This window comes from Rhinolophus ferrumequinum, chromosome 13 (assembly GCF_004115265.2).
Source record: "Rhinolophus ferrumequinum isolate MPI-CBG mRhiFer1 chromosome 13, mRhiFer1_v1.p, whole genome shotgun sequence".
NCBI classification, from domain to species: Eukaryota; Metazoa; Chordata; class Mammalia; order Chiroptera; family Rhinolophidae; genus Rhinolophus; species Rhinolophus ferrumequinum.
Window position 1 is genome coordinate 50101144 of NC_046296.1, and position 134327 is coordinate 50235470.

The window sequence follows — 134327 nt, forward strand, 5'->3', positions numbered from 1 at the left end:
TTCTGAAGATATGAGGCAGCTGTGGGAGTCTGAGGCCCTGACAATGGCTGGTGGGGGAGGAGGGGGCAAGTCTCACTGAGTGTCTGCAACTTGCCAGGTGCCAAATTTAGTGCGTTGCTTCCAGGGTCTCATTTAATCTTCCTAGTAGGCTGTAGAGCTGGGACTTGAATCTCTGGAACAACATGAAGGAGAAGCACTACCCACCGCCAGGCAGGAGGCTTACTCAGGGGCGTTCACGCCTGGAAAAACCCCACAGCCCATGGCTGCAGCTTGTCCATGCAGGACAGGTTACCTGCGAGCACTCGGAGTTGATCAGCCTGTCAGAGCGCACTCAGGCTAAGCAGGCTCCCAGAGGCTGGTGGAGGCTCCCGAATGCCTATCTGTTCACCTGTAGGCAGGGGTACTAGGATTCTGACGTTGGCGTGGCCACGCTGCTGAACTCTTGTCCAAAGGGGGAGGATGACCCTCCTCCTAGTTCAGAACTGAGGTGCCTGGGAGTCCAGGGCAGGGAGGACAGGATGGATGGAAGTCATAGGAGGAGCCCCGAGCCCGGGAGAAGGACAGAAATAGTCCCAGTTGATTGATTTATGACTGAGAATGTCCCTGAGCCCATGACATTTTTATCTTTAGCTGACGGGGAGCCTACAAATGATTCCATTGGCTGCCTGCTTCAGATCCTGGGATAAGGCTATCGGAACATGCAACTTCCTGGACGGGCTAAGCTTTGACGTCACTCTGGGGCCCCCTTTTGATATGTCTATGTCTTGAACTGGGGAAGTACTTGTCCCTAAGGCAGTAGACAGATCCGATGACAACTTTGTTACCTGAAACCAAGCAGCCCCTGAAGGCAGTAGAGATGTTAGGCTCCTCACAAAGGGTTTTTGGCCTCGTCTCTGCCCTGGAACTGGCCCGGCCCTGACCTGGCACAATCCCCCAGACCAACTCAGCATCCCAGAGCTGGAAGGACCTTTGGGGACCATCAAGCTCAAGGTCTTTGTTTAGGAACTGATTAACATAAGCACCAGTAGGGGAACTGACTGCTTTATGGTCCCTCAGCCCTTTAGTGAGAGAGAGAGGCTTGTGACAAGGCTGCGTGACTCCAGGTCTAGACTCTTTAAACTGGACTCTTTAAATCCATTCCTCAAGTGAAACTTCTCTCATGCAATGGGGTCAGATTGCTAGAAGATATGACAGAAATCTAGTTATGCTGGTTGGGAAGATGATATGGAGAGCTTGGGGCCCAAGAGGAACACTGCAAAGGAGGCGCATAGGCCTGACTCTTGCCTAAGCTCCCAGCACAGGGATCTAAAATGGGATCCTTTGTTCAGCCTCACAGGTGAGTGCTATACAGGAAGTGCAAAACATTCCCCCTTTGCAAAGTGAGGTGCTAAGTCTGTGCAAGTCTTGTGGAGGGCGTGGCTAGAAACTGAATTTGTCACCTTTAGCTGGTCACCTACCTCAAGGGAATAAAGGATTGAAATATAGAGTTTGAGATATTGGAGAGACAGGATTTCTGTGAAGCTAGTGCCAAAGGGGAGAGAGAGAGAGAGAGAGAGAGAGAGAGAGAGAGAAAGAAAATTGTATGTGAGTTGTGGGGGGAGGGTTCGCCCCCACCAGGCCATTGGAGGGAGACCTTCAAATAGTTCACTCAGAAACCCAAACCATGAGAGCTGCTTGTGAAACTGGTTGGATCAGCCCGAGGCAGCAGGGCGGTGACAGGAAGGGAACAAGAATGAACTGCACTCCCCCCAGTGTCAGGGCAAGGACACCTGTGTGGCCACACTGGAGGGAGACACTCGAGAGGACTGCCTGGGGGGGGTGATGTCACCCCAACAGAGGAAGGGACAATCTTATGCCCCGTGACCAAAATAGGCTCAGGCCAGCTTGCTCCCGTGGCCCATGAGAAATACTCACGCATCCTCGCCCTGCCTCCTCTGTGCCACCCTGACGTCGCCCCTCCCCTCCCCCACACACCTTTCAGCAGGGAAGAGCTCCGTGGTGTGCTTTTGTGACAGCCTGAGAGTGAGACCAAGGATCCCTTTCCTGAGATGGAGCCCTGATTGTTGGGGGGAAGGGTATGAGAACAGTGGTGCCAGACTGCTCCCATTGTTCTGACGTGCTCCTGCACCCACCTTGGGAGCACAGAGCACATTTCTGAGAGTCTCAGCAGAATGTGGCTTGCTCCCCTCTCATCCCACTCACTTCCCCACCTTCAACACATCCTAGTGGGAGTGGAGACCAGGCCCCGTCCCCGGTGCAGCCAATTCCTAACCTTGGAGCTTTGATGAACATTAAATTGGCCTGTGCATTTGCCCTGTGTTCTTCCTCCCACGAGGTGGCGTATTTCCAGTGGTCCTCTTGGCTGCAGGACATCCTAGAGGGGCGCTGCTCTTCCTTGTTCCCACTGAGGCTGGCCTGACTTCCTGCTCTGGGGCAGTGGCAGACAACCCCCCTCAGCCTACACCTGATTATTTAGGAACTGTGTATAACAGTGTGGGGCCGGCCGAGCCCCTCTGCTTCCCCTCTTTTCTCAGACAAGCCACTGAGCTCCTCTGAACCTCAGTCTTTCCATCTGCAAAATAGGCATGGATAATTATACCTGCCTGCTAGACTGTTGTGAGGATTAAAAGAGAGAACAGGTTTAAAAAAAAAAACACTCTGAAGAGTGCAGAGCTGTCATTTTCCAGGCCTTTGACCGTGCCTCAAATGGGACAGACAACGAAGACATCATGAGAAGCTTTCCAAAACACAGGTGGGAAGGAAGATGCAAGAATGAGTCAAACTTCGACCGACTGTAATGAGATTCGGAGTGATGCGGACTGGCAGCACACAGAAAGCTGTGGTCTTAAATAGGTAAGACTAGCTCATATTATTATATTTTGGCACAAATGACAAAAAATGATTGATTAGCATGTCTCAGCTTCTCACACAAATGTGATTTTCCCAGCACCCTGGGCTGGGGAGGAAGGCTGGCTCTCAGCTCCCCACGGCTGGTGAAGTGGCACAGATGAGACTGGGGAAAAAGCTCATCAGGCTCCCCCAGCTGTCCTCCCAGCCTTTACCAAAGGCCTCTCAGGCCTTCCTCATTTGTACAAGGAGGACAGTAAGACTTATTGTCAGTGTTGTAACGTTAACACGAAGCAAAGAATTATTCATCCCAAAAGTCAACCGTGCTGAGTTTGAGAAACCCTGGTCTATCCTACAATCTTGATATCAGGGAAGCGACTGAGGACCCAGACGGTGGCAGTGGCAGAATTAAAACCTGACTTGTTTTTACTACTGATCTTGCTGTTTCATTATATCGTCATAGTATCAGTCCTATGTAGCAAGTGTGTGATAGCAAGCTCTGTATGGAATAGACATCTCAAGTCATATCTAAAAATTCTTATTTCTAAATGGACACTAATGAAACAGCCACCTCAGCATTAGTGAATTATCCTCCCTGCACAAATGTTATAAATGGTGACACTCAACTTTGATATTTGTTTCTAGTCCTTTATCAGACCCACATAATTATTTATTTTGTACTATAGTTTCTTAAAACATTTCTATGTATCAAGACAATTATACCCAGAAGTGGGATTTCTGGTCTATTAGTCATGTTTTGACTATTGTGTTTATAACCAGATACACTGTGGATCCCTTTTTTAAAAAAATTAACGTTTGTTGAGACGACAATTGTTAGTAAAATTACCCAGATTTCAGGTGTACAATTCTGTATTACATCATCTATATATCCCATTGTGTGTTCACCACTCAGAGCCAGTTCTCCCTCCATCAACATATATTTGATCCCTTTTACCCTCATCTCCCACCTCCTTTCCCCCCTACCCTTTGGTAACCACTAAACTATTGTCTGTGTCTGTGAGTTTTTGTTTCTTCATTTGTTTGTGTTGTTCTTTTGTTGTTTTCAGTTTTATGTCGCACATATCAGTGAATTCGTATGATTCTCGACTTTTCTGTCTGATTTATTTCATTTAGCATAATATGTAATTTCAAGATCCATCCACATTGTCGCAAATGGCATTCTTTAATCTTTTCTTATGGCAGAGTATTATTCCATTGTGTATATATACAACTTCTTCTTTATCTAATCATCTATCGAAGGACACTTTGGTTGTTCCATGTCTTGGCCACCGTAAATAAAGCTGTGATGAATATTGGAGTACATATATATTTACGGATAAATGTTTTCAGATTATTTGGATAGGTACCCAGAAGAGGGATTGCTGGGTCATATGGGAATTCTATTGTTAATTTTTTGAGGAACCTCCACACTGCCTTCCATAACGGCTACACCAGTCTGCATTCCCACCAACAGTGTATGAGGGTTCCTTTTTCTCCACAGCTTCTCCAACACTTGTTGTTATTTGTCTTGTTGATGATAACCATTCTAACTGATGTGAGGTGATAGCTCATTGTGGTTTTTAATTTGCATTTCTCTGATGATTAGTGACGTTGAACATTTTTTCATATGTCTATTGGCCATTTGTATGTCCTCTTTGGAGGAATGTCTTTTCAGGTCTTCTGCCCATTTTTTAATTGGATTGTTTGGGTGTTTTTTATTGTTGTTGAGTTGTATGAGTTCTTTATATATTTTGGATATTAGCCCCTTATTGGTGTTGTTGTTTGCAAAAATCTTCTACCATTCAGTTGATTGCCTCTTTATTTTGTCGATGGTTTCTTTTGCTGTGCAAAAGCTTTTCAGTTTGATGTAGTCCCATTCATTTATTTTAGCTTTTACTTCCCCTTGCCTTTGTAGTCAAATTCATGAAATCCTCTTTGAACCCAAGATCCATAAGTTTCGTACCTATGTTTTCTTTTATGCAGTTTAGTTTCAGGTCTTATTTTTAGGTCTTTCATCCATTTTGAGTTAATTTTGTACATGGTGACAGATAGCAGTCCAGTTTCATTCTTTTGCACGTGGCTTTCCAATTCTCCCAGCACCATTTATTGAAGAGGCTGTCTTTTCTCCTTTGTATGTTTTTGGCTCCTTTGTCAAAAGTTATCTGTCCATATTTATGTGGTTTTATTTCTGGGTTCTCAATTCTATTCCATTGGTCTGTGTGTCTGTTTTTCTGCCAATACCGTACTGTTCTGATTATTGTTGCCTTGTAGTACAAGCTGAAGTCAGCGAGTATGGTACCTCCAGCATTGTTCTTTTTTCTTAGGATTGCTTTGGCTATTTGGGGTCTTTTGTGGATCCATACAAATCTGATGGTTTTTTTGTTCTAGTTCTTTAAAAAATGCCATTGGGATTTTGATGGGGATTGCATTAAATCTGTATATTGCTTTGGTAATATGGCCATTTTAACTATGTTGATTCTTCTAATCCGTGAACACGGAATGTCTTTCCATTTCTTTTTGTCTTCTTCAATTTCTTTTAAAAATATCTTATAGTTTTCAGCATATAGGTCTTTCACATCCTTGGTTAAGTTTATTCCTAGGTATTTTATTCTTTTTGTTGCAATTGCAGAAGGGATTGTTTGTTTTTTTTTTTAATTTCTTTTTCTGAGATTTCATTGTTAGTATATAGGAATGCAATGAATTTTTGCATGTTGATTTTGTAGCCGGCAACTTTACTGTATTTGTTTATTGTTTCTAATAGCTTTTTGGTGGAGTCTTTGGGGTTTTCTATATATAGCATCATGTCATCCGCAAAAAGTGACAGTTTAACTTCTTCATTCCCAATTTGGATGCCTTTTATTTCTTTCTCTTGCCTGATTGCTCTGGCAAGGACTTCCAGCACTATGTTGAAAAGCAGAGGTGATAGGGGACAGCTTTGTTCGTGTTCCTGAACGTAGAGCAAAGGGCTTCAGTTTTTCATTGTTAATTATGAGATTAGCTGAGGGTTTGTCATATATGGCCTTTATTATGTTAAGGTAGTTTCCTTCTATACCCATTTTTGTAAGTGTTTTAATCATAAATGGATGTTGTATCTTGTAAAATGCTTTTTCTGCATTTATTGATATAATCATATGAGTTTTATCCTTTGTTTTGTTTATGTGGTGTATCAGATTGATTGATTTGCATACATTGAACCATCCTTGTGCCCCTGGGATGAACCCCACTTGGTTGTGATGTATAATTTTTTTAATGCATTGTTGCATTCGATTTGCTAGAATTTTGTTTAGGATTTTTTCATCTGTATTCATCAGAGATGTTGGTCTGTAATTTTCATTTTTTGTGTTATCCTTACCAGGTTTTGGTATCGGGGTAATGTTGGTCTCATAAAATGAGTTAGGGAGTATTGTCTCTTTTTCAATTTTTTGGAAGAGTTTGAGTAGGACAGGTATTAGATTCTCTTTGAATGTTTGGTTGAATTCACTAGTGAAGCCATCTGGTCCCGGACTTTTGTTTTTGGGAAGGTTTCCGATGACTGATTCAATTTTCTTACTGTTGATTGGTCTATTTAGATTTTCCAATTCTTTGTGATTCAGCCTAGGCAAGCTATATGTTTCTAAGAACACTGAGAATTCTTTTGCTTCCTTGTGGAGGGTCTAGTTTTTCCTTTAAGAACTTTTTCTTAAATTAAAAAGAAAATTAATTATAGTATATATCAGACATAAGTAATAAGGAGAGAAATAAAAGACACATGTATACTTCCTACCCAGTTCTAAAACTGTTTACTTGGAGTGGCTGGTGAGCTCAGTTGGTTAGAGCATGGCACTGATAACACCAATGGTGCTGGTTTGATCCCCACATGGCCCACTCTGAGCTGCGCCCTCTTAAAAAACAAACCAACCAACAAACAAAACCCAAAAAGTTGCTTCCCCATATATGTTTCCCATGTTTAAAAGTTAATGTTATAAGGACAGTTGAAGCCTTCCATTTTATCATCCCACTCTCAGAGTTTCCTCTTTGCCTCAAGGTAATTGATATTCCAAGGTTGGTGTCTATCTTCCCCATTCATGTTTTTATAGTATTACTGTGTATACCTATACCCATAGGTAATGTACAGTACTGATGTGTGAGTGTATTTTAAAATTCACACCTATCAGCCACCAGAGTGGCTAAAATTAAAAAGACTGAAAAATCCAGTGTAAATAAAATGCAGAGTTCGTGGCATTCTCCTTCACTGCTAAGAAAGTAAGTTGGTAAAACCAATTTGGAAAACTCTTTGGGAGTCTCTACTAAAGCTGCAAGTATGCATACCTCCAACCCAGCAATTGCTGAGCATATGTCCAAGAGAAATGCATGCATGTATGTACCCCAAAAGTTAAAGATTGATTATAGCAGCACTGCTTGTAGTAGCCCCAAACTAAAACAAGTCCCAAATGTAGATCACCAGTAGAGTGCATAAATGAATCATGACATATTCATACGCTAGAATCCTAGCACAGCAAAGAGAATGAATCAACATAGCTACATATTTCAATAGGATGTACCCACAAACATGATATGGAATCAAACAAGCCAGATACAAATGAGTACACACTTTTTGTGTGTATCATCTCATGTACATAAATTTCAGAAACAGGCAAAAGCAATCTTGAGGATTAGAGGTTGTGATAATAGTTACCTCTGGAGGGATGTAGTACCAGGAGGAGAGTGAGGAGGGGTCTTCTGGGATGGTTGGTAATGTTCCACTTTTTTTTTTTTAACATTTTTTTAAATTAGTTCCAGGTGCACAAAACAATGTAATAGTTAGACATTTATCATTTATATCCCTCACACAGTGACAACCCCCCTCCCCCCATCCACTACCCCTCTGACATCGCATACAGCCGTTACATTTCCACTGTCTCTATTCCTAATGCTGTACTCCGCTTCTTGTAACCATATATATATATATATATATATATATATATATATATATATATATACATATATATATATATATATAAACTTGTAGTTGACATTCATTATTGTTCAGCTTCGGCTTCAGGTGTACAGTGCAGTGATCAGGCATCTACATCATCCCTGAGGTGTTTTCCCTAATGAGACAAGTGTCCATCGGATACCCTACAAAATCTTTACAACATTATTGATTACATTCCCCAAATAGACTTTCGTATCCCTGTGGCCATCTTGTGGTTACTGACTGTGCTTTCTAATCCCCTCACCTTCCCCCTTATCCCCACCCCCCACCCATCTAGCAACCCTCAGTTTTTCCCCTATGTCTCTGAGACTGTTTCTGATTAGTTCATTTATTTATTCTTTTCTTTAGATTCCACATATAAGTGAGATCATATGGTATTTGTCTTTCTCTGTCTGACTTACTTCACTTAACATAATGTTCTCTAGGTCCATCCATATTGTTGCAAATGATGAGATTTCATTCTTCTTTATGGCTGCGTAATACTCCATTGTATAAATGTACCACAGTTTCTTAATCCAGTTGTCTACCGATGGGCATTTCGGTTGTTTCCATGTCTTGGCTATTGTGAATAGTGCTGCAATAAACATAGGGGTGCATAATTTTTTTTTAATTAGAGTTTTGGATTTCTCCGGAAGATACCTAGGAGTCAAATTGCTGAATCATAAGGTAGTTTCATTTTCAGATTTTTGAGATACCTCCATACTGTTTTCCATAGTGGCTGCACCAATCTGCAATCCCAGCAACAGTGCATTAGGGTTCGCTTTTCTCCACATCCTCGCCAGCACTTGTTCTTTGTTGATTTATTGATGATAACCATTTTGACTGGGGTGAGATGGCATCTCATTTTGGTTTTTATTTGCATTTCTCTAATGATTAGTGACATTGAGCATTTTTTCATATGTCTGTTTGCCATCTCTATGTCCTTTTTAGAAAAATGTCTCTTCATGTCCTCTGCCCATTTCTTAATTGGGTTGTTTGATTTTTTGGAGTTGAGCTGATGAGTTTTTTATAAATCTGGGATATTAGATATTAACCCCTTATCGGATATATCACTAGCAAATATCTTCTCCCATCCAGTAGGATCCCTTTTTGTTTTATTGATGGTTTCCTTTGTTGTGAAAAAACTTTTTAGTTTGATGTAATCCCACATGTTTATTTTCTTAATCAGGGTGCTGGTTACAAGAGTATTGTCACTTTGTGAAAATTCATTGAACTGTTCATTATGATTTATAAGTTTTCATATGTATATTATTCTGCAATAAAAAGTTGCCTTTGGAAAAAAGACTACACTCATGATATCATATGGTGATATCCTTCTAAAACTTATTTTTCTGTTCAACATTATGCTTTTAATATGTATCCATCTTGGCACATTTAGTCTAGTTCAGTCATTTATCTGTTATTTTGTGTTTTATTATATGTACATGCCATAATTACTTTTTCATCCCCATACTAATGGATGTGTATGCTGTTTCCAATATATTATTATAAACAACATACTGCACATCCCTCCTTCTGCAATGTATGAGAATTTTTGTCTAAGGCCCATACCCTAACCTGGCATTTCTGGGCACATCTTCTCTGCTCTTTTATTTTCAACTGTTCATGTCATGTTTTAGTTCAGTCACTTATAAATAGTATATATGATTGGTGTGTGTGTGTGTGTGTGTGTGTGTATTTAAATGCAATTTGAGGATCTCTTTTAACTGGAAAAGTAACATGTTTACAGCAATTTTGAGTAATAATATATTTTGATTTATTTCTATCGTCTCATTTGGTGTTATTCTACTGACTGTATTCTCTATTTCTCTTCTTCTCACTGTCTTGCATTGGCTTAATCAAGCTTTTTCTTTCCATTCCCACCTTGTTCTAATAGTTTGGAAGTTCTACATTGTATTTTTACTCCTTTAAAGGTAATCTTTAAACTTTTAACATGAACACTGTGTTTACCAAAGCTGGTGTTTAATTAATATTGTTTGATGTCACCAAACAGTATAAAAACAGACTATTTAGTTCTACTCATATGCTCACCTTTGTTTTGCTTTTATATCCAACTCCTTCCTTCTGGGTTCAATTTCCTTCATTTACAGACACTTCCTTTAATAGTTTTTCAGTCAGAGTTTCTGAATGGTAAACTCAATCTTTTTGTAAAAATGTCTTTATTTGGCCTTCATCCCTCACATGATGATTTAGTTGGGTATTGAACTGTAGGTAGTAGCTATTTCTCCCAGTTCTTAGAGTATATTCTTTTGATGTCAATCTAATTGTCATTCTTTTGCATGTAATATATCTCTCTCACTGGCTTATTTTTTTTCCTATTAAGGTATTTTATTTTAAGGTATTCCCTTATCTAGGTATGGATTAACTTTTTATTCATTGTGCTGGGGATTCACTCTGCTTCTTCATCCCCATGTCAACAATAAAGGCTGTTGATGAGGGTCTGCTCTACACAGTTACCCAGAGACCAAGGATAACAGAGGCTCCATCACCTAATAGTTGTACCATCTAGAATGTGAGGTCTTTCCGGAGCTCTTGCTCTTGACATTCTGACTTTGAGTTCTCTCTTCTTTTCTGGACCTTGGGGATTTTCCTTTCTTTTGAGCTCAGCGCAGTGTTAAAAAATTATATTACATTTTCTACAACATTTATATCCATTTGAAACAGAAGAACATTCATTTAATTCAAACTTCATGTTGCCAGAAGTTGAGCCTTTTAAGAAGCTATGTTCCAAAACATTTTAGATCCCAAATTTCAATCTTGTTTATTTTGTGTGAATTGTGTGAATTTACATCTCAGAGCCAACTGCTGGGGCACTCAGATACCAAGCATCCAAAAATCAGTATATTCTACTTTTGTACATCCTACTTTTTCTTATGCTGTCAGTATCCATCATTAATCAGCCATTCCTTTCTATATTTGCAAGTATTTCTAGGGTCCCTTTGTCAATTCCTAATTGTCACAAAAATTCATTTTATTAAACAATAACCCTCCATACAGGTCATGAGTCATCCTTCCAACAAAAATTTAACACTACATATGAGGTACGTGCTGTGGCCTGGAAGGAAAAGAAAGATGAATAAGCCTCAGGTACTGCCCCAAGTCTGCCACAGACTAGTAGGAGAATTATGACATGTACACAAATGACCCTAATGCCATATGGACCCTGGTAATGGCTGAAGAGACTCTAGGGCAGAAGGCTTTGCGAATTCAGAGGGGACACTCACCTGTAGATGGAGGAAACAAAGAAGGCTCATGGAAGTGGCATTTGCACTGGTGATGAAGGATGCTGTATTAGTCTTCTATTGCTGGCATAACAAATCACCACAAATTAGTGCATTAAAACAACACCTTTAATGTACACGACGGTGACTGTGGTTAATAACACTGGACTGTCTATTTGAAAGTCATTAAGAGAGTTATTTCCCCACAGTTCTGTACGTTAGTGTGGCTCTGCTAGGTCCTCTGCTTAGAGTTTCACAAGGTCAAAATCAAAGGGTTGTCAGGGCTGCATTCTCTTATGGAGGCTCTGAGGATGATCTGCTTCCAAGCTCATTCAAGTTGCTGGCTGGATTCAGTTCCTATGGTGGTCGGGGCTGAGGTCCCATTCCTTGCTGGCTGTCAGCTGGAGACCTGTCTTTGCCCCCAGAGGTGACCTACATTCCAGCTCACACTTTCCATGTAGCCCTCTCCAGCACTGGTGGTTGAGTCCATCTTATGTTTTGAATTTCTCTTACTTCTCCTGCCAATCTCTTCTGACCCCAGCTAGAGAAAATTTTCTGTTTTTAAGGGCTCAAGTGATTAGATTGGGCCCACCTGGATAATCCAGGATAATCTCCGTATTTTCAGGTCTGTAACCTAAATTACATCTGAAAAGTCTCTTTTGCCAGTGCATGTTAACATATTTATAGGCTTCAGGGACTAGGGTGTGGATATCTTTGGAGAGCCATTATCCTGCTAACCCAGATGGGTAGAATTTACATATGCTGACCCATGCCACAGGGCTCTTCAAGCAGAGGGAATGGAAAGAAAAAACTATGGAGGCAGGAGACCACATGCAAGGAGCAAGGAGAACAGCCAGACTTTCTCGGGGTAGAAACTGGCAAGTTTCTTCCAAATGATGAGCCATGTGTGCAAGCTGTTGGACAGAGTAAGACCTTCTGGAGGAGAGTGAGGCAGCCATAGACTCCTGACCTGAGGGGTGTGGGAAGTGCAGTACCACTCTCTCAGTTCTGTAGCGGAACTTGCTATGGTAGCATTTGTACATTTCCTGTGGATGCTTTGTTCCTTAAGATTTAACGGTGTAATGCTGGGCACTGCCAACAGATAACTTTTATTTAATGTTATGTGTTTGTTCTACACAATACTGACAAATCAGTAGGAGAATGTAATAATCATCCCTAACCCCTACAGACAGAACAACTGTGAAGGTTTGTTGTTTTGTGAGATGCCTTGAAATCTTAGCAATATCTCCACCCAGCTTTCTATGTCTATTAATAGTCTTCCTAGATGTTATTTTTAATGGCTATGTAGTTTTCTATTGTATGGATGGCACCATGGTTTATTTAATGAATCCACCCATGTTGACATCTGGCGTGTTCCCAAACTGCTTTACTATCATAAACAACGCTCAATGAACACAGCAGACATGCTGAACAGGATGTCATCAGACTCTCAGCAGGAATGTAGAGGGGGCCTGGGTGCAGTCACAATTATTAGGGTGAGTGACCCCTTGCCCAGTTTCTTCATCTGGCCTCTCAGCTGTACCTGTGTGTTTGCTGTGTTAACCTGATTCAGCTGTACCCACGGGATCCAGTTGGGCCCCTAAAGCTGCAGCATGAGGAAAGGATGTCAGAACAGTGGTTAGGGGCTGTGGAGGAGAGTGGGAGCTCAGCTGGGAATAAGTCCCAAGGGTGGGGGGCTGGCTAGGTCCCCAGTTCCGGTGAGAGCAGCCACCATGGACAATGCTGCAGCTTCCTGGGACCCTCTCTCGGAAGTTGTTTCCTTTGGAAGCAAAGGGAAGGCAACAGCAAAAGTCATGTTGCTTGAATCAATTGAAGGGAAAATGGACCATCTATTGCCACAGGCTGCAGCTAGAACAGTGACAATATTTGTGCTTCTTTCACTTTATCCAACTCCTGCTTCTCCGCTTTCTCTCCAGAGCTCCTCTGCACTTGTAGCTGCTTGAACAAACTGGAAGATCTTAAAACTAAACATATTTCTCAGTGGTTTCCACTGAAGGGTGGGGATTGACTAGGAAAGAGCAGGAAGATCTTTCTGGGGCACCGGTAACATTCTGTTTGTTGAATGGGGTGTGGGTTAAGCATCTATCTAAACTCACTGAATGGTGCACTTAAGAACTATGCATTTCACTATCGGTAAACAATCCTCCATATTTTAAAACAATTAAATATGCTCTACATTTGCAAACCAGGAGAAACTTGCTATTTTTTGTGTAAGTTAACATAAATGGGATATGGTGGAGTAAAAACAGGAGGACAGGATCAGGAGGGGCTGTCTAGTTGCTGACCTCCCTGGAGGGATCCTGAGGGAGGGTCCCTGTTGGGGGGCTCAGCTCCCACCCCAGACACTTCATCTGCACAAAACACACAGCCATCAGCCCCACCTTGCAGCCTTGTGCCCTGGTAACTGTTTAAGATCCTTTGTATAAGAGCCCAGCTTCGTGCCTGATAGTGCCTGATACAGGACAGGGAGTCAACAGGTGGGGACCGTTCCTGAATCTAGGGGAAGTTTTCCTGGAAGATCTGCAGCTTGCTCCAGGCTGCTGCTTTGCTCTGTGATTTCCTGTGTAAGGTGCTGAAGAATCAAGGGGCCCCTGGGAAGAGGGGAAAGAAAATGGGGGCTTGGGTTGTTTCTAAAGTGCTATTTCTGAGGGCCACAAAAACCCCAACACAGGACTGCGGTGCTGTGCCTTTCCAGGGTGGGCACTGGGGAAAGTGGTAAGTGGAGAAAAACTCTGCAAGGGGGCAAGACAGGTGGCTGATAACTTGGGAGTTCTCACTGAGGGAAGTCGAGCTGTGTGCAAAGGGAAGATTGGTTTTTCTTCCCACGGCAATAAAATGGAAGAGTAACAATGGCAGGGCTGGTTAAATGAATCTGCCTGCAGCCCACCAACCCCACCCTTTGTGCCATCACGTAGAAAACGAACCTGATTACAGCAATAAAATATCATTCCAGGACAAATTTTGGAGGGATTTTTATATATAAAGCCAAAGTATTAGCTTTAAGATTCTTCATGTTTGAATAGCAAGCCATACGTCTTAAGGTCTAGTTATTGGGAACATATAGACCCACTTGAGTTGATGCTAGTCGACACCCCCATATGCTATAGGGGTGCAACCCATAATAAACTAAATTGACAATGATGAACCAACCATAAGTTTTCATTAAAGACCAAAACGGGCAGCAATTTAAAATCATGACCAATTTAAAATCATGACAACAATGAAGATCCACTGATTACAGTGAGTCCTTCTGAATGTCTGTGGGGACTTACAGTGACTCTGGTGGCTACACGCCCCGTGGAAGTCCATGGGATGGCTTCGTACTGCATGGATGCCTTCCTTCCTGGAAGAACAGTGAGTTGGGGTCCACGTACGCCTCAGTGAACTTTAAATGTGAGTTTATGAGTCCCAGATAATAGTAATTCATTTAACTCACTAAGCAGGTATTTGGTAAGTAATCTTTTGATGTAAAAATGAAATTTTATACAAATGAAAGGGAGGACCAGTGAGTGACTTATCAGAAGAGCCTTGCTAGGGGTCCCTGGGGCTAAATATTATACACTGAGAAGGCTTGAGCTAGAACAATAGAATCACCTTGGCTGGCTTTTCAAAATGCAATTTCCAGGGCCCCTTCACAGAGATTAAATGGGTCAGGATTGAGGCCCAGGAATCTGCATTTTAGATAAGCACTGAAGGGAATACTAATATAAGTGGTCCGCAGATATGAATTGATGGAGAATGCCCAAGAACAAGAGAGGGATCACTCTAGGCCAGGAGCTGTGCACACCTGCTATTCTGAGAGCATTTCTAAGATTAGAGCGTGCCTTTATGAGTTCGGGGGTGTGGGGTTAGGTGGCTCAGGCCAACTGAACGCCCGGAGTTGGGGTGAGCAGTGAGGAGGAGCCCAAAGAAGGTGGGATGTTTATGTTGGGGATGTTTGTGATCTGATCCTTCAGTCGTGGCAGCTTAAAGGGAACTAAAGGCCACTAGGAGGGGGCCTGGGACTGAGGGATAAGAGATCCAGAGGCTAAAGCCAGAGATGCCGTGTGAGGGGAGAGGATCCCAGACAAGGATGGAAAGACATGAGGAAGTGATAAAGGAGAAGAAATGCACATACATGCAGCCCGACTGTGGGCTACTGGCTTTAAGGATCGCATTCACTGCTCACCACCATGCTCCGAGCTACACAATAGTACTCCCGCTTACATGTGGCGAGGTAGGGGCTCGGAAAGATGGAACTGGCTAAAATTAGTGTGGAAGTCAGGATTGCATTCCAGGACTGTATGGTTCCTGAGCTCTTGCTCTTTACCTAGTGCTTTGTAAGGCCAGTAAGTGAGGTTTCATTATTTCATTATTTGCCCCACATGTATGAGATCCTACTAAGTGCCAGGCACTGAGATAGGGGCCAGGGATTGATTGGTAAACCAAACTGGCACTGTCCTAGACTTTAATAGATGACACATACACTAGACAACCACACACATAACTATAACTTTGCAAATAGTTGTAAGAACTGAAAGAAAAATTCAGGCCCTATAAGAAAGAAAACAGGAGCTCTTAATTTAGACTGGAGGATTAGAAATGGCCTCTGTGGCAATGTGATATTTAAGCTGAGACTTGAAGGATGGGTAAGAATTAGCCAAGCTTGAGTGTGAGGAAGAATGTTCCAGAACTGCGCTGCCCAAAGGAACTTTCTGTGTTGATTGAAATATTCCAAATCTGCCCAATATCGTAGCCACAAGTCACATGTGAGTATTGAGCACTTGAAATGTGTCTAGTGTGACTGAGGAACTCAACTTTTAATTTTATTTATTGCAATTAATTTAAATGTATGTATTTAAAAAGCCACATGTGGCCAGTGGCTATCATATTTGAAAGAACAGCTCTAGAACAAATGGAAACTTTATGCAAAGGAACTGAGCTGAAAAAGGGTTTGGTGGCTTTCAGGAGCCTAAAGTGTTGGGGTTCAAGGGGGATGTGGGAGCCGGTTGAGGCCTGATGAAGCAGGGTTCAGCATATGCAGGCACTTGCTGGCCTCATGAAAGGTTTTCAATTTTACGGCCATGGGTACATAGTTGAAGGGTTTCGAGAAGAAGAGCGACTTGGTCAGTTTTATGCTTTAAGGTCACTCTGAGTTGTGGAAAACGGGACATAGGGGGTGAACGTGGGAGAAGGGAAACCTGGGAGGAGAAGCTGGTGATGGTTTAGCCTAAGGGTGGACACTGTGGAAATGAGAAGTGGACAGACGTGTGATAGCATTTGCAAGTAGAATCAACAAAACATACAGTTTTAAAGAGACCGAATCCTGCTCCCTAGACCTGTCTTGTCTGATATGGTTGTCACGAGCCTTTTCTGGCCACTTAAATATAAATTAATTAAAATGAAATGAAATAGAAAATGTTGGTAGTCTGCACTAGGCACATTCCAAGGGCTCGATGGCCACGTGGGGCTACTCGCTGCTTTTGTTGGGCAGCTTGGCTTTAGTGAACATTTCCATCATCACGGATACTTCTACTGGATAGTGCTACGGTCACGTGGAAAAGTGACCAAACTTGGAAGCAACCAAGAAGCCCTTCAGCAGGTGAATGGATAAGAAAACTGATACATCCAGACAATGGAATATTATTTAGTGCTAAAAAGAAATGCACTATCAAGCCATTAAAAGACATGTAGGAAACTAAAATGCATATTATTAAGTAAAAGAGGCTAATCTGAAAAGGCTACACACTGTGTGATTCCAACTATGTGACTTTCTGGAAAAGGCAAAACTATGGATACAGTAAAAAGATCGGTGTTTTCCAGGGGTTAAGGAGGAGGGAGGGATGGAAAGGTGGAGCATGAGGGGTCTTTAGGGCAGTGAAATCACTCTTTCTGATGCCATAATGATGGATACATACCATTATACATTTGTCAACACCCACAGAAGGTACTACACCAAGAGTGGACCCTAATGTAAGCTGTAGACTTTGGGTGATAGATGACTTTGGGTGAGAACGTAGGTTCATCGGTCATTACAAGTATACCAGTCTCATACAGGATGTTGGTGATGGGGGAGGTCGTGGCGATGGGGAGATGGGGTATATGGAAGTGTCTGTGATATCTTTGAAATTGCTGTGAACCTAAGACTGCTCTAAAAACTAAAGTCTATATATATAACAAATGTTTGAATACCTGTCCAAGGCCCCGGCTTAGTGAATGGTTGAACCAGGACCCACATGCAGGGCTCTTTAATCCCAAACACCATGTTCTTCACCTTCACACAATCCCACCTCCCAGTAGTCTTTCATAACTCACACACATTTTGTTTTTCATTCACGCTTTAATTCACAGTGAAAACATGCCGTGGGCATTAATCCTATTTTCCAGATAAGGAAATCGCCTCAGAAAGGTTAGCTAATTCACTCAAGTCACGAATTGGGTGGGTGAGTAGCTGAGTCAGAACTTGAATCTGGGTCAGTTGACTTGAAACTGTGCTCTTATCAGATAACCCATTGACCCCTGATCCAGAAACTCGTCTGACCTAGAAACACACACAGTGGTGTCCGGGCTGAGGCACGTACCAGCTACTACATGACTTTCACGAGTTGAGTTATTGCATCAGCTGGAACTCTGTAGTATGACTTGGGTCATGTCTCCACCAAGACAAGGTGAGGAAAAACCAGCTTTGCCATTGGTGCACATCCAGAATAAAGGGGTGTGTGGTAAATAGAGAGAGAAGGGGCAAGGGAGGAAACTGGGCTAGTTGCTGGGAAATTAAGATGCAAGCCCAGGACCTCACTCTCACCTTGAGCCTCAGTTCTTCCTCCCACTCCGGTCACGGGAGTCATGGCTGCCACCTGGGCAGCTGGGCCTCCTGGTTGTGGAGGGAAAGGTTGTAACAGCCTTTGGATGGAGAAGGCTCTTTGGGAACACTGGGACCATTGGAAACTCCTTTGTCTTTGTGTCCCCTTTCTAAAGGCGATAACAATCCTGTCCTCTCTATAAGCTGAGAACTTGCCTGACTGAAATCCTTCCTACATGCTCATCTCCTTCTGGTGCTCTGTCTTCCCTTTGCTTCTAGGCCACACTCCCTTCCCTCATCTCTCCTCGGAAAGGAGGAGATGGAGGGTGCTGCCCATGTCTGTCTCTATGTCCGTCTGTCAGATTGGCATCTCTCTTTCTTGGCCAAAGTCTGCAGTCTGGTTCACTGATTTCATTGTTCTATGAGGGGCCAGCCTGGAACTTGGTCAAATGTAGAATACATAACCACCCTCCTGCAGAAAAACACTCAAACCTTAAGGTGATAACTGTGGGGGCTGCCAACGTGGAGCTGTGCAGGTTGTGCACTGCCCAAGGGTGCCTGGTGGAGGGGGTGGGTGGTGATGGGGTCTGAAACAGAGACCGTGCTATCCTCACCAAGCTATGTCCCCTCGACCCACAGGGGCATCTCTACTGAACGCAGAAGTGCCAAGTGGCCCGAGCTGTTTGAAAGGCAATGGTGATCACTGTTAGTAACCAGCATTACTGTTGTTATTTTTATTCCTAGGTGCTACTTGACACAGCGTGGGATGATCTGAGCTTGGGAGTTAAGGCCCTGGGTTCAGTCTAACTTCTCCACTTATAAAAGGTAAGAACTTTACAAGTCTCAGCCTCTATTTATCTACCTACAAATGCTAGTAAATACATATTCTCATTTACCCTCACAAACCAAACCAAACACCCCCAACTCTGTAAGGAAAGCGAAGCATGGGTTCCCATTCCCATTTAACAGAGGAAAAGTGAAGCAATTTGTCCATGGTCGTGAAGTTAGTAAGTGGTGGATAAAGACAGGAACCTGGCTCTTCTCTTTTGGTTCCAGCTCCAGGCACACACCCGGTGTATCACACCTATGGAAATAGGTATGGTTTGCAGAGCATTCTCACATTCCCTATTTTATTTGAGTCTCAAAATGAACCCGATGAAGAAGACAGTGGATGTCTTTAGGGTGGGTCCTACTGATTGGTGTCTTGTTGATCCAATACCAGGGGGATGAGTTTCCAGAATTAGCCGTGAACACAGTTAGTGAACTCAATTCAATGGCCACACTAAATGATACACCCTTATTTTTGCATAGCCCTTTGCGGTGTACAATGCACTTCCAAATATGCTATTTGAAGACCTCATTTGATCTCCACAACTCAGGGAGGAGGTGGGGCAGCTGAGGTAGCAGCTGTCTTACAGATGAGGGAGGCGGTGCAGGGGAGGGAGCTCACTTGCCTAAGCCCATCCAGGAGAAGGGGCAGAAGTGCAGCTCCAGCTCGGGCATTCTAGTGCGAAACCAGTGCCCTTCCCAGGACTCCTTTCTGCCTTCAGGGATGATCTAACTTAATGGCTTTCAGAACTCTGGAGGGCTTCCTGGAGGTGACTCCAGGGCTTCTCTCTGAAGTTTGTGTGTGTGTGAGGGGGTGTGGGGGGTTGGTGAAGAGATTCTTTTAATTTGCCCTAATAATATTATTTAATTTTTTAGTAATTAATGCATGCACAGCACACAAACTTCAAAGGGCGTATGTATTTGACCGAACACATCTTGATCATTGCAATTATTCATTTTTTGTTCATTCATTCATTTATTCATTATTTAATAAATACTTCTGGAATAAATATATGCCTACCATGTCCATGCAGTGTTTTGCCCTGAGAAAACAGATAAGCACCTCTGCCCTTGGGGAACTTAATGTATTAGTGATGTAATACTAGATGCTGTAATTGATAAACCCAGAATATCAGTGGGCAGGCACAATACAGATTTATTTTGTGCCTCAATAAAGTAAAATATGTGACAAGGGAGGGAGATGGGACTGCTCAGATCACTGTATTTATTTAGAGATTTTGACTGACTCGAAGCTTTGCTGTCTTCAGTGTGGGGCTTCCAAGGTCACCCTGGCATTGACATTAACCATCAGACAAGGGGAGAGAGAGAATGGGAGCTGGGATATTGTGAACATCACTTCCACCCCTATTACATCCACCGGAACTCAATTGTATGGCTTCCTCCCCATATAAGGGCTGGGAAATATCGTTCTTGGCTGGGCAGTGACTTCCCAGAAAAACCTCTTCAAGAGGCAAGGAGGGCATGAATATTTGGGGGACAGGTAGATATGTCTGCCACACTTACATTCTATTCAGTGCAAGTAAAGCATTTCTGATGATTAATAAGAAAATTAAGTCAGAAAAGGAGAATAAGGGTAATAAAAAATTGTGAAATTAATTTTCCCCAATGGTTACTCATGGGGCCATATTGTCTACAGAGCACATGTGAGTGGATCCTCTGGGTGAGTGAAGAAGTCAGGGCACTGCTTCCTGAATTGTGCTAGAGCAGCTCAGACTCCAAAGCTGAGGTCATCAGCTTTGGAAAGAGAGACTTTGTTTAGTGTCCAGACAAGCCCACATTGTCACCACCACAAATAACCCTGGAGTTACAGAGCTCATTGAATGCAAAAGACATCAGAAAACAGATGTGGACAGATAAAGTGGGTTTAAATTTTTTTCTGGGCCTTTTTTATTCCATGAGCTTTTATGTGGCTGCAGTACCAAAGCAGGCTGAAGTTCACGTCCTTTTAGTTTTGAATCTGTGTCAACACTTGGACAATCCCACCTTCTTGCTTCCCAGATGTGTGTAGAAAATCAAGGGTTAATGTCCTCATTAGTGGCAGAGCAATGTGATCTACATGTTCAGGAATACTAGCTGGTTATCTAATATTAGTGATACAACATTAGTTGCAAAGGAGCTGGTGGGAAAAGTTGAATGGTGTAGGAATACATAGAATGATGGGAGAAAGTTCCGTATTTGGTCTAAGGCAAAGGCTTAGACATTTCTGGAAACTCCACTCATTCCGTGCATTGTGGGCTCAGTTCAACAAGCATTTATTAATCCTTCTTATAGACCTGGCCCTACGCTAGGCACCAGCATTTGTAGCAATAAATACAGCTCTGCTCCTGATCTCAGAGGCTCACAAACCAGAAGGCTGGATTTCAGCCACACCGAGAAGGGCCATGAGTGCCATGCTGACAGTCCTGGGGTTTATGCTCTTTAGTTAGTGAAGAACTACCAAAGAGACGATTTCTCTACTGGGGAGTGAGTGACAGATGCAGAAACTAGTACTCACTTACTGTGACAATCGGCAAGTCAACCTCTGACTCTCATTTTCTTTGTTTGGAAAAGGCAGATAAAAATAACCTCCCCGCCCATCTTGCAGAGCTTTAATTTTTTAAATATTATTAAATTTATTGGGGAGATATTGATTAACATTATGTAGGTTTCAAGCATACAGGTTTACAATACATCATCTGTATATTACATGGTTGTCTCACCACCAAATCAAGTTTCCTTCCATCACCATATATTTGACCTCCCTTTACCGTTTTCTTTGCTAGACACCGTAGTGTTGTTTGTGTCTATGAGCTTTTTTCTGTTTGTCTTGTTTGTTTGTTGCTTTCTGTTTTATGTCCCGTATATGAGTGAAATTATATGGTCCTCGACTTTTTCTGTCTGACTTATTTCACTTGGCACGATATTCTCAAGATCCATCCATGTTGTCGCAGATGGCAGTATTTCATCTTTTCTTATGTCTGAGTGTATTCCATTGTGTATAGGTACCACATCTTCTTTATCCAATCATCTATCGAAGGACACTAATTGTTTCCCAGTCTTGGCCACTGTGCATAATGCTTGCAGCGCTTTTATAAGGATCAAATGAAATCAAGTTACGTGAAAGTAATGCTGTCAAGAACTATTGTCAAGAACTATTGTCAGGACTGGTAAAAAATCTGGATGTTTGGAGAACAAGGGTGCTGGGCAGTGATGCTCTGAGAATGCAGCCAAATCTTTCATCCAGAATGGGCATATGTAGAATGAAAATTGGATCTGAAAAAAAAAAAAAAAACAGTAAGAAAAATCTGAACAATAGAATATTTTGAAAGAAAAGTAATTTTTTTTCTTTTCAAGTAAAGTTTGTTGTAAGTGAAGACAATGAACAGTGGGTGCTCAGAGGGTACAGACAAAAATGTCCATCTGGATGCAACGAGAAGCAGTGAGCAGACGAGACGCACTGCTGCAGAAGCAGGCGAATGGCTGGCAGGGAGACTTCTGCAGGCAGCACCAGCCTTGACCAGGCCTTCAGAGAGCACACCAAAGCTTTCCTGAATCATTCTTCTAGGGAATGCTTGGCCCTGAGGGAGCTCATTATTCCAGAAATAACGACTTGACTCTTTGCAGCATAATTCTTATGTCTGGTGATTTCCTGCGCATGTTGTTCCAAGAGGAAGACTTGTGTTCCGGAGGCCTCGGGACTTATCTGGTTTTTCCATGGACTTTGAGACCTCATCTGCCAATGCAGTGTATATTATAAGGCAAGGCATTCCTTAGGAAAATGGGGTAAGTTAATATAAGTTATCATTGGCCTATTTCGAGATCATGGAATCCCATTAATTCAGCCCAAGTTTGAGAATTCATGCAACATTGAAAGCATATATTGGAGGTCATCAGCTTTGGAAAAAAGTCTTATTTTAAAGTGTTTTCCCCTAATTTATAGCACCTTGAAGAATCACAGGGAAAGAAGTGGTCACAAATATTTTGCTAAGTAAGAAATAATCATACTAAGTTAAATTTTTTGTGAAATTTCAGCATTATAGAAATAAACTAGTTACTACAGTTATTACAGAAATAAAATTTTAATGACAACATAAGCCCTTACTGAAAATTTATTTCACTCTTATTTTTCAGTGCTCCACATTAACAGAGAAGATAAGAGAAGAAGGCTGAAGACTGGCTGAGAGGGGAGAAGTAAATCGATACATAAATATTGAGCATTTGCTGTGGGACACACACTTACCTAAGACTCATTTAATTCTCTCCAGAGTGTATTCAAAGGAGGTAAAGTCACCCCTATATCATAGAGGAATATACTGAGGCCCAGAGAGTGATTTTTGCCAAAGGTCACACAGAAGTGGTGGAGCTAATATTCAAACCAATCTGCCTAACCTCAAACCTAAGGTCTTTCCTCAGGCTTCCCCCTTTATCTTGAGAGTTTCTTGGGACTTTGGCTAGAAACGGGCTAGGGAATGGAGGGCTTGTAAAGCTGTGTGAATAAGTGAAAAGAGGAATGGCCTCTTTATCACAGATGTGTAAGGGTTGGGGAGAATTTCCCGATTACAAAACACCACCCCAGGCTCATCTCCTTTCTCTCAGCCCACATCTTTGTTTCTTCCTTTCGGGCAGGATTTCTCAATCTTGCTCGATTGAGACTTTAGATTAGATAATTACTTGTTTTAGGGGCTGTCCTGTGCATTGTAGGGTGTTGAGTAGCACCCCTGGCCCCTATGCTCTAGATATCAGTAGCAGCTCTTATCACTCTTAACCTTAAAACAGATCCCGATATCTTGCCAAATGGCTTCTGGGGTTGGAAATCCTCCCCTGCCCCAGTTAAGAACCATTGTTTTCTGGTGACCAGCCAACCCAGTTTGCCCTGCACTAAATAAAGGATTTGCCAGGGATTCAGTGCTAAAACCAGGATAGTGGGGCAAACTGGGATGTTGGGTCAGCCTACAAATGAAATTTCATCTCCTGCTTCAATGAAGCCTGTGGTGGCAGAGAGGCGTTGTGCTGATAACATGGTTGTCCTGGCACCTTGGGTTTCTCTAAGCTGTTGTTGTACCAAGCACATCTGCCTAATATTCCTTTCTCTCCACCCCAATCCGTACCCCTTATGCCCCCACATAGCCTGTCAGGGGTGTAAGGAAACTTACCTGCTTCAGAGTGGCTGTTTGAGTAACTGTATGGGTCCTTTTAGACTGAAGTAGACCAGAGGGAATGCTGGTGTGTGTGTGTGTGTGTGTGTGTGTGTGTGTGTGTGTGTGTGTGTGTGTGTGTTGGGAGGGGCAGTCGAGTGCTGGACTGTAGAGAGCCCGCTGATGCTGCCCGGGTGGGCAGTGAGCACGTGTGCTTACACCAGCAGGTAGTGAATACTGAATGGAGGAAGGTTTCAGCTCCACGTCACCTTGGCCTATGCCCAGGTGGTGTGAGACACGAGCAAAAGCAGAGCCTCACAAATGGTTTGTGATGAGGATTATTGTTGTAGTGTTATTGACAATGTGTTAGCGATAGTAATGAATACTTTGGTTCTTCGCAAATTTACAAAGCACTTCCAAAAGGCACCCTGTGTCCCTCAGCCTTCTGCGCTTGGGGTCATTCGTGTGCCCGTTTACAGGACGGAAACAAGTGAGTTCTGAAGGTGCTAAGTGACTGGCTGAGGTCCAATGGCAGGTTTTGCATCTGGATCACTGGGCACCGCATCGTGTGACCTCCATGTTCCACCCGTCTGCAGCAGAATGAGTCCTGCGTGTAAGTGCTGAGTCTGTGTTGCTGTAAATGTAAATTGTAAAATGACAAGTGTAGAAATGGAGGGTGTGAATCAGCTGTATGCCCTGACCCTGAAGATCGCCCTTCCCCCTTCAGGTCTTCAGCCAGTGGGAGGACGAAGCAGGTTCCCCGAGGGCAGTACCTGACGCCAAGGTTGATATCCTCCCTGATCCAGTGCCTTCCTCTGATCCTCTGTGCTCTTTGACAGACACAGATGTTGGGGTTGTGATTTGTTGAGAATGATTGCTTGCATTTTCCTTGATTTTGCAAACCTGTGCCTTTTCCATGAACTGTTCACTTTCCGAAGCTCTAAGCTGGTTCTCGCCCATTGGCTGACTTAATCTCATTTTTGGAGGAGGCATATTTTTCAAGTTGCACAACAGTGATAAGTACCAGTGCCTGGTGGGAGTGAGGTACCTGAAGTTCAGGGACTCCAACTGGTGGTAATGACAGCAGACGAGTTGGTTTTCTTTGTGAATGGCAGAAAGGTAAGCAGGGGCTGACCTGTTCTTTGCTCTGGCGGCCCTGTTCTCTGGGAAGAGATGTGTGTCCTCTGGAAGAAGCCTGTCCTTTTTCTCTCTCTTTCATGCTTTTTTTCCCACCTGTATTCCTCGTTTTCTTTCTCTCTCTCTGCAAAGGTGTGGCTGCCTTTGGGGTGACATTAAAGAAAGAAGAACTTCTCAGGGCTAGAACGTTATCAAGATACTCAAGGGGCAAAGGAGCGAGGGGGGGAACAAGAAGAGAGGTGGCTGTGGGCTCCCCCTTCCCTGCCAACTCCCTGTAGAAGTACAGACACTGGCAGGAAGCTGAGCAGGGGGACAGGGTACTAGGTGAGACAGAGTTCACACACCACAGTTCTGTGTTTCTTCAAATATATTCTAAGGCTTTTGTTGCTCCGTTTACTGAGAGAAGGAACGTGTTTTCTTGCTAATATCAAGATATAAATTGTACACAACCTTTTCTTGTGATATATCATGTATGTAAATATAACAGCTAACTTGTGTGAAGACATATACTGACATCTTGTGGCAAGCCACTTGTTTTTCTTCATAAAAGTTTTGCTATTCCCCTCCCTTAACTCCACATGTAAATATTGCAGATCTCTTACTTTGATTAGAATCGACCACTTGGATTAACTTCATTAGCGCCTAGGGACCTAGGGGAGGTGAGGTGGCTTGGGCCAGAGGGGGACTTACGACATGGGTACCAGTCTTTACAGTACCAGAAGGATGAAGAGCTCTGGAAATTCTAATGCAGGTGCAGGGAGAGAGGGTGCAAACACATGACATTGTCTCCATCCTCCACTTGCCTTCCCTACACCAGTGCTGACATGCTCACTTGTGCTTTAGCTCCCCAGTTGGGAGCTAACAGGGAGGATAAAAGGGTAACCATAGTTGGACCATGTGAGTGATGAATGTACCCAGAGGGCAATTGTATTTATTTTGTTCTATTGGCCATTTTAAATGAGAAATAGGATGACTTTAAAGGTAATTTTAAAGAACTAAAATGTGCTTCATTGGATGTCTAGTGCTTATATTGTCAGGTGTGTTTGGGTGACTAGCAAGAAAATTCCATGGGTCATTGCAACATCAGTGCTCCAAAGACGGCTGGATCTAGAAAGAAACATTTCAAAGTAAATCTGCCTTGGTGAAAATTGTTTTCCCATATTTTACTTTTACTTTAGGAAAACAATTTCAAATTTTTAGTTGGTATGATCACATCAAACCCTACTATCTCTGGAAGCTTCTACTGCCAGTTTCTGTGATAAATATTCATGTTTGTAATTTAGAAAACTGTAGCCTCTTGTGAAACTGCTGGAAAGGTAGGGAGGCAATGCAAGGCGTGATGAGAAGTACTATAAAAGCAGTACTATAAAAACAAGTCCTCGCAAGGAAATTCCAAGTCAAATTAAGGCAGCTGTGAGTCAGTGTGTTCCTATTTTTATTCCCAAGATGTTCTAGACTTTTTTTTTAATTAAAGTTTATTGGGGTGACAATTGTTAGTCAAGTTACATAGATTTCAGGTGTACAATTCTGTATTACGTCATCTATAAATCCCATTGTGTGTTCACCACCCAGAGTCAGTTCTCCTTCCATCACCATATATTTGATCCCCTTTACCCTCATCTACCACACCCGTCCCCCCTTACCCTCTGGTAACCACTAAACTATTGTCTGTGTCTATAAGTTTTTGTTTCTCAGTTGTTTCTCTTGTTCTTTTGTTGTTTTTGGTTTATATACCACATATCAGTGAAATCATATGGTTCTCTGCTTTTTCTGTCTGACTTATTTTGCTTAGCATTATATTCTCAAGATCCATCCATGTTGTCACAAATGGTCCTATTTCATCTTTTCTTACCGCTGAATAGTATTCCATTGTGTATATATACAACCTCTTTATCCATTCATCTATCGAAGGACATTTTGGTTGTTTCCATGTCTTGGCCACCGTAAATAAAGCTGCAATGGACATGGGAGCACACGTGTCTTTATGGATAAATGTTTTCAGATTTTTTGGGTAGATACCCAGGAGAGGGATTGCTGGGTCATATGGTAATTCTACTCGTAATTTTTTGAGGAACCTCCACACTGCCTTCCATAGTGGCTGCACCAGTCTGCATTCCCAACAACACTGTATGAGGGTTCCTTTTTCTCCACAGCCTCTCCAACACTTGTTAGTATTTGTCTTGTTGATGACAGCCATTCTGACTGGGGTGAGGTGATATCTTATTGTGGTTTTTATTTGCATTTCTCTGATGATTAGTGATGTTGAGCATTTTTACATATGTCTATTTGCCATTTGTATGTCCCCTTTGGAGAAATGTCTCTTCAGGTCCTCTGCCCATTTTTCAATTGGGTTGTTTGTTTTTTTGTTGTTGAGTTGCATGAGTTCCTTGTGTATTTTGGATATTAGCCCCTTGTCAGAGGCACTGTTTGCAAAAATCTTCTCCCATTCAGTTGGTTGCCTCTTTATTTTGTCGATGGTTTCTATTGCTGTGCAGAGGCTTTTAAGTTTGATATAGTCCCATTCATTTATTTTAGCTTTTACTTCCCTTGCCTTTGGAGTCAAATTCATAAAATTCTCTTTGAACCTAAGGTCCATAAGTTTAGTACCTATGTTTTGTTCTATGCAGTTTATTGTTTCAGGTCTTATGCTTAAGTCTTTGATCCATTTTGAATTAATTTTGGTACATGGTGACAGATAGCTGTCCAGTGTCATTCTTTTGCACGTGGCTTGCCAATTCTCCCAGCACCATTTATTGAAGAGGCTATCTTTTTTCCATTGTATGTTTTTTGCTTCTTTGTCAAAAATTATCTGTCCATATTTATGTGATTTTATTTCTGGGTTCTCAATTCTATTCCATTGGTCTATGTGTCTGTTTTTCTGCCAGTAGCATACTGTTTTGATTATTGTTGCCCTGTAGTACAAGCTAAAGTCAGAGAGTGTGATACCTCCAGCATTGTTCTTTTTTCTTAAGATTGCTTTTGCTATTCGGGGTCTTTTGTGGTTCCAAAGAAATCTGATGATTTTTTGTTCTATTTCTGTAAAAAATGCCATTGGGATTTTGATGGGGATTGCATTAAATCTGTGTATTGCTTTGGGTAATATGGCCATTTAACTATGTTGATTCTTCCAATCCATGAGCACAGAATGTCTTTCCATTTCTTTGTGTCTTCTTCAATTTCTTTTAAAAATGTCTTATAGTTTTCAGCATATAGGTCTTTCACATCCTTGGTTAAGTTTATTCCTAGGTATTTTATTCTTTTTGCTGCAGTTGCAAAAGGAATTGTTTTTTTTATTTCTTTTTCTGAGATTTCATTGTTAGTATATAGGAATGCAATGGACTTTTGTACGTTGATTTTGTAGCCGGCAACTTTACTGTATTCATTGATTGTTTCTAATAGCGTTTTGGTGGAGTCTTTAGGGTTTTCTATATATAGCATCATGTCATTTGCAAAGAGTGACAATTTAACTTCTTCACTCCCAATTTGGATGCCTTTTATTTGTTTCTCTTGCCTGATTGCTCTGGCGAGAACTTCCAGCACTATGTTGAAAAGCAGAGTTGATAGGGGACAGCCTTGCCGTGTTCCTGAACGTAGAGAAAGGGCTTCAGTTTTTCATTGTTAATTATGAGATTAGCTGAGGGTTTGTCATATATGGCCTTTATTATGTTAAGGTATTTTCCTTCTATACCTATTTTATTAAGTGTTTTAATCATAAATGGATGTTGTATCTTGTAAAATGCTTTTTCTGCATCGACTGATATAATCATATGAGTTTTGTCCTTTATTTTGTTTATGTGGTGTATCACATTGATGGATTTGCGTGTGTTGAACCAGCCTTGTGCCCCTGGGATGAAACCGACTTGGTCATGATGAATAATCTTTTTAATGCATTGTTGCATTCGATTTGCTAGAATTTTGTTTAGGATTTTTACATCTGTGTTCATCAGAGATATTGGTCTGTAGTTCTCTTTTTTTGTGTTGTCCTTACCAGCTTTTGGTATCAGGGTAATGTTGGCCTCATAAAATGAGTTAGGGAGTACTGTCTCTTCTTCAATTTTTTGGAAGAGTTTGAGCAGGATTGGTATTAGATCCTCTTTGAATGTTTGGTAGAATTCACTAGTGAAGCCATCTGGTCCCGGAGTTTTGCTTTTGGGAAGGTTTTGGATGACTGATTCAATTTCCTTACTGGTGATTGGTCTGTTTAGATTTTCCAGTTCTTCATGGTTCAGCCTAGGAAGGCTATATGTTTCTAAGAACTTTTCCATTTCTTCTAGGTTATTGAATTTGGTGGCATATAGTCCTTCATGGTATTCTTGGATGATCCTTCGTATCTCTGTGGCATCCGTGATAACTTTCCCATTTTCATATCTGATTTTGTTTATTAGTGTCTTCTCTCTTTTTATCTTAGTGAATCTAGCCAAGGGTTTGTCAATTTTGTTAATCTTTTCAAAGAAACCGCTCTTTGTCACATTGATTTTTTCTATTGTCTTTTTGTTCTCTATTTCATTTAGTTCTGCTCTGACTTTTGTTATTTCCTTTCTTCTGCTGACTTTGGGTTTCATTTGTTCTTCTTTTTCTAGTTCTTTAAGGTGTAACGTGAGGTTATTTATTTGGGATATTTCTTGTTTCTTGAGATAGGCCTCCTCTAATTTCTTCTTTGACCTGGTCGATCTTTAAATGTATGTTGTTTAAGCTCCATGTATTTGTGGTTTTTCGTGCTTTCTTTTTGCAGTTGATATCCAGTTTCAAAGCCTTGTGATCAGAGAATATGCTTGGTATGATTTCAGTCTTCTTAAATTTGCTGAGGTTAGTTTTGTGTCCCAATATATGGTCTATCCTTGAGAATGTTCCATGTACACTAGAAAAAAATGTATAGTCTGATGTTTTAGGATGAAGTGCTCTATAACTGTCAGTTATGTCCATTTCATTTAATGTGTCATTTAGGGATGCTATTTCATTATTTATTTTCTGTTTGGATGATCTATCCATAGCTGTCAATGATGTATTTAGGTCCCCTAGTATAATTGTGTTTTGGTCAATTTCTCCCTTTAGCTCTGTTAGTAGTTGCTTGGTATATTTCAGTGCTCCCTGATTGGGGGCATAAATATTGATGACTGTTATGTCTTCTTGTTGTATAGTCTCCTTTATCATTATGAAATGTCTATCTTTGTCCCTTTTTACCTTTTTCACCCTGAAGTCTGTTGCATCTGATATCAGTATAGCTACACCTGATTTTCTCTGGATACCATTTGCTTGGAGTGTCAATTTCCACCCTTTCACTTTGAGTCTATGCTTGTCCTTGTAGCTGAGATGCGTCTCTTGGAGACAACATATGGTTGGGTTTAGTTTTTTGATCCAATCTGCTACTCTGTGACTTTTTATTGGTGAGTTCAGTCCACTTACATTTAGGGGGATTATTGATATGTGAGGATTTCCTATCGTTCTATCTTTAGTTTTCTGGTAAGACTGTGTCTCCATTGTTTCTTTGCCTTTTTGTTGTTGTCTATTATTTCTGTGTGGTGGTATTCTATGATGTTTCCCTTTGTTTCTTCTTTTGTTACAGTATATATTTCAGTTCTGGATTTTTTTTTTTTTTTGAGTGGCTACCCTTAAGTTTATGTAAAAGAAAGTTTGATATTTAGAGTAATCCATTTTCTTCAGCATGCCTACTTTTTCCATTCCCATATTCTGGTTCAGGCCTTTACTCTCCCCCTTTTTATGTTTTGGTTGCCACAAATTGTCCCTGTTGATGGTGATCGAATAGTCTCCTTTAGTATTTCTTGTAGTGCAGGTCGTATATTGTAGACTTTTTGTTATAGGATATTATGCCAAGAAGTTACCAAAGAAGCTGTCAGAACTTGGTGTTATAAAGACTATAGAGGGTGTCAGATGGGTACTGACTCTTAAATGTGAGCCTTCTACACTTCCTATTTCAGACTGCTACTTGGATTCTGTCTTCACTAGCTGGGGTCCTGGAGAGGGTGTAAAATGCCAACGATCTAACATCCCTAGGGCCTTCTGTGGTTGTGATGGGCCTTGGTAACTCTTGTTTTCACATCTTCTTTTGATCTAGAGTCAGTCTTGAAGTGAAAGAGCTACTCAGGATTTTGTTGTCATTGTAGGGAGAGTCCTTCGGAGGGTAGGATTCTTGCTTTTCTGAGCAATCACTCTTTGTTTAGTGGAGATTGTGGCATCTGGAGGATTCTGGGAAGATTCAGCATGTAGTGCATAGCTAAAGGTGTCCAACAGTGATCCCCCCAAGAAGTGGTGTCAGTGAGTCAACACGTACTCCCTTATGCACACCGGTGACATTGAGCGAGCTCCTCCCAGTCCTAAGCCTGTTGGACATGTATGTGCTGGAGCAATACATCTCTGTGACCAAACAGCAGCCATTCAGGAGCCTAAGAACTAGTTGGAGAGATGGATTATGGTTAGGCAAAGTAATATATTCCAAAATGCATTTCACAGAAAACTATCTCCATGAGATATTCTTCTCAGATATTCTCAAACCACTTAGCTGAGCTTTGGCACAAAGTAGGGGCCCAATTAATCTGGATATAATGAATGTGTGAATATTAAAAACTGTAAGAAATCCTCTGGTAAAGAAATTTAGCTTTTCAACTTTGTATTATAAAATTATTATAAATTTACAAAAAAAGTTGTAAGAATCTAAGAAATATTATAAATAGACTTACCCATATTCATCACCTGTTCACATTTTGCCACATTTGCTTTTTATTCTCTCTCTCTCTCTCTCTCTCTCTCTCTCTCTCTCTCTCTCTCTCTGTGTGTGTGTGTGTGTGTCTGTGTGTGTGTGTGTGTGTATATATATATATGTGTGTGTGTATATATATATATATATATATATATATATATATATATATATAATTATTATTATTGTCAACTCGATCAATTGTTGGACAGATTGCAAGATGGCCAGCCATATTTATTACTTGGCATTCTTCTGCCAGGAACAACTTTCCCTTTTCTCCATTTGTTTGTTTTTTAATTTACTCATTATTAGTTCAGACTCATGAGTTTTAATTTTATTTAATGGATTGTAACCGATTTTGGCCAATATTTGTTTTGATGCTCAAGTTTTAGCAGAGCAATCTGCTTAACCCAGTGTTTCCTAAGTTCAATTTCCCACAAAGCATCCTTCCTTTGGGAAATCTATTGGCATCCTGTTGAGAGAGGGTTCTATGGAATTTGCTGGGGCAAACCCTGCAACCATGTCAAAAGAATGGCACAGCCATTCCCTGTTGGAATTCCAGGAAGGTGGACCACTTGCAGCTGGGGTGATATGGAAAGCCTTTACTAGGGAAGCATTTGGGGTCTTCTGATAAGTCAAAATGCAGGTGGAAGAGGAATAGAATGGTCAAAGTCTCAGGAACCAGTAGGTATATAATGTATTGTTACTGAAGTACGAAGACCAGCTTGGCAGGAAAGTAAGAGGAAAAGGCTAAAAATGAAGATTAAGGACATATAGAAAAAGACCTTGAAAGACAGTCAAAGAAACTTGGATGTAACTTTGAATATGTCGAAGGTCACTGAGGTACTGAGCAGGGAACTTGTTGATGTGATGGAAGCAGAGCTTCAGGGCAAGAGGAAGGAACAACTTGTGGGGAAGGTAGTAAGCCAAGAGGCTCTGACTGCTAGCTACAAGAAAGGTGATGAGGTCTTTATTTTGTGGATTTATGATTTCTTCTCCAAGAGAAAAGAAGCAGCTCCTTGGGTGAACTTTGTAACCAGGACTTTGAATAAGCTGGACCTGTAGGGTGTAATCAAAAAAGAAAATTCACTGGGCCGGCCCGGTGGCTCAGGTGGTTGGAGTGCCGTGCTCCTAAGACCAAGGTCATTGGTTTGATTCCCACATGGGCCAATGAGCTGTGCCCTCTACAGCTAAGATTGTGAACAATGGCTCTCTCTGGAGTTGGGCTGCCATGGGCTACTGTGTGCTGCCATGAGCGGCCGGTGGCCAGCGTGAGTGGCTGAGCTACTGTGAGTGACAGACCGTCGACCAGCGACTGAGTGCCTCAGCCGGGGGGGGAGTGCAAGGCTCATAATACCAGCATGGGCCAGGTAGCTGTGTCCTATACGCCTAAACTGAGAAACAACGGCTTGGACTGGAGTGGGGTGGGGGGGAGGTGGAAGAAGGGGGAGAAGAAAATTCATTTAGTCTTCCACTTTAATTTGAACTTTATTCAAGAGATGTATTCTAGCAGTTGTATGACCTCTTTGATTACTTTCTGTCCATAAAAAAGCCTATGGTCGAGACAACCAAGATGGCACAGTAGGTAAATGCTGTGCTTACCTTCTCTTACAACCACCTCAAAATTAAAACTAATCTTCAAAACAACCATTATCGAGAATCACCTGAAATCAAGCCGAACTGAAGCCTTTCAACTAAGGACGCACAAAAGAAGCCACCTCCAGACTGGTAGGAAAGACAAAGACGTGGAATGGGCTCATCCCACACCCATGTCTGACCATTAAAGATTGGAAGGTATATTTCAGCTGTGGAGATCCCTTGCACCCCCAGAGGAGTGAGAGGTCCCAGCAGCACCCCAGTCCAGGGTTTCAGTGCTAGGGAGAGTAGTCCTCATAATTTCTCATTGTGAAAACCCGCAGAGATTTTGACTAAGTGAGATGGAGGGCGGCTGCATTCCCAAGCGCTCCTTTTAAAGGGACTGTGTGTGGACTGACTCACCAATGGAACCACTTGCTCTGAGCTCCAGGGCTGGGGCAGAGGCTGGAGAGGCAGCAGGGATATATAGTGGGGAACTGAGTTGTCTGGCTTTGGACGGGGGCTGGAGAGGTGACTTTGTCCTGGATGAAGGAGCTGGCAGAGGACATTGTTTCTTTGCTAAGCCGTTCCCCTTCCCAGTGTGTAGATGCAGGCAGCTGCCATATCTGAGTCTCCGCCATTCATTCACCATACCATTGGAGACCCAGCCTCACCCAACTTTTGGGTACACCCAGGCTGTTACCAGTGGCTTTTTCATGCAGACCGCTTGGCTTTGCTCAAGCTGCAGATTTTTCTAAGGTTGCTCAAAGGTTCGTGGAAGCCAGACAAGCAGCATCTGGCTTGAGCTTGTCCTGTACCTCTGGCTGAGCAGCCTTAAGCCGGCACTAACAGCAGCTGGCCTTGGTTTTCAGCTTGGCTGCTCTTGGCTCTTCCAAGCACAGCACCGGCGACAGCCATCTACAGATTTCTTTGTGGCTCCTGCCAGGTGGCCCTGGGAGGGGCACGGACTTTGGCTGAAATTGACCGTCAGCGGATCCCCTCCAAGGTGGTCCTGGGGCTGGCGCACCCAGTGGCCAGTTTCAAAACGAGCTGGAGCATTACCCAGCCACCTCCAAGTAGGACACACTCAAGGGGAGGATTGGACAGGCACCAGAGTCCTGCTGATGCAGATCCTGCTCTGTAGGATCAGCCCCTGAACAACAACTCTTCCACTGTAGTCAAGGCCAGTCCTCACAACCAGTGAGCTCAAGGGTCAGTCCCTCCCATTGATGTGCAATTATCAACCAAGGCTCAACTACAAAAGGAGGGCACACACAACACACAAGGGACATACCTGGAGTGTGTGGCTCAGGTGACCAGAAAGACTGCACACATAAACCCCACAGCACACCTACTATTTAAGGTCACTCTACTGAGATCCAAAGATATAGTAGCCCTACTTAATACATAGAAACAAACACACAGAGTCAGCCAAAATGGGGAGACAAGGAAACATGTCCCAAATCAAAGAAGAGAACAAAGCTCCAGAAAAAGACCTAAGTGAGATGGAGATAAGCAATCTATCGGATGCAGAGTTCCAAACACTGGTGATAAGAGTGCTCAGTGATCTCAGGGAGAACTTCAGCAGAGAGATGAAAACCATAATAAAGAACCAGTCAGAAATTAAGGATACAATAATGAAGAATATATGACAGGGAGTCAACAGTAGATTAGATGAAGCAGAGGATCCAAACAGCGATGTGCAAGATAAAGTAGCAGAAAACACCCAACCAGAACAGCAAAAAGAAAAAAGAATCCAAAAAATTGAGTTTAACGGGCCTCCAGGACATTATCAAGCGTACCAATATTTGCATTATAGGGATACCAGAAAGAGAAGAGAGAGAGCAAGGAATTGAAAACCTATTTGAAGAAATAATGACAGAAAACTTTCTTAACCTGGTGGAGGAAATAGACATACAAGCCCAGGAAGCACAGAGAGTCTGAAACAAGATGAACCCAAAGAGGCCAACACCAAGACACATCATAAATAAAATGCCAAAGGTTAAATACAAACAGAGAATCTTAAAAGTGGCAAGAGAAAAGCAGTTCGTTACCTACAAGGGAGCCCCCATAAGACTGTCAGATGATTTCCCAATAGAACCTTGGCAGACAAGAAGGGAGTGGCAGGACATATTCCAAGTGATGAAAAGCAACGACATACAACCAAGATTACTGTACCCAGCAAAGCTATCATTTGGATTTGAAGGACAGATAAGGAGCTTCCCAGACAAGAAAAAGTTGAAGGAGTTCATTACCACCAAACCAGTATTGCAAGGAATCTTAGAGGGACTTCTTTAAGATGGGAGGGTGTTAAGGATGGGTGAAAAGGGAAGGGAATAAGAAGTACAAATTGGTTGTGACACAGTAGTCATGGGGATGTAGTGTACAGCATAAGGAATATAGTCAGTAATATTGTAATAACTAGGTGTGGTGCCAGATAGGTACTAGATCTATCAGGGTGACAGATGGGAATGGGGTTGGGAGCAGGGTGAAAAAGGTGAAGGCATTAAGAAATACAAATTGTAATTAATATAGCATGGGGAATATAATCAATGTTGTAAAGATCATGTAAGGTACCAGATGGGCACTGGACTTATCAGGGGGATCACTTCATAGACTGTGTCCACTGCACTATACACCTGACGCTGAAGTAGAATAATATTGAATGTCAACTATAACTAAATATATAGGTATATATAATCACGGGATGTGGAGTACAACATAAGGAAGGTAGTCAGTGGTATTGTAGCAGCTATATACATTGTCAGAAGGGTAGTAGCTTGAGGGGTGGGTTATCACTTTACGACGGGTTTAAATGTCTAACTATTGCATTGCTGTGTACACCTGAAACTAATAAAAATAAATAAATAAATAAATAAATAAATAAATAAATAAATAAATAAATAAATATCCTGTGGTCATTTCTAAACTGCCTAACACAGTCTCAATTCAGGATAGAGAGGTGAGGGTAGAAAGAAAATTCTCATTTAATTGGTGGTGGTGTAAGATGACTTCCTACCACTGGGAACATTCAGTTTCACCTCCATGACAGGGAAGATGTGCTTTTCTCAGGCCAGTTGCTCACTCTCAACCTTCAGTTTTGGGAGGTCCACTCCACATAGAATCTGTTGGAGGTCCCATCACTTCCTATAGTGAGTTTTAAACACCTCTAAGCCCTCTCTCTCTCTCTCTCTCTCTCTTTCTCTCTCTTTTTCTATACCTCTTTAATGCATGACCAACATGTCTCATCTTTTGTTCTCCCAAACTCCGGGAGTACACCCTTATTCTAACACTGTCACTTCTTCAGCATGTCTGGTAAGCCTGTCTCTAGCTGTTTGGATATGCCAGACCCCCACCTTTCCTGAACTGCGAAGGTCACATGTAGTAATATGGAAGCCCCTCACGAAGTGTGAGGTTTGAGGCACTTTAGGGAGATGTGGGACACATAGTACAGTTCTCTCTAAAGAAACGCTTATCACAAATTCTCTCCCCTTAATCAGCCAATCACCCACCCCCTTTTACCATTGGCCATGAATGAAGAGTAGTGTAAAGGTTTATCGTAGATTTCCTTTGACAATTTACATTGGGTGCTAGCACTTCATTTTGTAGACAACCTTCTTCAGCGTATTGAGAATTCCATTTGTGGCCCTTGGGTTTGAGATCGCCCTTCCATTGCTGACCTAGGTTAACACTGCTGACTGTCCTCTAGCCCATGCACACAATAGAGCCGGACTCTGCTCTCTGTAGGTCCGCATGCTGTCCCTCTCACTGTCTCTGAAGCTCACAGCTGTGATCCAGCAGCTGGAAATGGGATGACATATTGGATCTGAAGGAGGCTTTGCCTTGGTCAGCCTAGTATGGCAGGTGCCACACTGAAGCACTCCAGTGGGTCCTGAGCTGAGCACTAATATAGAATTTTAGAATTGAAGGATGTCATTACATACAGAGTTTGTTAGTAGTTAATGTGTTCATTATTAGGGAATTATTAAGAAAAACACTTTTGTTTTCATAAGATAATTTAGTCCATCCCATTAATTTTACAAATTCTAGGGTAACACAATGGCTAAGTATACCTGTGATATGTCTTTCTTTTGTTTTTGTTTTTATAGGTGGTGGAGAAAAATGCAGATCCGGAAACAACTCTTTTGGCCTACCTGAGAAGGAAGTGTATCCTTACTTTGGAGTGGCAGCGAGGGAGAGGGGGCAATGGGACTCATTCTCTGGGTCCAACATCATTTTCTAGTGACCTGTGGGGAGGCGGCGAAGTGTGGAAGAAAGCGCAATGGATTAGGGTTCTGGACACCTGTGTTTCAGTTGCAGCTCTCTCACATGGCAGCTGTGTGACCCTAGGAAGTCATTTGAGCTTTCTGTACTGAAATTCTCAGCTGTCGAATAAGAAGATTGTTCTTGATGTTCCTTAAGATCGCTTCCAGCTAAGGCTGTAGTAAAGCCAAGAGTTCACCCTGGGCCTGTTAAGCAAGCAGCTCCAAAAGGCCCTCATGAGATCTCAAGCTTCATGGTCATTCCCCCTCAGCAGGAGCTGGGCCTTCCTCGGCAGCTCTTTGCCTAATACACAAATGGGCTTCCTGGGGAATGTTTCCAGCTCTGTGAAAGTGGAGTGGAAGTCAGGGGAAGGAGAGTATTTGGGGGAAGGGATGCCTGAGGTGGGGAACTGTGTAGAGGCGCCATCCATTGTGGAAATGGCAGCACTGGGAAGCATGGGGCAGAGGACATCTGAGAGAAGAGCTCAGTACTTTTTGTTTTTTCAGAGTAGGAAAGTATTCTGAGTCCCTGGAAGAAAACAATAGTGAAAATGTAATAGGAGCTAACATTTAATGAGCACTTACTATATATAGTTGGAGTTCAAGGTGATTTACGTAGGTTATCTCACTGATCCCACAGCAGCCCCTTTGTCAGAGGAGGAAGTGAGGCCTGCATATGTTACAGGGACCTGCGTCTCGCTCGTGTACTTTGGGTGAACACTGGCAGAGCTTAGGCGAAAGCCTAGAGCCACACTCTTAACATTCCACCTGTACTGGAAACTATCCATGGCTCTGTTGTCAGGACAGTGCTCATCCTGGCCTCTGTCAACAAACCACTCTTGCTCCCAGAGACAGGAATATCCTGTGGCTCATTCCAGTGACATATTTTGGACAACAAAGGATTGTTTGAACACCTGCAGAAGTGAGCCTGGAATCCATGGCCTTACCTCTGGTTCACTCGCTTCTTATCAGATAGTGGCTGGCTCTAGTGTACTTTGTACTGGATTTTTGACCTGGGTGGTGCAAGTTTGGAGGTCAAAGCACATGAACCTGGTGAAACAGAGAATGCCCCCAAAATGTATGAACATTTTAAGAAAGGAAACTGTATAAAAATTGTAATAATATATACCGAGAAGAAAAGATGAATACAAGTCATGTGTATACATTCTTTTGGCACCTCGGTATAAAATCCACATGGCTTATTGCCGCTCATTTGTGGGAGTTCTAAGTAAGATAGAAGACTCCAGCCTTGACTTCTACCCTGGCTTCCAGAAAGATCGCCAGGATAGAAAAAGATCGAGCTAGTTTCTAGGCGGCTACCATTGGTCTTCACATGCTCTTAGAGTTGTCTGAAATGCTGATAACTGCCTTTATCCTGACTAGTGAAAAGAATAACTTAAGGGCACAGAAAGCCCTCCCCAGTTGTGTTTTGAAAGAGGCAGCAGCATGGCGAATGAGGAGCTCCCATCTCTGGGGTCAGATGGATGTGTTTGGCCCCTAACACTCAAGGTGAGTGTTAGCTTGCAGGGCTCATGTTAACTCGGGGGTGTCGGGGGCTGTTTTTGTTGTTTGTTTTTAATCTGTGGGGAAATGGTAGTTCCTGTCCCAACTGCTAACCAAATCACTGTGAAGAGTCCATGGATATAAGTGCTTTCATGTGTAAGATGCTATATCATTGTTAGTTATTAATTTCACCTCAGATATGAGGGAAGCGAGTAGGAGACAATAACCTCAGCTCCCTTTAACCTCAGTAGGTAGCTAGATGGCTTAGAGGCCTGTGGTCTGAGGGAAAAGCAACAGTGGGACCGGAGTATTTCAGAAAAAGGGGCAACCATGATCGCCGTTCTCTAGATCAGCCTATTACTTGGGCACTTTTACAAACGTAAAGTCTCATATTATTTATTTCTGCAAGTATGTGAAAGACATGACTCTAATTTGGCCCTAAACCTTGAAAATGTCTTCAGTTTAATTTCTATTCTCACATCCTATGAGCTGGATGTTCAAAAGCCCTGGTTCAGCCCTAATTTGGGTCCCCAGACATCATCGGCCCCAAAGGTTCAAGGTGAAAAGCCTGGACTCAGCAAATCCCAGAACAGAGGGATGTTTCACTCTGGCCCAAGTGGCTTCATTGCAGGCCAGCTGGGGGGCTTGAGGCCTGCCCCACATTCTCAGACTTTGAGGGGCCCGATTCACCTGCCCAGGGACATCACGGGGTTGGGGACCTATCATGCCGAGCAGATCCAAGAGAAGTCTCCAGGACTAAAGTTCCAGTCCTAGACCTCAAGTCACAGGGGTGCTACTTGGGGACTGTCCGACAGGTGCCTTTCTCCTTCAGGGGAGTGGAGATGGCCTCGTTCCCTGTCTCCTCGGGTGCACTACAGTCTCTCTGAATGAGGAAGCCATGTGGGTCTGCTGCCTCCCTGAGCCTGTGTGTGGCCATAGATGGCTGTACACTCGCAGCTCTACCCACACACTTCCTAGCAGCCCAGCAAAGGCTCTTTCTCTCAGTTCATGTTCCTTAACCCTTGGCTATACAGTGGGGCTCAGCGGGACCAAGCTGGGCTGTGGAGAAGGGGGCTGTGGGGCTTGCACCGTGATGCTCTCCAAGTATGATCATCTCCAGAACAAGATCGTGTATCCTTTGTCTGCTGGCTGGCTGCTCGTGTGAGGACTGTGATGTAGGGGTCAGCTTGTGAGCGAGTGTGTGTGTGTGTGTGTGTGTGTGTGTACGAGCATTTACACGCACGTGTGTGCACACGTGACCTTTCTAAAATCCACATTCTTTTCACATCCCATGAAATCCTTCAACAGGTCTCAGTTTCTCCCAGGATGAAGTCCAGTGTCTTTGCTTAGCACAGGAAGCCCTTCACAGTATGCACCACCTTTCCTCTCCAGTTTCTCTTTATGGGCCCAGCACTTTATTATTCATTCAGAGACAATTGTGAACATCTAACACACCATGCCCTTTCATTTCTCAGTCTTTGCATAAGCTGTTTCCCAAGTTTTCTTGAGTATTCATACTTCCAGAACTTTCCTACATGGCTGTTACTAACTCTTTAAGACTGGGCAAAATATCACCTCCTCCAGGAAGCCTTCTTTAATCTACCAAGATTGGGTTAGGTGTCCTTAATCCCATAATGTCCTGTGCACAGCTCTCCTGACACACTTACCATAAGATATTTAAATTGCATCTTCAGGGTGGGTTCTGTTTTCCTGAGTTGATCACAACCTATTGAAGGACAGAGATTTTTTTTTATCTTATTCACATTTACTTCTCAGCCCTCCCAGGAGTGCCTGGCATATGGTTGGCACTCAGTCACTGATGTTCGTTGTATAAGTGAATGAGTGGTAAGTAAAAGAATGGATGTGAGCAAGCTCTATCTGAGGAGGTGCTGTCTCATGTTCCCTGGGGATTTTGCCCTCCCAGGGGATTGGCAGAAATAGAGGTGAGTAAAAGCAGGGAATCAAAAGTGCCAGGAGGTTCTGAAATTGAAGAGGCTAAGGAAGGGCCCTGCAGATGGAGGAGCACACGTTGGGCCTGGAACCTGCCAGAAACCTGAGTCCTCTCGACTCAGACTCCAAGGTCAAGCTGAGTAAGAGGTAGCTGAAAGTGACCCTGGATCCCGCGCTCCAGCTCGGAGGCCTAGGGTGCACTGATGGTACCTGACCCCACAGGGCTCTGGAGGGGCTCAGGCCGCACCTGTGGGGGGAGCTTCTTCTGTCCCTAGCCCAGAGTCTTGGGTGGAGAGGCGAGGACACCTGTAGAAGAGACAAGAACATCATGTAAAGAGAAATGATACACAGCATCTCAAAGTGTCTCACGACCTCTGATGACCTGATGGACAATGGAATGACCTTAATCTGAGCTTGCAGCCACTTTTCTGTCACTGCCTGCCTGGTCCCCATCTGTTCTTTGCACCACGTTGCCGTGACGACTGTGGAAGGAATAGGAAGCACCAAGTGGAGGCTGCATCCTGTGCAGGTAACCAGAGCAAAGAGAGCTCCTGACAAGGTAGCAGACTTGCATGGGTTGTGGGGCTGAGTGTTTGTGCCTGGGCAAAGGAGACCTTTGGCCTGGCCACTTCCTCCTCACCTCCAGGGGGAGGGGCTGTGAGGCAGAAAGAGGAGGCGCCCAAGCCTCACGCTTCCTCCTGTGTCTAGGGTGGATGTAACATTTCATGACCCCTAGAGAACCAAGAGGTCCATTGGATCTGATGGCTGGGCCGTCCAGCTGCACGAGAGCTGGAGGGAGGAGGGCTGGGTAAACTTCCTCACCTTGTGCCCCAGTGTGCTCAGGAAGCCCCGTGTCTCCCCAGAGTCATGATTCCAAACGCTCCGTGCCCCTTGATAAGAAGCCCACCTACTCCCTGTTCCCTTGAATGGTAATTCCATTGTACCTCTCAGCTCCCACCTGCAGATAAACAAAATGTGCACTGCTAGGCTTCCATCCTTGTTCCAGTGGAGGTTAGCAAGGGCTGAGTGAGAGAATAGAGACATGTGAGTGTCTGACCAAGGCTTTGTCCATGACGGTATCAGGCCAGCTGGGAGTGGATTGAAACTGGGAAAGCTTTTGGGAAGAGTGGGTGGTAATCTGGGAGTTTCTGTGGAGAGAATCAGGATGCTCTGAGGCAAAGTGGAGTGCAGCCCACATGGGAGCAGAGCACTGTGGGAAGGAAAAGCCGTTGTTCCCAGTGCTTTTTGTTTGGGGAAACAGACATGTGGTCTTTGGGAGATTGCAATCCCAGAAGGTGCCAGAGCTTAATCCTCCCTTGACCATTTGGAGAGACCTGTCATTCAGAACACGCCTTCTAAGTTTCCTTGGGCACCTCCCAAGAATGTGGGAACCAGAGCCTCCGGTTGAGCAAGCTGATTACACTCCTGGAGAGGGGCATCTTGGACCAGCTACGTCAGGTCAGAGCAGGGCTGGGGTGGTATTGCTTCACCTCTGTGGCTTTGTTTCTCAGGATGAAAAGGGAAAAATTACTAAACTCGTCCAACCTGCAGGAGATGGGAGTAATTATGGTTTGTAATTTTCCTTGAGGCAAATAGATGAAAGTAAGAATGAACAGTTTAAACACTGGCATCACAATCATATTATTAGGCTAAAACCCTCCCTTTCCAATGGTATAGATCCTTACTCCCGATGCTCTTATTTTGGCTCCAAATAAGCTGTAGAGCCAGATTCCACTTTTCCTTGTCCACTTAGATTTTTTTTTTGCTCTCTATGGCAATCCTTTTCCCCCATTCTCCTCCTGTCTCCATGTTTGCACCATGTGCTGGCTTCTTGTCTGCTCAGTCCCTCGTGGCTGCAGCACCCGTGGGCCCTGGCTGGGTCCCTCCCCTACTCCATCTTCACACTCGCCGTAGGTGAGCTTAATACCATCTGGATGCGAATGGCACTCACATATTTATCTTCAGCTTTGACTGCTCCTCATATTTCCAACTGCCTACGTGACATCAATATATGAATGTCTAATCTCAAACTTAACAAAACCCTATTCTTTCCAGATTTCTTTCTTCCCTAGTCTTACTCCATCTCAGTCAATGGCAAAAGCATCCACCCAATTGCTCAAGAGAAACATCTAGGAGTCACCTTTGCTTCTTTGTCTCATACACCACCCTCAATCCATCCGAAGTAGTGTCTATGCAACTTCCAAATCCTGTAGTGAAACCTTCATTTTCTTTCAGTTGCCCTATTACTGCTTAGTCCAAGCAACTATTGCCTGGACCACACGATGTCCTTGTCCCTGTTTTCACTCTTGCCCCCTACAACCCATTCCCCACCCCAAACCTCGAGTGATTCTTTAAAGACGTAAGTTAGATCTTATCACACCCTGCTGAAAATTCCCCAATGACCTTCCGTCACACCCAGAGTATAAGTTCTGATCCCCATCATGGCGTATGAGGAGCTGCATGATCTGGCTGCTGCCTATTCCCCCAGGATTTCTCTCATCCCGGCGAGTTCAACCTGCACCGGCCTCTCCGTGAATCTCGCACACCTGGCTGTGCACTTGCTGTGCTCAGGTGTTTTGTCTTTGCTGTTCCTTCCTTCTGGAATACACTCTTCCCTGATCCAAATTGTGTTATTAAATTCAACGGAAAGGTCACCTTTTGAGAGGCATCATTTCTGACCACTTGAGTAGCCAGTAGTCTCTCTGGGTCCTGTCATCCTGTGCTAATTCTCTACCTAACACTGACTTCCACCTGCAACTTTCTTGATCTTTTAGTTATTTTTCTTTTGTCAACATTTCCCCTACGAGGACATGAGCTTCATAAGACCAGGCACCTCATCTCCTTTCTTCCCTGCTCTGTCCCCAGTGTTTTAACCATTCCTGCACACAATTGTTCTCAGTAAATATTCATAAAATGAATGAATATATATGCTAGGCAGTGGGAATACAATTACCTAATACTTTTACTTAATGTAAGTACCCAAGAGACAAAAACTAAAAAAAAAACAAAACAAAAAAAGATATGGAGAATCTCCTTGTAATAAAAATCTTGCAGGTTTGAATGTAACTTCCGTGACATTCAATGCATTTAGCAAATTCTATATGATATGAGTCTTTTGCCAATTCTGATGTCCTCACTGGACTTCAAGAGTTTCCTTCATTTAAGAAGACAGTGGTATTCTGGTTTGGAATAAGATGCACTTGGTTTTTTCTTAATAAATGCTGGTTGAATTGGATTGTGGGGTAATGTAGTTAGAAGAACATGACACAGCTCTTGCGTTCACCATGCATGTCTTTGGATAAATCTTTTAAACCTCTGGACTTGCTTCCTCCTCTCTTCAATGAATGGAATGAAGGGTAAGAAGGCCCTTCTAAGAGCTGAATCTGGGTTGTGAACACACAATGTGATTTATAGATGATGTAATACAGAATTGTACACCTGAAATCTATGTCACTTTACTAACAATTGTCACCCCATTAAAGTTTAATTAAAAAATAATAATAAAAGAAAAAAAAGAAGGCCCTTCTAGCTCTAATATTTGCCATTCTTTTTTTATTTTTTAATTATTTATTTATTATTATTATTATTTTTATTTGCCATTCTTTGAAGGGACGTTCCTACTAATAACTAACACTGGTTGATGCCCACGATGTGCTGGGTATAATGTTAAGAGTTTAATGTGAATTATCTCATTGACTCCTCACCATAGCTCTGGAGGTAAGTACGAGGATGGTCCACATCATACAGATGAAGGATTATTGGCTCAGAGAGGTTTGGTAGCGTAGCCAAGGTCATGGGTGGTAAGTGGTGGCACTAGGATTTGACCGTGTGGTGACTGCTCCTCCACACTGCCTGTTGACATGGCTCCAGCTGAGGCATGTAGGGAGTTTGAGAGGGGTTCTGCCACCACAGGTGTCCATGTCATCTGTCCCTTTTAGGAGAGAATTGCCAAATGCCATGGTTCCCAGTGTGGGTTCTGCACCCCTGGCATGGTCATGAGCATGTACACGCTGCTTCGGAACCAGCCCAAACCCACCATGGAGGAGATCGAGGATGCTGTCGAAGGTACGGGCCTCCAGGCCCAGCCCAGGTGGGGGAGGCAGATGGGGCTCTGTGGAATGGAATCCAGGAAAGGGCTAAGAGTCCGAGGCACTGCCCTTTGGAGGAAAGGCTCCGGCCACCCAACATGGCGGCAAAGATCTGCCGGAAGGTTGGCCGTCTCTTAATTTGAAGAACACTCAGGTGGGTTGGAGACGTCCTTAGATCGCCTGCCTTAGTATTTGTCTTCCCGAGGTGTCTTCCTGCCCTCCATCTACAGTGGGATGGGTGGCAGTGGGTGGCTGGCACAGGAGGAGATTATTTGGAGAACTCCACAGGGGCTAGTGATATTGTTTCCTTCCCTGTCAGCTTTCACCAGAATAGCATTTTTAAGGCAAAGGCCACATATGAGGGAGGTGGCATGATTCTGAGCCTTGGGCAGACATGGCTTCCCACTTTGCCTCTGAGAATGGTCCCAGGAGCCTGGGCCAGCTGTCTGTTCCTCTGAATTGCATAGAGAAGACTCCCCATCCATTCACCATTTCAGTGCATCATTTATTCAGTTATACTGAGTCGTATTATATGTCATGCACTATCTAGGGCACAAGGGACACAGGGATGAAAGATACAATACCTACTCTCAAGGAGTTCCCACTCCAAAGAAGAGATTTTATATTATAGTTTGATAATCTCACTCATAAAACTGACTAGGTACCGTGGGAACTCTTAGGAGGGGCACCTGAATCTGTGTGGGCATTCTAGGAAGACTTCCTGGAAGAAGTGATAAGTGTTTTCAAGTCAGCAGTAGAAGGAGGAAAAAGGCATTCCAGGCAGAGAAAACAGAGTATGCAAAGAGAGCATCTAACTGAGCCAGGAGCAAAGCCACAAACCCCTCACCTGCCCTTGGCGCCAGTGCAGACATTGAAGCTTTCTGCTTGGCCCACAGGAAACCTGTGTCGCTGCACAGGCTACAGACCCATCCTCCAGGGCTTCCGGACCTTCGCCAGGGTAAGTGGGGGCCCCAGGACAGCAGTGGCCCTGCTCCAAACGTAGCAACACTCAGGAAATCACAGCTGGGAGGGATGCCAGAGCTTCTGGATTACAGAGAAGAAAGATAACATGGCAAGCTAGCAGGTTCTCAAGCTGCAAATACGTGGCGTGGACAGTGTACTCTGCCATTCTTAGACAGGGTTTCTCATCGATAGCTTGAGAACTTTCCTTCAGGGAAAGCCTGGAGAACCAGTCCTGGAAGAGGCATGCTGCCCAAGGCCTAACTTCCCCCAGGGCATTCATGCTTGGCAGCTTCTCTAGAGACTGGCACACTCAGCCCATGGTACAGGTGCTGAATGTGGCGTGTAATAACCCGACCTGACTCAACACCCACGCCGCTCCTCCTTTCCTCTCCCGCTGCCTTCTGTAGTTGGCACTCTGCTGGGCTAACGGAACTGCTCCTCAGTCTCCATACAGCTTGTGAACTCTGGCAGTGTTCGTAGAACTCTGAGTGAGAAGCCACAGGCAGGGTGTATGGGTATCACCTATAGAAGCACAGATACACACCTGCCTGCCGTCTGGTGAGGAAGGCAGAGGCTGGCCTCTCCTTTCTTGGCTTAGTCTGTCCAGATTTTTACCTGATTCTCCAACTGGCTGAGCTTGATTCTGACTCCAGTCAAACTGTGTCATCTCAATTTGATTTAACATTGAGAACAGAATGACAGACTCCTGTGCTTTTCACTGATCTGTCGGGCTGATGCATGACGAAAAGGAGTGTCTCATCCAAGTAACTCCAAAGGGGTGGAGAAGGAAATGAGAATTTTAAGGATGGAAAACACCACACCCTGGTAAGGAACTAAAAGGTGTGGATTTAATTGAAAAGGACTGAAAGCTCAGATTCAGAGTCTGCAGACCTGGGTTCAAATCCCAATTCATCACTTAACTAATGCATGACCTTGGACAAATTTCCTTGTTTCAAAATGGGGATTACAATAATACCTACCTTGTAGAGTTCGTTGAAAGCACTTATTGTAAACCCCTTAGAACAATACTGGGCATATCTTAAGTATTCAGTAAATGACAACTAAATTATGATGCTGGGACATTTCTTCCAAGAACAGTATTTGATCCTTATAAATGGTTCAGCTTCCCTGAGAACCAGGAATTCTTAATTTTGTCCACAAATTTATTTCATAGGAGCCTCCTCACAGATATATAATCTCACCAGTCCTTCTAGATTCTCAAAAGAGAAAGCCTTTTGAGTGTACAGCTGTGCTCTTTCGCGGGGATGAGCTGGTTCCTGATTCCGTTGGACAGCAGTGCTTCCCTCAGGCCAGCTGCCTGGCCGTGGCTCGCAGAGCAGAGCACAGCAGAGCACAGCAGAGTGTTCTGCGCAGCCGAAATGACCTGCCCAGAGTGTGCCGAGAAGCTCACTGCATTACTCATTAGAGACCCCTGAGCCTCTATTCACGGCCTATTGATTCTCATTTTTCCCAGTTCTACGAAACCTGGTTATCACGTTTTCATGCCCAGAGCACATACTAGAAAAGGATGAGGAGAATCTGCTAGAGGGAGGCTCACGGTCCACAGCAAGCAATGACAGTGTCCATCCAGCAGCAAGGAAGGAAATGGAGGAATCCTGAAAATAAGCATGCGCTCAGCAGTCTTAGCCTACTGAGAACACTGGAAGTCTCTCCAGGGGGAAAACTGCCTTCTCCAAGCTCCGTAAACCTTGAGGCCACTGACATATTGTCCATCACAATAACTTATGTCATGGACACATCAATGAATTATCAAGAAAAAAGATCTAAGTAAGAATGTGCTGGCATTTTAATTATCTGGAAACTGTACTTCCGAGAAATACATGCGCCCCCTCCCCCGCCGCGAAGACTGGGTCAGTGAGGCTGCATGTTACCCTGTGCAGTTTCCGCTCCTACTTAGGACCTGCTGATTCCCCTGCATCACTCCTTCTCCAGAAAGAAAGATGAAGAGGCACCAGAGGAACCTTCTTTTCTCTCTCCTTTTCTGTCTAAATAGAAAGAAGAAGGGCAAAGTGGTGGCGGGGAGGTCCAAGATCGGGCAGCTCTGAGATCCAATGGCGAAGCTGTGAATGCAGGAGAGGGCAGCCTGTGCAGGGGGTCGAGGCCGGGGGTTTTTCTCCCAGTGCCAAGTCTGACAGTCCTTTCAGGTTCTCAAAGACCACATGTTTGGCCCCATGGCCCTCTGAGCGCTTTCTTGGGAACACTAGTGGATTGTGTCTCATCCTTTGGGAAATGACAGCATGAAATGGTGTAATTCATATGCAGAAGGTCTGCCCTGGCCTATTCCTCCAGGAATTAATTGGCCACTCTGGAAATGTGTCTGGGGTGTGCCTGGGGGTTTTCCCCACTTTTGCCTGTCAGCACAACTCTGATTCTGGAGTGTGTCCTGAGGTCCTCAGCTGATATTCCTGCTTTCGTGGGGCAGATCAGTCAGGTTCACACACCCCTTCCCTGACGCCTTGGTCCTTGGAGGCAGCAATCTGGCCTCTACTCTGTGCTCTGCCATTGGCATCCTGAGAGGTCCTGAGCATGTCCTTTCCACATAGAGATCGGTCATCAGACCTGTACCTTCCTCCAGAAATGGCCCACAGTGAGGAATAAAGAATGCTTGGCTTTCTGGCCAGAAGTGTCTATAAGCATTGGTGAGGCCATTGAGAACACTGGCTGGACACAACCCTGGACCCAGGACTGGCCTTGGACATCCTTGTCAGGAGCCCCACAAAAACCCCAGCATGGGGGGCACCCAGCCGAGCTCCACAGAACTCATTGATCTAGCGATAAAGGCTCTTGAATGCTGACAAATCCAAACGGGAATTTCTGTCATAGAGGCTTCCTAAGGAAGGAGCACTAAAGAGGGAAAATGGGCATAAAGTTATGTTTTGACAAAGTAGGACCTATCTTTATGGAGAAATTTTCTTAAATTCCCCTGCTGCTTCCAGGAGAGATCCTATTTGTTTATTCATGGGTTATTTAGTCTACATTAACCATGCAAAAAAAGAAGTTAAAGCAGAGGCCTTACCTCTATGCAAAGTCAGTGGAATGGGTTAAGTGTCTGCTGTTTCTATTGATGTGGGCATAGATGTCAGAGCCAGATTTCATCGGGCATTAATAAAGTAGGTTCTTTAGCTCCTGTAAAAACTCTGCAAATATTTTTGTGCGAATGTTGGTCATCTCTCTAGGATGGTGGATGCTGTGGAGGAAATAAAGACAACCCCAACTGCTGTATGAACCAGAAGAAAGACCACATGGTAAGTGGGTCCTCCTCTCTGGAAGCCTGGGGGCCAATCTCAGATCAAAGGAGCTGGTGGACTCTCCCAATGCTCTTGGCAGTGGTGGCTGGAACAGAAAGCAGTTATGCGGAGACTAAGAGGGTCGTCAATATGCACATTAACCCTGGGGGCCCTGGCAAGAAGACCTCCTTGTTCCTGCCTTCTAGGAGGCATCTGTCTCTCCACCAGCTCCGGCAGGCTATGAATGAGCATGAACAGAGCTGGATCAGTCCTATGGGACATTTTAAAGGAAGAGATACTGTACCAACGCATCTGTTCCCTTTCTCAGCAGGTCATTCTCTCACCATCTTTATTCAACCCAGAGGATTTTATGCCCTTGGATCCCACCCAGGAGCCCATCTTCCCCCCAGAATTGCTGGTAGGTGATGCCCCAGGCAAAGGCCCAACTAAGACTCTGTGCCATTGATGCTGGTGACACCAATTCCCCGGAGCGGAGACTCAAGCCCTTTAAGAAAGTTGTTGGATTCACATGGGAAAGAATTCAAACATGAGGGATAACACAGAGTTTAAAATGAAAGTAAGTTTATTTAGCAGAGTAAGTAAGAAAAGAAAAGCCACCCACTGACAGAGTGGTGGTTTCTAATCACTAGAGGAGGAGAGACACCCTCCTCCCGTCGGGGTTTATATGTGTATCTTGTTTCCATGGAAAATTTCTTGTTATACGGAACTTCTGCAAGGCAGAAGAAGAAGGGATCAGGTTTACCTTTAACTTTTGGAAGGTACAGCCTGTGACTAGTTTGTAATAGGTTTAATTACAGGAGTGGCCATAATGCAACCTCTTTGCTCAATAGGCTTTGGGTGGTCTGTTCTGTGTGATTGATTGACGTCTGCCTGAGTTCTGTGTCTTGGAGGACACGGGTAGCTGGCCTGGAATCCCACCTCCTAATTCCTTCTCTTGTGAAAATAGTCTTCATGCTCCTTTCCTATATTACCATGAGCTCCTGGAGACTTTATTTCATACGCACTGGGAACTTTGTATTCTCCTTGTCCTTTAGGTTTCAGCCAGAATTTGCCTTCCTTTCTCTGACACCCAGGGGTCAAGTCCCTCTGTCACATACTCCCACAGGGACCCACATTTCTCTCCTTCTCACATATGTCCCTCTGAGGACAGGAAATGAATGTCTCTTGCATATGACAGGTGCTCTAGAAGTATTTGCTGACCTTCTGGCTACATCTAATACATCAGCTACCCCATACCCAACCCAAGAAACCCATTCTTCTCCTGTAAGCAGTCCACTTATTTAAAAAACACATAAACACACAGAAAAAGAGAGCTTTACTCCAAGGCCACAATCCATGGAGCTCTGTTTTAAGGACACCACTCACAACTACTTTCTCACCTTGATGATTCTTCTCCTTTACTCCAACATTTATGGTGAGTAAAGAATCAAGTCTCTCTTAGAGCTTCTCAAGTGCAGATTTCTCCAGGGCTGTTGAGCACATGAAGATTGCCTTATGAATTCAGAGGCCAGACAGGGCTTTGTGGCAAGCTGCCAGAATGCCTTTTTCTGGATTGTGCAACCTTGAAAACACTGTCAACTTGATTTTGGAATTTTCTCTCCCAGCCCAGCATCACCCCACATGCCCTAGGACCAGCTCTCTGTTGCATTCTCTTTGATCCCTCTTTCTTTGCAGCCCCTGTTTCTTCCTACACCTTGTCCACTGCACCTCCTGGAGACAGTGTGGCACAATTTAGGTTGCCTTGTGACCTTTGGCAGGTCACATAACTTCTCCGACCCCCAGTTTCCTCCTTTACCTGTAACAGGTGGGGCTCACTCTTCTCTGATGCCTTCTAAAGATTCAAATAGCGTATATAATAATTGGAACCTAGTTCCTGCCTCAATCGGTAGTAGTTCCTCTCACTTCCAGCCGACGTGTATTTTCATTCTGAATTCAGGATTAAACGAGTCAGTAGAAGACTTGGTCCCACGGTGGACTTAGAGCAAGGGCATTGGTAATGGCATTGGGAGGAGGGAGACAGCACAGTAAGAAAACTGCATTTTCCAGAGGCTGAAAGAGGCTCCTCAGAAGCAGCTGCATTTTGAAGGGGAGCGTGTGACCTGGATTCAAGCCACAACCCTGAAGGAGCTCCTGGACCTCAAAGCCCAGCACCCCGAGGCCAAGCTGGTGGTGGGGAACACGGAGATCGGTAAGGGCCTGGGAAGCACTGCGGGCTGCCTGGATGCCTGGGACCCATACGGAGTCCTGGACACTTGAATTCCTGCACAACCCCCGGTTTTGGAGCCACACAGACCTTGTTCAACTGCTTGCTGGTTGTGTGTCTTCGGACACATTAGTTCTCCTCCCCTACTACGTGTTCCCATCACAGGTGATGGCCATTTACTACCGGAGCCAGCACCTTTCCCGGTGAGGCCAAGAGCCTAAAAACTGCACTCCTGGCTCTGTCCCCACAGTCTGAATGTTAGACTTTTGTGTTATTATTACTGTTACACCCTGAGTTGAATAATAGCTTAAGTACTGCAATGTGTCCTCTCTTATCTGTGTAATTTGGGCAAGACACTTAACCTCTCTGTGTCTCAGTTTCTTAATCTATAAACAGAAAAACAGTATCTCATAGGGTTGTTGTGAGAATTAAATGAGTTAAAATATGTGAAGTGCCTAGGAGTGTTACTGATATATTTTAACGTCCTGTGTTTTCTAATACTATTTTAAACACACACACGCATATATACATGCACGCACGCACACACACAGACACACACCAGTTTTTGGGCTGATAGTGTGCACACCACACTTAATCCTGCCTTTCGCCCACTGCACTTTTTGGCGCGAGACATGCACAGAGCATGTTACAATTGTGAATGTGTCATACACCGTCATGGAGGGTGTCACGCGTGGTCTCTGGTCCCGCTCCCCAAATAAGAATGCGGGAAATGGTGAGGCCAAAAGGGAATACCCACGGAGCCATAGGTAGGGGAGTCATACCAATGTAGTCTCGCTGGCAGCTGGGTTGGAGACAAAGGAAGCAGGAGCCACACAATCCACAACCCGCTGTCCACTTGTCTCTACCAACCAACCAACCTCACTTGCTAACTGCGAGCCACCGTGCTAACTGCAGTCTGCTCTTGCTAGCTCAGCCACCACCTTCTTGCTAGCCCCCATTTGCTGCTGGTGTAGTCACAGCAGTTATATTCATGGCCAATGGCTCACTGGTTACAGCTGACGGCCAAGTAGCCACAGCTGATGGCTATCCGATCACAGTTGATGGCCATTTACTAGCTGAGCCAGCACCTTCCACGTGAGGCTGAGAGCGTGGAAACTGCACTCTGGCTCTGTCCCCACAGACACCCTGTGCATGGAGGTGGGAAAAGGTGCTGCGTCTGCCATGGTGATAGGACAACAGGTCTCTAACGTCAGGCTTCCCAATTCTCTTGAGGCATCGAGATGAAGTTTAAGAACAAGCTGTTTCCTGTGATCGTCTGCCCCGCCTGGATCCCCGAGCTGAATTCAGTGGAGCACGGCCCAGAGGGTAAGGGGGGGTTCACCTGAGCCCACAAAGGGGCTGGGATGCTGAGGATGGGTCTCAGGGGGATGGCAGGTGCCAGGACAGCCTGTTTGGCTCTCACTGCCAGCTGCTTGCCCTGCAGATGCCCAGCACAGAGGAAGGGGCACACTCCATTGCCTTCCTCCATTGAGCACCCGTGGAGGGGTGCCAGTGGGCGAGGGCTGTGAGATTTTTCAGTTGTTCTCAATGCATCTACACAATAGAATTGCTCCTGGGCGTAGGGGACAAGTGAAGGAAGTGCTTGGGTGCTTTTTATTATTATTTTTAAATAAAAGCCAGGACTTCATTGTCAGAGATCAGATTTTATTGGGTTGAAATCCACTGGTTGAGAGGAGAGAGCACTCTGGTTGTAGGACAAGAGGCCTGGGGGTGAGTCCTGGCTCTTTTGTTAGCTGTGTGGTGTTGGACGAGTCACTTAACCTTTCTGGGCCTTACTTTCCTCATCCCCGTCAGTCCTGGTAGCCTCACTCAGGTGCTGTAAAGCTTCAGAGGAGCTGTACATGAAAGTGTTTTCTGAGCTGTGAAGGAGTTGCAGTTATTCTGAACGCGTGTTTCCAGGTATCACCTTTGGAGCTGCTTGCACCCTGAGCTCTGTGGAAAAGACCCTGCAAGAAGCCATTGCCAAGCTTCCTGCATACAAAACAGAGGTGTTCAAAGGTGTCCTGGAGCAGCTGCGCTGTTTTGGCGGGAAACAGGTCAAGTCTGTGGCGGTGAGTCCCTATTCAGGGACCCTCAAAGTCCTGGGGACAGGGCTTTTCCTCACATGTCAGAGGGTTAATCTGGCCTCTGCTGCAGACCCTGTGGGCTTCAGACATTGTGCTTCGGATTGCCTGGGGCATTTGTTAAAATGTAGATTCCTGGGCCCCACCCTCAGAGATTCTTGTTCCATAGGGCTGGGGTGAGTGCAGCTGGTGCTTGTGAAGGAGATGGTCTGTAGGCCATCGCTCTGTGACTCACTCTGTGACTCAGTCTTCCCCCCTGAGGTTGGAGAGATGGAGCCTCTGGCACCGCCTTCCTGAACTTGGCCGAGGCTCTCAGATGATGGATGGGAGATAAGTTAGGGAGAAGCCAAACAGGGAGGGGGACCGCCTTTCAGATCTGGGGGAGAACCAGAAGTAGACTCCCTGAGTGGAGGGAGGCGTCCACCTGTTGACTGTCACAATCAGCCTTCAGACTAGCCCCCAAATTCCCAGCTGGCAGGTGGCATTCACACACCTTGTGCCATTTGAGGCTTACAAGAGTTGATGGCATTGAGAGAATAGCCATCCCTTCCATTTGATTTTTGGTAATTGTTTTTAAAAATTAAAACAAAAACCAAAATACAGCAGAACAGCCTACTCCCATTCTCCACACCCTACCCCAGTCACCTGCCATTTCCGCTTGTAGGTGAGGAGATATCAACTCAGAAATCTCCACTGCGTTCCAAGCTCAGCTGGAACCTACTTCCAGGAAGAATTCGTTCTCATTGTGCAACTGGTTTTGTTCCTCTTTTCTAATAATTAGAACCCTGTGTCTGTTTCTCCTTACATTCTTTGCCAAGCTGCCAGGAAGCTCAGATCCAATTAGAGCAAATTGTCCATTCTGAAAGCTTCCTTCTCTTTTTCCTTGATCTTTATCCTCTAGTTCTGTTTGACTAACTCTGTATGGCCTCTGGGATAAGCCACCTTAACCCTTTCAGAATAAGGTTGGGTGAAATTAAACAAATTTAAAGGGGCTGATCCCAATTTACCGACCAGTGAATTTCAGAGCTGGAACCCATTTCCAAGCATTCAGGTCTCAGGTTTTGCACATTGTTCTGAGTTTCTCTCTGTGCAGTCTTGCATCTACTGGGGCTGGAGGTCCTCAGGTCTCCCTCAAGCGGGTGTAGTCCTCCTGTCCTGTGTTCAGGAGGCAGCTGGGTGAGCCAGGGTTTCCTGGGTTGGCTCTCACACGCTGTCTGCTTGTCTAGTCCATTGGAGGGAACATCATCACCGCCAGCCCCATCTCGGACCTCAACCCGGTGTTCATGGCCTGCGGAGCCAAGCTGACCATCATATCCAGAGGTGAGCTGTCTCATGCAGAGGTCAGGAAAGAGGGCCTGGGGGCAGATAAGTCTCATGAGATACTTCACGTTCTGAAGAAACAGAGTGCAAGGTTCAGTGACCCAGCTATCCTGAGGTTAGGATTCCTGGAAGCTATAAGGGAGATGCACCCAGGTTGGGGGCCAGGAAAGCTGGGTCATTTCTCTACTAAGATTCACAACAAGCCTTAAGAATTCTCCAGATGCCTTACCTAGTGGGGTTTGGAGCCAGAATGCACCAGCTCACCACAGCTGATTGCTGGATTTTCAGGGAGCCTGTGAGCATATGTTAGACAGGGACATTATTAAAAATTAGATTATATAAACTTGCAATGCAATAAGTTACATTAAAAACAAAGATAATAAACACTCAAAATTCACCATTTCCAAGTTACGTCACTTCATTTTACTATTGTCTAAGGTCTTGAGATTACCTCCATCTATTGTATCTGTAGAGTGGAAATGCTATATAATGGTGTGCTACGGTGCAGTTTTCCTTGTCAGAGGGTCCTCAACACCTCCCCATGTTTAATGACTTGCTAGGAGAATACACGGGACTCAGCAGATAGTCGTACTCATCGCTGCGACTTATGCTGGAATATACAAAGGAAAATCAGGAAAGGGAAAAGGCATATGGGGCAAAATCCAGAGGGGGACACAACCTTCCAGAGTCTTCTCCCAGTGGACTCACACAGGATGCACTTGATTCTCCTAGTAACAGTAACCTTGAGAACACATAAGAAGTTTCAGTCTACCAGGGAGGCTCCTTAGAAACTCAGCACCTAGAGCTTTGATGGGAGGCTGGTCACATAGCTCTTCTTTGCACGTACCAATGCCCAGAAGGAAAGCAGATGCTCTATACGAACCATGTGGTTTGTACAAACAGTTTAGGCCCAGTGAGCCATTCTTATCAGGGAGTGGTGTGAACCCTTCTGAGAGCCAAGGTCCCAGAGGACAGCCAATGGCCAACCTTGTAAACAGGGCTTGCAGAAGATAGCAGACCTACTGTGTCTACTCTGCTGTCCTCTTTCCAACTTCACATTTAGTGATGTCACTCTCGTGGCTTGGAACTGGCTATCGTGGGAGTATTTATGTCACAGAAACTGACAAATCAGGGTTTTTGCCCCTCAAAGAACTGATTATTAAATATTCACAGAAACCACTGTTTAAGGATTTCAGATGGAGGACTCTGGCCCCAGCTATGCCATCTATTCCCTCTGACTGTGAGCATCAGAGACCAGGATGGAGAAGCCCCCTGCTGGGTTGTCTGATGCTCTCTCACATTGGTCCCTCTTCATCTTGCCTCTGTACAGGTACCAGCAGAACGATTCAGATGGATCACACCTTTTTCCCTGGCTATAGAAAGACCCTGGTCGGTCCAGAGGAGATACTGCTTTCCATCGAGATCCCTTATAGCAGGGAGGTAAATGCTATGCTCGAATCACTCCTACTCCTGCCAGGCTCCAGACATGGAAACCAGAGTTGGCCTCAGGACCTAACTTAGCACCACTCAACTTAAACATTGATGGTCTTGTCTCTGAACTTTGACTTTGACCAGCCATATTCTTCCCTGGACAATGAGGAGTTTCAGGGTAAGGGACACAGCGCGTGGTTTAAAGAAGCTAGACAGCTAGCTGTGTGATCCTGAGTGAGTCATTTCACCTTTCTGAGCCCTAATTTCTTCATCTGTAAAATTGGCACAGTGTTGCCTACAGGGCACCTTATTGCGAGGACTAAAAAAAAAAAAAAATTCATCAGGTTCCTGGCAGATGTCAGGGAGCCAGAGGAGATCACCAGCTGGTAGCCAGCAACACAGTGTCAAGAACACATATAGCTCCCGAGTATTCCTGCCCAGGTCAGAGGAGACTTGGTTTCATCTGGTGAAATGTGGGGTTTGCATGCTGAGTGGAGAAGGTGCCTGTAAGTCAGATCCTCACACGCTGACCTTAAGCTTGACGAGGCATTTATGCACTGACCTTGCCCTGGGTTGGCATGGATGAAGATTTTTGCTTCATGAGCATATTTTCTGGCTTGTTCGGGTAGATCTTAATGCCTCTGGCTGCTTTGCTTTTGTTCCTTGGGGCCTGTGGTAGCTTCACCTGGCGTGGTTCTCTCCTCTCTCAGCAGCTACACGTTTCATGACGACCCTTTTAGAAAAGTGGTCAGTGAGCGGATGGGGAACCAGCTGTAAAGGAGAGTATTGAGGGTTTGCCAGCACTAATGCTTGAATGAGTGTTTCAAGGCATGTTTTGCCCTTGCTAGTTTTGACCTCTTTAATGAGAATGCTAATTAAATTAGAGCAATTACATCCCTGAGGTGATTTCTTCATGATTTTCTAGCTTGTCCTTATAGACCATTGTGAGCAGTGATTCCCAGAGCTTTGTATTTCACAGATCAGTTAAAAAAATAATTTAAATTATGAAGTTGGGAAAGGCGGAAGCAACAGGCACAGTACTGCCTAGTTTTTATTTTGCCAGGCAGGGACATTAACAACAACAAAAAAATTCCTAAAAGAAAGGAGATTTCAATACCTAGAACTAGGAAGGATTTTTCAAGAAAGAACAGTTGACGACCTGACACTGACATTTCATGGCCGCCCAGTGAAACGTGACCGTGGACTGGCACAGTCCTGGAAGTGAGCAGCTGGAACTTCTGCTGCAGAACCAAGTTCAAATTCTGGGCTCATTGCCCCACGGCCTTATTTGACACCAGGAATCTGAAGTAGCTTTATCATCAGGAGGGCTCTCCATAGCTTCTTCAAACAAAAGCCTGTGGCCATTTTGGACCTCAGCAGCAGGCCTCATTGTGCTGTCATTTCCTTAAACCTCCCACCTTTGGTGTGAATCAGCATTTGTGGTGCCAGGGTGTATTCAAACCTCAAGTGGAACCTGACACAGAAAGGGCTTGATGTCAGATGGTTCTTACCTGGAAAGTAACTCCTGCTCTCTTCCTCTCCCCAAAGACAGTCTAGTCTGGCTTGGACCCAGGGGGAATGTGTGGTCAAAGTATAAAGGCAGTTACGGTCTCACACTAGTGCGATTCTTTCTGTCACGAGGCAAGGTTTCTAAGTGTAGGCGATCGACTGGTGGGAGAGACAAGTCAGTTTCTGCTAGGCCACAAGCTGAAGATGTGTTTCAAGCACCCTTTGGCATCTCAGTTTTTCTGCTTAAGAGGCAGCCAGGCCAACAGAGGTTTGGGCACAGCCCCTGAGGGCCTGGGTGGGCTCTGGGGCAGGGCCGAGGGGGTCTCGGAGGAGACTTTCTCAAAGCACCCTTCCTCCTCCCACACAGCTGTTTTTTTTGGTTGAGAGCACCTGATTCTTTTTTGTCCCTGACTTTCAGTTTTCCTAACTAACAGGGGGGGAAATCCTGGTCCTCCCAGGTGCTGGGAATGTTAGCTGGAACCTCTCCTGAAAATGTGATAGTCTCTTACGCCCTGATCTTTGATTCCTCCCACCAGCTCCTTGCTCATTTGCTCTGGTGTTATCTTCTTACCTCACCTCATATCTCTGTGATTCTGGCTCACCGTTTGCAGTCCTTGCAAAACAGGGAGGGAAACAGGTACCTTTCTGTTCTTTTTCAGGGCGAGTTTTTCTCAGCATTTAAGCAGGCCTTCCGAAGAGATGACATAGCCAAGGTGACCTGTGGCATGAGAGTCCTATTCGAGCCAGGAACCACACACGTAAAGGAGCTGGCCCTTTGCTATGGCGGAATGGCTGACAGAACCATCTCGGCACTCAAGACCACGCGGAAGCAGCTGTCACAGTAAGAGCTCACTGCAAAATAAAATTGCTGCTGCTGCTCCAACTACCACGTTATTGGTGCTGCTACTACTACTGTGACTGCTAGTAGTATTACTATTGCTGCCACTACCACTATTGCTCCTGCTATTATCATCATCGTTCCTCTACTACTGCGATTACTGCTGCTAGTAGTATTGCAACTACTAGTATTCCTTCCGTTATACCATTATCATTGCTACTACTGCTGCTACTGTTCCTACTGCTATGACTGCTCATATGCAGCCAAAACTGTTATTACTATTGCTACTAATAGTGCTGCTCCTGCTACTGCCATTACTACTAATCGTAGTATTGCTGCTACTGCTGCTGCTCTGCTGCTGCTCCTGCTACGACTACTTTGAGTATTCCTGGTGCTTATACTATTACTACCACTGCTTCATCTACTACTACTACCACCGCTACTAGTTTTGTTTCCACCACTACTAGTAGTACTGCATCTGCCACTGCTACATTACTACTAGTAGTATTGTTGCTGCTCTTACTACTATTGCTATTGCTAGTACTGCTATTAGTACTGCTACTTTATTACCATGGCTACTACTACTACTACGGCCACTATACAGCAGCAACTGTACCAAACAGTTCACTGGCACTATCCTGGGTAATTCTTACAATTACCATATTCGTCCAATAAAGCTTAACTTCAGAGATCGGCTCCTTGGTTCCAACTCCTGGCTCCATCACTTACCAGATAGGTAATATATGTCAACCATGCCTCAGTTTTCTCACTGGTAAAATGAGTATAAAATAATTTTTTCTGAATTTAAATTTGAATTAAAAATGATGTTTCATATAAAGTACTTAGGATATTGTAAGGACTCAGTAGATTTAACTATTATTTTTCGTGGTCCTTTAAAATTGTATCTATTTGTAAAGACGAGGAAACTGAGGTCCAAGGAGGTTAACTAATTTGCTTATAGTGACAAAACCTTAAGTATCTGAGCCACATTTTGAACCGAGGTTCATACAACTCTGAGGCCCTGTGCACACCACTGCACACAAATGATTCTGAGGGCTGGAGAGGAGCACTCTCCCACAACCTGCTCTCTGGCAGTTTCTGGAATGAAAAGCTGCTACAGGAGGTGTCTGCAGGCCTGGCAGAAGAGCTGAAACTGTCCCCCGACGCCCCTGGTGGCATGGTGGAGTTCCGATGCACACTCACCCTCAGCTTCTTCTTCAAGTTCTACCTGACGGTGCTGCAGAAGCTGGGCCAGCAAGATGCTGAAGATGTAAGTGTAGGCGTCTGGGCAAGGCCCAGGTTCTCTGCAGCTCTTTTGTTTGAGGATGTGGTCTGGGTGAGTGAGTGCTGTGGACCAGGTGGCAAGCTTACTTCTCTCCTCTGGGCATCCAAGAACAGAGGAGCAAGGACCAGGGACACAGCCCAGGGAGCCACACGCAGATGGGAGCCGGCTGGGGTCTGCGAGGCAGAGCAGTGGGCTGGGAGTCAGGATGTGGGTTCTTGGCTTCGTTGTGTCATTACCTCATGTGAGAACCTGAATAGTCACGACTGTAAGTCTCAGCTATAAAGTCTGCAAAAGGGGAAGGAGAGTAGACAGGATGGATGATCCTTCAGCGGTATAGCTGATGCAACCGTGGTTTTATAGTTAGAACGGGGACGTCGAGTGTGATGGAAATGTAAGGTGTTGCTGCTACAGCCAGGGAGAATGTGCTCACTACAAAGGTGTATATTCAGGAGAGGGTGCTGGCTGCGGTGAACCCCAGCTCCTGAGACTGGCTCACCAACAAGCTTTTATTTATTTTGCACCTTTTATGTGGTAAAGATCACTCTAGGCGCTAGGGGGCAGCCTAGTGCAGGAGAAAACAGTCAAAAAGGCCAGTCCAGTGTGACAACTGAGGAGCTGGAGAGCAAAAGGCGAGAAGGCTTCCCAGGTGTGGAGGACAGCAGGGCAAAATCCCTCTTTTAAAAACATTCACAGTTCTTCTTATTTTCTGAATATGAAAGTAATAGAACTTATTGTGGAAAACTTAAAAAACAGAATTGTGTAAAGAAAATATTTAAATTATTCTACTCTCATGTCCTAGAGAAAACCACAGCTAATATTTTTGCTTAGTCCTCTTTTCTTTTTCTTACATTTATCTGCCCGTCTGTCTGTAATTCTGTTTTCTCTCTCTCGCCCTTTCTCTCTCTTTCTCTCTTTCTCTGTGTCCTTCCTTACATCCGTTGATATATCTATCATCTTCCTTCCTTTTGATCTGATATATCGTTTTCTGAATAGATTTGGGGTCATACTGCATGTAGAGTTTTATGTCTCCCTTGATTCCATTGAATTATATTGTGAACATTTCCTATATCCTTAACTATTTCCCACAGAATTGAGGAGGAAAAGAAAGACTTTTCCGGGAAGTCTAGGAGGAAATGATATTCCCAACACAGAGAACAGTATGCGTACATGAAGGAAGGAGGGAAGCATTTGGTGTGTGGGAGGAACTAGTACCATTCATTATGTATAGTGCAGGGCTGGTGGGAGAGAAATAGAGGCTGTGGTTAAATACTGAGCTCTCAGAGCCCATGTTCAGTTGTTGAGATAAATCCAACCAGTATACTAGAAAGAGTGTAAAATGGGGAGATGAGGGAAGCAGTTGTTGTTTTTACCAGTTGACGACAACCAAGGACGGGATCAATGATAGAAATAGTCATGATCACCTCTGTTATTTTGCCTGCACAGAAGTTTGGTAGACTGGACCCCACCTTGGCCAGCGCCACCTTAGTCTTTCAGGAGGACCCTCCAGCTAACGTCCAATTCTACCAAGTGAGTATTTACAGTACATGGCTAATATCAGGAACCCTTGCAGACATCATCAGATGGTGCTGGCCATTGGTGAATGACCTTATTGAATTGTATGTGGGTGATTATTTTTGTTTACTTTCCATATTTATGCCTTACTGTTGTGCATACGTATCCAGTGAAGAAAACGGGAATTATGTAAATGTCAATGAAGCTATTTATCCCGTTACTCATCTAAATTTACTTCTTGGGATTACTCTCATCTTCATCCGTTCCTTAAAGAAAAAACAAACCTTTCGTTCCATTTTTTGGGTCCTCAGTGGAATTAATGTCAGGAATTCTCTTGAGCATGTAAACAAAACAAAACAAAACAAAAACTTTCTATCAACAGAAACTTTTGGAGACGCAGTAGGTAAAGGGTCAGCTTAAAGGGTCAGCTTTTCCTATAAATATTTTGGATTTTGTGGGTCACATAGTATCTGTATCAACAACTCAACTCTGTCTTTGTAGCGCAAAAGCAGCCAGAGATAATAAGTAAATGAATGTGTTGTCTTCCAATAAAACTTTATTTATAAAACAGGCAGTGGGTCAGATTTGACCCGTGGGTTACAATTCATTAATCTCTGCCTTAGACAGTAGTGGTCCAATGCATGAGCTCTGGCTCTGACTGCCAAGACTTGAAACCAAACATTGCTATTTCATAACTGTGTAAGCTTGGACAACTTCCTTATCTTCTCTGTGCCTCTTGGGCATGTTAGTTATGTCTATAATGTGGATAATGGTGGCACGTGTATCATTGGATGATTTTGAGGATGAAATATGTTAGTAAAAGTAAATGGCATAGACAGTTTCTGGTATATACTAAACAGTCAATAAATATTAGCCACCATTATTATTATTATTACTTTGAAAAACACATAAAACGATTTTTATTGTAAAATGAATACATGTTAGAACCTTTCAGAAAATACAGAAAAGTGTAAAGAAAATAAAAATCACTGCAAATCCCCAAAATTCCAAGAGAAAAATTATTTTTATTTTATTTTCCTTTCCCTATTTATGCCTATATGAACATGTATGTACTCTATTTATAGCATATATTATTTTTCCTAAGAAATTCAAATCATTTTATACACACACACACATTTTATGTCCTGTGTTTACACTTAACAGGAGCACCCTTTCCTCTAATTAAAATTTTACAAAACTATGTGGTTATATTGTATACTATTCATTCTTCTGTATGAGCGTAGCATAATTTATTTACCTGATCTCCTGTGAGTGGACATTTAGGTTCCTCTTTTTGTTGTTGTTGTTGCTATTCCTGTATATGGTGACACTATGACTATCCTTCTCAATTACTTCTTATGTGCTTTTCTGTTGCCTTTGTCCGTTCCCCTCCTGCTTCCTCTATTCTCACTCCTCAGGTTTGCTTTGCCATCAGGCCTGAAACTCCCCATGGTTTCCCTGGGCCTGTAGGAGAACATAGTCCTCCACAGCTCAGCCTGACTGATAACCATGTTGTTCCAGGAGGTGCCCAAGTGTCATTCCGAGGAGGACGTGGTGGGCCGGCCCCTACCCCACTTGGCTGCGGCCATGCAGGCCTCTGGAGAGGCCGTGTACTGTGATGACATGCCTCGCTATGATAATGAACTGTCCCTCCGGCTGGTCACCAGCACCCGGGCCCATGCCAAGATCAAGTGAGTGTAGGAAATACCCTCGGAGGGGTGGCTCTGGGAACACCCTGCCAGGCACTGGAGGGGCACCGCTCCCGGTCTGGAGGGGAGGATGGGGATCATCTTACAACCTCAGTCTGGAGAGAAGCAGGAGAGGTTAGAGCTCAGGGGTACCTGGGAGGGTGAAGGGATGACTTGCAGAGGTAGGCAGGGCCCAGATTAGCAAAGCCTCGGAGTGCTGAGCAGGGAGATTATACCTGGCCCGAAAAGCAAGGAGGAGCTGCTGGCAGCCTTTAGTGGGACTAGCTTAGGTCTGCGTTTTGGATATTGGGCTAAACTTCAGTGCAAAGTTTGAGGCAGCATTGAAGGAAAGAATGTGGTCTTGGAGTCTGACGGACCTGGCATTAAATCCCTGCTCCTGTGATAGCACCTGTGACCTTGGCCTGCGTGGTTAAGCTGTCGGTTTTCCCATATGTAGTAGGATGTTTTTGTGAGGGTTAGTGATAGTGTCCACAAAGGACCTATCAGAGAATAGCCACTCGTACCTGCTTGTTGAACTTCAGGAGCCTGAACGGCAGGAGTACCACTGCTATAATAATAATAATGTTAATATTATTATTAATAATAATATTAATATAATATTAATAATACTATTAACAACAATAACAATGACCTAACGCTTATATGGCACTTAATATTTGCCACACTCTGGTTTAAAGTATCTTACATATATTGGCTCATTTATTTCTCACAACAACCCTATAGGCAGGTCTTATTGTTCTTCCCATGTTCCAGATGAGGGAACTGAGACACAAATAGGTTAACTTACTTGCCCCAGTCACACAATTAGTAAGTGGCAGAGCTGGAGGTTGAAGCCAGGCAGCATTAGCAACAGGGCTGTGCTGCTTCTGGATGTTCAGGCCAGACTGTGGCCTTCGTTTCCTGATGGGCACTAGACACATACCCGCTGAATGGAATGGCTAAGAGCACCCGCCCTGAGGCCCTGCCTCTGCGTGGATTAGGGATCAGGTTTCCTTGTCATTGGTCTTTCCTGGTGGCCGCTCCTAGCCTGGAAAAGGGCTCCAGGAATGGTGCAACTCTACCAGGTCCCTGCAAAAAAAAATGTTTAAGATGATATGGTTGCAAGTGTGGGGCACGTTCGTTTCCCTTTGCCCTTGTCTGGAGCCCTTGTGGGCAGCACCCTGCCCTGCACTGTCCGCATTCTAACAACTTTGCTCCATCTCAGCGATGTCTGAAATGTCTGAGACGTCTGAACGCATGGAGGTGGGTTTAGGCGGGACTCCGTAGCAACTGTGAGGATGAGGGCTTTCCCTGCTGCACGCACTTGGAGGGAGTGGGGGACAGCCAAAGGACCTGACTTGGGCAGTCTTCATGCCTAACCTCTGGCCTAACCCCAGCTCTGCTGCTCTCTGGCTGGATGACGTTGGACAAGCTATTTGAATCCCCTGAGCTTGAGTTTCCCCAAGTGGGGATGATGACAATAACTTTCTGGTGACGCTGGTGAGGATTAACTGTTTGGAAGTTGGCTGGTACTTCAGAGTGGTTTGCATACCTTTCTCGGAGGTGCCTCTGTTCGATTTCCCCACGGGAGCCTGGGCCAGAGTGAGCGGTGCATAGTACAGACTTTTACAATTAAACTCTCCAGGCATTCTCCCTCTGAGGTCCGAATTGCCTGATTATGGCCAGTGTGCCTCGCCCTCTGAGGTAGCGCCATAGATGTGGGGAGAGAAATTAGACTGTGTGATGATGTTCAGGGCCCTTGGATCAGTGGTACGTCAAAGGCCCTAAATGTGTTTATTCTGGATGGGCATTAGCTGTGATGTGGGTTAGCCAGCATTTAGATTTGCTGTTCCCTATGAGTTGGTTCCCTGGTACTTGGACACAGGGAATAGTATTAGGTCAATGAGGCCAGGCCTGTCCTATTCATCTTATATCTCCAGCAGGACTCGGCACAGTGGCCTTCACATGGTAAGCATTTAATTAACACTAGAATAGAATAGAATAGAAGAGTAGAGTTGAATCGAATGTAGAGAAGGTAGGAATTAGGATGGAGGAAAAACTGTCAAAATGAGGAGAGGGTTTTCCAGTTAGAAAAGCTCTTCTACGCCAGTTTTCCTGCCTGGTCCCTCACACTGCTTGTTCTTGCAGGTCCATTGATATTTCAGAAGCTCAGAAGGTGCCGGGATTTGTTTCCTTTATCTCTGCTGATGATGTTCCCGGGAGTAAAGAAACTGGACTTGCTAATGATGAAACCGTCTTTGCAAAAGATAAGGTATTTCTTGGATTTCTGATTTGTGAAGTTAGTGAAATGAGCAATTCAGTTTCAATTTGTGCTCATTCCTCCATATCCCTAATTTTGAAAAGATTTTACATTTGCACATACTGTGGCCATTATCCGATTGGCCAGTATTCAGGACAATCAGGAAAGGGGTGCAATATGCCTGATAGCACTTTTAATTTCAACCTAATGTTTATGTGTTTATTTAATTGATGGCTGCTGTTTGTACATAGAAGGATGACTCCATGCCAAAGTGGTGTTCAGAAAAGGATGGTGATTATATCAGAACTAACAATCAGGTTCTTAAGGGTACAACATTAGGCTCCTTTTTAAAATAAAAATACATTAAACAAGCTAACAGAATAGAAATCATAACACCACCACCATGTATGTATTGATAATTCACTTTTATGAAAGTTCACCTATTGATTTTTACTATACATGGGGTTCTTCTCCCACCCCCACCAAAAAAACTTCCTAACATTCAAGACAGTGGCTGCAAAAATCCGTATACTTATAGGATAGTTCTCAGACAGTCACTTTATAATTCCAAAGCAGATCAACTGTTGCAAGTTAAAAGTGGGTCGGTGTTACTGAAGGGCAAAATTACCTTATTACCGATATAAAAGTAAAGGAGAGAATGAAAAAGTACAGCCTCAAGATACAAGACTCCAAAAGGAGAGCATTTGATAGAAAACAAATTGCTATACAAACTCCAAGAGCCCCCGGGAGCTTGCTAACATTATGGTTAGTGAGACTCATCCAGGTTCAACAACCACCACACTAACCAATTAATTAAGTCAATGACTTAACTGGGTCCTCAAGAAAAAATGATCACAGACAGCCATGCTAAGTATTGGTTTCCATTGTCAGAAAACTCATATTCCAAAGTGATATGTTGGACAATTTCTTAGTTTATTTTGGGGGGACTTTGGAAGAAAATGTTCTCTAAAGGAGATGCATTAAGATTTATAAGTACTGGAGTATTAAATGAAAAATAAACAGTAATCATTATTCTATAAAGCGAACCAAGAAACTAGTTTATGGATCATCATCAAGTCTAAGAACCAGCATTTGGAAACTACAGCTTCTGGGCATCTAGATGAATATAAGATGTGATTGCTGCCTTTGAGAATCTTTTGGTATAAATATGAGAAACAGAAGATAAAAGAAAGTGCAGTGGTAGAAGAAAATGAAACTGGGAGTCAGAGCCTAAGTTTTAATCAGGGTCTAGTAACAAGCCATTTGTGATCTTGACGTCTGTGACTCCCCTCTTCATATGAAGAACAAGGGTATTGGAGTAGATCCACTTGAGAGATACACTTCATACTGCCATACCTCCATTCTGCTGCTCAGGGCAGACATTACTAATCAATCACTACATTCTAACCTGGGCTGCTGCTCAACAGGCTGTCAGTACTAAACTATCAGAATTGGCCCTTGAGGTTAAAGCGAGTCGGCATCCTGATACTAGTCATCTCTAAGTCCCATTCCAGTTCTACTGATTCTAAACACTTATGAAGAAGCACTTATCCCCAAATAGGAGGATAAGGAAATGAAAAGGCTCCAGGGCATCCCTAAAGTGTGTCTTAACAGGAAATTGTAGAGGTGGGATTTCCTTTGCCTTTTTTAACAACCCAAAATAACTGGCTTCATGAGGAACTTGGCGATGTTCTTCAACAGTCTGGCTCTGCTCCTAGGTGACTTGTGTTGGGCACATCATTGGTGCTGTGGTCACCGACACCCCAGAACACACACAGAGAGCTGCTCAAGGGGTGAAAATCACCTACGAAGACCTTCCAGCCATTATCACCATCGAGGTAACTGAGAATGAGTGGACCGCGTGTAGAGATGGGTGAGCTCCCCGTCTGTAGAGGCAGCATGATTAGCATCCTCTAGAGAGATTTGAGCAACAGGTGGGATTTGACTAGATAGTTTTAAATTCTCTTCCATCCTGGGATTGTGTGGTTCTATGAAACCTTTCCCATTGTGTCCACTGACAGCCACACTGAGTCCCTGCTTCCCAGGGTCAGCTCCAGTTGGGTCCTTGAGGGATTCGTTGCTTTTCATCGACATCTAAGGTTGTCCACCTTGGTCTGAGCAAATGGAGGAATATGACTTTCTGGGCTTGAGCCCATAAGCACTTGAGCTTATTTTATGTCTGTATAAGAAGCTTGTAGAGATGCCTGAGTGAGGAGAGGCAACACTTCATGGAGCTTCTCTTCCCTCAATTGGAAACCACTTTCTTCCTTGTGGAACTCAAGTCACTGAAGCTTCTTTTTGATCCTTAGGATGCTATAAAAAACAACTCCTTTTATGGACGTGAGGTGAAGATTGAGAAAGGAGACCTCAAGAAGGGGTTTTCGGAAGCAGATTATGTTGTTTCAGGTATAGATACACCACACATCAGTGGGGATGGGCCAGTGCTGGTTTATGAATGGAACTTAAGAGCTGTACCTTGAGGCCTGGAACAGGGACGTGATTTCCTATAATTTCCTACAGAAGCGTTCCTCTGGCATTTATAGCAAAATAGTATACAGTTGTCTGGGCAGGAATTTCATCATCTTCATTTCCTAACTCTAGGCTGGATAATCCTAAATGAGTCTAGACAGATTATAGTGTGTCAGATTTGGAAGACTGTCCAGGGAAGGTAACGGCCACTGCTGCCTGGTCAGCCGTGGCTCTTCCAGGCCTCTAACCACTCGGACTGCTGGCCCTCCCTGTCTGCCTGAAGGTAGTCCTCACCCACCTTTGGCTAGTGTGCCCCCTATCTGCCCTTTGTCCCCCATCCCCCGTATTGTGAAACTAGGTCCTTAGCTCTTACCCCAGGGCAAGGCTGCCGATTAGACCTCGTTTAGAATTGTTTTCTACACCGAATGTTGTGAATCACTAAGTCACGAGTAAGCTCACTCGCCACAGGCCTGATACCTTTAGGTCTGACGGACTGTATTAGCTTTTCAGTTGCATTTGTTAATTCTTTTTTACCTTTTCCAACATTTTACAGTAATACTTTGAAAATCTTTGATTTCCACTGACTGCAGTGAGAAGAGAGCTCTGTGCCCATTGCATTTCAGTGTCGTTCTGGTTTCTTTGTAGGGGTGGGAGGCTCAGCTCCCAGATGGCTAAGACATTGAGACCCTCTTTTACCCCTGTTGGGGAACCTAGAGGTGACCTGTGAGCAGTTGGTTCCTGCCCATGGCACTGAGAGAGTACACGCTGTCCTTAAGCCAACTCACCCCTTCTGCAGCAGCAGGCTCACTGTCGGGGGTCTTGTTACTTTCCCAGGTGAGTTGTACATCGGCGGTCAAGAGCACTTCTACCTAGAGACTCACTGTACCATCGCTGTCCCAAAAGGCGAGGCAGGGGAGATGGAGCTTTTTGTGTCCACACAGAACACCATGAAGACCCAGGTAGGTGTCTTGTGGGTCAGCTCAGGAGCCTGGGGAAGGCACCAGGGTGGAACTGGTAGACTGTTAGTGAAGTATGGGAAATGGGACGAGGAAGAGCTAGGCTGATCCAGAAGGGGATTTGACGGTAGTTGCCCTGGACCCAGAGCTTGTTACGTAATCTTTCTCTTCTATAAAATTGGGCCTGGTAGGATTGTTGTCATGATCGGATGAGTTTTAATACTTGGAAAGAGACTAGTAAGTGCTAGCTATTATGATTCCAGTGATGTATAGCCTTGATCAAAGCGTATCCAGCTTCAGTCTCCTCATCTGTAGCATGAAGGGCTTGGGTAAGTGATAGCCATATGGACCACTGAATTATCCACAGTACCTCAAATATTCCCCATTTCTCTGCTTCCTGTAACATGACAATGTGACAGCACTTTTGGCAGCTGGTCCTACCCTCATGACCTACCAGTTCCTGGTCAAATAGAATGAGTCTGGGCTCTAAAAGTATGCTGGGACCAGTTGTTTGCTCCTTTGTTTAAAAACAAGTATCTGATTTTAGTCTGTGGTGACTGTTGAGTGCTGGAGCCCAGCACCCCTATCCGAGAGCTGCACTGGGAGGACAGGAGGATTCTGGAATCTCGGAATTCACATGGTAATCAGGCCTGTGCATATCAGGTAGGCTCTGGGTCAGACCTAAAGTCCGTCTAAATGATTCAGGGTAAGTGCTTGTTTGTTTGTTTGTTTTTTCACACAGAGCTTTGTTGCAAACATGTTGGGGGTTCCAGCAAACCGGATTGTGGTCCGAGTGAAGAGAATGGGAGGAGGCTTTGGAGGGAAGGAGACCCGGAGCACTGTGGTGTCCACGGCAGTGGCCTTGGCTGCATACAAGTGAGTCCTCCCAGTGGGCTCTGGGAGGAAGAATAGGAAGAATACGGCTACCTCTGCCAGGAAGGCTTTCTGGATTCCCCCGTTTAGCAGTTAGATTCCCTTTGCTTTGCATTTTCACAGCTTTCCGTTTTTAGAGCTTTTGGGTATTGGGGTGAGGGTAACAGCGCCTGGTTCTTTGTGTTCTGATGTATGCGTTCTCATCTTATCTCCCTTACCTGGCTGTGAGGGCCCGGAGGACAAGGGCACGTCTCCCTTCCTGTATTCCCCACCTTGTCCAGCCCAGTGCCGAGACAGCAAAGCAGCCCAGTGCAGGTCTGCTCAGTGCCCCAGTGAGAAAAAGAAAGCTTCCCTGCTGTTTTCATCTCTGAGACTCACAGGGCAGGGCTGGTGTGGAGACCCCCAGGTTTCTGACCCTCTGATGCCTCCCTCAGGACCGGCTGCCCTGTACGCTGCATGCTGGATCGTGACGAGGATATGCTGATAACTGGTGGCAGACATCCCTTCTTGGCCAGATACAAGGTTCCAGATGTCGGGGGCTGTGACAGGGCGGGCGGTGCCATCTCATAGGAAATCCTGGGATGTACTTTGCCTTTTCTCATGACTATCTGTAGAAGTTCAAAGGAGAAATAGCAAGGGGAGAAATTCAAATTGGCCAACAGCAACATAGAGAGGTTATGTTGCGGGAGGCTGGCCGGCCACCTCCCAAGCAATGTCACAGGCTGGTGTTCACATGTTTTGTGAATTTGCTGTGTTCCAAATCTGGTCTTTATTCACTGAGGCTCAGAAACATTTGTCAGCAGACCTAGGGTAAAGCCTGCCTGCAGGGTGGCCAAATGTTAACATGTTCACGGCCTGATGTAAAATTCAGAATGAATGGCTGCTTTGTAATTCAAAATGAGAAATAAAACTTCCAAGGGCCTGGATAGGAACAAGTTGTTAGGGTAGGCACCTGCTCTGCCAGGCCACATGTGGCTGGGTACTGCTCACTTTCCCTGTAAGACAGGCCCTTTCCTAGGCTCCTATGGATGCCCAGTTTTTGTTCTGACCACGTATCCCATTCCCCTACACACCAGTATAACCTTGCAGGTCTCAGTCTAGTTCTATACACCTGCAAGGTTCTCTTTCCACAAGCTGGCTAATAGCTGTGAGAGGAGACTCTAGTCTTTTTCCTAGTTTCTCTTCTCACCCTCCCTTCCTGCCCTATCATGACCAATATTCTCTTTTCTACTTCCTTAGTCCCTCTGGTAGAACTAGAAGTCAGGAGTAGGTAGAAAGAATGACGATAGTGGGGGAAGGTGTGTCCAGGGTTGAGGAGCCAAGCGTACGTCACTGGAGAGATGTTAGCTTCTGTCTCCTTCACCCATTTAGTGCTGGTGATCTCTTATGTTCACTTTTTGTTTTCATGGTGTGATGTCTTGCTCTTTCTGTTTCCTCCAAGTAGTTTAAGTGGAGGAAGAGTTAGAGATAGACAGAGGAAGGGGACTATTGAGAAATCACTCTCCTTCTCGCCAGGTTGGCTTCATGAAGACGGGGATTATTGTGGCTCTGGAGGTGAATCACTACAGCAATGCTGGAAACACAGTGGATCTCTCTGAACGTGTAAGTAGACCCACCCTCTGCCTCTGGGGTGACAGAGAGGTCAAGGGCGTGCCCCACAGCTTGTTCACACTGGCAGGTACAGGCCTCCTATTTAGTGTCCACCTTCAAGTTCTCCATCCTTGGTTCATCTCTAAAGCACAGAGATGATCATACTGCATTTCTGTTTATAAACTCATCCTTCTTGTGCAAGATATTTTAATAAGGAAGCCAAGTTCACACAAATCTTTATGTACAGTCTGGTGATATTGTGTGGATATGTAATATTAATTTGCATTTGTGTGTGCACGTGCGTATAATGATATGCATGGAGAAAGTCTGCAAGAACATACACCAAACAATGATTGGATGTGATAAGGGAGGCACGCATTATCGTTTTCTATATTACACATTTCTGTGATGTCTGAATTTTAAATAATGAGTTGAATTAATTTTTTAAAACAATTTTATTGTAGTATAGTTAACATACCATAAAGTTCACCCATTTGAATTATATAATTTAATGCTTTTTTGTAAATTTAAAGTCACGCACCCATTATCACAATCCAGTGTTTGGACACTTCCGTCACCCCCAAATGATCTCTTATGCCCATATGTAGTCAGTCTTGTTCCCATCCACCCGGCTCAGACACTCACCTACTTTCAGTCTTTATAGATTTTCCTTTTCATATAACTAAAATCATATGCTATGAAGTCTCATGTGTCTAGATGTTTTCCTCTCAAAATAATGTTTTTGAGGTTCATCCTTGTTACAGCATGAATCATTCCTTTATTCTTTTTTATTGATGAAGAATATTTCATAGTATAGATAGTCCATTTTTGTTTTCTGTTTACCACTTGATGGACACTTGGGTTATTTACAGTTTTTAACTATTATAGATAATACTGCTTTGAACATTCTCATATGAGTCTTGTGTAGACATATATTTTTGTCAATTTTGAAAATTATCAAAGTTACCTTGGTGGTACTACTTTTAAAGTTTATAAATCTTCATTTTATAACCATACTAGTTTCATATGCATAGATTCTTTTTGTGAAAAAAAAATTTATGCATTTCAGGAAAAGCAGAAGTTCCCTACACCCCGACTTCCACCCTCTCTTTGATAAGGGCTCTCTAATTGTCTCAATTAGGGAATTTCACACTTCAGATCTAGTGTAAAAACTGTTCAAAAAAGGAAACACTTTTGGTGTTCTCACCATTTATACTTGCTTCTTGGTGTTGTAGGAAAAACCAGGTTGAAAAAGTTATAGTACTTGTCCTCAAAGATCTTACAGGGTTTTAAATTCAATCCAGCAAATATTTATCAAATGCCTAGTGTGGCAACAGAAGGAAGAATATGGCATCGTTTCTGCCCTCAGGAAGTTCACAGAATGGTAGGGGAGACAGATACTAAAAGTCAAAAGGAAATAGAAATAAAAGTTGACAGAATACTAAGGGAAAGCAAAAAGGGAATTAATTGAGAGTTATAAAAATCGTCTAGGATGACTAAGACTGAAATAATCCAAGACACAAAAGCAACCTGTGGAAAAGACAAACTGTACTTGCAGAAAGAAGTAAGATAAAACCAAAGTGAAACAACCAAATAAAAGATACCATCTCTTACACCAGAGGGATGAGTTATTACCCCTTAAAGAAAGAACAGTATGTTATAAAAATGGAACAGAGAATAAAAACGAACTAAAGTCAATTATCCTGAAAACGAAAGGTTTGAAAGAAACTTGAGGAACTCTCCCCCCAAAAAAGAAAGTACAAAACAAAAACAAACCCCAAAGCAAACAAACAAAAAAGCTGAGGCCCAGTCTAGAAATCTGGGAGATCCATAGGATACAAGTTTCAAAGAAAGGATGAAAAAAAGGGAGAGGAAGGCAACTATCAAGAAGTAAGTAAAAAGAATGTCCCCAAGCCGATGGCATCCATTTTTAAGTTGACTTAGTAAATAACTGCATAGAAAAGTGAGCAAAAGAAACAACAAACACAACTGTTAACTACAGGGGGAAAACGTTATCAAGCAAGAGAGAAGTAACCATAGTATAACTACATGATTCAGCTGTGAGTAATGTTTATTGATAATAACATTAAGCTGACTGTTGATCAGATCAAAATATAACCTTAGGGGAAGGATGAATGATAGAAAGCTCTGTGTATGCAGGGAAAGCGGTTAGGTGGGAACTAAATCCTGAAAGTCTAAAACTGGAAGTCAGAAAGTGGCAATATATGCTCATTTATTTGGAGCCCCAGAAGTGAACATAATTAGCTGATAAAGAATAAGCTATGAGAATTGTAAGTGGTTGTTTCTGGGGATGGGAGGAAGGAAAGTGGAGGTGCTACTGTTCTGCATAACGTGACTTATGGAAGTATTTGACGCTTTAAAATATTTGCAGTACAAATTTAATGGGAATAAAAACTACTTTAAAATTAATTAACAAAATAACCAATTTTTTAAAAGAGGCAAGTGATCAATGTCATGTAGAGGGTGTGAGAAGGACTTCTCCACGGAGAAATGGGGGTTTTCGCAGGTGGATAGGTGAGTAGGGGTATGACAGGTGAGAGTGACAAGTGGTCAGAAAAGAGGTAAAAATATGTTGGGGAAAGGTCATAAAGTGTCTTGAATTTCATGTTGAAAGATATATAAACTTTGGAGTTAAAAAGTGCCTATTTTAAGCAAGTGCTTGACCTGATGTGACCTAATATTTCAGCATGAGGCAAAGATCAGGGGGAGGACATATGGAAGGGCAGAAGTGCAGTAAGGAGGCTGCTGCAATATCCCAGGGAAGAAATCATTTGGGCCTGGGGTAGAACCATTGACAATGGGAAAGGCAGGACTGAATGCAGCCCTTGAAATCTCTTTTTTGAGGAACCAATAAAAATAACACTCTGTTCCCTCCCATTTTGGTTTCTTCTGATTCAGGTAACGAAAAAAGCTCTGTTGCATATGGACAACTGCTACAAAATCCCCAACATCCGGGGCACTGGGCGGCTGTGCAAGACCAATCTGCCTTCCAACACGGCCTTCCGGGGCTTCGGGGGGCCCCAGGGGATGCTCATTGCCGAGTATTGGATGAGTGAAGTCGCAGTGACCTGTGGGCTGCCTGCAGAGGAAGTAAGCTGGGAATTTGGTGGCACAAGCCAGAGGGTGTTAACCTACTTTGAGGGGACAGTGGCTTTGTATCTTGGGTATCTCCTATGGGGGTAGAGGGCAGGCAGGTGTTGTTGAGGGGACTGGAAGCTTAAGTTTAGGCTGTGCCCACAACAAAACCTCAGTGTCCCTCTCCTTGCAAAGGTGCGGAGGAAGAACCTATACAAAGAAGGGGACCTGACACACTACAACCAGAAGCTTGAGGAGTTCACCTTGTCCAGGTGCTGGGATGAATGCCTAGCAAGCTCTCAGTATCATGCCCGGAGGAGTGAGGTTGACAAATTCAACAGGTATTCATTGGGCAGGGAAGCGTCTGACGTTTTGGTGCTCTCTTGAGTTTTGAAATCTACAGCCTTTTGCTGAATTCAGAATACAAAGCTAATAATTTCATGGATTACTTATGAGGCTGCTGAGTTTGCCAACTTATTCATAGCCATCTCTTTATGATCACAAATGATCTTAGCATGGGGGCAAGTGGGCTCACAGCCTGCACTCAGCGTCAAGCGTATCCATGTGATTCATCTTTACACGTTGCTTTCTGGGCATGTTGTGTCCTAGAGAACACCAGCCACGGACTACAATGCCAGTTATGCTCCTGCTTCTGACACTAATCTGTAAATGTCACCTTGGCAGTCGTTCCATCTCTGTGGGTCATGTCATCATGTACGAAGCAGGGATAATTGTGCTGGCTTTGTGTTCCTCACTGAGTTACTTGGAAAAGCAATATAAAGCAGAGAGAAGGTGTTATTTTCATCAGCAAGCCACAGTTCCTCTCTGGGACAATCACAGTCCAAGGTCACCAGGGCACGCTGACCCAATCTGAATTCCACTTGTAGAAGAAGAGTGATGATACTTTAAAGTCAAGATGCTCAAGGGTAGGCCCTGCTCCCGCTGGTATGTGGGACCCAGAACCCAAATCCCTGCCTTTCTCATTTTGTCTACACAATTAGGGCACAACTCAGTTATGACAATGACTATTAGGGCAGCTTCTAGAATGCTTTGTTCCAATCTTACAAAGATGTTGACTGAAAATATGGCCAATCTGACATAAATATGATAGAGAACGTTTTATGAGAATGTTCCTTTTTCTCCAGGGAGAATTATTGGAAAAAGAGAGGATTGTGCATAATTCCTACCAAGTTTGGAATTGGCTACATAAGTCATTTTCTGAATCAGGTAATCGCTTTGTGTAATTCTGTCCATCTCCACTGGACTGGGCCCCATTTCCCCCTTTGCAAGGGAAATCCCACTGTCACTGGAAACAGAGCTGACTGGAGAAGCTCTTTGCTGTTTAAATGAAAGGAGGATTTGCATGTCCCTATTTGTCCAGTATGTTTTGGGACAGTGAGAGCAGCATGAGGCTCAGAGATCTGGCGTCAAATTTCGTTCTTATCCTTCCTGATTGCAGGACCATGGACAGTTACTGTGCTTTCTGATCTTCATTCTTTCCTACAGAGTGAGGACAAAGATCTGTGACCTCCCTCCCTCTGAGGATGGGAGGCAGAGAGAGATGAAAAAATTTTGCAAACCCCTGGACAGCTATCTAATGAAATCATGAGATAGATACTGCTTTCATTTTTGTCTTGGGATTGTATCCAAAATGTTTGTGCTGGTTCTCTTTGTCCTGGGCTCCAGTATTTTTGGTGTCAAGCCTTAAGCTGAGCTAGGATTTACTGAATTTTGTGTCTGGCATCCTTCTCTTGCCTTAGGCAGGCGCCCTGATTCATGTGTACACAGATGGTTCTGTACTGCTGACTCATGGCGGCACTGAGATGGGCCAAGGCCTTCACACCAAGATGGTCCAGGTGAGCAGCCAGGGGACTGTGGGAGTCCTCTTGGGCACCGTGGTGTCTGTGTGAGGGAAAATGCTGTGGGAAACTGAACGATGGGACATACCAGAAGCAGAAGCAGGCCTAGGCTGTGGCCCTGGCTCTGCTGCTCATTTCCATGTGACCTTGGGCAAGTTTTCTCCGTACTTGACCTTCGTTTCCTGATCTATGCAAATGGGTCGAACAGATGATCTCCGAGGTCACTTTTGTTACAATATTCCCAGGCTCTTTGACTGTGTATAAGGTGGGTGTGCTGTGTGCATAAAGGTAGCTAGTTCCGCACACATGTGAGACTCCTCACAGTGGGGCTAGGATGGTGGAGCTGGATTAGCGTTGGCACACCTGGATTAGCGTTGGCACACCTGGATTAGTGTTGGCACACCTGGATTAGCGTTGGCACACCTGCTTGGCTCGTGGAGACAGACCATGCTGCAGTTTCAAAATGAGGTTAACGTTAAAAGGTAAACGGCACTTTTAATCATCATGAGGTTTATGAGTTTTTATCCAACCAAACCATTCCATAACGTGCTGTTTTAAATTCAGACAGATGTGAGAACATTCCAGTCTCAATAGAATTATAGTTTACAACTTTGTTTCCTGCCTGTAACAGTAAACCCTGAATCCTGTCTTGGGAAATAAGGCAGCCAAGCCTCATGCTCACCCCTTCCCTAAAGAATGATGTCATCTCTCTTTGCAGGTGGCGAGCACAGCTCTGAAAATCCCCGTCTCTAAGATTTACATCAGTGAGACAAGCACTAATACGGTACCCAATGCCACTCCCACAGCCGCCTCTGTCAGCAGTGACATCAATGGACAGGCCGTCTATGTAAGGAGCCTCGGGAAGAGGCATAGCTGAGGGCCAGCCCAGGGCTTTGGGCCCAGAGTCCCCAGGATAGGAGCTGGAATGGTCCTTGGGGACTGTTTAGCTGTGGCCATGCCTTTGGCTCTCGTGTCTAGGAGAACGCTGCTCCTACAAATGTGGTGCTAGAAGACAGACCCAAGAACCATAATCATTCCATCAATATCAGGAAGAATGAGTGGAGGAGGGGGTGGAGAGTTGGTGAAATACAGGGGGTTCTGGGAAGGTGCACTCCCCGGTGTGAGAATTGGCCAGAAGACAATGGACTGAAATTGAAAATTGATTGTGGGGTCAGCCAGGTCAGACCCCCTAGCTTCTCCTCCTACAAGGGGGATGTAATCAAATGAAGCAGATTGATGGGAGAAGGCACCTCCTTAGGCATCCCTCCAACATTTACCTTCTGTCAGCCTAAGAACTGGGTCAGGAAGTGCTCTCCATGCAAAGGCCAGTGGCCGTCCCTTTAGCCAGATCCTGTGGCCCCACGCCTGATCTCAGTCATTCCTTAGCGGGTGGCAAGGCTTTTTGAGTGGCACCCTGGGCACAGCATTACTTGGAGATGGCCTTTCCGAAGCTCTGAGGGTTTTGCCTGGACGGGAAATGTAGAGGTTTGATGTATCTGGTATGTGCCGGTTGTATTCTCTAGAAAGCTTGTCAGACCATCCTGAAAAGGCTGGAACCCTTCAAGAAAAAGAATCCCAGTGGCTCCTGGGAAGACTGGGTAAGTCTGAGCTGATCCAAGTGGCTTTTGCAAATGCAAGGAAAATTAAAAGCAGGGTCTCTATCCCCACCCTGAGCGAGGAGATCGTGATCTAATGACACAGGCAGAGACAAGTTGAGGGGACTGTATGCTTTCACAGGACAGGTAAATGCTGGACCCCTTTCTCTATAGTTGTCATAGTTGAGGGAAGTCACTTGAGGAACATTTTTGATCCAGGATTTTGACAGCCCTTTGGGAATTGGGGATTTGGCTGCCCTGATCCTAAAAAGACAAGGGTGACTATTGAACAGGCCTCACTGTGAATTCTTGGCTCACTTGGGCCTGGTCCTATGCCCCATTCATCCATAGTCTTGATGGCCTGGTTTTCTTCAACCTCCATCTCTCAGAAGTTTCTTCTTTTCTTACCCAGCTCTGAAGTCTGGTTCTACTGAGATTCCATCTGTGAGAGCACAGGGAAAAAGACATTCCTCAAGAGTTTATATCATTCCTGTGATTTTAGTAGTGATAGAATAAGCTTTCGTAATGAAATGAGCCCTGTTCTCTGATTTCTGGATCCGAAGCCTGCAAGTGAGAAACCTCAGAGGGAAGCTACAAGGAAGTCTCTCTCAGGTGGGAGACTTCAGCTTCTCCAAGAAACAGAAATATCAATGGCAGCCCTGCTTTACCGTCCCCCGGTGTTGGAATGGGAGAACTGGGCATAGTGGTAATTCATTAAACGTGACTGCACACGACCCAGCTAAGAGAGTACAATTCTCCCTTAATAGATTCAAAGAAAATAAGCTGCTTTCTCTCAGACCCACCCATATTTCTCTGCCTCCTGAGATGTCTACTTCCCATTTTATACTCACAGGCACCACACCCGTAAACACCACATGAGTGGAGGTTGATTTTGGGAGCTTGGATTTTAGCATGGATTAGAAGGCAATATCAATGTTTTCAACAACAGCGTTTACAATCTGTTGATCTGAGCTTTGTCCTCAACTATTATCCATATAGTCCAGTGTTCCTTATAAGCAGATAACCTCAAAAAAGGCCATGATCAAAAGTGTGTGGTCAGGAGATGACAGGCATCCAATCTCACCAATGTCTGTACCGTACTGAAAAACAAGCCATTGCTACCACCACCACCACTATGTGTATATATATGTATTTGATACCCTATACAGATGGTGAGGATGCTAGAGAAATTTGCTCTAAACCACCGTTTCCTCATCTGTAAAATGATGATAAGAACATACTGATCTTATAGGATTGTACTGAATATTAAGTAAGATGATATATGTAAAGTACTTAATAGCATCTGGCACATAGTAAAGTGCTTGGTAATTGACAGTGATCATGATGCAAACTGTATCAACAACAAATTAAATCTTAGTGCTGCGCTAGTGGTTTGGATACCCCAGAAAAGGGATTATGTAGTTAAGGAGTTAGGATGGATGGATGGATAACATGTTAATAGGAATAGAGTGGCCTGAGCAGCATTGTATGTCAAGCTGACCCCTCTGGCTGGTCTGGGCTACACAGCAGTTGGGGGAGGCAAATTGAGGCGGTAAGACCAGTTAGAGGCTCCAGTAGCACCCCGAGCTTCAGATATCAAGGGCCTGGTGCAGGGGCTGGCAGTGAGCGTGGGACGTAAGGTACAGAAGTGACAGTCACTAGTAAAGTATTGATCAACTTCCAGATCAGGAGGATGAGCTGACAAAAATTTAGTGCCAGGTCAGGGTTTCTAGAATCCATGCTTACCCCTTCTTAATGGCCATTTCTTCTCCTCAGGTTATAGCTGCCTATGAAGATGCAGTGAGCTTGTCCACTACTGGGTTTTACAAGTAAGTCTGGTGCTGTTCTCACCCATCTCACAATGTGCTGTCTTCCTAACCTCCCAGGTCCCCTCCAGCACTGAATTTTGTCATCCTGTGGTCAGGAGAGAGCCATGGAACCCAAACTCTTATGTCTTCAATGGACTTCTACTAATTTCAACTTAAAGAAGTTCTAAAATACATGGGATCACAAAACTGTGTGTCAGGGAGACAAAAGCATGAGCTGCCATATCGGAAGACCTGTGTTCTAGCTCTGATCTTAGTGTACTATCACCCTTGGGGAAATCAGTGATTTCCTCTGAACCTGTTTCCTCATTTATGGCAGAGTGAGACAATTACCAACCATTCCTCCGTCATTGCTCTCCTGTTAGAACCAGGGTGTCCAGTGTGCTGAGTTACCCATGCTGGTTACTTTGTACAATGTGTTGCATTTCTTTACTGAGGCTTTCCTTCAAAAGAAAGAGAGGAAGATTTGGAGCATGTGGTCTTGTTATAAAATGCAGAATTCATCAGAACTTCAAGTGAGATTTAGAAAAGAGCCCATATCTTTTGCAACTTTAAAGTTCATTAGTGATATGAAGAGCTAGAGATCCTGCTCATCTGATTTAGAAGCTGTAAAGAAATATGACCATATTTACTGTCAGCCACATGTTTTACCTTTTTCTGGGAAATTTAACTACGACCTTTTCTTTCACATACCAATAGATTTGGAAAATAGTTCAATGTGTGGTTTAAAAGGTCTTGTGTGAATATAATACACACACACACACACACACGCATATACACACACATTTTAGGCAAAGTGATGTTTTGCCACTGCTCTCTTGGTTATATATTATCTGACCTACACAAATACAAACTAGTGTAGATTTTCTCATAGGTTTCCATTTCATTTTTGGAGTTCATAAAACTGGGAGTTATATAAGGAAACACCCAGCTGAAGATGGTGAAGTCAGAGGTCAAAGAAGGTGGTGGTTTCTTCTAGGAGAAGCTTTCTCCCTCATCCCTGTATTGGTTTTGTTTTCCCGCAGATTCGGATAACATCAGCTCAAACAATTTGTTTGTAATGTATAGAATAACATAGGCACAGAGTACTATAAACACTGGGTGTGAAAATGCTCATACACACACATGCACACATGTATATATGACTCATGCACAGTTGGAATTATATATGATACTTAGAATTGAAAAAGAAAAAATGTATAAGAGAACATCTGCTTTTATTAGTAACACCTTCCTCAAAGCATTTGTTCAAATTTCCAAGGGGCCAGTAGAAGGAGTAATGAGGCAAGTGGCTGCCTCAAGATGCCCGTAGGCTGGCATGAGATACTGATCTTGTTAGCCTCCACCTTGAGGAAGGTGAGGAACCCCGTGGGCAGGTGAACCTGTGTGAACAGTTCAGGAGTCTGCACAAGAGAAATTGTGGTTAGTTCAGTAGACCCTTTGGGGTGTGACTTTCATGTGCTTCATGCGCTCAGAAAACTCTGTCACCTCTGTTTCTATCACTAGAGGCCAGCACGCTGACACTAAACATTTCTTGGCAGTACAGAATGAGTCAGTGAGGGCCACTGGCCAAACAGAACAGAGATAAGACATACAGTGCTCTGGAATGCCTGGGTTTCATTAACAGGACTAAATATTAAAAATGTGGACTCTTTTGAAGAATGGCTGAATGACAAAGATTGGGGTTTGAAGACTGTGTAGGACAAGTGTGTGTGTGTGTATGTGCGTGCGTGTGTGTGTGTGTCAGGTTCATCTTAATACATGTACAGTATTTTCTCTTTTCTCCCCCAGCGCACCCAGTCTTGACTACAGCTTTGAAACCAACTCAGGAAGAGCCTACAACTACCTCAGCTACGGGGTGGCGTGTTCTGAAGTGGAAATTGACTGCTTAACAGGGGATCATAAGGTAAGAAGTTTGCAAAACTTTAGTGATGAGGGGGAAAGAAAAGAGAAACAGTTGAATTGCAATACCAAGAGCTGATAGAGACAAACTTTCTGTGTGGAAAATAATGCCATACGTCATAGCTTGGCAAACTTCCCACATAAAGGACCAGAGAGTGAAATCTTTAGGCTTTCTGGGCCGCAAAGACACTGCCTCAGCTCTATCGCTGCAGCGTAGAAACAGCCATAAACAAATGGAAACAAATGCGTGTGGTTGTGTTGCCATAAAATAGTTAGTGATGCACAGTGAGTGTGAATTTCATGTAGTTGCCACATGTCACCACATATTCCTCTTTTTATTTTTGTTGGACGTTTAGTAACGTAAAAACCATTAGTAGCTCACAGGCCTTAAAAAGTGGACAGGCTGGATTCAGCCCATGGGACGTAGTTAGCCGACCGCTTCCTTCGAGCTCTACCCAGACGTGGGTCTTATAACTGTGCACAGTTATTTCGGATTAATGAGAGAGCGTTGCCATTCCTGTCCCCTCCCCAGCTGCTAAGGACTCAAACTTCAGCAGTGAGACAGCAGTGGCATGAGCACTCCCGCCTGAGTGTGCCCGGGGCATCCCACGTGTGAAAGTCCTATGTGGCTTATCATTTATCACTTCATCGTTAGAGGACCACGAGACCCATCTATCAGTCCATGCAGCCCTTTCTTCTCAAACTGCTTTTAATTTCTTGTCCTCTGTAGAACATTCGCACAGACATTGTCATGGACGTCGGCTGCAGTCTGAACCCTGCCATCGATATCGGACAGGTGAGGCCCATGGGGAACCTGGGTGACGATGGGCTTGGCCACTGATGGTCCCCATGCCCTTCTCGGGTCACCAGCCACAGCATCTTGTCCAATGTCATTCGTAAGTGGGTCTGAATATGGTACCAACCGAGTCTCCCTCAGAGTGGGATTTAGATGGTTGAGAGCCCACCCAACTCTCGAGGCAGAAGACAAATGATTGTGAATTGACTTGCAGAGAGCACTCACACCTCGGAGAATGGGATCAATGGGGAAAACACTGGGTGCACGCGCACACACACACGCACACACGGTGGGGAAGGAGCACAGTCTGGATGGAGATGGAGTTCGGGATCGATGTGCAGGCAGGGGTCTGAGGTCAGAGGAGTTTTCTCCTTCCTCATTCCTCCTCCACCAGGACAGCAGTGTACTCAAGCATGGCACAGTGGGGGGCACTTGGGGCAAAAGAGACAGGTTTGAACAAGAAGAGTAAAGGGATGATGGCCCAAGGAAAATCCCTTTCGGAAAATATGGGAGTATTGGGTAGAGCAGGTGGAACAGGAGGAGACAGAGGGAGGAATCCAGGACTGAAGTACCGAGCATCTGGTAGGAAATGTAAATTGTACTTTTCCAAAGTGGACAATTACTGAGGATACAGACACCTGCTCAAGAGTACATGGTCCTCAAGAGAACAGGGGGAGTGTGGGCCCCGAGAAACACACAGAAACCATTAGCCTGTGAGCTGACATCTCAGCTTGGGGCTGCCATTTCTCCAGTGACAACATGGGAGGAACATCTCCACATGCCCTGTGGCAGGTCCTAATGGCACATGATGCGTCCTGGAGTCTCGGACGAGTTCTGAAACTGATTTTCCCTGTTAATGCCTGTGCTCGGCCTATGCTAATGCCTGGCGAAGGCTTAGAGAGGTTTTCCCAGGTGGGGCGGGAGCCAGGTAAACAGATTAGGGCTGTTTTCAGCTTCTTTCCAGGCCCCACTCAGGGTGGGGCGTGGTGCCCATTGGGGGAAGCAGTACGGGTCCCTGGGGAGGAGGAGGCATGCGAGTCACTGTCTCCTTCTGCCTCGCAGGTGGAAGGGGCATTTGTCCAGGGCATGGGCCTCTTCACCATGGAGGAGCTGCTCTACTCCCCCGAGGGGAGCCTGCTCACCCGCGGCCCCAGCACCTATAAGATCCCTCGTTTTGGAAACATCCCCAACGAGTTCAGAGTGTCCCTGCTCCGTGACAGCCCCAACAAGAAGGCCATCTATGCATCCAAGGTACTGTCGTCCTGGGTCTGCGCTGCCTCTGGTCTGCACTTAGGAGGCCACGGGTGGTGACGGGGGCTTCAGCCACCCACCAGTGGGTCTGCGGGGGGCTCATCTGGAAGAGAGAAGAGGGCTCGATGCTCACTTGGCGACGGCGGAGGAGAGGGGTGCAGTCCTGCGTGACAACCAGGGTCCTGGGTTGAGGATGACACCACCTCTGTGAGGTTGAAACCAGCTCCTTTGGGTGCTCTCAGAAGTTCCTGAATTCCATCCTGTCGGTCACATCGTGACCTACACCGCTGTCTCAGGCGTGTGTCCCTGGTGCTTGGTCCTAGAGGTGATCACAGCATCCCTGTCATCCCACTAGAACCAGCATATTCACTGCTGATGGGGTAACACCTGCTCGCACCCCCTTTCTCCTCCTTCAGTGCTGCCACCTGACCGTAAGACGTCATCAGCATGCCTGAAGGATGGTAACCATCCTCTTTCCTCCCTGTCCCCAATAAGTATGAAAAACAGTTGAAAATCCATTCAGCTGATTGATAAAATCCTATGTCTAATAAGGAAGACAGATAACCACTTGGAAGCAATGAAACCCACCCATTTGCTCATTTCATGGGGTACATTAGTGTGGGAGTGTCTGGGACCCTTTTGGATCCTGCCATTGGCGCTCACAGTTTTATATGCATCGCATTCAGCGGGGCTCATGAAAACAATGCGGTGCTGTGGGCCCACCCCGAGGAATTTTGATTCAGGTGATCTGCGGTTGGGCCAGGGCCCTGGAACATGCGTGTTTAACAAGTGTCCCTGATACAGGCAGCATCGGATCTATGCTTTGGGGACAAAACCACCTCTTTTAGAAAATGTTTCAATTCCTGTCTTTCATGATGCCTGTATCCCAGCAGACGCTACAAGTATAATTAGTTACGGTGCCTGTAAATTGTGGTGTCAGAGTTGCAAGTAGATTATTCCCTAGGCTTATAACCATGAGGAAAGAGTGAAAATTCACGTCAGATGTTTTTTAATCTATAAAATATAATTTGTATAACTTTTAATGGTACATTATATTTGCACAGTGTCATCAAAAAAAAAATCACATAATAAGAATTAAAAGAAAGATGCCAGCGAGGTTGAGTCATCTAGTAGATTTACCGTTCTTGGCCCCCGATGAACTCTGGCCCATCAGTGTTGGTTGCTGGGTTCCCTGGCATCACCAGCCCTGCTGCTGTGGAGGTTGGGGCCCCTCTGTCTGATTCCCTCTCCCCCGCTCTGTCCACTCAGGCTGTCGGGGAGCCGCCCCTCTTCCTGACTGCCTCCATCTTCTTTGCCATCAAAGATGCCATCCGTGCAGCTCGAGCTCAGCACACAGATCATGGTACGAAGGAGCTTTTCCGGCTAGACAGCCCCGCCACCCCGGAGAAGATCCGCAATGCCTGCGTAGACAAGTTCACCACCCTGGTATGATGTCCCTCGAGTGTCCACTCAGTTGGGCAGGGGTGTGAGCCTGCGAATGTAGGAGAAGTTTCTACAGAGTGGAGAGTGAGATGTTAGGCTCTCTTTCAACTGGGCGGCCTTGGGTCAATGCCAGCCTCCACTCTCACACCCCTCGAACATGCAGGAAAATAACAAGAAACCCCCTTCATGCTGCAGCTGGGAGCTGGGCTCCCTTAGAGGAAATTGGCCATCACTGACGGATTTTATTGTTTTTCCATGAAGACGAGGGTGATGGGTAAACATCCAGAAGAGCCTAGTCTTTCGTGTCCATCACTAGCATGTTATTTTGAGACCTTTCTTTATTAAAGACAACGTGTGAGCTCCTATGCAGAAGGAGAGGAACTAATTAATTAATTAAATGGCCCACATCTGTCGTGTGATTGCCATGTGCTGTGCTGATACTGGGGTCTCACGGGTGCCTTTGAAGACTTTGCAGCCTTTTGGGAAACCAGATGATCACATTCATGGTGACTGGTTCCTACTTTGGAGGTGTATGAGGCAGAATGGAACAGGAATTGCATGGCGGTGGGACTCATTCTGGGAATGCCTTATGTGATACTTCAGGTGGGCAATGCCTGGCAAAAGCAGACCCTGCCAGGATAGTTTCTTCCACTGCTGGCACCTCAGACCCAGCCCAGCCTCTGAGTTGTGCTGAAATGGGCCTGCACACACAGGACTCTCCAGTCGCCTTTGCAACAGCAGCCTCTGTTGAGGTAGCAAAACCAGGTGCTTCCTGATACCCAAGTTGGATTTCTTCTGAGTGTTTGGTGGGGAATTTGGTAGGCCTTTTGGGTTTGGAGGTGAAGTGGGTACTCATAGACCTGAAGTGTTCCAGGGATGGGGAGGGTACAGGAGAGCCCCCAGGGCAGGCAAATCTGCCATCCAGACCTCAGCTCTGACAATGAGGGAGGAGGACGGGTCTCCAGTCAAGCCAGCCTTCAGGTTGCCAATAGTTGAGCTATGGTGGGAGAGCCACACAGACCAGGTGTGGAGCTCCCAGGCAGTGAGGATGCCCACAGCTGTGCAGCAACCTCCAACAGCCCAGAAGCTTCCCTCCATGGCCTCAGTGCTGACATGTACCCAGACCCCATTCTCTGAGAGGAGAGGCGCTGCATGGCTCTCAAGAAGCTTGCACATGTTGCAGAGTTAGCTCCTTGCAAACAATCTGATGCACAACTCAATGATTTAATGAGCCCTTTTGAGGCCCCAGAACTAATTCAGTGATTCTAATCCAAGCTGCTTTGCTATGACAGCACACCAGTGACTTAAAATCCCTAGGGTGAGTTTGACTGAGGAGCTGATTCTATGAACCAATCGTGCCTTTGAAGGACTGTGAGTGCTACATGAGAAGGGACCACTTGTGTATTTTGTCATTCTTGTATCGCCAGAGCCTACTAAAGTGCCTGCCATATGGAAAGTGCTCCATAAAAATAAATGAATGACTAGGAAATGAGGGGTCCTGCCCCAGGGGCATTCCCAACCGCTGGGACAGCAGAGTGGTGTTTAGTGTTGGGATGGTGGTTGGCAGTGGTGGGAGGTGGCATGTATGTGAGAGGGTGGGACGGGGCACTGTGTGCCACGTGATGGGAATACCCTGGCAGTGAGTTGTCTGTCGTTCCTCCCCAGTGTGCCACTGATGTACCAGAAAACTGTAAACCCTGGTCTGTGAGGGTCTGAAGAGAAAGCCCCCAGCGGAGCCTTGTCATGCTCCATGAGGATTTCCATGAATTCTGGAACATGCCTTGCAGAACACGAATCTACAAAAGTTGCGTGATGACAACACTGTGATTCATCAGGATGGTGATTGGAAGAAAACTAAATGCATTGGAAGATTTTGATCAAAATTATGATTTGCAAACATAACAATAAGCAGATTCAGAAGTGTCAGCCACTTCCAAGTGACTAATGTGCAATTAGAATCATTTCATGTCTGTTTTAATCATGTGTCTGAAATAGGTTTAGGAAGTGTTTGTGCTGTGTCCTAACTCAGTGGGCAGCCTGTAGAATCTCAAATGCCGACCTGTCTGTACTTCAGAGAGGACTCCCACAGACCTCCATAAACTTCAACCATAGTTACTTTGAATCCATGTTTTTCTGCAGAAAGCCATTCCTTCAAACCAATGAATGTCATATGATAACTTCAGATCTATGCTGAAATTTGCAGTGGGATAGTGGGGTAGGATTCATACCTCTAACCTCCTCTGGGTCATTGGAGAAGATAAAGAATGAAACAAATTAAGGTTAGTTGGATCCAGTCTTGTTAAGCGACATAAAGTAAGATTATTCCATAACCAAAAGCCAACCAACCCAATTATTGGGCACCTACGATGTGCTAGTTTTCTTCTTCTTCCTCTTTGTGCATTTCAAAAAAGAAGGAGAAGGAGAAGCAGAAGTAGAAAAGATCAGTTTTAAAAATCTTTATTTGAAGCCAGAGTAATTTCCATCTAAAAATGATGCCACCAAATCAAGATCAAACAGGAAAAAGAATCAAGGAACCTGGGTTCTCATCCCAGCTGTGTCCCTATCTGTGTGTCCTAGGACTGCCACTTCTCTTTCTGTGCTTCATTTTACTGCAAAATAAAAGGGTTGGACTGGAATAATCTCCTAGGTTTTCTCCAGCTCTCAAAGTCTATAAACATACGAGCTGAAAACTCCAGTTATGTAAGGGATTTACAGCTATTAACGACTTGGCTCCCTTCCTGTGATGTAATTTCTGGTCCTAATGAACTCTGCTAAGATTTCTCCAAGCTCCTGAGGTTGGTAAAGAGAACAGGAGAAAGGCAAACATCCCCTGTAGTTGCCCCAAAAGTGATTTCATCATATTGTGATACTGGGTGGACGATGGGACATTGTCATGTGCCTTCATAGTACAAAACCCCCACCTTCTGCCGGACGGGGTCGTGGAGGGTAGTGGGAACCATGAAGCTGAGCCTGGGGTTTGATGTCACTAATAGCTGGTTGGCACATGAGAAAGGCTTATTCATCGTCATAACCAAACCAAATATTAATACCTGCCGTTTCTCATCCAGCCTTCATTTCTAGCACGCACCACACCTAACACGCACATTTTCTTACAAAATTCCCCTCCTCGGAGTATTTTACACAGCACGATTAAAATTGAAGAGCTGTAGAAATAAAACCAGTATTACACTGATACCCACACACGACTGTTTCAAATGATTTTCTGGAATGTTCTAGGACATACTCTGAGACTGAGATGCGTCAGCTGTTGTTAGTGAGTGAGATTTAAGGGCTGAACAGTGACTGAATAACCTTCTCAACTTAGGGACAGAGGCAAGGCAGAGTGGTCATGAAAAATCAAACGAGTAAGTGCTCTGTGGACTGGAAGTCACCGTGTTATGCTGAGACGCTGTCCTCTTCAGACACCTGGCCTTGCCCTGCTGGCTTTATCTGTAAACTCTCAGTTTATGGAGTGAGGGTGCTTGGTCACAAGGATGCAGCCCACACTGCCTGCAGTATCACACGGGAACCTGCAGAGGGCGGTGGGAGACTGAATATGAGACCACAGTCTGAAGGCCCAGCTTATCATCAGTGGTTAGCTACTGGAAACAAATTTAGGATCTCAGACTAAACAAAATGTCTTCCTAGGTCCTCCAGGAACTGGATTTGAAGCTGATCTAGGTTATCAGACTGACAAAAATCTCCTCAAGGGAGCTTTCTGAAGATATGAGGCAGCTGTGGGAGTCTGAGGCCCTGACAATGGCTGGTGGGGGAGGAGGGGGCAAGTCTCACTGAGTGTCTGCAGCTTGCCAGGTGCCAAATTTAGTGTGTTGCTTCCAGGGTCTCATTTAATCCTCCTAGTAGGCTGAAGAGCTGGGACTTGAATCTCTGGAACAACATGAAGGAGAAGCACTACCCACCGCCAGGCAGGAGGCTTACTCAGGGGCGTTCACGCCTGGAAAAACCCCACAGCCCATGGCTGCAGCTTGTCCATGCAGGACAGGTTACCTGCGAGCACTCGGAGTTGATCAGCCTGTCAGAGCGCACTCCGGCTAAGCAGGCTCCCAGAGGCTGGTGGAGGCTCCAGAATGCCTATCTGTTCACCTGTAGGCAGGGGTAGTAGGATTCTGATGTTGGCGTGGTCAAGCTGCTGAACTCTTGTCCAAAGGGGGAGGATGACCCTCCTCCTAGTTCAGAACTGAGGTGCCTGGGAGTCCAGGGCGGGGAGGACAGGATGGATGGAAGTCATAGGAGGAGCCCCGAGCCCGGGAGAAGGACAGAAATAGTCCCAGTTGATTGATTTATGACTGGGAACGTCCCTGGGCCCATGACATTTTTATCTTTAGCTGACGGGGAGCCTACAAATGATTCCATTGGCTGCCTGCTTCAGATCCTGGGATAAGGCTATCGGAACATGCAACTTCCTGGACGGGCTAAGCTTTGACGTCACTCTGGGGCCCCCTTTTGATATGTCTATGTCCTGAACTGGGGAAGTACTTGTCCCTAAGGCAGTAGACAGATCCGATGACAACTTTGTTACCTGAAACCAAGCAGCCCCTGAAGGCAGTAGAGATGTTAGGCTCCTCACAAAGGGTTTTTGGCCTCGTCTCTGCCCTGGAACTGGCCCGGCCCTGACCTGGCACAATCCCCCAGACCAACTCAGCATCCCAGAGCTGGAAGGACCTTTGGGGACCATCAAGCTCAAGGTCTTTGTTTAGGAACTGATTAACATAAGCACCAGTAGGGGAACTGACTGCTTTATGGTCCCTCAGCCCTTTAGTGAGAGAGAGAGGCTTGTGACAAGGCTGCGTGACTCCAGGTCTAGACTCTTTAAACTGGACTCTTTAAATCCATTCCTCAAGTGAAACTTCTCTTATGCAATGGGGTCAGATTGCTAGAAGATATGACAGAAATCTAGTTATGCTGGTTGGGAAGATGATATGGAGAGCTTGGGGCCCAAGAGGAACACTGGAAAGGAGGCACATAGGCCTGACTCTTGCCTGAGCTCCCAGCACAGGGATCTAAAATGGGATCCTTTGTTCAGCCTCACAGGTGAGTGCTATACAGGAAGTGCAAAACATTCCCCCTTTGCAAAGTGAGGTGTTAAGTCTGTGCAAGTCTTGTGGAGGGCGTGGCTAGAAACTGATTTTGTCACCTACCTCAAGGGAATAAATAGTTGAAATATAGAGTTTTGAGAGTTTGGAGAGAGGATTTCTGTGAAGCTAGTGCCAAAGGAGAGAGAGAGAGAGAGAAAGAGAGAGAGAGAGAGAGAGAGAGAGAGAGAGAGAGAGAGAGAGAGAGAGAGAAGAGATTGTGTGTGTGTTGTGGGGGAGAGTTCTCTCCCACCAGGCCATTGGAGGGAGACCTTCAAGTGGACCACTCAGAAACCCAAAGTAGGGTTTCCAGGCTGGAATTCCTGCCCGTTCTCAGGAATATTTTTTTGCTTTCCCTTTCCCGAAACCCGAGAAAAGTTGGTCGGGAAATTGGGGAATATCGGCTCCTTGAACCCAGTAATACACACAATGGGAAATAAATGTACTACTAACAATGTATCTCTTAGACATTTTTTCCTATTTATCACTAGGGTTTCCGGGCAGGAATTCCCGCACGTTCTTGGGAATTTTTTTTGCTTTTCAGTTCCCGAATCCCAAGAAAAGCTGGTGGAGAAATTGAGAAGATCAGCTCATTGAACCCAAGTGGTTGGTAGTATTGGCCGTCACTTTGTGGAAAGGATTCATCGTGGAGAAGAGACAACAGTTTATATCTTGGGATTCAGGAATGGGAAAACAAAAAAAATTCCTGAGAATGGGCGAGAATTCCCACCTGGAAACCCACGAGAGCAGCTTGTGAAACTGGTTGGATCAGCCCGAGGCAGCAGGGCGGTGACAGGAAGGGAACAAGAATGAACTGCACTCCCCCCAGTGTCAGGGCAAGGACACCTGTGTGGCCACACTGGAGGGAGACACTCGAGAGGACTGCCTGGAGGGGGTGATGTCACCCCAACAGAGGAAGGGACAATCTTATGCCCAGTGACCAAAATAGGCTCAGGCCAGCTTGCTCCCGTGGCCCATGAGAAATACTCAGGCATCCTTGCCCTGCCTCCTCTGTGCCACCCTGACATTGCCCCTCCCCTCCCCTACACACCTTTCAGCAGGGAAGAAGGTAGCAGAGCTCCGTGGTGTGCTTTTGTGACAGCCTGAGAGTGAGACCAAGGATCCCTTTCCTGAGATGGAGCCCTGATTGTTGGGGGGAAGGGTATGAGAACAGTGGTGCCCAGACTGCTCCCATTATTCTGACGTGCTCCTGCATCCACCTTGGGAGCACAGAGCACATTTCTGAGAGTCTCAGCAGAATGTGGCTTGCTCCCCTCTCATCCCAGTCACTTCCCCACCTTCAACACATCCTTGTGGGGGTGGAGACCAGGCCCCGTCCCCGGTGCAGCCAATTGTCCTAACCTTAGAGCTTTGATGAATATTAAATTGGCCTGTGCATTTGCCCTGTGTTCTTCCTCCCACGAGGTGGCGTATTTCCAGTGGTCCTCTTGGCTGCAGGACATCCTAGAGGGGCGCTGCTCTTCCTTCTTCCCACTGAGGCTGGCCTGACTTCCTGCTCTGGGGCGGTGGCAGACAACCCCCCTCAGCCTACACCTGATTATTTAGGAACTGTGTATAACAGTGTGGGGCCGGCCGAGCCCCTCTGCTTCCCCTCTTTTCTCAGACAAGCCACTGAGCTTCTCTGAACCTCAGTCTTTCCATCTGCAAAATAGGCATGGATAATTATACCTGCCTGCTAGACTGTTGTGAGGACTGAAAGAGAGAACAGGTTTAAAAAAAACACTTTGAAGAGTGCAGAGCTGTCATTTTCCAGGCCTTTGACCATGCCTCAAAGGGGACAGACAACAAAGACATCATGAGAAGCTTTCCAAAACACAGGTGGGAAGGAAGATGCAAGAATGAGTCAAACTTCGACCGACTGTAATGAGATTCGGAGTGATGCGGACTGGCAGCACACAGAAAGCTGTGGTCTTAAACAGGTAAGACTAGCTCATATTATTATATTTTGGCACAAATGACAAAAAATGATTGATTAGCATGTCTCAGCTTCTCACACAAATGTGATTTTCCCAGCACCCTGGGCTGGGGAGGAAGGCTGGCTCTCAGCTCCCCACGGCTGGTGAAGTGGCACAGATGAGACTGGGGAAAAGGCTCATCAGGCTCCCCCAGCTGTCCTCCCAGCCTTTACCAAAGGCCTCCCAGGCCTTCCTCATTTGTACAAGGAGGACAGTAAGACTTATTGTCAGTGTTGTAACGTTAACACGAAGCAAAGAATTATTCATCCCAAAAGTCAACAGTGCTGAGTTTGAGAAACCCTGATCTATCCTACAATCTTGATATCAGGGAAGCGACTGAGTCTCAGACGGTGGCGGTGGCAGTGGCAGAATTAAAACCTGACTTGTTTTTACTACTGATCTTGCTGTTTCATTATATCATCATAGTATCAGTCCTATGTAGCAAGTGTGTGATAGCAAGCTCTGTATGGAATAGACATCTCAAGTCATATCTAAAAATTCTTATTTCTAAATGGACACTAATGAAACAGCCACCTCAGCATTAGTGAATTATCCTCCCTGCACAAATGTTATAAATGGTGACACTCAACTTTGATATTTGTTTCTAGTCCTTTATCAGACCCACATAATTATTTATTTTGTACTGTAGTTTCTTAAAACATTTCTATGTATCAAGACAATTATACTCAGAAGTAGGATGTCTAGTCTATTAGTCATGTGTTGTCTATTGTGTTTATAACCAGATATACTGTGGATTCTTTTGCTTCCCTGTGGAAGGAACTAGTTTTTCCTTTAAGAACCTTTTCTTAAATAAGAAAAATTAATTATAGTGTGTATAAACAGAAGTCAAAAGGAGAAAAATGAAAGACACATATATACTTCCCACCCAGTTCTAAAAATGTTTGCTTGCTCATATATGTGTCCCACGTTTAAAAGTTAATGTTATGGCTGTCCCAGTGGCTCAGGCAATTAGAGCTCCGTGCTCCTAACTCCGAAGGCTGCCGGTTCGATTCCCACATGGGCCAGTGGGCTCTCAACCACAAGGCTGCCAGCTCACTTCCTCGAGTCCCGCAAGAGATGGTGGTCAGCGCCCCCTGCAACTAAGATTGAACAGGGCACCTTGAGCTGAGCTGCCACTGAGCTCCTGAATGGCTCAGTTGGTTGGAGCGCGTCCTCTCAACCACAAGGTTGCTGGTTCGACTCCCGCAAGGGATGGTGGGCTGCACCCCCTGCAACTAGCAACGGCAACTGAACCTGGAGCTGAATGGCACCCTCCACAGCTAAGATTGAAAGGACAACAACTTGACTTGGAAAAAAGTCCTGGAAGTACACACTGTTCCCCATAAAGTCCTGTTCCCCTTCCCCATAAAATCTTTAAAAAAAAAAAAAGTTAATGTTATAAGGACAGTTGAAGCCTTCCATTTTATCCTCCCATCCTCAGATTTTCCTGTTTGTCTTGAGGTAATCAATATTCCAAGGTTGGTGACTATCCTCCCCATTCCTGTTTTTTATAGTTTTACTCTGTATACCTATAGCCATAGGTAATGTACAGCACTTGTGTCTGAATGTGTTCTAAAATTCACACCCATCAGCTACCAGAATGGCTAAAATTAAAAAGACTGAAAAATCCACTGTGAATAAAATGCAGAGTTCGTAGCACTCTCCTACACTGCTAAGGAAGTAAGTTGGTAAAACCAATTTGGTGAACTATTTGGGAGTCTCTATTAAAGCTGCAAGTATGCATACCTCCAGCCCAGCAATAGCTGAGCATATGTCCAAGAGAAATGCATGCATATATAATATGTAATAGCCCCAAACTAAAACAAGTCCCAAATGCAGATCACCAGTAGAGTGCATAAATGAATCATGGCATATTCATACACTAGAATCCTAGCACAGCAAAGAGAATGAATCAACATAGCTACATGTTTCAATAGGATGTACCCGCAAACATAATATGGAATCAAACAAGCCAGACACAAATGAGTACACACTTTCACTTTTTGTGTGTATCATCCCATGTACGTAAATATCAGAAATAGGCAAAACTAATCTTGAGGGTAGAGATTACGATAATAGTTACCTCTGGAGGGATGTAGTACGAGGAGGAGATTGAGGAGGGCTCTTCTGGGATGGTTGGTAATGTTCCACTTCTTAATCACAATGCTGGTTACAAAGGCATTGTCACTTTGTGAAAATTTATTGCACTGTTTATGATGGTTTTTAAGTTTTTGTGTATGTATATTTTTCCTTTGCAAAAAGAAATCTACACCCATGATATCATATGGTGCTTTCCTTCTGCAACTTCTTTTTCTGTTCAACATTATGCTTTTAATATGTATCCATCTTGGCCCATTTGGTCTAGTTCAGTCACTTATCTGTTGTTATATTGTGTTTTTTTTATATGTACATGCCAACATTATTTTTAATCCCCATACTAATGGATGTGTATGCTTTTTCCACTCTTTTCTTATAAAAAACATCCATGAACAGCCCTCCTTCTGCAATGTGTGAACATTTTTGTCAAAGGCTCATCCCCCAAACTGACATTTCTGGGCATGTCTTCTCTGCTCTTTTATTTTCAACTGTTCATGTCATGTTTTAGTTCAGTCGCTTATAAATAGTATATATGGGGTGTGTGTGTGTGTGTGTGTGTGTGTGTGTGTGTGTGTATTTAAATGCAATTTGACAATCTCTTTTAACTGGGAAAATAATGTGTTTACAGCAATTTTGAGTAATAATATATTTTGATTTATTTCTATTTCATTTGGTGTTATTCTACTGACTGTATTCTCTATTTCTCTTCCTCTCACTGTCTTGCATTGGCTTAATCAAGTTTTTCTTTCCATTCCCACCTTGTTCTCTCTAATAGTTTGGAAGTTCTACATTGTATTTTTACTCCTTTAAAGGTAATCTTTAAATTTTAAACATGAACACTGGTTTGAGCAAAGCCTGTGTTTAATTAATATTTCTTTGATATAACCAAACAGTATAAAAACCTTAGAATATTTAGTTCTACTCATATGCTCACCTTTGTTTTACTTTTATATCCAACTCCTTCCTTCTGGGTTCAATTTCCTTCATTTACAGACACATCCTTTAGTAGTTTTTCAGTCAGAGTTTCTGAATGGTAAACTCAATCTTTTTGTAAAATTGCCTTTATTTGGCCTTCATCCCTCACATGATGATTTAGTTGGGTATTGAACTGTAGGTAGTAGCTATTTCTCCCAGTTCTTAGAGTATATTCTTTTGATGTCAATCTAATTGTCATTCTTTTGCATGTAATATATCTTCTCTCACTGGCTTATTTTTTTTTTCCTATTAAGGTATTTTATTTTAAGGTATTCCCTTATCTAGGTATGGATTAACTTTTTATTCGTTGTGCTGGGGATTCACTCTGCTTCTTCATCCCCATGTCAACAATAAAGGCTGTTGATGAGGGTCTGCTCTACACAGTTACCCAGAGAGCAAGGATAACAGAGGCTCCATCACCTAATAGTTGTACCGTCTAGAATGTGAGGTCTTTCTGGAGCTCTTGCTCTTGACATTCTGACTTTGAGTTCTCTCTTCTTTTCTGGACCTTGGGGATTTTCCTTTCTTTTGAGCTCAGCGCAGTGTTAAAAAGTTATATTACATTTTCTACAACATTTATATCCATTTGAAACAGAAGAACATTCATTTAATTCAAACTTCATGTTGCCAGAAGTTGAGCCTTTTAAGAAGCTATGTTCCAAAACATTTTAGATCCCAAATTTCAATCTTGTTTATTTTGTGTGAATTTGTGTGAATTTACATCTCAGAGCCAACTGCTGGGGCACTCAGATACCAAGCATCCAAAAATCAGTATATTCTACTTTTGTACATCCTACTTTTTCTCATGCTGTCAGTATCCATCATTAATCAGCCATTCCTTTCTATATTTGCACATTTTTCTCGGGTCCGCTTATCAATTCCTAATTGTCACAAAAATTCATTTTATTAAACAATAACCCTCCATACAGGTCATGAGTCATCCTTCCAACAAAAATTTAACACTACATATGAGGTACGTGCTGTGGCCTGGAAGGAAAAGAAAGATGAATAAGCCTCAGGTACTGCCCCAAGTCTGCCACAGACTAGTAGGAGAATTATGACATGTACACAAATGACCCTAATGCCATATGGACCCTGGTAATGGCTGAAGAGACTCTAGGGCAGGAGGCTTTGCGAATTCAGAGGGGACACTCACCTGTAGATGGAGGAAACAAAGAAGGCTCATGGAAGTGGCATTTGCACTGGTGATGAAGGATGCTGTATTAGTCTTCTATTGCTGGCATAACAAATCACCACAAATTAGTGCATTAAAACAACACCTTTAATGTACACGACGGTGACCGTAGTTAATAACACTGGACTGTCTATTTGAAAGTCATTAAGAGAGTTATTTCCCCACAGTTCTGTACGTTAGTGTGGCTCTGCTAGGTCCTCTGCTTAGAGTTTCACAAGGTCAAAATCAAAGGGTTGTCAGGGCTGCATTCTCTTATGGAGGCTCTGAGGATGCTCTGCTTCCAAGCTCATTCAACTTGGTGGCTGGACTCAGTTCCTATGGTGGTCGGGGCTGAGGTCCCATTCCTTGCTGGCTGTCAGCTGGAGACCTGTCTTTGCCCCCAGAGGTGACCTACATTCCAGCTCACACTTTCCATGTAGCCCTCTCCAGCACTGGTGGTTGAGTCCATCTTATGTTTTGAATTTCTCTTACTTCTCCTGCCAATCTCTTCTGACCCCGGCTAGAGAAAATTTTCTGTTTTTAAGGGCTCAAGTGATTAGATTGGGCCCACCTGGATAATCCAGGATAATCTCCGTATTTTCAGGTCTGTAACCTAAATTACATCTGAAAAGTCTCTTTTGCCAGTGCATGTTAACATATTTATAGGCTTCAGGGACTAGGGTATGGACATCTTTGGAGAGCCATTATCCTGCTAACCTAGATGGGTAGAATTTACATATGGTGACCCATGCCACAGGGCTCTTCAGGCAGAGGGAATGGAAAGAAAAAACTATGGAGGCAGGAGACCACATGCAAGGAGCAAGGAGAACAGCCAGACTTTCTCGGGGTAGAAACTGGCAAGTTTCTTCCAAATGATGAGCCATGTGTGCAAGCTGTTGGACAGAGTAAGACCTTCTGGAGGAGAGTGAGGCAGCCATAGACTCCTGACCTGAGGGGTGTGGGAAGTGCAGTACCACTCTCTCAGTTCTGTAGCGGAACTTGCTATGGTAGCATTTGTACATTTCCTGTGGATGCTTTGTTCCTTAAGATTTAACGGTGTAATGCTGGGCACTGCCAACAGATAACTTTTATTTAATGTTACGTGTTTGTTCTACACAATACTGACAAATCAGTAGGAGAATGTAATAATCATCCCTAACCCCTACAGACAGAACAACTGTGAAGATTTGTTGTTTTGTGAGATGCCTTGAAATCTTAGCTATATCTCCACCCAGCTTTCTATGTCTATTAATAGTCTTCCTAGATGTTATGTTTAATGGCTATGTAGTTTTCTATTGTATGGACGGCACCATGGTTTATTTAATGACTCCGCCCATGCTGACATCTGGCGTGTTCCCAAACTGTTTTACTATCATAAACAACGCTCAATGAACACAACAGGCATGCTGAACAGGATGTCATCAGACTCTCAGCAGGAATGTAGAGGGGGCCTGGGTGCAGTCACAGTTATTAGGGTGAGTGACCCCTTGCACAGTTTCTTCATCTGGCCTCTCAGCTGTACCTGTGTGTTTGCTGTGTTAACCTGATTCAGCTGTACCCACGGGATCCAGTTGGGCCCCTAAAGCTGCAGCATGAGGAAAGGATGTCAGAACAGTGGTTAGGGCTGTGGAGGAGAGTGGGAGCTCAGCTGGGAATAAGTCCCAAGGGTGGGGGCTGGCTAGGTCCCCAGTCCCGGTGAGAGCAGCCACCAGGGACAATGCTGCAGCTTCCTGGGATCCTCTCTCGGAAGTTGTTTCCTTTGGAAGCAAAGGGAAGACAACAGCAAAAGTCATGTTGCTTGAATGAATTGAAGGAAGAATGGACCATCTATTGCCACAGGCTGCAGCTAGAACAGTGACAATATTTGTGCTTCTTTCACTTTATCCAACTCCTGCTTCTCCGCTTTCTCTCCAGTGCTCCCTTCTGCACTTGTAGCTGCTTGAACAAACTGGAAGATCTTAAAACTAAACATATTTCTCAGTGGTTTCCACTGGAGGGTGGGGATTGACTAGGAAAGAGCAGGAAGATCTTTCTGGGGCACTGGTAACATTCTGTTTGTTGAATGGGGTGTGGGTTAAGCATCTATCTAAACTCACTGAATGGTGCACTTAAGAACTATGCATTTCACTATCGGTAAACAATCCTCCATATTTTAAAACAATTAAATATGCTCTACATTTGCAAACCAGGAGAAACTTGCTATTTTTTGTGTAAGTTAACATAAATGGGATATGATGGAGTAAAAACAGGAGGACAGGATCAGGAGGGGCTGTCTAGGTGCTGACCTCCCTGGAGGGATCCTGAGGGAGGGTCCCTGTTGGGAGGCTCAGCTCCCACCCCAGACACTTCATCTGCACAAAACACACAGCCATCAGCCCCACCTGGCAGCCTTGTGCCCTGGTAACTGTTTAAGATCCTTTGTATGAGAGCCCAGCTTCGTGCCTGATAGTGCCTGATACAGGACAGGGAGTCAACATGTGGGAACCTTTCCTGAATCTAGGGGAACTTTTCCCGGAAGATCTGCAGCTTGCTCCAGGCTGCTGCTTTGCTCTGTGATTTGCTGTGTAAGGTGCTGAAGAATCAAGGGGCCCCTGGGAAGAGGGGGAAGAAAATAGGGGCTGGGTTTGCTTCTAAAGTACTATTTCTGAGTGCCACAAAATCCCCAACACAGGACTGTGGTGCTGTGCCTTTCCAGGGTGGGCACTGGGGAAAGTGGTAAGTGGAGAAAAACTCTGCCAGGGGGCAAGACAGGTGGCTGATAACTTGGGAGTTCTCATTGAGGGAAGTCGACCTGTGTGCAAAGGGAAGATTGGTTTTCCTTCCCGTGGCAATAAAATGGAAGAGTAACAATAGCAGGGCTGGTTAAATGAATCTGCCTGCAGCCCGCCAACCCCACCCTTTGTGCCATCACATAGAAAACGAACCTGATTACAGCAATAAAATATCATTCCAGGACAAATTTTGGAGGGATTTTTATATATAATGTGTCTACTTTAGCTTTCAGATTATTTATATTTAAATAGCAAGCCATACGTCTTAAGGTCTAGTTATTGGGAACATATAGGCTCACTTGTGTTAATGCTAGTCTGAATCCCCATATGCTATAGGGGTGCAACCCATAATAAACTAAATTGACAATGATGAACCAACCATAAATTTTCATTAAAGACCAAAACGGGCAGCAATTTAAAATCATGACCAATTTAAAATCATGACAACAATGATGATCCACTGATTACAGTGAGTCCTTCTGAATGTCTGTGGGGACTTACAGTGACTCTGGTGGCTACACGCCCCGTGGAAGTCCATGGGATGGCTTCGTACTGCATGGATGCTTTCCTTCCTGGAAGAACAGTGAGTTGGGGTCCACGTACGCCTCAGTGAACTTTAAATGTGAGTTTATGAGTCCCAGATAATAGTAATTCATTTAACTCACTAAGCAGGTATTTGGTAAGTAATCTTTTGATGTAAAAATGAAATTTTATACAAATGAAAGGGAGGACCAGTGAGTGACTTATCAGAAGAGCCTTGCTAGGGGTCCCTGGGGCTAAATATTATACACTGAGAAGGCTTGAGCTAGAACAATAGAATCACCTTGGCTGGCTTTTCAAAATGCAATTTCCAGGGCCCCTTCACAGAGATTAAATGGGTCAGGATTGAGGCCCAGGAATCTGCATTTTAGATAAGCACTGAAGGGAATACTAATATAAGTGGTCCGCAGATATGAATTGATGGAGAATGCCCAAGAACAAGAGAGGGATCACTCTAGGCCAGGAGCTGTGCACACCTGCTATTCTGAGAGCATTTCTAAGATTAGAGCGTGCCTTTATGAGTTCGGGGGTGTGGGGTTAGGTGGCTCAGGCCAACTGAACGCCCGGAGTTGGGGTGAGCAGTGAGGAGGAGCCCAAAGAAGGTGGGATGTTTATGTTGGGGATGTTTGTGATCTGATCCTTCAGTCGTGGCAGCTTAAAGGGAACTAAAGGCCACTAGGAGGGGGCCTGGGACTGAGGGATAAGAGATCCAGAGGCTAAAGCCAGAGATGCCGTGTGAGGGGAGAGGATCCCAGACAAGGATGGAAAGACATGAGGAAATGATAAAGGAGAAGAAATGCACATACATGCAGCCCGACTGTGGGCTACTGGCTTTAAGGATCGCATTCACTGCTCACTACCATGCTCCGAGCTACACAATGGCACTCCCGCTTACATGTGGCGAGGTAGGGGCTCGGAAAGATGGAACTGGCTAAAATAAGTGTGGAAGTCAGGATTGCATTCCAGGACCGTATGGTTCCTGAGCTCTTGCTCTTTACCTAGTGCTTTGTAAGGCCAGTAAGTGAGGTTTCATTATTTCATTCATTTGCCCCACATGTATGAGCTCCTACTAAGTGCCAGGCACTGAGATAGGGGCCAGGGATTGATTGGTAAACCAAACTGGCACTGTCCTAGAATTTAATAGATGACACATACATTAGACAACCATATACATAAGTATAACTGCAAACAGTTTTAAGAACTAAGAAGAAAATTTGCAGGCTCTATAAGAAAGAAAGCAAGGGCTCTTAATTTAGACTGGAGGATTAGAAATGGCCTCTGCGGCAATGTGATATTTAAGCTGAGACTTGAAGGATGGGTAGGAATTAGCCAAGTTTGAGTGTGAGGAAGAATGTTCCAGAACTGCGCTGCCCAAAGGAACTGTCTGTGTTGATTGAAATATTCCATATCTGTCTAATATGGTAGCCACAAGCCACATGTGAGTACTGAGCATTAGAAATGTATCTAGTGTGACTGAGGAACTCAACTTTTAATTTTTATTTCAATTAATTTAAATGTGTGTATTTAAAAAGCCACATGTGGCCAGTGGCTATCGTATTTGAAAGAACAGCTCTAGAACAAATGGAAAGTTTATGCAAAGGAACTGAGCTGAAAAAGGGTTTGGTGGCTTTCAGGAGTCTAAAGTGTTGGGGTCCAAGGGGTTGTGGGAGCAGGTTGAGGCCTGAGGAAGCAGGGTTCAGCATGTGCAGGCACTTGCTGGCCTCATGAAAGGTTTTCAATTTTACGGCCATGGGTACATTGTTGAAGGGTTTCGAGAAGAAGAGTGACTTGGTCAGTTTTATGCTTTAAGGTCACTCTGAGTTGTGGAAAACAGGACATAGGGGGTGAACGTGGGAGAAGGGAAACCTGGGAGGAGAAGCTGGTGATGGTTTAGCCTAAGGGTGGACACTGTGGAAATGAGAAGTGGACAGACGTGTGATAGCATTTGCAAGTAGAATCAACAAAACATACAGTTTTAAAGAGACCGAATCCTGCTCCCTAGACCTGTGCTGTCTGATATGGTTGTCACGAGCCTTTTCTGGCCACTTAAATATAAATTAATTAAAATGAAATGAAATAGAAAATGTTGGTAGTCTGCACTAGGCACATTCCAAGGGCTCGATGGCCACGTGGGGCTACTCGCTGCTTTTGTTGGGCAGCCTGGCTTTAGTGAACATTTCCATCATCATGGATACTTCTACTGGATAGTGCTAAGGTCACGTGGAAAAGTATTTTAAAAAATAGGTCCAGAAGAGTTCAAAGAAGTCAAAAGTCCAACACTCTCACTTTAGAGGTGACGTGCTGAAGGACGCTCAAGTAATGTCACTAGAGTGGTACCGACGCCAGGCTCTCAGCGAGCAGCCTCCTCCACACACAAGCTTTATGAGTGTCATTGGCAGAAACACCAACTTTCCAAAGGAGTTTGCTTCCAGAAGGAAAGGGCAGAGGTGTTCTCACTTCTCCCCAAGCTTTTGTCCATGAGGAAATGGATGGGAGCAGAGGTGAAGGGCACACAGATGACGTGATGACCCCATTTGACAGAAGCCAAACTAAGGAACCATACTGGCAGTGACTGAGCAGGAAAAGGCTTCCGGAAGATTCAGGTCTGATTCTGACTCAGACCACTTAATAATGCCATCGCAGCCTAGAGAAGGAAGTGTGGGATACAAACAAAACACAACCACCATTATTGTTTCCAGCTAACAAGGCCTAGGGTTGGAAGTTCAGAGAACACGTCTTCTGTTGAAAAGAATGCATTGCCTTCTGAAAACCACATGCCATGCAGGGCACCTCATTTTGTCCTTCAGTCTCATCCCTACACTCAGCCTCTCCAAAGACGTACTCAAGAAGTCGGTTCCAAAGAAATAATACTGGCTCACTCTTTACTTGGGTCTAGAGCCTAAGTAGGCCTTGATTCCAAGCAAACAGAAAAATAAACAAAAAACCTCTGAGCTGGCAAAGCTTCTTGATGACCTGGTAATTCTGGGAACAATGAAGTCAGTTCACAGGAAGTAGGTGAAAAGAGAAAAAAGCCTTGTTTTTATTTTTATTTTCTATTGTTACCTCTGAGCTTCTGGTTATGGGCAGGGCTCAGCTTCAAATGAGTCAAGTGGAGGAAGGGGCTTGAGAAAAGCTGCCTGAGGAGCAGGCTTGTGGGGGAAGAGGATCACAGAGTGGAGGACAGCAACTGTTGAAGGGTACGTGATCCTCCAAGATCCTGACTTGCTACACGTGGGATGAACTTCACTGTGAGATTGTGGGTTTATTTCTACCTCCTTTCCTACAGCTCAGGCTACTTGGGGGACCGCCACATTTCTCTTGATGGAGGCAGAGGTGTCCTGGTAGCCTTCCAAAGTTCTTGTTGCCTTGTGCCTTCTAGGACTATGGCAGATGGTCCATAACCAAGACATACCTCTATGTCACCTCCCTCAGCCAGTACTTGGACTCACATCTCTCACATCAGTGTTGTCATTAGCACTTGAGTAGGATGAGAAGTATACTTACCACTGCCTGTGTGCTAGACACTGTGCTGGGTGCTTTACGTGCATTAGCTCAGATAAACATCACAATCCCTATAGGGTTAGGTTGTCTCCACTTCACCTGTGAAGAAGACGAGGCTCAGAAAAACTACAATACAATGACCATGTGATCTAGCAGTCGTGCTCTTTGGTATTTATTCATAGAATCATGTGGATATTGATAGCCACTTTGTTTATAATTGCCCAAACTTGGAAGCAACCAAGAAGCCCTTCAGCAGGTGAACGGATAAGATAACTGGTACTTCCAGACAATGGAATATTATTTAGTGCTAAAAAGAAATGCACTGTCAAGCCATTAAAAGACATGTAGGAAACTAAAATGCATATTATTAAGTAAAAGAGGCTAATCTGAAAAGGCTACACGCTGTGTGATTCTAAGTATGTGACATTCTGCAAAAGGCAAAACTATAGAGACAGTAAAAAGATCGGTGTTTTCCAAGGGTTAAGGAGGAGGGAGGGATGGAAAGGTGGAGCATGAGGGGTCTTTAGGGCAGTGAAATCACTCTTTGTGATGCCATAATGATGGATACATACCATTATACATTTGTCAACACCCACAGAATGTACTACACCAAGAGTGGACCCTAATGTAAGCTGTAGACTTTGGGTGATAGATGACTTTGGGTGAGAACGTAGGTTCATCGGTCATTACAAGTATACCAGTCTCATACAGGTTGTTGGTGATGGGGGAGGTCGTGGCGATGGGGAGATGGGGTATATGGAAGTGTCTGTGATATCTTTGAAATTGCTGTGAACCTAAGACTGCTCTAAAAACTAGAGTCTATATATATAACAAATGTTTGAATACCTGTCCAAGGCCCCGGCTTAGTGAATGGTTGAACCAGGACCCACATGCAGGGCTCTTTAATCCCAAACACCATGTTCTTCACCTTCACAGGATCCCACCTCCCAGTAGTCTTTCATAACTCACACACATTTTGTTTTTCATTCACGCTTTAATTCACAGTGAAAACATGCCGTGGGCATTAATCCTATTTTCCAGATAAGGAAATCGCCTCAGAAAGGTTAGCTAATTCACTCAAGTCACGAATTGGGTGGGTGAGTAGCTGAGTCAGAACTTGAATCTGGGTCAGTTGACTTGAAACTGTGCTCTTATCAGATAACCCATTGACCCCTGATCCAGAAACTCGTCTGACCTAGAAACACACACAGTGGTGTCCGGGCTGAGGCACGTACCAGCTACTACATGACTTTCACGAGTTGAGTTATTGCATCAGCTGGAACTCTGTAGTATGACTTGGGTCATGTCTCCACCAAGACAAGGTGAGGAAAAACCAGCTTTGCCATTGGTGCACATCCAGAATAAAGGGGTGTGTGGTAAATAGAGAGAGAAGGGGCAAGGGAGGAAACTGGGCTAGTTGCTGGGAAATTAAGATGCAAGCCCAGGACCTCACTCTCACCTTGAGCCTCAGTTCTTCCTCCCACTCCGGTCACGGGAGTCATGGCTGCCACCTGGGCAGCTGGGCCTCCTGGTTGTGGAGGGAAAGGTTGTAACAGCCTTTGGATGGAGAAGGCTCTTTGGGAACACTGGGACCATTGGAAACTCCCTTGTCTTTGTGTCCCCTTTCTAAAGGCGATAACAATCCTGTTCTCTCTATAAGCTGAGAACTTGCCTGACTGAAATCCTGCCCACATGCTCATCTCCTTCTGGTGCTCTGTCTTCCCTTTGCTTCTAGGCCACACTCCCTTCCCTCATCTCTCCTCGGAAAGGAGGTGAAGGAGGGTGCTGCCCATGTCTGTCTGTCTATCAGATTGGCGCCTCTCTTTCTTGGCCAAAGTCTACAGTCTGGCTCACTGATTTCATTGTTCTATGAGGGGCCAGCCTGGGACTTGGTCAAATGTTGAATATATAACCACCCTCCTGCAGAAAAACACTCAAACCTTAAGGTGATAACTGTGGGGGCTGCCAACGTGGAGCTGTGCAGGTTGTGCACTGCCCAAGGGTGCCTGGTGGAGGGGGTGGGTGGTGATGGGGTCTGAAACAGAGACCTTGCTATTCTCACCAAGCTATGTCCCCTCGACCCACAGGGGTATCTCTACTGAACACAGAAGTGCCAAGTGGCCCGAGCTGTTTGAAAGGCAATGGTGATCACTGTTAGTACCAGCATTACTGTTGTTATTTTTATTCCTAGGTGCTACTTGACACAGCGTGGGATGATCTGAGCTTGGGAGTTAAGGCCCTGGGTTCAGTCTAACTTCTCCACTTATAAAAGGTAAGAACTTTACAAGTCTCAGCCTCTATTTATCTACCTACAAATGCTAGTAAATACATATTCTCATTTACCCTCACAAACCAAACCAAACACCCCCAACTCTGTAAGGAAAGCGAAGCATGGGTTCCCATTCCCATTTAACAGAGGAAAAGTGAAGCAATTTGTCCATGGTCGTGAAGTTAGTAAGTGGTGGATAAAGACAGGAACCTGGCTCTTCTCTTTTGGTTCCAGCTCCATGCACACACCCGGTGTATCACACCTATGGAAATAGGTATGGTTTGCAGAGCATTCTCACATTCCCTATTTTATTTGAGTCTCAAAATGAACCAGATGAAGAAGACAGTGGATGTCTTTAGGGTGGGTCCTACTGATTGGTGTCTTGTTGATCCAATACCAGGGGGATGAGCTTCCAGAGTTAGCCGTGAACACAGTTAGTGAACTCAATTCAATGGCCACACTAAATGATACACCCTTATTTTTGCATAGCCCTTTGCGGTGTACAATGCACTTCCAAATATGCTATTTGAAGACCTCATTTGATCTCCACAACTCAGGGAGGAGGTGGGGCAGCTGAGGTAGCAGCTGTCTTACAGATGAGGGAGGCGGTACAGGGGAGGGAGCTCACTTGCCTAAGCCCATCCAGGAGAAGGGGCAGAAGTGCAGCTCCAGCTCGGGCATTCTAGTGCGAAACCAGTGCCCTTCCCTGGACTCCTTTCTGCCTTCAGGGATGATCTAACTTAATGGCTTTCAGAACTCTGGAGGGCTTCCTGGAGGTGACTCCAGGGCTTCTCCCTGAAGTTTGTGTGTGTGTGAGGGGGTGTGGAGCATTGGTGGAGAAGAGATTGTTTTAATCTGCTCTAATAATATTATTTAATTTTTTAGTAAGTAATGCATGCACAGCACACAAACTTCAAAGGGCGTATGTATTTGACAGAACACATCTCGGGGTCTTGCCCTATGCCAGTATGCCAGACAGAGGCGAGCTCAGCGTGCAGTGCACCAGGTATATTAGGGAGTGCTGTTGGGATCAATATCTGTGGGAAGAAGGGAAAGAGGATGCAGGATTGGAGTGAGGGAAAAGTTGGGGTGTGGTACAGAGGCAACAAAGACCTCAGTCAACCCTGTGGGGAGCCTGGAAGCTGGGGAGGACCTTCAGAGTGGTTTTGTGTTGTGGTAAGGGTACATGTATTTTATACCCCCGAATCAATCAGTCACTGGATGCAGGTCATCCTTGGAAGAGGGTGTGACTTTGGCTGAGGTGACTCCCTCCTACCTGGCAGTTCTGAAGGGGGTTGTCAGCTGGCAGCACTTCCAGAAGCTGAGGGAATAAGTTCTTCAGTCCTAAAGGGACATCTGGCTGCTTATCACAGCATCTACAATGGTCCATCTTTTGTGCCACTCAGATCCACACTTCTTAGGAGAAGTCCTGGGAGCAGCTCTCCAGAATTCAGGTGGTCACTTTTCCTGGGGGAAGCTTACAAGAAGAAATGAGACAAAGCTCAGCCTGCTCCTGCAGCTGGTCTCAGGGCCACATCTAACCCTCACATCCCTCCTCCACTATCCAATCTGGTTGTCTCATCCTCAGCCAGCCCTTGTGCTGGTCTCAGTGACCCTGAGACCTCAATGACCCTCAGTGACCCTCAAACCTGAAGAGGTTTGAACCTCTTCAATGCTCTTCTAAGCCCATGACTGCTTTATTTTTTATTTACTGTTGGGATTGGGAAACAGAGTACCTAGAGACACCCAACTGAATTAGCTGGTGTCATTACCGCTCCCTGTCCCCACTGAGCGACAGCAGCCACCGCTCCCCTCCCCCCGCCTCCTGCCATCAAGCTCAGTTATCTCTGCCAAGGTGGGGAGTCCACTTCTAGATTTCTGGCCTCTTGAAAGAAGAAACCCGAAGTGTTCGGGCGGCAGTTACAGTTTATGGTTCAATGGAACTTTTTCCATGATTTCTGGCGCAGGTTCCCCTTTAGATACCTAGGACCTAAACCCTCAGAGCCCAGAGCTGCAGGGATGGGAAGGAACAATTTCCCAAGAAGGCACCTAAGAGTGATGGTGAAATATGGCCTCTGCTGCTTGCTTCCCAGGCCCAGGTATTCTACCCACTGGGGACACAGCCTCTGAAAGGGGAGCCTGGATGGCCAGGTGAGGAGCATGGACACAACTTGGGCATATTCACGGAGCCAGAAGCAGCAATACTTCCACCAGTGCACCTCATGTTGGCCCCAGTGTTTAGGGAAAGCTGCTCTGGGAGCGCAATAGACCGTCCCCAAGTAGGACTCTGATGGCATCTTGTGCTCAGAGAGGTTACAGCATGTCCTCCCTGCTCAGGGAACATTTAGCTATAAACTGCTTCATGGCTTACACCTTTTTCTGCCTGCTTCCATGGCTGCCTTCCTACGTCTGTGTGTACCCTCATCTCCCTCCACAATTCATTCATGCTCTCTCTCTCTATCTTACGTGTACACACATGCACACGCAGATGCACACCCCTACCAGTAGTGGGGTGCAGACTTGGACCACAGCCTCCTCCCTAGGGTGGAAACTGTCCTGGGAACGTCAGCCTGTCTCTAGGGGCAGCTCCACGCTACACACACCCAGACCTTTCCTCGGGGTGCTGAAAAGACAAGGATGGGCCCGGCAGGCAGAATCTTGAGCCACTGGAGAGGAAAGTGCAGTATCTTCCCCACTTGGTGCTAACAATAGCATTTTCTGCTTTTTATTTCATTAAGCTTTTCAGCCACAAGGGAAAACACACAGACTTTAGACAGGTTTCTTTCTCAGTAAGAAACAGGACTCTTGCAGCATTTTCCTCCAGGGCTTTCCAGACTCCAGGGCACTCCTACTTTTGGCTTTCTTTAGCAAAACCCCTCAGAGCAGAGGCATCCGGGCCTCAGCAGGAGACGGCTGCAGCTGTGCTTTCCCTGCTCGCTGCTGCTCTTGCTGTCTCAGGCCCATGGCCCCACATTCCGGCTCTGGTGAGTAAGGTGTCCCTTCAAGGGCTCCAGCTATTTGTAATCGGCAAGTGTTTATAGGATCTGGAATGTGGCAGCGCTCAGTGGGGGCTCCGTGGTTATTTTTTCTTTTTCCCGGACAATCAGCTGGGATTGCCAGGAATGCCAGGCTGTGTGTGTTTATGGAAGACCGCAGGGGGTCTTGGGAGAGGACAGTGACACGCTGACCTGTATTCTGACAATTCCCTGGGAGCCTAGAGACGTCTCCTTTCCATCCCCACGAGCCTGTTGCCCCAAACCCAGGATACTGTCCAGGGTGGGTTGCTGAACTGTGTAAGGACAGGAGGGGAACTCGGCAGCGGAGACTCTTATAGCCCTAGTTTTAATCTGGTCTGTCACCCACCTCTGCCCCTGCCCAATTTGCAAGTATTTCCAGAATGTCCCTTTGAGCACACTGCGCTTTCCTCAACCTGGGGAACTTGCTCAATCTCGTACACACTTAACTGAGAAACAGAGGCACTAGCATAGCCCCTGACGCATAGAGGACCCCAATAATTACTCATGAAGTGAACAGTTACTCCTGGCTGATACCAAAGCCTATTTCTGACTCTGCACATGAGCTTCTTTCATTCCAGCCCCTCCCACAACTCCCCCAGGCCTCAGGGCAGCCCCTCATGAAATGTCAATGAGATGTTATGTACGCCGGCTGGCACATGACTGACCACTACCTCCTTCCTTGCCCGCTTCAGGTCTTCTGGATGTTTTTGTAGGGTGCTTACCAGTCTGGGCACAGCCAAGAGCTTCTTTTACTTAGTAATCCTGCTGTTGGCAGACAGGTGTGAAAAGAACAGAAAGCAGACATCATGGTCTGCTGATTTAATTACTGCTTTTCAGAGCCGCCGAATTTGAGTCTGGAAAGCTCCTAATAGCAGGCTTGTCTGTGGAACAAGAGCAGACATTGTGAGCTTTAAATAGGGGTTTGACAGGCCACCGCTGACTGAAATGTCAGACCAACCAGTTGAGGCGACTCCTCTGGCTCCAGGTCTCTTTTCTGTCTTGCCTCAGTCCTGGGTGTTGTGCTTAGATGAGCTCCAGTGCTGGTCAAAAGGAACCTACAGCCAGGATGGGGTAGGACGAGGCAGGGACCCCCCCTCAGGTAAAGCTGAGCTCAATACTGCGATGTCTAAAAGACGCTGATCCTTTTCATTTAGTCTCTCAACAAGCATTTATTAAGCACCTGTTGTTTGTCACATGCTGTTCTTCCCTGGGGATACAATGGTGAATGGTGAATCTCCTGGTAAAAGTCAAACACCTTGTCTTCAATGAAACTTTGGTTCTCTGATGCCCTTTGGTTGGTGCCTGTGCCTAGCTGGGTTTATGGAGCAGAGGAAGGCTTTATAGCCACAGAATCTCCTTGAACATCATGTAGAATTTGGCCCAGGCCTGAGGAGATGCCAGTGTTGGCCGTGGAAGATCCAAGAGAAGTATGGTCCTGTTGGCATCCCCTCAGGCCAGTCTTGGCTGTCTCAGATGGACAGTTGGATGGCTGCTGCTCATCCAGATGGCCATTTCTTGTGTGTGTGTGTGTGTGTCTGTGTGTGTGTGTGTGTGTGTCTGTGTGTGTGTGTGTGTGTGTGTGTGTCTGTGTGTGTGTGTGTGTGTCTGTGTGTGTGTGTGTGTGTGTGTGTGTCTGTGTGTGTGTGTGTGTGTGTGTGTGTCTGTGTGTAATTCCACTTGTGTTCAAGTTAAAGGTCAGTGCCTCACTTATTCTACTTGTGATTTCCCCCTCCCTAAATTGGGATTATTTTATTTTTCCCGATCAAATTCAAAAGCTTGCTCTTTTTTCTTTTTATAATGTTAGTATAACTAACTATTTAAAAATTTTTATTGAGATATAATTGACGTATAACATTACATTAATTGTAAGGGTACAAGATAATGATTCAACATATATATTGAGAAATGATTACCACGATATGTCTAGTTAACATCCATCACCTCACATACGTAGTTACAATTGATTTATTTTTTTTTTTTTTGGTCCCAGATGGCTATTTCTAATATCATGTGTTTTGTTGGGGAATGGTAAACCTTTTACCTATAAGAACTAGCTATTATATCTGATATTTTTAGGGGTACAGGAGAAAAATCATGGGCAACTGAGGCCATTTCCCAGGGCATTTGAGTAGAACAAACTGACATGGGTACTGGCCCATCCATTTGTCTTTGAGCCATTCAGAAACTGCAGATCAAGATCAAGTTCAAGGCCTTTGTTGTGGCTTGATGACACTCTTCCATCCTATCTTCCACCCCGAGCCAGCGTGAAGCAGCCACACTGTCTCCCCGTGGCCTGCTCTGGACATGCTTGACTTCAGCCCCCATGGCATTGCTTTTGTCTCCTCAAACATTCTATGGCTGAGCAGTGAAAACTGTGAAATGAGGGTAGTTTTAGCAGCAAAAGGATTTAGACTGGGCGCTTGAAAACTGAAGGATCAGACTACCGATTCCTTTCCTCTTTGGTTATCCCAGTTTACTATCCAGTTTTCTTCCGTCACATGCTTTTATTTAAAGCTAATCAGGCACTGAGTTTATATGAATTGTTTCATATAATCTTCAAAATAGTCTTGTGAAGAATCATCATGAAACCTTATGTTCCAGAAGAGGGAATTGAAGCTTAGCAAAGAAAGAAGTTTGCCCGCGGCCTCCAGCTAGTTACAGGGTTCGAGCTCAGAGCTCCTGCTCCCAACCACTGTACTGTGTGGACCCTCCAGGCCAGGTGATGCCCTGTCACACTTGTCTTATTCATTGTCAAGGCTGAGGTTCATCCTTGATTGAAATTGTCATTCAATTAACTTTGGAAGGTGTCTGATTTTCTCTCGTCTCTTGCTTATAAGACCTGGGGCTCCACCTCTCCTCACCCAAGGGGAAATCTGCCCTGTCCCGTAGCCCAGAGGTCCCATGGGAGTGACTTGCTTCTCCTAAGTGCACCATCTTAGATGTCCCTAGAGGGCCCACAGAGATGGCGGAGGAGGAGGATGCCTATAAATACCATGGAGTCCTACTCCAACGTTCACTCTCTGTGTGATCTTGGGCAACTTATTGGCCTCTTTAAGCCTCAGTTTTCTCTTCTGTGAAGTGAAAGTAAAATGAGAACCTACCCCGATTACGCTGTTAGGGGATTTAGCAGAGAGCCTGGCATGTAACCAGCAGTCAATAATTATTATCTATTATGGGTCCATGGTGTGTTATCTACAATTCTGAAGTAAAAACTCTCTGAAAATTGTATGGTTGGTGTCAAAACCCATTTGGAAGCATAACCTGTCCTGACGTGTCATACAGCTGTGTTTAGAAATACTAATGAGGTTTCGCTCTGGGCCATGCTGCAGTTGTTACATGATATACTGTTTTCCCCAAAATAAGACCTCGCCGGACCATCAGCTCTAATGTGTCTTTTGGAGCAAAGATTAATATAAGACCCGGTCTTATTTTGTAAAATAAGACCGGGTCTTATATAATACAATATAATATAATATAGTATAATATAATGTAATATAATACCAGATCTTAGATTAAGTTTTGCTCCAAAAGATGCATTAAAGCTGATGGTCCAGCTAGGAAAGCAGGGTACATACATTTACCTCATTACCTTTCTAAAGTCTAAAGAATCGAAATTCCGAAACACACCTAGTTCCAACAGTTTAGGATAAGGGATTGTGAACCTGTATTACTTTTAAGAGCAGAGTCAGTATGTCCCTTGAGTGACTTTCAAAAGCAGTGACTGTCACTCTGAAACTCTGAGCGCCAAAACCCTGGGAAGAATAATATTAACTATCACTTCTCAAAGAAGAAATTATAGATTGCTGTTTAAGGGCTAAAAGAACTAGAGGTAATGAAGTGGGTTGAAACAATATATTTCTTTCTTCATTTGCTCATGTGATCACTAGGGAGTTTCTCTAGGGTCTGGCCCTGGATGGGAGCAATCCCAGGATGCAGTGGCCGCTTCCTGCTTCTTCAGTGTTTTGATAGGTAGAGCTAGAGAAGGGGGAGCAGAACAGTGGTCCTATCTCAAGGCATCTAGGCTTTTATTGAGGAAGTAAGACATGCAGGCTTGAAACAAGAAGAGGAGTTTAGATTAGAATATATTAGAAGACTATGAAATCATTATTCAAGTGAGTAACAGAGCTTGGTATGTACTGAAAGAGTTCCAAACAGGGACTCCCAAATGTCGAGGAGCTAATCGAAGGCCAGCTCATTCTTAGAGAGAAGAGCCCCAAGTAATGGATAAGAAATGAGAAGAGAAGACAAACTGACGTTGGGGTGGAGGAGAAAGCAGGGGCTTTGGAAATCAGTCCATACCCACATTTACTAGCTATGTGGCTTTGGCAGTTTGGCAAACATTTCTGAGCCTCAGTTTCTTCATTTGTAATGTGCAGATAGCTATCTCTCTCTCTCTGTAGCTATAATTATTGTAAAAGTTAAAAATAAATAGTCTATGGAAAGTGTTACCAGAACACCCTTTCTTCTTCTGGTGGCCGTTGTCCCTGCAATTTGGCTCTCAGAATCTTAGCTCTCACTTATTCCATGATGCCTGTTGGCCATGAGCTGGGCAGCATACAGCCTTACTCAAAGATGTATGTTTGACAAAGCTATATAAATCAGTAGAAAACAACCAATCAACCAACTAACCAGCCAAAATCCCAGACAAATAACCCTGTACCCCCATGACAACATTTGACAGCTCTCTCCCATTCATTTCTTCCTACTATCTCTCTAATTAAGCCACACCCTCCATCCAGCAGTGGCCAGAGGAAGCCAGCCTGCCCATGAGATCTCCTGTTTGTTCTCAGGAAAGCTCATTTTATCTTCTTTCTAAGACCTCTTGACCTGTTAACATGCAGCACCACCCCATGGGAAGGTTCTTGATGGATGGCGATTGTCCTGATATCTTGGCTCCAATGCCATTGTCCAGCCTCAGTGGGTCATACAAATACCACAACCACATAAATCCTACATATCAACTAGGGGAGAGGTTAGGGGAAACGTAAAACAAAGGAGAGTAGAGGTTATCGTGGTAGAAATGCAGGGCGAGAGAAGGCCTCACCAGGTCTAATGCAGAAGGAAAGGGGGTGAAACAGTCACCAAAGCAGAGTTAATGCCAGAGCCCACCCATAAACAGGGAGCTCAGGAAAACTGTCTCATTTCCAATGGGAAGCATCCCCACCCCAACATAAAACACCCAGAAGAGCTGGGGCATGTAAGGTTTTATGAGTAGTAGTTAGCAGCAATGGTTGAGTAACATCACCACCACCACCACCATTCTCATCATTGTCACCATCCTCCTCCTTTATAGAGGATAAAAGTTCGTGACGATCATCTCTCCTGTGAGATCAGGAGAGATGGGGTCAGGAAGAGCACAGGTAAAGCAGAGGGGATACTTGGCAGTTTAGATGTAAAGACTGGAAGATTCTGAACACCGACTGAGCCATCATCTACAGTCACTAGGGTGTCATTGCTGAGAGAACAAGCATCATGCTTAACAATGGTGTGAAGGGATCCCAGTGGTGACAGCGAGTGTGAATGCTTCAAGGAGGGAGGGAAACGAGTCAGGGAGACTGATAGGAACAAAAAGAAAGGGATGGGTCCTAATGACATTTTTGTTTAAATTAGTTTTATTATTACTTATCAACTTAAATTTTTCATATAATTTATTGAGGTGAAATTCACTAACATCAAATTAAACATTTTTAAGTGGATGATCCAATGGCATTTCATACATTTATAATGTTGTGCAAACACCACCTCTATCTGGTTACCAAAACGTTTCCATTACTCCCAAGTAAAACCCTGTACCCCGTAAGCAGTTTCTCTCCATCTCCCTTCCTCCAGCCACTGGTAACCACCAATCTGTCTTCTGATTCTATGGATTTATCTTTTCTGGATATTGCGCATAAATAGAATCCTACAATATGTGACCTTTTTTGTCTGACTTCTTTCACTTAGCATGTTTTCAAGATTCATCCACATTGTAGTATGCATCAGTACTTCATTCATTCTAATGGCTGAATAATATTCCGGTGTATGGATATACCAAATTTTTTTATCCATTTGTTCATTAATGGACATTGGGCTATTGTGAATAGTCAATAGGAATAGGCACAGAGAGTCCCGATGACATTTTAAAAGTGACTTTGAAGGTGTGTCTTTATGTGTCCTCTGCTTGAATGCTGTAGCAAGCCAGACTTTGTGAAATGTATTTCAGAGGTGAGATTCCCAATTTCAGTTACTGGTGAGTCAGGACATGGGCCCAGTAGGCAGAAGAGGCTAAAGATTGGATAAACCCCGTCCTGGAGAAGCAACTCCAGGTCAGCTCAGGAGGCCTGGGAAAGGTGGTGTGGTCTGGTGGAGAACATCGTAGGCTGGAGTCAGAAGGCAGGCTGATGTTTGAGTAATGGCTCTGCTGCTTCGAGGCCGTGTAATCGCTGGGTATGTCTCTGAACCTAAGCATCCTCATTTCTAAAATGTGCTATGATCACTGCTTGCCTTCCCCACAGAGCTGTTAAAAGACTGAAGGAACTGTCTTATTGGGGGTGCTTCTCGAGTAGTCATGGATCACACTTTTGTGCTATGATTATTATTTCCTTGCTAGAAGACACGCAAGGTGACATTTCTGACTCACCATCAGTAGCCATTTGTTTTTGTCACATTGTGTGACTCGCAAGTACTAGCAAATGCAGATCTTCAGAGGGCTACTGGGTAGCCCATAGAACTGGAAAAATGAATAATCAGGCTCCAAAGGGCAGGGACCAGAGAAGGTCTGAGGGTCCCCAGGGCAGAGGCTGTCTGCTTGGGTGAATAAGGGATGGTCATTTTTCTGCCTTTGTATCACTCCAGTCAAGGTTCCAAATTCCAGGAGAGGGTTTGGTCAATGAGCCCCTTGACTAGGGGAGGACGAGAATCCTTGACTGACAATTTCATCAGGCCTGCACATCGAGGGGAAGAGGTGATTCTCCAAATGGAAATGAGGGAGTCATTAACAGAAGGAAGAGGAAGTCGGGGCTGGAAGGCCCCAAAGCCTCAAATGTCTACTAGAGATGCACTCCTTGAGCTGTTCATGCAGAAGCAAGCACAGCTGGAACTGCTGAACCACAGGCTCTGTGGCTGCCCTAGAAGCAGAGCACAAGTTGGGGTGACTAGGGATTGGGGGTGAAGGTTGGGGCCTGGCACCTGTACACCCGCTTCAAGGTGCTGCCCTTAGAGGCCATGTTCCATGTGTGAGGAGCAACAGCCCAGCCTGAGAAGTCTAGACTAGACTGGTGAGTAAAAATGTCCAGGTTCCAGGGAAGCAGCAGAAGGAGCTTTTCCAAAGCCAGCCGAGGTCCTCAATGCATGTAGGAAATTGTTCATCCCACACTGTGAATTTTCTGGGTATGAGCTGTCTTTAAACTTTAAAAATAAGTGACTGCAAACTGAGGCCCCCACAGCCCCTCCTCTCGTTAATCATCCATCTCGGAAGTGGTTGGTAACTCCCGCTGTCCATACCTCCAACATAGGCTGCCCTGCTCCCTGGAAAAACAGGAATTTCTTATCAGATCAACAGGAAATTCTATTTTTACTTGATGTGAGAATTAAAAATACCACAGGGAGAGAGGCACTTGCCTACCCAAGCCGGGCACTAAATTTATCCCCTCACTGAGGCACTCTCCTCCTAAACGGCTGCTCCCAGGGTTTGTGCTCTCTGAGACTGGCGCCAAATGGCACGGCAAGACCAAGCGCTGAGGCCTCCCAATTTGGTGTTTTTTCTAGCCCCAGGCAGCAGTGTTGCCATGAGGATCCCATACGACCACAGGAGGATGATGTTCCATGCAAGTCATGGTGGGCCTAGAAGGCTGCTCCACAGACATTCCTTAAAACACGGAGGCAGCTCCAGTCAGCAATACCCTAAAGTTAACTAAGTGGCCCCGGCCAAGAGTGGCCCTCAAGCCAGAGGACCCCTTTCCCGAAAAGCAGGTAGGAGGATGGCACCGATTTGCTGTGAGAAACCAGCCTCGGAAACATCAGGGAAGGAAAGCCAAAGTTTACTGAAGCCTGCCTGTGCACCAAGTACTTCCCAGCAGGGCTGTTGGACTGTTCCAGCAGCCATCAGTGGAAAGTGTCACAGCCTCACGAGCATCTGCCCCACTTTACAGAGGAGAGAGCGGAGGCTCAGAGAGGTCGGGGAACAGAATCCGAATCCCCTCGATTCCAGAACTCACGCTCTTTTCTCGTTATCACCACTATTTTGTTCAGCAGCTTGCTGCAGGTCAGAAGCAAAGCTAAGGAACCCAGTGACCACTAGTGTGGGTGCTGCCAGCTGTATAAGTGGCAGCCGTCCAGGACTCCTTTCTCCTGGAAGGAACGTCTTTCTATGTAGCAGGTCAGCTGCCTTTGCTTGGCTTTAACTGTAACTACCTCACAAGTAACTACCTCATTCAAACACTACAATGCCCAGCTGGCTTGAACTTGAAAGTCACAGGTTCTTTCTTGTAACCCTGCTAATGCACCCTTAGCCTTTTGTCTTGGGTTTGTATAAATCAATACTTTATTTGCTTGCTGAGTGGTAGTTTTATTTTCTCTCTCTCTCTCTCTCTCTCTCTCTCTCTCTCTCTCTCTCTCTCTCTCTCTCTCTCTCTCTCTCTATTTTGTGGTACAACTAAAAGAATGTTGCAAAACACCTGGGCTTTAATCCTACTTCTGAAGCTGGGATCTTGATATAATTCACTTCTCAGCCCAGGGCCTCGGTTTCCTCATCTGTAGCAATAGGAGGCTCAACTAGATCTGTGCTTCCAGTGCAGAGGCCACTAGTCTCAAGTGGCTATTGAGCACTTGCAATGTGACTAGTCCAAATTGGGATGTGCTGTAAATATAAAATACTGGATTTCGAAGACACATCAAAAAATAGGATGTAAACTTTCTCATTAATAACAACGATATTGATTACATGTTGAAATGATCATATTTGGGGTATACTGGATTAAATAAAATAAACTGGTAAAATTAATTTCACTACCTGTTTCTTTTTACTAATGTGGCTATTAGAACATTTAAAATATATCTGTGACTCGTGTTATGTTTCTCATGGACAGGTTGGACTAGACCTTCTAGGTTCCTTTCCATTTTTCGTCTGGTTAGTTAACTTGTTCAGGGTTAGGTTAAAGAGGTGCTTAATGGAAGGCCCTCGGTGGCTGCAGACACCCCTGCCTCTGGCTGCTCCTCAGTCATTTGCTCGAATGTTCCTCAGAGACCTGGCCCGAAGTGGAAAGGGGAAGTTCACAACCGTCAGTGGCTTTGTGAACTAGTGTCTGTGGCAAAATATTTGCTCTGAAAGGCGCTGCACCAGGTCATGGCCTGCCCTCTCTGCCACCAGTATGAGTACAAGGTCACCCAGACGCTGAGATCCTTCTTGCTCTGCAGTTTGTCACCCCCTTATGGATGCCAGGCATGTAGCTAACGGCTGAGGGCGCAGCCTTAACTTTTGACACTGCGTCCAGGAGTAAAACATGGTCTGCCACATTTTAAAACTTTGATAAGCTGTCTTAACTTCCAAAGAATTGGTTCTTTTCATGCAGAGGCAGCCTAAGGAAAGGAGAAGAAAAAGGAATTAGAGCATGTCCTGGATAGAAACCCAATGACCTGGTTAAAAGGCTGACAGCTCTTAGAATACTCAAGAATTGGGGTGTGATAAGAAAAAACAAAAGAAACAAACATACACCAAACAAACAAGCTGATACCTTTCCTGGTAGAGGTACACTCGATTGCCAAAGGCCAGGAACTTTTGGGGAGTCAGTTCAGGACTGTGAACGGAAGTTCAATGAGTAACAGCTAAAGGCAGGGCCTGATAAGTGAGAGTCAAGCATAAACTCATACCTGTTGGGCAACCATACGAGGAACTGGGCCATAGGTAGGGTGATTCAAGAGTGGGTCCATGCACTCAGTGTGGCTTTTGCCCACTTGGAGAAGGCTGAGTGGATAGAATATGCCTATCACCCTTGTGTTGATGATCAATGCCTCCTGAGTGCCCTCTCTGTGCAAGGTACCATAACGAACACTGTGAGGAACAGAGAAAGACAGCCTAGAGAAGACGTTTGTTCCATAGTCTCACTCTAGAAGCAGCGAAGTGAGCAGGAGTGACTTACCCAGTATCACACAACTAAGTAGTAGAAGGCCGGGGCTGAGATCTCAGACTCCTCTTGTTAGGTCCTTGTTCAAGGACCCTCCAGGATGGTGTCATGGAAGAAATATTGGACTGGACCTTAGGGGATCTTGGTTCTAGACTTGAGTCACTGCTAATGATGGGACCTTGGGCAAGTCATTTCACTTCCCTAAGCCTTTGTTTCCTCATCTGTAAAGCAGGGGGTGAGACTAGATGATCGCTTTGGTCTTATGTCCTAAGGTCAGAATAAGCCAGACTTTGCTGTAATAACAAGCAACCCCCACATTTCAGTGACTGAAGAAGCAAAGTCTTATTTCTCACTCACACTGTATGATCATGACAGGTCAGCAGGGACTCAGGATGATGGAGGCTCCACCTCGACATGTGTTTCATGGGGAGGAAAATGTGGCAAGGTAGACTCTGGCTTTTAAAGCTTCTGGCCAAAAACCAACACATGTCACTTAACCAAAGCTAGTCACAAAGTCTTCCACCATGTGGTCAGAGGAGAGGATACCAGAAACATTTGACAACAGTCCTACCACCATACGGTGCTTACATTGTGACAAAACAGTACAGAGCTACGTGGGGCAGTGGGGCCAGGAGCACTTGGCCCGAGTGAACTTCATGGGAAGACTTCATGGAGGAGGCTAAACTCCTGAAAGGCAGAGATTCTAGAGAGCTGGATCTAGAAGGCATGGCAGGAGCAGAAGCAAGGGTGTGGCAAAGGACAAAGAATGCTAACAATGGGAAACTGCCTCGTTTGGCTGAAGTGTGGTGAACATAAGGAGGAATGATAAGAGAAACACGAGAACAGGTCCTCCAGGGCTTTGAGTGCCAAGAGAGAGGGCGTGTGTCTTATTTGCTAGACCCTGAAATTTCTGAGCAGGTTTGTGTCTTAGTAAGCAGTGTGTGGATGGTATTAACAGCTCTAGAGAAGGGGTGATGAGAATAGCATGGGAGTGGGGGAGACCAGGAAGGAGACCACTGTTACCCCTGGGGCTGGAGGCGATGAGGCCCTAAGGCCCTGAGGCTTTATTCTGGGATGGGAGCAGCAGGGAAAATAGGACAAATGCAAGTGAGACTACATGTGAAAGAACCTAGCACAGGTCTTGGTACCCTAGTCAAATGGCTTACATTTGGTGATGATTGATGGTGTATGAGGAGGAAGAGGGAGGAATAAAAATAAGCCGGAAGTTTTGAGTTCAGATGACTCAAAGCAAGGGATGGCGTCTACAGAAAGAAGGAGTTAGGATGGCAAGCTGGTCTGTAGTGAAGGGAGGTGGGCAGTGTGCTCAGTTCTAGAGAAAGGAGGGAGTCTCTGCTCTCGTCTCTGGGTGAAGGAACGTGTGGAAAGCAGGAGAATGGTTGTGGAGTGCAATTGGGCTAAAGCAGTCCTCCTGAGTGTGAGATTTCAAGCCAGTGTCCCCAGCACCCGCAGAGAGGATTGTTGAGCTGTCCAGCCTGTGTTCTCTGAGTATATGCAGATGCCCCACAAGGGCAGAGGTGATTTGTTTGTGAGTTGCCTGGAGCTGCCCCTGACGCTCATGCTTCTAAGGGCAACTGGTGCTTTCTCGGGAGGAAAACATGGTAACCTGGAGGGCTTATGAGGGCTCTCTCCTGAACTCTCAGGTGAGAATCAGACTGAGTCACAGGGAGGACACCCCTGCCTGGCCTGGAGTCACGGGCATAGGCGTGGACAAAGTCTAGTGCCTGACCAAGGAGAGGCCCCAGGCGTCAGTTGTCCTCTCTCAATCCTGAATGGTCACTTTGTGCATTTTGCCCGGATCTCAACTTGCCATTTCTAAAGCTGCCTCAATCGTCCTGAATTAATCTAGAAAAGATGGTGGCACACCCTTTCAGCCCATGCTGCTTACCATCCTCCAAGACTCTCAATATGATTATTTAAAGTAGTAATGAAAAGCAAAACAGGAAATTCTTATCCGTTTTGGCAGGAAATTCTTCAGCTGCGTGGAAGGTACTCCTCTGGAGGTCTGTGCCCTCCAGGAACTGTTTAGAAGTGACTTATGGCCCAAGATGGCGCCAGTCCTTCCTCGACCCACTGCATTAAAACAGGAAGGAATAAGCTGGACCCTGGGAAGCAAGACCTGAATTATCTTGGAATGTGTATTTCTGTTGATAGCATATTCATTGTCTCCACTAATAAGTTATGGTCCTGTTTTTGTCCTGATCTGGAATGGGAAGTATCAAATTTAGGCAAGTAACGATGTTCCATTTCAAGTTTGAAGTTAATTATTTACCATGTTTCCCTGAAAATAAGACCTAGCTGGACAATCAACTCTAATGCGTTTTTTGGAGCAAAAATTAATATAAGGCCCAGTATTATATTATATTATATTATTATATTATATTATATAAGACCTGGTCTTATAGTAAAATAAGACCTTATAGTAAAATAAAACCGGATCTTATATTAATGTTTGCTCCGAAAGGTGCATTAGACCTGATTGTCCAGCTAGGCCTTATTTTCAGGGAAACATGGTAGTATGTATTATTTTATGTGGAATCTTAGGTAATAAGACTTAAGGGAGAAGATTTATGTTTATTGATGATTCATGAGTTCCACATATTGTGATAGACGCTTTATGTGTGTCGTGCTGTCTTTTCTAACTATGCATATCACTTTCTCCAGCTCACAGATATGAAAACTGAGGCTCGTTGCGATTAGGCAACCTGGTCTAAGCCACATAAGTAGTAAAGGGTGGACCCAGAAGAAATAATGCTTTCAATGGAGTCTGAGTTACCTGAGAGCCCAGGCCGGGTCGGCTTTGCTCACCACTGTGACAGCAGCACCTGGCAGAGTACCTAGAATATAGTAGGTTCAATCCAAAGAAGTAGTTCTTAAATGAAAGAATGAAGGTGTGTTTGGGAGTGGGAAGGCTCGTTATCTGAGGTTTGCTCCAAACTCACATAACTAGGCCCTCTTGTTTTGTTCCCATAAGGCCTTTCAGTTATTTCTAGTATATACAGTGTCACAGAGGACGAATCTCATCAATCTGTTGCAGGATTGTTGATGTTTTTACCAAGAGCTAGTGTCGTGGACTGAATTATGTCCTCCTGAGATTGATACGTTGAAGCCCTAACCCCCAGCACCTCACAATGTGATGATCTGAAAATAGGGTTTTAAAGAGTCAGTTAAGGTGACATGAGGTCATTAGGGTGAGCCTTATTCAACATGACTGGGGTCCTTGTGAGAGGAGCCAATCAGGACACCGACACACACAGAGCAAAACCATGTGAAGGTACGTGGAGAAGACAGACAAGCCAAGGAGAAAGGCCGCAGGAGAAACTAAGCCTGCGGACCCCCCTTGAGCTTTTCTCCAGGACTGTGAGGAAATAAATTGCTGTTGTTTAGGTTTCCCAGTCTAGGGGACTTGATTATGGCAGCCCTAGCAAACTAACACGTTATAACAATAGATAACTCCTTACCTGTTGGGTATTACGTCCTCGTGTTGGCTCCTTGCACATTGCACTTTTTTCTCTGAATCTGCATCAGGTCAGAGATGGTGATGAAAGGGATGAGTTTCCGACCATAAGCAGAAGATCTGTGTTGGAACAGTCCCTCCTCTCTCCCCGAAAGTCTTGGTGTATTGCTTGCAGTCAGAAGATCTAGAATCCAATAATGGGACTGTCACAGACTGGCAAGCTCTTCTCCTCTCTGAGCTGGGTTCTTCATCTGTGGGTTTGATTTTGGTGTTTTTTTTTTTTTTTTTTTTTTTTTTTTTTTTTTTTTTTTTTTTGGCTGGCAAAGGTTTTGTTTTTAACTGATTTTTAAATGCCTTCATTTAAAAGGACATGTGTTCTCCAGTTCAGCCGGAGCCAGAACACCTATTGTCCTATACCTGTCTGCTTTGCTTGTTTACATTCTCGTTTGCACCTCTTCTGGCTTGAACAGCCTCTGTGTATGTGATTCTAGGACAGCTTATTATGAGGCGTACCCTGTGCTTGGCCTTGTAAGTATGAGCCTTCTCCCAGCAAGGTTAGTTCCTTCAACTGGGAAGCCTTCTCTGTGGCTAGTGCTTTGTACTTGGTGTCCTGCCAGCTTGTTTGTCTTCATGCCTCCAATGTACTTCCAACTTCCACCTCAATGAAATTGGACTGCTCACCCTTGATTTTATGCCTGGGTTGGCTGGCACTGACTGGTTTTTAGGTTCTTCATAGGTTTGACTAAATTTAGCAACTCCATGTTCACCCATTCATTTATTCATTCATCTAACAAATATTTATTGCTGGCTTTGTAGTATGTCTTTTTAACTCATTACTTCTGCTGCTGCTAGCTTGTTTGTAGTGTGTCTAAGAATTTACAAACCGTGTTTGTTTATCCCTTCTAATTTAATTAGGCTGATACTGAGAGGTAGGTATCATATACCCATTTTACAGATGAGGGAAAGGAGGCTTAGAGAGCTTAAATTACTTACCTGGAGTCACATGGCTAGTAACATCAGAGCAAACAGCTATCTTCTGGTTCTGTCTTTTCAAGACACTCTGTTTGCTTCTAACTCCTGACAGACATAAAGGGGAGAGGTTTGCAGCTTTGGAGAATTTCCTAAACTTTAAGAGGTACTAAAAAGATATTGTGTGCCTAAACCCTGCTCCTTTGAAACTGTTAAAAGAAGTGGACCCGAGATGGGGAGGCTGGGTAAGATGAAGTGTCAAAGAGGGATATGAGGATGTGAGCTCCTCCGGGATGTGGCCAGATGGGAGCGAGAAAAGGTTGGGGGACATTGTAGCAACCCCGTGTACATGCTGTGGGCCTGAGCACTTCCTCCCCAGGCAGCTTTTGGGAGAACATTTTGATTCAAAGCAGAGGCCTGACCTAGCGCCTTGGCTTTAAGGAGGTTTCTTTGTTAGGGGCTGAGGATTAACAGAATGAAAGCTTGACCTTGATTGGGGTGCAGAGAGCAGGAAGGTCAGTGACCAGAAGGCTCTAGATAGCTGGAGTGAACTAACCAAGAGTATGACATAAGGAGTAACAGGAAGCGACCTAGACTTTATTCCTGCACGAGCTAACAGAGCAACTGAGAATGTGTCTCTATACTACATAAACCCAAATGTTACTGCGCACCAATATGCGTTTCAATGCAATAAAATTGGCTTCTAGAAAATGGCCCCCCTCCTTTTCCAGGTTAGCCTCTTCCAGGATCCCGTTATTATCTCACTCCATCCTTACCCTCTGCATTTTGTAGGATGGCCAACTCCTCCTTGTTTGCCTGGGACTCTACCAGTTTTAGCAGTGAAAGTTCCACATCCCAGGAAATTCCTCAGCTCTATGCAAAGCAGAACGATAGGTCATCCTAAAGATCTTTTACTCTACCGAGTTCTTCCTAACTTGCGGCCATGCCCATGACTTCTTTTTGTTAAGCAACTCTGCTTCCCCTTGAGCTCCTATTCCATTATATTCCGTCTGTGGATTGCTAAATTTCTTCCACATGTAGTCCTTCATGTCACTATATCCCCATAACTTCCAGAGGACTCTGGAACCTTCTCCTATCAAACTTCACCAGCCGTTTTCTTGATAACCACTGGGTTCTGGGATCACATTTTCTCCTTCTAGCTCAGAAGCTGTTGTTTTTCTGTCTTGGGTTTAGGGAGTGAGTGGTCCCTCTGCTTTCTCTCCCTATTTGGGACACCCCTTAAAGCTCCGGTTTTCGTGCTGTGCTCTCACTCATCTGCACAAGAGTCAGGAGGGTAATACAATTTACTAGGCAGACTGAGTAGAGACAGGGGGAACCAAAGTGTATGTGCTCCGTCTAGAGAGGTTTTCACTTCAGCAGGCTTCGAAATAGCTGGCCCTTGGTTTGCATGCACAGCTTTCGGAGTCCAGCTGTTATGTGAAGTCAATTTGCAGTAAGTTGCAGGATCCAACCTGGAAATGAAATATTTTCACCCAAAGGCATCGAGGTAAAGACTGGATGTACCTTAGGCAAAAATTCACTTCTCAGAGTTTTTGAAAATATCCCATCCTTGACTTGGGAGAAGAGTTCTTGGCCTTACATTGGGACGAGAAGGCTCTCTCCTCACCTGACTTTGCACTCTCTTCCCTCCCAAGCAGGTTCTCAACAAGTTCCTAATCACAAGGCTCTCACAGTACAGTCAGGACCTTGGTGAGAACAGGTGAGAACCAGCTAGTCAAGTCCTGGGAGCATTATTAATGAAAAAATTCTCCCAGCTGATAGAAGTTTCTTCACTCATCACGGGCTCATTTGTCTTTCCATTGAAATTAAGGGGCAGAGTTTGGCAATATAGTGAGTGCAAGACAGTCAGCAACTACTGAACAGATAGCTCACAAGAAATTTTAGACATGACAAGGTCAACAGCTCAAATACTTAAGCTATTTTTAGTATCCAGTGTCACAAGTCTGGAAAGGACTTTGAAGAATAATTGGTCTATTCTTCTGGTTTCTAGTAGTTGTATATAAATACCATGTTTTCCCGAAAATAAGACCTAGCCGGACAATCAGCTCTAATGCATCTTTTGGAGCAAAAATTAATATAAGACCCGGTCTTATTTTACTATAATATAAGTCTAGGTCTTATATTAATTTTTGCTCCAAAAGATGGAATAGAGCTGATTGTCCGGCTAGGTCTTCTTTTCTGGGAAACACGGTAATCTCAGATTTTCTATATTCTCATTCTTATTATTTTCCTAAAGAGTTTATGACCTCTGGTTAAAAACAAACAAACAAACAAAAAACAATACTTCATCCCTTTATTAAGCATATTTTGGTATTTTTAAAGGATGTATGGTTGGATATAAAACAAGTAGAAGGTGTATCTCTGTCCTTGTAAAGTCTCCAATTAGAGATGGGAAGACCAGAACGACAACCCTTGAAAAGACTTCTGTTGCTATTTGTAGTCCTGCCACTTAATGGATATCTACCTTGGCAAGTAACTTTACTTTTCAAGTCTCATCTAAGTCTTGTTAAGTTTCTCATCTCCCAAATGGGCTCATAATAATAGCACTTACCTTACATGGTTGTTCTGGGGTCCAAATGTAATGCATGTAAGCAGCCTCACCTGGTATATAGTAAATACTTAACAAATGTTAGCAATCATCAATAATTTTAATTCTTACAAAAGTTCTGGTGATAGAAACAGTTTTACCTTTATTACAGGTGGAGAATACTGGTATTTAGTCACCTAGGGCTTATACATGAAAGATTTGGGCTTCCAGCTTGGGTCTGCTGACCCTCTAGAATAAACACGTCCTGCTGGACAATTCCACCTCCCCCCACACAGGGCCATATTGTCCCCATAATACCAAGAGCTTCCGGAAAGCAATATAGAAGGCTTCAGTACCCAGGCAGGTGAATTTCACAACTAGTCTGAAAGTAAGTGATGGTTATTGAAGTTGAGGTTACATGAGGCTTCTGGGTGTCTAGTGGGCACAGGGGCACCCCTGATGGGGAAAGGGGCTTGAAGATGAACTATTGACTGAAGGCACATACTTGCCCTCCAAGATTTGTCATTGTCACCATTTACCTGCCTCAATTTCAGAGGACAGAAGGAGCGGATGCTTTGGGTATGAGATAGCTGCAAAACTCTTCTCTAATGTCCAGGCTGACCCTCAGGCTATCCAGCACTGGTGTGTAACCCAACATCCAGGCAGGGCTGCGTGGAGGCTCTCTGACTATGGCCCTCGAGGGACTTAGTTCACTGGGCCTGTGCCAATTTGTCCATCACCATATGTCAACAGAGCATCGATGGTTAGTCTAGGCATTTTGGGAGGAAACAGCAGAAATAGGAAACTCAAGCTTGCTTTCTGGTAGCATGTAGTCTGGTTGGCAGACTAAATAATGATGCTTGAAACCTTTAATAAGCAGCTGAGGCTTATGTTATTAGGTTCTGAATTTGTGGGTGCAATCAAGTTCAGGAAAAGAAGAAGTCACTGTGGACTTATGACCAGGGCCAAAAAGAGAGGGAAGTGTTTCTCAGATACTCTCTAAAACTGTGACACTGTTAGAGAAACAGGACAAAAGCAATTATCAACACAAACACAAGCACATACACACAAATAATAAATATACACATGCACATGCACGCATGGATGCTGAAGCCCTGTGGATACTGCAGTGCTCCGAATAGCTACCTTTCACAAAAATATTGGATTAGGGCCAGAAACTACAATAACTGGAATGACTTTGTATGAAACCTCTGTGGGCAGTGGGAAGAGTCAGGGGAAGGGCATTGGAAGGGTTATTTTACTTTTCATCCTTGTTTAATTAACCCTCACAGAGCAAGGGAGTGGACTGAAATTGATCATTTCTGCCCCCATCCCAAATCAGCATTTTTTATTAAAAAAAAAAATTGTGGTTTGGGACACATGAATGATACATTTGGTTTTCAAGGGAAATTTTATTTTTGCATTGGAAGAAAATTCAAGAGTTCATTTAAAAAAAAAATTATCTAGAGAGTTGCATTTCCTGAGCTGCAAAGACAAAAAAAAAAAAAATTCTTTTCCTTCTCGTGACTTATCTCCTTTTCTTTCAATAATAAGTCATCTTGGGTTATTTCTGTCCATGCATGAATCAAATGAGACCAACAACAAAGGGAAACGATGGGACAAAATGATCTCAAAGCTTGGCCATGGTAGAAGGCAGGGCTTCAATAAGAGAACTGAAATGGGTCCCCAAGAAGGGGGTACAGGGACAAGTACTCCCAAGATAGCTGCAGTTATAAAGATGAGGACATTGGCGATAATTAAATGGTCCTCTTTTTAAACCTTCTCTCTTTTCTAGACCCTAATCCCCCCAACTTAAAGCTCAAATACCTCCTCACCATACATAGCAGTCACTGGTTTTATTTTGTCTAAGTGAGATGGGGAAGGAGTCAAAGGACCCCACCCGCTGACCGTAGAGGTTATGCCAGGGAGCACTTCCTTTACAACTGCACGCAAATACTGAGCTCAGCATGTACAGAGAGGGCCCTGCTTTATTTATGTATTTTTATGTATATATTTATTTATTTATTCATTCGTTTACATATTTGTGTAATAAACTTCATTTTTAGAGTAGTTTTAGGTTCATAATGAAAATGGGCAGAAAGTACAGAGAGTTCCCCTCTACGCCCTGTCCCCACACGTGCACAGATTCCCTCACGATCAACATCCGGCCCCACAGTGGTATGTTTGTTACAATCAATGACTTTACATTGACACGTGATTATCACCCAAAGCCCAGAGTTTACATTAGGGTTCACTCTTGGTGGTGTACGTTTTATGGGGATGGACCAACGTATGTGGACCCTACTTTCTTTTCAGATGCAGTACCCTGTGCGTGTTTATAAGGCAAAGCGGTATAATAGCTACATAGTGACTGTTAGAAGGTATTGCATCCAGAAGAAATTGGTCGGGACAGGTGGGTGGCCAGGCACAGTCACGAGGAGACAGAACTCCATTGGTGGATATCCGAAGCTGGGTGGACATGATGGTTTCCAAGGTCCCATTCAGTTCCAAGATCTGTGGTTCTATATCCTCGGCCAAACAGAATCAAGACCAGGCCTTCCAGAGGCACCTCCATGAGAGGTGCTACTGACCCATTCTGCCCACTCTGACCAACAGGGTCATTACCACAATGACCAGTGGGGTTCACTATGTCTAGGCTTATATTTGTTGACTAGGACTATCTGAAGAGAACTGTTTTCCTCCAGACTTTTCAAAGGTAATAAAACAATTCAGAATATGGAATAAGATGGTTTATTAAATGCATGGTTTATTAAACTATTAACTATGTACAACATTAGGTGTTTATACAATAAACGATCTTTAATATACAATAGGGCTCTGATGTTAAAGTTGATTCTTATTCACCGAGGAACCGTTGGCACTTTAGCCTAAGATGAATGTGCCACACTTTCCTATTTCGGTGCCAGCAAAGTCATAGCTGACTGGTCATGGAAGACGCACTGGGTCTCAGGCTCCTTCTCCAGGCAGCTGCTGCCTGTCCATGGCCACTTGGATGTGGAAAGCAGCTGTGGCTATCTTGATCCCCACCAGATCTTTTGGTGCCCTCGTTCTTCGACATCCACTGATCTTTTATATCCTACAAGTCTGCAATTTAACGAAAATCTCATCCCGATCCCTAGGGCTTTATAGCATATGTAGAAAAGTCCCAGTCTCTATATGCAGTGGTTCTAGACAGCTGCTGGGGGACAGCACCTTCATCATCAATTTCATTCCTAAGGAAGTGTCCTTCCCACTAGTGCTTAATTTTTGAAAAGCTGTGGCTGGAGCTGCAACCCAGGAAAGGATGCTTTCTCCCTCATTTGGTCTCTGTCTCTCTCAGAGCTGTGGCGAGTCCCAGAATGGGAGAGATTTGCTTTTGGTAAGAAAAGAAGAAATTACAGATTGAGAGTGATTTGATAATGGTCTAATTCTGCACAGAATAAGCGTCCTAGGGTCTTTCTCATCATTTACTAATAAAGAGCCCTCCGGCTGGAGCTGCCTGAGGTTTAACTCTGGAAGCATTTTTGGCTTTTCCCATGTGTTCCATGGCTCCAGCTTCTCTCAGTAATTCAAAGTTGCCTGCCAAGTAGGGTCTGGTGCCACGTGGCATTTATTTTCTGGCAAGGCCACTGCTCCTATTTGTGTGGTCAACTAACTAGTCTCCATGAGGCCATCCTCTGATTGGAGTTATCACTGAGCAATTGGCTGTTCGACTATGCCAAGCAGCTCCTCTTTGTCAGACCCTCTGCTGCAGATTGGGTTCCCTGGGAAGTGGACTCTGAGAAGGATTTTAGCAGGCAGGACATTTATCAGAGAGTGCGCTTGGGTTTAACAATGGGAAAGGATGAGGGGTGGGAGCAGGAGCGGGCAGAAGAAGCATTTTGGCTGCAGTGCAGGCATGATGGCTCAGCTGACCCTGTGGGGGGTTCTGAAGCTGGGTGGTCTGTCAGAACTGCTGCAGGTTGGGGCAAGGGACCCAAGACTTATGCTCCCTCATTGGCCACTCATTGGACGCAGGTGCCCTGGGAAGAGGGTGTGGCATTCAGGGAGGTAGATCTCTGTGGCTGAGGGCAATTCTGGAGACAGCTGGCAGCACTACGTGCAGCGGGGAGAATAAGCCCTCAAGAACAACCTACGTGACACAGCACTGTGCTAAGATGTTCTGTGCCCTTACGGAGCTTATTATCTGGATGGTGGAATTAAAGAAGTATGTGAATGACAGTGGCAGCAGGCAGAGGGAGATCCAAAGCTCAGGGGATTTGCAGATGGAGGGGGTGTTGGTGGAGTGCAGGTGTCACATTTGCTAGTGGGGAGCATTTGAATTGGGTCTTGGAAAATGCTGTTTTGAGGATTCTTGTCATTACCCCATCAAGGTAGCCTGATTGCAATCCTTGGTGCATACAGTGGAGCTTTTACACAGACCAAGAGACCTGGATTCCAAATCAGACATTTAGTCACACTCTGAGGAGTGACATCTGACCAAGGGCTGCAACATAGAGTCGGTTTCTTGTTTTCTCTTCATCTCCAGAATTTCCAGGAAATGTCACTGAAGAGTTCAGGGCTGCCGTTATCTTAGGCCTCGCTTCCTGGACATGCCAGGGTATCAAGAGGACAGGCTGCATCTGCTCTGGGGTCCGGACACTTACTGTGCTCCGGGTGAGAAGCACCAGCTGACTTCTCTGCAATGAATTATATGTGTTCATTCCATGACATGTTCCTGAGGAGTAGGATTTTTTGGAATAAGGGGAATTGCCCTGTACTGCCAAGAAAAGCTGTGAAGGCATTCAGGAAGCAGATAAGATCCAGAGGGGAAGCCTGCGTAGGAGCAGGTGGCGTGTTGCAATACCTGCCTTCTTTTTGCTGGGATGATAGGAACCTCTCCCACTGGGCTGCTGCTAGACTCATACCTGTGACCAGAGTCACGGCAGCAGCAGCTGACCCTGTGGTCACACATACAGACTCTTATTTTGTCATATCAGCCAATGGTTCCAAAGCAAGAGCCAACTACAGGGGGTGGCGCAGGCACGGATGATGGGAATGGTGTGTGTGTGTGTGTGTGTGAGAGAGAGAGAGAGAGAGAGAGAGAGAGAGAGAGAGAGAGAGAGAGAGAGAGAGAGAACATCGCTGGCCTAGGATGGACAGAATGCCCAGTCAGGGGATGGGTGGTCCTCTAGCATGCTGGCACAGGGGTGGGAAGGAGAGCAGGATAAAGAGGAAAGAGAGAGAAAGTGGCCTGTGATAAAGGAAACATGGACTGAAGTCAGAGTTCACCAGGGTTGTCATTATGCCAGTAAGTTGGAGATTCTTTCAGAGGTGAACCAAATCCCGGCCCCCTCCCGAGATGAGGTTGAGATGCAATGAGGTTCATCTCTCTTCATGGATCTGTCATGTGCTGCTGCCTTACCTCCTTGTCTGTAAAACAAATGTCCGGAAATGCTATGAAAAGACCCTGGCTGGCAGAAAAGGAGACGTCACCTTACACAATAGTGTCCTTCTGAAACATTGTGAGTGAGACGAGCATTTGCCATGGGGCTCCTGCATTTGGTATACGGGAGGATCTGCTATTACCTATGAAATTCTTATGTGGCTTGCATTAAAGTCATGCTGTCATGCTGTCCCTTCCCCCGCCCACCCCCACCACTGCACCTTGAGTGTTCATAGCTGCTTATCAGCACCAGATCACAGTGGTGGGAGGCCAGGCAGGGACCCAGGCTGTGCATCTAGCCAGAAGATAGGGACCACAGTGGGCCAGGGCTTGCAGGTACTCAGAGTTAGTCTCCAGGCCCCTGGATACCTTCCAGGTATTCAAGCGATGTACGCACTGCTCTTCCCAGAGCCTCCACATCTTCTCTCCCATTCTCTCCTCTTTCTTTAGGTGCCTTTATGGGCTTAGCAGCTTTCCTTCCTTCCCTAGATAGGATACTCACCTCTTCCCTGAACAGTGCCTCTTCTAGCATTTGCCAACAGAACTCACCTCTGCAGAGTGTTTATTGTTATCAGTGAACTTTCCCATCTATTGTCCCTTTGTATCCTCACATGTCCCTTTGTATCTCCAAAGGATTGAAATGATCTTTACTCAGGTGAAAAAGAAATGGAGGCACAGTGAGGCCACATGTTTTGTCCTGATGCTGTAATGTAGGTAGCCTGATGCCGTAGTCCTAGTACTTTCTAGTCTCTTCTCTGCGTAATGGTGTGTGGGAATGGTGCCACATGCTGACCTGCCCTCAGGCCATGGTTGCCACCTTTATGCTTCAGCGACTTGCCTGGAGGGTGAGGGGACCACCCCTCATGAAATTCTAAGGGAGGAGATAGAATTGCTGTTTTTTAACGTTTCCTTATTTATATAATTTCAAGTGTTCTCAGTGCACACATTCATACCCTCTGTATTCTCAGAAAGGGGTTATTATTATGAAAATCCCCCAGCCGTCATTCTCTCTGGAAAGCCCAGCCATACTCTCTCCTCACTTATCCAACAAGACACACTTCAGCATATCCTCTCCACACACACACACACACACACACACACACACACACACACACACACACACCCTCTGCTAAGCCTTCTCTGCTGCAGCTGGGTCTCCTCTGCACATCTCAGTCCTGCTCTCAGGCACCACGGTTAGGTGGCCAAACACCAGGTAGCATATGCTCACTTACGGTGCTCTCACTAGTGCAGGCTGCTGCTTCAGCTGACCTCACAAACAAGACCTCCAGCTTCTTGAGCGTAGAAAGAAAGCTGAGAAGTCAGGAAGCTGTTGTGTTAGCTGCTGGGTCCACCTCTGGCATGATCTGCTTCAGGAAACCCTTCCATGTGTATATAATGTTGGCAGGACCTGAAATCACATCCTGAACCTGGCTGCGAGGGAGTCTGGGAACTGTAGATTCTCTCTTGCCGACCTATACACCCTCTGTTTCAGGTCTAGGCAGACAAATGCCCAGTGGTCCCCAGTATGTATGTATATTATTGCAGAGAGAAGACAAGTCCGATCAGTGTCTGATTCCACTAGTACAAAGTTCTCCAACTTAAAAAGTCATGTGGAAGGGCTGGCTCTGGGACGTTGTGGATGTGGCTCGGACACTAAAGGACTTTGTGCCAATCACCCATGACTTCAGCTTCAGGTGGCCTTGGTGCTTAAGAAGGTAGGAACTCAGTTTACTTACCTTTCTCCCCTTTACATTTGCTCAATGGACTAAACTCCTGGAAGGACTTACCAGGTATTTGGGACATGATCGTGTAGGTAGCGCTGGGTAAGAAATAGCCCAGGACTATCAGTGGCTTGACATTTGAATGACTAGGGCTTCTGTTTTGTTCATGCCACCTGTCCAGTGCAGGCTGGTCAGGGATTTCAGAGTGACCCAGACACTTGGGCTGACAAGGGATCCTTCTTCACATTGGCTCCCACACGACTTCCTGGTGAGGCAGGAGATGCAAAACGTGACAAACTACGCACTTGTTTCTGCAAAGGACATGGGGCTTGCACTCATATTTCACAAGTCAAGACAAGTCTCACAGCTCCCCTCAGTCCAAGGAGTAGAAAGTTTAATCCTTCCCTGTGTCAGAAGGCCCCGAGAAATAAAATGTGGTGAACAGCACTAATTACCCGCAGCGGGAGGCAGAGGGGAGAGCTGTGCCCTTTATATCCTCCCATTTCCTCCATCGCTCCATCTGGAATAACTTACATTCCCCTATTGCCATTTTTCTTTTCCTCCCAGCAATGAACATTCCAACTTTAAAGATACGGATAATATTTCTGCTTGAAAATGGCCTGTGAAAAACCAGCAGTCCCTAGAGGCAAAATTCTAACCATGGTTTTTCTCAAATACATCAATGGTTCTCAGTCTGTCATGATTTTGTGGGCTGGGAGTGCGGTTGTGTTTATCTTTCTTGAATTAGAAAAGGGAGACCGTAAGCACCAGAGGCAGACCCCAGAAGGGGGTCTCAGGTTCGTCTCAAGTTTCCCTCCCTCACCCCAGGATTTCTCTGACCACCTCCTCCCCAATTTGAAGCCATTTCTGACCTTCATGTGCCCCTACTTTGCCTGCACACCCCCACCCCAGAGCCTGTCCTGGTCCCTCGTTGTGTTGTCAATGTTTATATGAATGTCTCCCTTCCCCCACTAGGCTGTGAGCTCTTTGAGAGCAGGAGCTTGACTGGATCCATCTAGAATTGCCCCTACTGTACAGTTGGACTTCAAGTAGTTTTAAATGGCTCAGTCAATGAATCTCTACCTTTAACTTATAGCCATTTCTGGAGGAAGTTCTCAGTGTCTTCTGAGTGAAAGAAAGAATGGATGGAGGGACAGATTAAGGAATAAAGAATTGACTATGTACAGAGGTTAGTTAGCATCTCATAAGGGAAAGAAACAAGCCTGTTCTTCCCAAGAGAGCTTTCCTAATTCTGACTCGCTAACACAAATGTAGGCTCTTGGAACAGAGGGGACAAATGGAAGTGAGGGGTGACTCCGGGCCACCTCCCACCACTCTGCAAACTCAGGTCCAGGCCCTGCTATCGCCAGCAGTGTTCCCTGTATACAGCTAGATTTTGGTCATGATTTAGCTCTCAGTGCCAGGGCCGGCTTTCCCAGGGCAGTGGTGTAGGGTGCTGCTCTTTCTATGTAATGACTTCTGTGACCCCAGTCGAGTGGCATGGTGGCAAGGAGCCACAGGACAGTAGGGTCTCCAGGGATTCCTGCCTGTGAGATGGCCAAGACACGCCTCTGCTTTCCACATGAAATGTTTTCAGGTCCTCGGTGCCTGCTAGACGTCAAT

The 134327-nt window shown here is 44.8% G+C and overlaps 1 protein-coding gene and 1 long non-coding RNA gene across 2 annotated transcripts; one reads left to right on the top strand and one right to left on the bottom strand.

Annotated features, from left to right (window-relative positions):
• The first annotated feature begins 24790 nt into the window (after positions 1 to 24790).
• Positions 24791 to 88254, top strand: LOC117033445 (xanthine dehydrogenase/oxidase). The gene is made up of 36 exons (XM_033125618.1): positions 24791 to 24927; positions 37342 to 37399; positions 40032 to 40128; positions 41368 to 41476; positions 44886 to 45012; positions 45932 to 45993; positions 49196 to 49264; positions 49578 to 49664; positions 51314 to 51455; positions 52704 to 52796; positions 53391 to 53542; positions 54781 to 54874; positions 56205 to 56314; positions 58474 to 58655; positions 59748 to 59922; positions 61381 to 61464; positions 62971 to 63140; positions 65286 to 65409; positions 67116 to 67235; positions 67707 to 67803; positions 68701 to 68825; positions 69565 to 69698; positions 70130 to 70217; positions 71211 to 71297; positions 74205 to 74396; positions 74577 to 74722; positions 75527 to 75608; positions 76142 to 76237; positions 76959 to 77087; positions 77764 to 77838; positions 79612 to 79664; positions 81453 to 81567; positions 82294 to 82359; positions 83422 to 83610; positions 84880 to 85056; positions 86719 to 88254. The coding sequence occupies exons 1-36, from the start codon at positions 24886 to 24888 to the stop codon at positions 86767 to 86769; spliced, it is 3999 nt and encodes a 1332-aa protein (XP_032981509.1). The 5' UTR covers positions 24791 to 24885; the 3' UTR covers positions 86770 to 88254.
• Positions 88255 to 114148: 25894 nt separating this feature from the next.
• LOC117032666 (uncharacterized) lies at positions 114149 to 122578 on the bottom strand. The gene is made up of 3 exons (XR_004424792.1): positions 122046 to 122578; positions 121361 to 121421; positions 114149 to 115972 (listed from the first exon to the last, which is right to left on the bottom strand). It is a non-coding gene; the product is annotated as an uncharacterized LOC117032666 (long non-coding RNA).
• Positions 122579 to 134327: the final 11749 nt, after the last annotated feature.

Excerpts from the sequence above, each read along its gene's own strand:
- LOC117033445 (XM_033125618.1), top strand. The coding sequence starts at position 24,886 with ATGACAGCAGACGAGTTGGTTTTCTTTGTGAATGGCAGAAAG. Across the intron at positions 49,265-49,577 it reads ACCAGAAGAAAGACCACATG|GTCATTCTCTCACCATCTTT; the intron begins GTAAGTGGGTCC and ends CTTTCTCAGCAG. Across the intron at positions 71,298-74,204 it reads CAGTGGATCTCTCTGAACGT|GTAACGAAAAAAGCTCTGTT; the intron begins GTAAGTAGACCC and ends CTTCTGATTCAG.